Here is a 144,179-nt window from a genome sequence, read left to right on the forward strand (position 1 = left end):
TTTAATTAGTTTAATTTCCATGTCATTAGCTTAGATATTGTAATACCCCTAATTTAAAAAAGATAGGTTTGGAATTTATTTTATTGTTTAAATTATATTTTTATTTATTTAATTATGAATTGGTTTGTTTTAATTGAAAATTTATTTAAATTTCATTATGAGTTTATTGGGTTTTATGTTTATACCTTGTTTTAGTTTAATTGTTTTCATGGTTGTGTTTTGATTGCATTTAGTTATTTTTTTAATTAGGATTAAATGCTTTACTTGATTTAATTTAACTGTTTAATTGATTTAATCTAATTTAATAAAATGGTTTGATTAATTTAATTTAAGTGGTAATTATTTTAATTTAATTGTATTTTTAAATAGGGTTTTGTTTTAAAAGTCAGTTGTTGCCGACGTAGGTTTTATTAGGTTTCTTTGGGTCGGTGAGGATTTTTAGGAGGGTTGGAATTAATCTAGGGTTTAGTAAAACCCTATAAATATATGTGAGATGTCTGTATAGGGTTTTTAGAAAAACAAACAAAACCCTATTCACGTCTCTAGAGATAGAGAAGCAACATAGTAGTTTTGCAGTGGGAATCGTCGGAAAGCTTTAGAGACGGCGTAGAGATTTTGAACAAAGATCTCAAAGGCAAGTTCTAACCTTACTCTCTCCCTTATACTCGTGTTCTTTGCATATTAAATTGGTTCCAGGTTTATTATATGATTTTAAAACAAAAATAAATAGGCTATCTGTTACTAGGACGCAAACTGTTAGTCCTAGGTTTGGTTTGATAAACTGTTAAAGCTTGGAACTGATCTTGCATTGTGCTTGGTTAAATCCATATTAGTAAGTATAATCAAGGCTTAAACCAACATTAGAATTTACTGGGAATTACTTGGAAATTTCTGGAAATCAAAATGGTGATCTGTAGAAGGGTTAAACGTAGCTGGAAAAGAGAACACGAGGCAGAGGAGGGGGAGAACCGGCTCTCCCTTGATTGGAGCCGGCTCTCCTTGAGGTGGAGGCGGCTCCTAGGCAATTGGAGCTGGCTCCAAGGCCATTGGAGGCGGCTCCAGGTTGTTTTCTACGTGGTTTTTTGGTTCTGTTGTTGTTTTTCCACTTTTCAGTGATTAAACTTCATAGTGATTGTTTTCCTATGTTTTAGTGGAGAATGAATACTGTAATGGATGGTTTAGGAGTGGTCCAAAGTAAACATAAATATTCAAAGATCAGATTAACATAGAATTAGACACAAAGCATTAATCATTAGGATTACATGGAGTTAATTACGAATGTCTTGTAGACTTGTGTGGATTTGGAGTTTCAAATTTCTAGATTATAATGGAAAATTTCCTGTGAGAGTTTGTGCACTGCTAATTGCAAATTCTTAGAATATACATACATACAAGAAATCTGTATTTTTGCTAAAGATTAATTGATGATTAAACTTAACATTTAACTCGTCAATTTTGTTGGATAGGAACTTAACAGTATGATAAATTGTCTAGATTTATTATGCATGCCATGGAAATAAATATTATAACATTTGTTTAGGCTCTGTTAATTATGGATACCGGGAATAAACTTATATTTACAGACACAATCATGTGGGTGATCAGGTAATGGCTTATTGTTGGATTAATTAAGCATGTTTTTCTAGTATACTTTAATGTGCTTAGTTTGGAACTGTGGGTTTTGACACTGATACTATTAGTACTTAATCAATGGTTAGATTTGTTAAAGCGTGATGGTTAATCTATTCTAACATGGTTAGGTTGGAATTGTTGGTTTTGGCATTTATAAATTATTTAAATGTGTGGAATGGAGTAATTAATATTGATATTTATGTTTCCAATGTTAATCAATTTGTTGGGACTATTTAAGAATGGTTGTTAATACATTCTGATATGCTCGATATGGACTCGTTGATATTGTTATGTACTTGTATATGCTTTATCAACTATTGGATGGATGGGATTGTATGTACCGGTATGGGACGGTGACATACTAGGTTTGGACAGCACAAGTTGCTAAGTTCTACCTATTTGGAATAAGGGTACGGGTTATTAAATAAATCCTCCTTATATGTATGTAAGTCGGTGCGGTTGACTACGCCGAATGACTTAATGGATTTCTTGTGGATGGATGGAATTGGAATTTAAATATATTTTTATGGTACCGTGACATGAGCTTGAGTCTCAAAGTCAACGGTTAGGATGCGTATATGCAGTTGGATGTGTAGCTGACTATGGGGATTGAGGTGTACCCTGTTTAGGCTTAGGTACTCATACCCATTCAGGTGCGATTTGAGTGATGCCTTCTATTCAGGTTGAGATCCTCTTCATAGTCTAGCGAAGGTCCAGTAGTGTGGATATATATTTATGTATGGACTATTAGCTATTGTTGAACTATTTAGTATGTACATGCGTAACGGGTCTCTGCTTGGATTGCAGTAGGATAGAACTTGTTCGTGGGCCTGACCCACTCCTATTTTACAGGTGTACGTCAGTTCCAGGCTTGAGCTTGTTCGTATGGAGCAGAGACGGTCACTCATTCTTCCGACGATGTAGGATCTCTTTCCAGATGTTCGACTTGGATTTTATCTTCAGTTTTACTTTGATTCAGTTTGGGATTTTTATATTAGGGGTCCACTAGAGATGGATTCCCGAGTTGTTAAAAGATTGGAGATTTTGGATTATAGGATTTTAAGTTATTAATATTTTAAGGTTTTTATATTGAGGATTTATTTTATAGTTTCTTTCCGCTTATTCTTTTATTTCTTAAATCATTTTTGTAATCTGTGTTCGTTTAAAATACTTTAAATTGTTTGGTACTCCTTGGTTCTGTGCTCGGACTTGATCTCCCGTGGCTCTAGAATCGAGGGGTATCACAGATATAGTGTAGTTACCTTAGTTGTTAAATGGGAGGACAATCCATGCTTGTTGTTTGATGTTCCATACTTATGAATGCAAATAGTATATTTATTTAATTATGTGATGTGTTTGGATTGTGAGCTTAAAGAAGGATTAATGACTTAATTTGATGTATTGTGCTATTCATTGTATTGTTTAGACAATATATATTTAATTGGTCATCCATGCTTGTTAAAACAACCACATACACTCACTATTGTTGCAATATATGTTTTTCCCCTCATTAATTGCAAATTGAGTGTATAGAAAGGTGATGCTTAGTGGTGATCTCTAAGTCCCAAGACCTCTCTCTCTTGCTTTTTTTATCCTTTAATTACTTGTTTTACATTGAGTTTGCTTAATCTTAATTGTAGTTTAATCAACCAAATAATCTACCTTTGATCACTCGACCTACTAACCTTAAACATTGTTTCCATTACTTATAGACCTTTAATCCCTTGGAACGATCCATACTCACTCTTACTACGTTAGTAGTAGTGGTGGTAGTGGTTTTTATAAGTTTAAATTTGACCTAAAAGGCTTTTCTTGAACTGCACATTCACTACATTAGTTTAGCGTATAGGAGTGGCCTACTGCTTGACCAAATTTTGGCGCCGTTGCCAGGGATTTGAATTAGCAATGCCGTGTTTGGAAATAAGTAGGGATTAGTACTCTTTTGATCATGTTTTTCTTTGTTTTTATTTTTGGTTACTTATTGTGTTTGTTCTTATTTGGCTAGGTGAATTGAGTGAAGAAAGTTGAATAAAGGAGAATTCAAAGCAAGGAGCTAAGCTAAGCACAAAAAGGACTTAAAAATCTAAAAAATGAAAAGCAAAGCAAGGCTTGGAAGTTGAAAATGAATTGACGTTGCTTAAGGACCCTTTGTGAGATCTTTCTAACTCAAGTTCTAGTTAAATTGTCAGTCCGCGTGGAGGCTTATTTTCATTCTTAGATAAATCGTGAGCCCGCGTGGAGGCAAATTACTTTTCTTTGCATGTTGTTTAAGTATGGGAGCATGGGATCATTGTATGTGGAGATTTGTTGATTGATTTGTTGCGGGGGCGAAGTGCTTGCTTAGATGATGTCATTGTTATGTTTCTTGAATTTTATGCGGTCTTAACCAACCCATCATCATAATTAATGGAAAATCTAGAGGGTCATCTTAGTTATTTAGACCCAAACTTCATAGAGCATCCTCCTTTCAACCAATTTCCTCCCGGAGTTCAAGCTCCAATTCCCCCAATGATCCTTCGTGATCATTATAATCTTTATGAATATCTTGCACCAACTTGCATCATGCTTCCTAATTTTGAGGCCAATCAATATGAGATTAAGCCCGAGACCATTCAAATGTGTCCACTCTTTTATGGCTTAGATGGTGAGGAGCCATATAAACATCTTAAGGAGTTTCTTGAAATATGCTCCACTGCGAGGTATATGAATATCCCAGAGGAAGTTATTAGGTTACTTCTCTTCCTTTTTACTCTTAAAAATAAGGCTAAGCAATGGTTCAACAACTTAGGGGAAAATTCAATAACTTCTTGGTTACAAATGCAAAATGAATTTTTAAAGAAATTTTACCCCGTAAGTTTGACCAATGTTATGCGAACTTCTATTCGTGAATTTTCTCCAAGGGAATGAGAACTTTTACATGAGGCTTGGGAAAGATTGAATGACTTGCTAAGAAAGTGTCCACATCATGGTATTCCAAAATTGCAAGTTGTCCAATATTTCTATGAAAGCCTATCCGACACTCACAAGGACATAGTTGATACCTCATGTGGAGGATCATATTTTGGGAAGCATGAAGATGATGTTTGGCACCTTTTTGAGAAAATGAGTGAAAATTCATTGCATAAATGTCACACTTCTCGGTTGAGTCATGATTCTAATAACAAAAAAAAAATTTGAAAGTGTGTCAAATTGGAAGTCCAATGGAGATTGTTGCCGAGGTCAAAACTCTAACTCAAAAACTTGATCAATTTTTATTAAGTCAAAAACCGGTAAAACAATCATCTCCTCTTCTTAATCATCATTGTGCATCTAATGAATCATGCATGACTTATTCAAGTGTATTGCATACTACTTCTAATTGTCCCCATGGACATGTGCTCGATGAACCTTATGAACAAGTCAATGCCACATTTGCTCACCCTCTTTCAAATGCTTATATTCCGGTGTGGAGTAAGCATTCAAATCCTTTTCAAGCTAAAAATTTTCAAAACCGATATGTTCCTCCTCACCAAAGAAATGGGGGCTCCAAAAGATTCGGCTCTTCTTCTTCTTTTCATCAAAGAATGAACCATTTCTCTAATCCTCAGCTTATAATTCTCAAAGTAACTCTAATCACCCTCATGCACTATCTAGCAACCCCACATTTGAAGATAAAGTCTTAGTAGCTTTGGGTAGTTTGGAAATGAACACCAATTTGTTACATCCTAGTTCTCAATCAAAGCTTGAGTCTCAAATCGAGATGAGAGCTAATGCATTGAATGTGAAAGAAATTGGCAAATTGCCTAGCCAACCCAAAAGGAACCCAAAAGCTCAACATTTTGTGGAAGTAAACTCCACATCGGGGTGTGTTTCCCAAGAGCAAGTGCAAGTGCAAACAATTACTACTTTGAGAAGTGGTAGACAAGTTGACAATAGGGTTGAACAACTAAGTGAAGATAGTGAACCGGTGCAACCAAAAGTTGACATCCGTCCTATTTCCAATCCTATTCCTACTTCCTTGGATGGGCATGACCCTAGAGGGAATTTTTAACCTTCTTCATCATCCCTTCAAGTTGCAAAAGTCTTATGAGCCAAAAGCTCCATTTCCTTATGCTTTGAAAGAAACTTCACCTTTTGGGAGGCAAGAGGGAAAAATCCGTGACACAATGGAAGTCTTCAAACAAGTTAACATAAATCTTCCTCTCTTGGATGCAATTAGGCAAACTCTGCCTTATGCAAAAATTTTGAAAGATCTTTACACACAAAAGAGTAAGAGCAAGGGATAAGGCCCTAAAAAAGTGTTCCTAATGGAGTAAGTGAGCTCCATCATCTAACATAACACTACACCTAAGTTCAAAGATCCCTGTGCTTCGACCATATCATGTGTAATTGGAACCCATGAAGTTCGTAAAGCTCTTCTTGACTTAGAGGCAAGTGTCAATTTGATTCCTTACTCCGTATATGTCCAACTAGGTTTGAATGAATTGAAGCCAACCTCGATGGTGCTTCAATTGGCCAATAGATCCGTTAAAACACCCAGGGGCATGATTGAGGACATACTCATAAAGGTTGATAAGTTTTACTTCCCAGTTGATTTCGTAGTTCTTGATACCAAACCAGTTGCAAATCCCACCAATCACATCTCTATTATCTTAGGAAGGCCATTTCTTGCTACCGCAAATGCTACCATTAATTGTCGATTCAGTGTCATGGACCTTTCTTTTGGTAATATGATGGTTAAGCTTAATGTTTTTAATGCAAGTCGACATCCCATAGATGAAGATGAGTGTTGTCTCGTAGATGTCTTGGATGAGGTTGTTGAGGAATCTATTCCTACCATGGTCATGAAATAACCAACCGAGGATAATCTTTCATCTCTTCTTTTTGAGGACCCCATTGCATCTTGTCTTCTTGAAATGTATGGCAATTGTGGGTTTGATAGTGAAGGGTCAATGAATGAAGTTAATAATCTAATGGAAACCGTTGCAAGTTTGGATTTTCCACCTTGGAAAGATCCAAAAGAACCTCTTCCTCCACTCTCTAGCATTCCGCTTGTTCCATCTCTAGTCTCTCTACCCTCTCTTGAGCTTAAAACTCTCTCTCCCGATCTTAAATATGCCTTCCTAGGCCTGAAAGAGACTCATCCGATCATCATCTCTTTAAATCTTGAAAAAGATCAAGAGAATTCTTTTTTGAATGTGCTTAAAGAAAATAAGGAAGCCATAGGATGGAGTGTGGTGGATCTAAAAGGAATTGATCCTTCCATTTGTATGCATCACATTCTTATGGAAGAAGATGCAAAACCTTTTAGATATGCCCAAAGAAGACTAAATCTAAACATGAAAGAAATGGTTAAGAAAGAAGTAGTTAAGCTCTTAGATGCCGGTATCATTTATCCAATCTCTGATAGCAAATGGCTGAGTCTAACTCAAGTAGTCCCCAAGAAATCGGGGATTACGGTGGTTGAAAATGCAAAAGGTGAGGCAATTTCTAAGCGTATCGCCAATTCATGGCGAGTATGCATTGATTACCGAAAATTGAATGTCGCCACTAGGAAAGATCACTTCCCTTTGCCATTTATTGATCAAATCCTAAAGAGATTGGTTAGGCAACAATACTATTACTTTCTTAATGGCTATTCGGGTTATAATCAAGTAGCCCTTGACCCCTTATACCAAGAGAAAACCATCTTTACTTGTCCTTTCGGCACATTTGCTTATAGACGGATGCCATTTGGTTTGTGCAATGCCCCTGCCACATTTCAAAGGTGTATGATGTTAATTTTTTCGGATATGGTGGAAGAGTATCTAGAGGTCTTTATGGATGATTTTTCTGTCTTTGGGTCTTCATTTGATGCATGTCTCAAAAACTTGAATTTAGTGCTAAAAAGATGTCGTGAAACAAACCTTGTTCTTAGTTGGGAAAAGAGCCATTTCATGGTTCAAAAAGGTATTATTTTGGGTCATGTCATCTCCAAAAGGGGAATTGAAGTGGATAAAGCAAAAGTTGAGCTCAGTTTTGAATTGCCTCCACCTTCTACGGTGAGAGAAGTTTGCTCCTTTCTAGGTCATGCCGACTTCTATCGCCGTTTCATCAAAGATTTTAGCAAAATTGCTAGACCCTTGTGCAATCTTCTCGCCAAGGAAACTCCTTTTGTCTTTGATCAAGCATGCCTTGATGCTCTCCATAAATTGCGTGACATGTTATCATCTCCTCCTATTATGCAACCTTCCAATTGGTCATTACCATTTGAGATCATGTGTGATGCTTCTGATTATGCCATGGGAGCAGTTTTGGGGCAAAAGGTAGGAAAACTTCCATGCGCTGTATACTATGCAAGCAGGACCCTCTCAGGAGCTCAATTGAATTACTCCACTACCGGAAGGAATTCCTTATCGTAGTATATGCTCTTGACAAATTTCGGTCCTACCTCTTAGGGTCAAAAGTCATTGTCTATTCTAATCATGCTGCTTTGAAGCACCTCTTGACTAAGAAGGAAACAAAGCCTCGCTTAATAAAATCAATTTTGCTCCTTCAGGAATTTGACTTTGAAATCAAAGATAAGAAAGGTACCGAAAATGTGGTTGCCGATCATCTCTCAAGGTTGGTAGTTGAATCTTCCCCTAGACCACCAATTCATAATTCATTTTCGGATTAACAACTTTTTCAAGTTTCCAATGGACAAATGCCCTGGTTTGCCGACATTGTAAACTATTTGGCAATTGGCAAGTTTCCAACTACTTGGTCAAAGAACGAAAAGAATCATTTCTTTGCCAACATCCGACATTACTATTGGGAAGACCCTGTCTTGTACCGATATTGTCCAGATCAAATTGTGAGAAGATGCATTCCGGAGAGTGAAATTCCAAGCGTTCTAGTGTTTTGTCATACTCTTTCACGTGGTGGGTATTTTAATGCAAAGAAGACCGCCTTGAAGGTTCTTCAAAATGGGCTCTTTTGGCCCACAATCCATAGAGATGCTTACAATTTTTGCACATCGTGTAAAAGGTGTCAAAAGATGGGATCAATGTCAAGAAGATACATGATGCCTTTGACAAATATTCTTGTTATAGAGATTTTTGATATTTGGGGCATTGATTTCATAGGTCCTTTTCCTATGTTTTATGAATATCAATGCATTTTGCTTGCCGTTGATTATGTTTCTAAGTGGTGGAGGCTTGTGCTACCAAAACCAATGACCACTCCGTGGTTATTCAATTCATTAAATCGAATATTTTCACTCATTTCTGTATGCCGAGATCAATGATTAGTGATGAGAGAAAGCAGTTTTGCAATCAATTCTCAAGGAAACTCTTTCTTAAGTACTCCATTACACAATCCTCAAATAATTGGACAAGTAGAAGTGTCAAACCAGGAAATTAAGCATATTCTTGAGAAAACAGTTAACACAACCCGAAAGGATTGGTCGCACAAATTGAATGATGCTTTGTGGGCTTACCGAATGGCATACAAGACTCCCATTGGCATGTCCCCTTATAGACTCATTTATGGAAAGCCTTGCCATCGGCCGGTTGAGTTAGAACACAAAGCTTTGTGGGTGGTTAAGAAGCTTAATTTTGCTCTTGACAAAGCCGGAGAGAATCACTTACTCCAATTGAATGAATTAGAAGAGTTGAGGCATAATGCTTATGACAATGCCAAACTCTATAAAGAAAGGACCAAAGCTTTTCATGACAAACATATTAGGAAGAAATCTTTTGAGCCGGGTCAAAAAGCTTGGCTTTTCAACTCTAGGTTAAAACTCTTTCCACGAAAGTTGCGAACCAAATGGGAAGGTCCATATGAGATCATCTCTGTTGCGCCGCATGGGGCTGTTGAGATTCAAAGTTTAAAGAATGGCAACACCTTCAAGGTGAATGAGCAAAGGTTGAAACCTTATATTGAAGGACAAGTTTTTCAAAGACATATGGAAACTGCCCTTTTGGTAGATCCAGTCTATGAAGAGATATAGTGATGCATTCATTGGACTCAAGAGAAAGCTCAATTTTTTACATATTCTTGCATGTTTGATCGATCTCAAATGAGGTTCGATCGATTGAACATCCATCCTTGCATCCAATCATTGCTCTGTTCCATCAATCTAAAATTTCCTGCATAAATTAGCTCTCTCTGTATCGATCGAACTTCATACCAGATCGATCTGAGTCATTAAAGATCGATCGAACTTTCTCTTCGATCGATCTCAGTTCCATATATTTCACTTCTCTGTGTATCGTTTGAACTTGTCTGCAGGATTTCACCATTTCAATCGATCAAAAATTAGATCGATCTAAGTTCGATCGATCTGAGCTTTCTAATATATATATATATATATATATATTTTGTTTTTCAAATCTTTGAAAGCATTCCGTCTAACTAGAGATGTTAAACTTAGCAATCATTGTTCATATTTTCTTACATATTATTTAATCTTGTTTATTAAAAAAAAATAAAAAAATATTTTACCATTGTGCCTTTATGTGTAGTTATGCTACTTTCATATTTTCTATTGAGCTTGATCTCATATCTCTCTTTCATCTTGTGTTATATTGATTTCGAATGGATAATTTGATTATTCTTATCCTATTTGCTATTTGATGTGAGTTTGCTAGTGTGGTTATTCAAGTAGGTTATTGATTCCAAGTTTGGGGGAGACGTCTTTCAAATTGGATCATTGTCTAGCCTCATGTCTTTGCCACCACGATATACTCTTTCCATCTTTTCCATTGTTCTCATTACACAATGAGGATAATGTGTGGTTTAAGTTTAGGGGTAAGGTGTCTTATTGTATTCTACTTAAAGTTGAACTTTAATTGCATGATTGAGATTTGAGATTGATGTTAGCTATGATTTTGATCTTTTGAGGACTATATTGCTTAAAATTTAAAAATTGGTTGACTTGAGAGTTCAATACTCCTTGTATGCCTTGTGGATGTTATTTAGGAGTAAATTTTTCGAAAGATTGATATATTGCTTGCATTTATGGTCCACATCATCCTGATTTTGTGATTGTTTTGAAATTCACTCTAAGATTCTACACTAGCACAGGCATACACAAGCATTCATTTGTGGGGTACATGCTTTGTTGATTATTGAATTGGTTATATCCAAATTGGGCTAGTAGTGCATTGAAAGCTTTCATCTTAATAAAAGTGGATAACAAACCCTTTTCATTGAGTAGCCGGGATTCTAGCCTCATCAAGTACTGAATTTGTCACGCTGAAAGGTGGAGGGCCTAAACTCTAAGTTAATAATTGATTTTTTTTTTTTTTTTAAAAAAAAAAAAAGAAAAGAAAAAGAAAAGTTGTAAAAGTAATAAAAAGTGAGGACTTCTCCAAAAAGGTGAGAAGTGGGAAATGATTAGATGGAGGTTATTTTGATTTGTAACCTAGTTGATTTGATCTTGTAAGTCTTTAAGGGTGTTTGAACACCTAATGCCCTAAAGCCGTCCGGTTTGGGAGTCATTGACCTAACGCTCGACCTCATAGATCGCTAGAAAGCTTAATAGATCAATACATTGCACTATGCTTCCATCTTTGATCCTTAAGATTAGGAAAAAAAAAATTGAGTGAAAAGAATAAGTGCACCTAGATCAATAAAGCTTTAATAAAAAGTCCACTCTTTGTCTTGATGATCGGTACTAGATTTGTGTGCTAGTTTAAGGATAAGGATGTGATCATTTATTTAGTTGGCTTAGATAGTAACATATTTGATGTCGGTCCACTCAAAAGGATTCTAGAGTTGTTTTGATTTGCATGATCATTTTCTTGATGTGTGGAGGACCATACTTGTTTGCTTGATGTTGAGATTTTGGGAGATTGCTTAGAAAGGGTTGAAAAATTGCATACTTGAGGTAGTTTTCTCCCAATGCTTGTTTGCAATATTAGTGCCTCTTTTGTGAGAATGAGCTTAATGTTTGTGGGTATCATTCTGGAAATACTCACGAGACTTCACTCGTCCACTAGGGGTAACCTAGGGGTTTAAAAGGTTTGTTGCATATGCTAAATGTAATCGTGTTTCCTACGAAAGTGGCGTTATCCATTTATTGATTTCTAGTTCATATTTGTATAGTTGTTCATTTTATTCCTTTATTTTGTAGTTCATTGCTAGGGACTAGCAATATTTAAGTTTGGAGGTGTGATGAGCGCTGAAAAGTGGGCATTTAAACTCCTTAAGCTTAGGTATTTTAGAACCTTTACCTATCTTACTTTCCCGTTTTAGACTAATTTCGTGTTATTGCCTTTTTTAGGTGCTTATCCCCTAAATAAGCTAATTCAGCCAAATAAGAGCTTAAAAGAAGCTAACTCAAGCTAGATGGAAGAAAGAAGCAAAGTGGAAGCAGATTGAAGCAGAGTGTGGAAATCAGCATGTTCGATCGATCTCAAGAATACTTCGATCGATCGAAAGTTCATCGATCTAGACTCTTCAAGATGGATCCAAGCCCTGTTGTCCTTATCCAAAGATCCCATAAAGTTTGATCAATCCAACAATGCTTAGATCGATCCAAAAGATTCCATCTTATCCTGTTGTACCACCCTACCTACCACTTTTGTCTCTTTCCCCAAAATATCTCAGATCTGTCCTTATCCAAAAAGGTGCTGCCATGGGAGGATCGATCCTGCCAAAGTTTGATAGATCTCAGCCATGTTCGATCGATCACAACACAGGTTCGATAGAACGAACCCTCTCAAATGCGAAAAATATATATTTCCAGCTTATTAAAAGTTGTCTCATTGTGCAATAATTGGAGGAGCCCTTGTGTACGAGCCTAGACCATTGGGTGTGACATTTGAGCTACATATATAAGGAATATGAGCTACTTTTTCAAGGAGTTCTTAGATGGTTTTGATATATATTTTTTAGAGAAGATAAATACAATTCTTAGAGAGGAAGAAAAGAGAAGAGGATGCTAGAGACACATTCTAGAGAGGTTTTCCATCTTGCTCAAGAAGAAGAGCACTTTTACCATGGAGATAGCCCTTAAGGGTTGGAGGACACCATTCATGAGTGGATAGACATCCTCTTGGGGTTAGAGTTAGCCCTAAGCATGCTTTCTTTATCTTGATTTATGTATTTTTGAGGGGATTTGTGTTGTAATACATGTTTTGACTTATTTATTTACATAGATCTTGTTTATTCAATGATTTGTGTGGTTTAATTCTTCCAATTGATCATTTCATTCTATCCATATGTCTATGTATGCTAGAATAGATGTTCATGTGTTTATCTCTATCTCTTGTGTTATTGATGCATGTTTATGTGTGTTGATGCTATAGATCTAGAGATTGTCAAGATATAGTGCTTAATAGAATGCTCTTGTGGTTTATTTGATGGTTCATACTCATTTATTTGATGGATTGTGCCTCTCCCTTAGTTTAATTAGTTTAATTTCCATGTCATTAGCTTAGATGTAGTGTAGTTACCTTAGTTGTTAAATGGGAGGACAATCCATGCTTGTTGTTTGATTTTCCATACTTATGAATGCAAGTAGTATATTTATCTAATTATGTGATGTGTTTGGATTGTGAGCTTAAAGAAGGATTAATGACTTAGTTTGTTGTATTGTGTTATTCATTGTGTTGTTTAGAGAATATATACTTAATTGGTCATCCATGTTTGTTAAAACAACCACACAAATATACTATTGTTACAACATATGTTTTCCTCCTCATTAATTGTGAATTGAGTGTATAGAAAGGTGATACTTAGTGGTGATCTCTAAGTCCCAAGACCTCTCTTTCTTGTTTTCTCTATCCTTTAGTTACTTGTTTTACATTGAGTTTGCTTAATCTTAATTGTAGTTTAATCAACCAAACAATCTACCTTTAATCACTCGACCTACTAACCCTAAGCATTGTTTCCATTACTTTTAGCCCTCTAATCCCTTGGGACGATCCCTACTCACTATTACTACGTTAATAGTAGTGGTGGTAGTGGCTTTTATAAATATAAAATTTGAAATATATGTACATGCATATAAGGTCACATAAAAAAATAAAAAATAAAAAAAAAAACATGATTGATCAAAAAATATACTGATATATATAAGGACATAAAAACAGTGCAATTGATGACTTAATTAATACAGTATATATACTCCATAAGATGGAGAATATATAAAAGGGGTTGTGATCTTCTTTTACATTTCGTTTTACACGGATGATGAACTTTATATATGATTGCATATGTATGTATAAGACCAATCACAAACACGTATATATATATATATATATATATATATATATATATATATATATATATATATATATATATATATATATATTAATACTCTAGTGTCTAGTGGCATAGTACTCGTATTATTTAGGCTTCTTAATACATTGATGGCATGACAGAATATTGAACGATAGTAGGAGAATTTCAATCTAATATAGAGAAGACCAAAATGTATCCATAAGAGAGGAGAAAATTGGAGACTATTCAACAATATATATATATATATATACACACACACATACATAAGTAAGTTTTTAATTAGAGAGAGAAATAGAAGGTGCCGGATAGATCTCTAACTAAATTTTGATCATGGGTCAACGCTGGACTAGAATCAAGAAATGATTATATATAACACAAACAATATATATATATATATATATATATATATATATATATATATATATATATATATATATATATTGTATAGAATACAAATAAAAAGAGAAACCCAATCAATTAGGAAATGGAAAATAATAAAATCCAAATCCAGCCAAAAACAAATCAAATTCAGCTAACACAATTTACAATAAAACCAGAGGAAAAAAAAAAAACCATGCGTCAATCCTAAATTTTTTTGAGAAGTTGGGATTGAAGAAAGCCCTAAAAATGTTTGAGAAAGAGAGATTGAAAAAAACCCTAAAAATGTTAGAGAAAGAGGGATTGAAGATTACCTGAAGAATGAATGTGCGTTCAGATCCTTAGTGGGTAGAAAGAGGGTTGAAGATATAGCTCTGCCTTGGTCTGGGTTAGAATAGGTTGAGATGGTTTCACTTTCAACTCTCTGACTTCAAGCCTCTTCAGCAGAAATAAAGGAAGAAAGAAACTGATTAGAGCCTTGGTTTGGGTCAAATTTGTCAGCTATTAGGGAAATTTGAGTAGGAAGCTGGTATGTCACCGAACCAAAGCCTAAACATGTGCTAAGAATGTGAATGTTCAACGTGGCCAAGTTTTAAATTTATAAAAGCCACTACTACCTCTAATTAAAAATATAGCTAGGGTGAGTAAGGGTCGTCCTAAGAGATTGTGGGCATATTTGGAAATGGAAACAAGGTAGGGTTAGTAGGTCGAGTGATCAAAATGAGGTTTGTTTGGTTGATTAAACTACAATGCAAACTAATTAAAGCAAGCAAAAGACAATAATTTTAGAAGATAGGGAAAAGATATAGAGGAGAGGACTTGGGGTACTAGAGCTCACCACTAAGCTTGACTTCACTAGACACAAGCAATAGTATATCAATGGGGAAATTGAATTGTAACTTGTGTATGTGTGACATTAATTAAAACTAGGCTTGGATGGCAAATAAGTATAGATTGTCTAGCCAATTCAAATGGAAAGCACAACCTATCAAATGAGACCAAAATCCATTCAATGAAATGACAATTTATGCATACACAACTATCTAGAAACATACACCATTTGCATTCATAAGTATGAAACACCAAGGAACAAGAATAGATTGTCCACCTATTTATGAATCTAAAGCAATTACACTATAGCTACACTAAAGACATGGAAATTAAACTAAGTAAGCTAAAGGTATGGCACAATCGATCAAGAAACAAGTGTGAACCATCAAATAAATTACAAGAGTGTTAAAGTAAGCACTATGTTTTGATCATCACTCGATTAACTTCATCCATACACATAGACATGCATAAATTCCATTAAATCTAGAGAAAAACACATGAATCATCCATTCTAGCATACATAGACATATGATTAGAAATAGATAATCAATTGAAAGCATTAATCCATACACATCAGGTAGAAACCACAAGATATATACATATAAATCCAAGATCAAAACATTTGTTACAAGTAAATCCCCAAAAAAATACAAAGCACTAGGTCTAGGAAGCAAACTTAGGGGCTACTCTAGCCCCAAGTAGATGTTTACCCACTCATTGAAATAGTCATCCAACCCTTAAGGGTTATTTCCATGGTAGGAATGACCTCATTCTTGATTGAAACCCTAGAAGAACGGAAGAATTCCCAAAATGTGCAAAGCTCTTTAGTCTCTAGCCTCCTCTCCAAGATATGTGATATGAGATATGTAAGTTATGATAAGTTATGATGTAAAAATGACTCAAAATCCTTATATAAGTAGCTCAAGTGTCACACCCAATGGTCAGGCGTTGTGCACTAGGGTTCCTCTAATGATTACACCACGAGCCATCTTTTAATGAGCTGGAATCTGTTTTATTTCAGACTTGAGGAGGTTGGATCGATCGAACTGTGGTGAGAGCGATCGAACATTGGTGAGATCCATCGAATACTGGAGAGATCGATTATCCTTGGCGGCGCCTTTTTGGAATATGACAAATCTCTGAGATATTTTGGGATATTTTGGGAAGAGGACAAAAGTGGTAGGTGGAATGGTAGGTGGGGATAAGATCAAACAATTTCGATTGATCTGAGGAAAGTTAGATCAATCGAAGGTGGTGGATTCTTTTGAATAAGGACAAAGGCTCGGATCCATCTTAAAATGGCTAGATCAATTATTTCTAGATCGATCGAAGATGCTGTTTTTCCACACTTTGCTTCCACTTTGCTTCTTTTTTCCATTCAGCCTTAGATAACTTCTTTTAGGCTCTTATTTGGCTGAATTAACTTATTTTTGGGATAAGCACCTGAAAAGGGCAATAACATAAAATTAGTCTAAAACGGGAAAATAAAATAGATAAAGGTTTTAGAATACTCAAGCTTAAGGGGTTTAAATACGCACTTTTCAATGCTCATCACACCCCCAAACTTAAATATTGCCAGTCTCTAGTAATGAACTATAAAGTAAAGGAATGAAATGAATAACTATACAACTATAGACTAGAAAGTAATAAACGGATAATGCCACTTTCGTAGGGAACATAATTGCATTTAGAATATGCAACAAGCCTTTTAAACCCCTAGGTTACCTCTAGTGGACGAGTGAAGTCTCGTGAGGGTTTCCTGAAATGATATCCACAAACATTTAGCTCATTATCACAAAAGTGGCACCAATATTGCAAACGAGCATTAGGAGAAAATTATCTCAAGTATGCAATTTTTCAACCCTTTCCAAGCAATCTCCCTAAAATCTCAACATCAAGCAAACAACTATGGTCCTTCATATATCAAGAAAATGATCATGCAAATCAAAACAACTCTAGAATCCTTTTTTAGTGGATCGGCATCAAGTATGTTGCTATCTAAGCCAACTAAAGAAATGATCACATCCTTACCCTCAAACTAGCACACAAATCTAGTACCAATCATTAAGACAAAGAGTGGACCTTTTATTAAAGCTTATTGAACTAGGTGCGTTTTTTTTTTTTTTTTTTTTTTTTTTTTTTTTTTTTTTTTTTTTTTTTTTTTTAACTATCCTAAGGATCAAAGATGGAAATATGGTGCAATGTGTTGATCTATTAAGCTTTCTAGCAGTCCATGAGGTCGAGCATTAGGTTAATGAGTCCCAAACCAGACGACTTTAGGGAACTGGGTGTTCAAACACCCCTAAAGACTTACAATCTCAAATCAACTAGGCTATAAATCAAAACAACCTCCATCTAATCATTTCCCACTTCTCATCTTTTGAGAGAAGTCCTCACTTTTTATTATTTTTGTAACTTTTTTTTTCATAAGCAAGTTCAATTATTAACCTATAGTTTGGGCCCTCCACCTTTCTGCGTGAGAAATTCAGTGCTTGATGAGGCTAGAATCTTGGCTACTCAATGAAAAGGGTTTGTTATCTACTTTTATCAAGAATGAAAGTTATCAATGCACTACTAGCCCAATTGAGATATAACCAATTCAATAATCAACAAAGCATGTACCCCACAAATGAATGCTAGTGTGCACCTGTGCTAGTGTAGAATACTAGAGTAAATCTCAAAAAAAATCACAAAATCAGGATGATATGGACCATAAATGCAAGCATGATATCAATCTTTTGAAAAATTTATTTCTATATGGCATCCACAAGGCATACAAGAAGTATTGGACTCTCAAGTCAAGCAATTTTAAATTCTAAGCAATATAGTTCTCAAAAGATCAAAATCATAGCTAGTCATCAATCTCAAATCTCAATCATGCACTTAAAATTCAACTTTAAGTAGAATGCGAGAAAGACACCTTACCCCCAAACTTAAACCGCACATTATCCTCAATGTGCAATGAGAACAATGGAAAAGAATGGAAAGAAGATACCGTGGTGGTAAAGACATGAATCCGACAATCATCCAATATGAAAAGCGTCTCCCCTAACTTGGAATCAACAACCTACTTGAATAACCATACTAGCAAACTCACATCAAATATCAAATGGGATAAGAGTAATCAAGTGAAGCGTTTTAATGCAATATAGTACAAGAGGTAAGAGATAAGAGAGTAAGCCCTATGCCAAACATGGAAGCATGAATACGCACAATGGCACAACGGTAAAGGTTTTTTTTTTTTGAAAATTAAAAATATTTTTTGGATTTTGAAAAATAAAAATAAAAATAAAATGTTTTTGGATTTTTGGAAAAATAAAATAAAAATAAAAATAAAAATCTAAATCTTTTTAGAGTTTTTGAAAATATATTTAAAATAAAATTAAAAAAAATAATATAATAAAATAAAGGAAAAATATTTTTGGATTTTGAAAAATTTCTTAAAATTAAAAATATTTTTGGAATTTTTGAGAATAAAATAAAAATTCAAAATATTTTTGTATTTTTGTTATATTAAATTCAAAATTCAAAAGGGTAGTCAAAGTCAAAGTTAACAAAGGAACACAGATCGATAAAGCTTAGATTGGTCTGGAAGAGACTTCGATCGATCCAACTGGTGAAAACCTGTACACAAGTTCGAATGATGCATAGAGAGGCCTTTTTCATGGGTTCCAAAAATGAAGATCGATCTGAGGAAAATCTCGATCGATCTTGGAACACTCAGATCGATCTAAACTGAAGTTCGTACGATACACAGAGAGCTGATTTATACAGGGAATTTTCGCTCGATGGGATTAAGAGATGATTGGATGCAGGGATGGATGTTCGATCGATCGAACTTATTTTGAGATTGATAGAATAGGCATAAAATGCTTACTTCAAAAATGAAAGTGCATGCATTCTCAATCAAAGTTCCTAGCAATGTGTATTAACCCAAAACATATTTAGACGACGCAGGAAATGAAAGGTAAAATAGAAATGAGGGAGGAATAGGGTTGTAAACCCTACAAAGCACTAGTCTTTAACGTCTCTAGCAAGAGGTTGGTCTCTTTTAGCCCGGATCAGATATCTTGTTATGCATCCCTTCCTTGACGGGGTGAACAATATTTTGGCTCCCACCCAACAAATGGTTCTTTAAAGAACTTGTTGGATTTGGATCAAAAAGAATTGACGGTGCTTGGTCAATGCAATTTTTGGGCTTCCATGCCCTCGGAATACTTGGTTTGCACACAACACTTTTAGAAATCCTATTGGAAGATGAACTTTTGGAAATTTTACCTTCAAGCAATGACATAACTTTGTCAAGTTCATTTTCGACACACTTCTATACAACATACACTTCTTCATGCCTATCCATTAAATTCGGGGTTGGATTAAAAATGTTCAACTTCACTTTCATATGCCCAAATGATATTTTCATTATCCCCATTCTACAATTTATGTTGGCATTTGCAGTTGCCAAGAAAGGACGGCCAAGGATAACGGGAATTTGATTCTTGGGATTTGGGACCAGTTCCATGTCAATGACAACAAAATCAATGGGGAAGGAGAACTTATCAATCTTAATCAAAATATCCTCAATGATACCCCTGGGCTTTTTAATGGATTGGTCGGCAAGTTGTAAAACCACCGACGTTGGTTTCAAGTCTCCTAAGCCTAATTTAACATATACCGAATATAGAAGAAGGTTTACACTTGCTTCTAAGTCAAGAAGAGATCGATTAATGACATGGTCACCAATGATGCAAGAAGTAGTAGGTGAACCGGGGTCATTAAACTTTGGAAGAGTGTTATGTTGCCAGATCGAGCTCACTTGCTCGGTCAAGACCACTTTCTTGGCTCTTGTTCTTCCTTTTTTGGGTGCAAAGATCTTTTAAGAACTTGGCATAAGCCAAAATTTGTTTGATTGCATCTAAAAGTGGAAGATTGATCTTCACTTGCCTAAATACATCAATAATTTCATTGGTATTTGTCTTTTGTTTGTCAAGAGAAATGGATCCTTTCAAGGCATCCAGAAATGGAACTTTAACTTCAAAAGCTTTTTTAAAATCTTTCTTTGAAGAATCTTCAGCACAAGAATTCTTAAAATCATTTTTCAAATCATGCTTCAAATAATTTTTCACCACTTTCTCAACAAATTGATCATGCACATGCAATAAAAGGAGGAATAGAATGTGAAACGGGATGGGTGTCAACCTTTGGTTGCACCGGTTCACTCTCTTCATTGGAAATACCGATTTGATTGTTAAAAATTCTCCCACTCCTCAAAATTGTCACCGCATTGACATGTTCAATTGTGTGACCTTCCGATGAGGAATAAGTCTCCACAACACATTGTTGCTTTGGTGGGGCATTTAGAGGTATCTTCCTCTTCTCTCTAGCATTTAAAGTACTAGCTATTTTCCTGACTTGGGTTTCTAGCTTAGCAATGGATTAAGAATGAGAATGAATCAATTGAGTGTTCACCTCTAAAGTTCCCAAAACGGTTAACACTTTTTCCTAAAAAGCGGGACTCCTTGAGTTTCCTTGAGAATACGATGATTGGTTAGGAAAATGAGAATTTGAGAATTGATTTCCATGTGATGATTGAAAAGAAGATCTATAACCTTAGGAACCTTGGCCTTGCATTGGAGGGGGAACATACTTGTTCTGAAAACCACCTTGGGGAAGATTTGAACCTTCCCTTTGGCTTTTCCAAGAGAAGTTTGAATGGTTCCTCCACCTTGGATAATAGTGCGAGCCATAGGGATTATTCCCTTGGTTGACAAAAATAACATTTGCTTGTTTATGGTTCTTACTTTGCGCATGTCCATGGGGACAATTGAAAGTAGAATGTAAGACACTAGAACAAATCATATAAGATTCATTAGATGCATGATGATGAACATGATTAGGGGAGGAAGATACTTGATTCGCCGAGTTTTGGTTGATCAAAAATTGATCAAACCTTTGAAATAAGGATTTCATCTCGGTGGCTATGTCATTGGAATTGTCAACTTGATATAAGCTAACATTCTTCCTTCCACCTAGATTTCTACCATTTTTAGAAGATAAGGATCTATGCATTGAATTCTCACTCATGCTTTTATACAATTGCCAAACGTCATTTTTATGCTTGCCAAGATAAGAACCACCCATAGATGTATCAACCATATCCTTGTGATTATCCGGTAAGCTTTGAAAGAAATATTGAACTAATTGTCACTTAGGTATGTCATGATATGGGCACTTCCTAAGCAATTCATTAAACCTTTCCCATGCCTCATGAAACATTTCCCCACCCCCTTGAGAAAATTCACGAATGGAAGTTCTCATGGCATTGGTCTTCGATATCGGATAGTACTTCTTCAAGAACTCTTGTTGTATTTCTGCCTAATAAGTTATCGAAAAAGGCCTAAGATTGTTAAACCAATATTTTTTCCTTGTCTTTCAGGGTAAAAGGAAAAAGTTTGAGCCTTAACACTTCTTCTGGCATGTTCGTGTATTTCGCGGTGGAACACACTCCAAGAAACTCATCCAAATGCTTGTAAGGTTCTTCACTTGGAAGTTCATGATAGTTGGGAAGAATTTAAATGGTTTGCCGTTTAATCTCATAGTGATGTGCTCTAAATGGGGGCAATTGAATGTAAGTGGGCGCATTATATTCATTAGGCACATAATGATCACACAAAGCAATGGGAGGATTTACAACCAGTGGTGCTACATGAACACCTTGGTTGCCTTGAATAATGGGAGGTTGTGGAGCAAAAATTGGCCGAGGCATTCCCAATGGAACTTGGCCTTGTTGTTGTGATGAAGGAATGGTCTTGGCATGCCCAATGGTACTTGAATATTTTTATGATGTACATTAGGGTGGAGGATGCCTTCTTGGTCTATATGACCAGGGTCCTCCACATGGTCATTGTTTTGCTCCTCCATTGATGAAATAGAGTGATAAGAACTACCTCTTCCCCTAGGATTACGAATAATGGATTCGAGATGAAAATTAAGAGGGACAAGAGTAGGATTCAATGACCTACGACCATGCATGCACTAACAAAACAAATAACAAGAAAATAGTAATCACTTCGCCCCCACAACAAATCAATCAACAAATCTCCGCTTACAATGATCCCATACTCCCATGCTCGAACAATATGTAAAGAAAAGTAAATTTCCTCCACGTGGGCTCATGATTTATCTAAGAATGTAAAAACATGCCTCCACGCGGGCCAATGATTTAACTAGAGATTGAGTTAGAAAGATCTCACAAAGGCTCCTTAAGTAACTTTAATTCAACTTTCAAATTTCAAGCCTTGCTATGCTTTGCAAATTTTTAGATTTTCGCCCTTTTATGCTTAGCTTAGCTCCTTGCTTAGAATTCTGATTTACTCAACTTCCTTGCTCAATTCACTTAGTCAATCAAGAACAAACACAATAAGTAACTGAAAATAAAATAAAGTAAAGACATAATCAAAAGAGTACTAATTCCTATTTGTTTCCAAAACACGGCATTGCCAAATCAAATCCCCAGCAACGGCACCAAAAACTTAGTGTGTCGCCGAACCAAAGCCTAAAAATGTGCTAAGAATGTGAATGTGCAATGTGGCCAAGTTTTAAATTTATAAAAGCCACTACTACCTCTAACTAAAAATATAGCTAGGGTGAGTAAGGATCGTCCCAAGGTATTATGGGCGTGTTTGGAAATGGAAACAAGGTAGGGTTAGTAGGTCGAGTGATCAAAATGAGGTTTGTTTGGTTAATTAAACTACAATGTAAACTAATTAAAGTAAGCAAAATACAATAATTATAGAAGATAGGGAAAAGATATAGAGGAGAGAACTTGGGGTACTAGAGCTCACCACTAAGCTTGACTTCACTAGACACTAGTAATAGTATATCAATGGGGAAATTGAATTGTAACTTGTGTGTGTGTGTGACATTAATTGAAACTAGGCTTTAATGACAATTAAGATTAGATTGTCTAGTCAATTCAAATGGAAAGCACAACCTATCAAATGAGACCAAAATGCATTCATTGAAACCACAATTTATACACACACAACTATCTAGAAACATACACCCTTGTCATTCATAAGTGTTAGTGAGCACTGAAAAGTGCGTATTTAAACCCCTTAAGCTTAGCCATTCTAGTACCTTTATCTATCTTACTTTACTGTTTTAGATTGATTTCATATTATTTTCATTTTCAGGCACTTATCCCGAAAATAAGCTAACTCAACCAAATAAGAGCTTAATTCAAGCAATTTTGGGATTGAACGAAGAAAGGAGCAAAGTGGAGGAAGAAAGAAGCAAAATAAAGCAAAGTAGCAAGTTCGATCGATCCAAGTCCAAGGTTCGATCGATCGAACATTGATCGATCTCAGCACTTCATGATAGATCCAAGCCTTGACCCAAAGCACTTAAGTCCAAAAGTTTGATCGATCCAACATCATTCTTCGATCGATCGAACACCTTTTTCCTTATCCAAATGATTGATCCTATCCACGGCTGTACCACCCACCAACCACTTTTGTCCTTTTCCCATAAATATCTCGGATTTGCTTTTTTCCAAAAAGCTTAGCCAGTTGGATCGATCCAGCCTAAGTTCGATCGATCTCACTTCCTTTCGATCGATCGAATTTCCTCCAGTGTGAAAAAGTTAAAATTCTAGCTCATTGAAAGTTGTCCTTTATCTAATCATTGGAGAATATTGTGTGCACGACCGCAGCTCATTTTGGGTGTCATTTTGACCTACCTATATAAGGATAAGGATTGTTTTTTTGAAGGGGGAGCCAACATTACTTTTCATGGAAGTTTAGAGAGGAGGAGGAGGCTAGAGACACCATTGGAGATCTTTATCAACAAGGAACAAACCTCTTCCATGGAGTTAGCCCTTGAGGGTTGGAGCATCATCACCATGAGTGGCTAGACATCCTCTTTGGGCTAGAGTTAGCCCCAAGCATGCTTTCTATATCTTAATCTTATGTATTATTGAGGGATTAGTGTTGTAATTGATGTTTTGACACTTTGATATATTTAGATCTTGTTTATTCAATGATTTATGTGGTTTAATGCTTCTAATTGATCGTTTCATTCTATCCATATGTTTATGTATGCTAGAATAGATGTTCATGTGTTTATCTCTAGATTTTGTGTTATTGATGCATGTCTATGTGTATTGATGCTATAGATTTAGAGATTGTCAAAACATTATGCTTAAAAGAATGCTTTTATGATTCTCTTGATGGTACATGCTTACCTCTTGATGGATTGTGCCTCTCCCCTAGTTTATTTTCATGCTAGTAGTGTAGATGTAGTGTAGTTGTAGTGTAGTGTTAAATGGGAGGACAATCTATGCTTGTTGTTTGATGATCCAAGCTTGTGAATGCAATTAGCACATGTCTCTATCCTTGTGTTGTATTTGGATTGTGAGCTTAATGAAAGGATTAATAACTTATTTTGATTAATTGTGCCTTTCACATATTGTTTAGACAATATATGCTTCATAGCTTAGATATATTATGCCTTTCACATGATGTTTAGATAATACATGCTTAACTAGTCATCCTTGCTTATTGAATCAACCAAATACATACACACCACTATTGCAACCCACTATTTGCCCTCATTAATCACTTGTCAATGATATAGAAATGCATTGCTTGGTGGTGATCTCTAAACCTCAAGATCTATCTTTCCCTTACTTACTCTCTTTAGCATTGCATTCTTACTTAATTTAATTTAGTAGCTCTCTAGCTTAAACAACCATCCAATCAATTATTTGATCATTCGACCTACTAACCCTAGTTGCGATTCCACATTCAAGTACGACTCTAATCCCTTAGGACGATCCCTACTCGCCCTAGCTATATTTTTAGTGAAGGTAGTAGTGGTTTTATAAATGTAAAACTTGGCCCTCGCCTGAATGCACACTCTCAAACGTGTGGTGCGGGGACACGCACCCACCAGTTTTTAGCGCCGTTGCCGGGGATTAGGCAATGTCGTATTTGTGGAATTCATTAGGAATTAGTACTCTTTTGATCGTGTCTTTTCTTTACTTTGATTTCACTTTTCTTTTTGGTTACTTATTGTGTTGTTCTTACTTCACTAGGTGCATTGTTGGAGAGGAAGCAAGCAAAGGAGCCATTAAGCATTCAATTCAAGCAAGCAAAGAAAGGAAAAATGCTAAAAACTTAAAAAAAATTGCTAAGCTAAGCTTTAAAATTTGGAGTTGAAGTGCTAAAGGACCTTTGTGAGACATTCTTTACTCAATTCCTTAGTTAAATCGTCAGCCCGCTTGGAGGCTTGTAATTCAATTCTTAGATAAATCGTGAGCCCGCATGGAGGCTATTTTATTATTCTTTGTATCTTCTTTGTTAAAGCATAGGAATATGGGTTAAGTGTTTGTGGAGGGAGATTCATTACGTTGTTGTGAAGGCATAATATTTGTCATTCTTTGTGTTTCTTATGTTTTGTATTGTGCATGCATGGACGTCGTTCATTAAGACCAACTCTTGCCCTTCTTGATTTGCATCTTGAATCTATCATTAGAAATCCTAGGGGAAGAGGAAGTTCGAATAGAGCCAAATTTTCAATGGATGACCATAATGATGACCATATTAAGGACATTGGTCACATAGACCAACAAGACATCCTTCATCCAAATGTGCACAATGAGAACATTCAAGTACCATTAGGCATGCCTAGGCCATACATTTACCCACCACCACAACAACAAGGCCAAGTTCCGTATGGAATGCCAAGACTAATGTATGCTCCACAACCTCCCGTCATTAATCAAGGAATTCATAACCAAGGTGTTCATGTTGCACCTCAAGTTGCTAACCCACCACTTTCTTTGAGAGACCATTATGTGCCAAATGAATATAATGCACCCACATGCACTCAATTGCCACCATTTCGAGCACACCATTATGAAATTAAAGCACAAACCATTCAAATGCTTCCTAACTTTCATGGACTTCCTAGTGAAGAACCTTACAAGCATTTGGATGAGTTTCTTGAAGTTTGTTCTACCGTGAAATACATGGACATGCAGGAAGAAGTCTTAAGGCTTAAACTTTTTCTATTCACCCTTAAAGACAAAGCAAAGTATTGGTTTAACAATCTTAGGCCTTTTTTAATCACTTCTTGGGCAGAAATGCAACAAGAGTTTTTGAAGAAGTACTATCCGGTTTCTAAGACCAATGCCATGAGGATTTCAATTCAAGAATTTACACATGGGGATGGGGAGATATTCCATGAGGCATGGGAACGCTTCAATGAATTACTAAGGAAGTGTCCACACCATGACATGCCCAAATGGCAATTAGTTCAATATTTTTTTGAGAGCTTATCGGATAATTATAAGGGCATGGTTGATGCTTCTATGGGTGGCTCTTACATTGATAGGCATGAGGATGACGTATGGCGTCTCTATGAAAGCATGAGTGAAAATTCTTTGCATAGAACACTATCATCCAAGAATGGTAGAAATCACAAGGTAGGAAGAGTGTAGGCTTACATCAAGTCGAACATTCAAAAAAGATAGCCGCCGAAATGAAGTTTTTGTCTCAAAGGTTTGATTAATTTTTGATTAACCAAAACTCGGCGAACCAAGTAACTTCCTTCCCTAACCATTCTCATCATGCATCAAATAAAACATGTGTGACTTGTTCTAGTGTTCTTCATTCTACTTCTCATTGTCCTCATGGATAAGTGCAAAGTGAACCTAATAAGCAAGTCAATGCAACTTTTGTGAACAAAGGGAACAATCCTTATGGTACTCATTATAATCTAAGTTGGAGGAATCATCCAAATTTCTCTTGTAAAAACCTAGGAGAAGGTTTAAACCTTTCCCAAGGCGGTTTCCAAGGGAAATTCCACCTCCACTTCAAAACCAAGGATCCCAAGGTTATAGGCCATACCAATCACAAGGGAATCAATTCTCTGATTCTCATTTTCCCAACCAATTATATTCCCAAGGTAATTCTCAAAGTCCCACTTTTGAAGAGAAAGTTTTAAATGTTTTGGGCACTTTAGAGGCTAACACACAATTGCTTCATTCTCACTCTCAATCTATTGCAAAGCTAGAAACCCAAGTAGGGCAAATAGCTAGCACTCTTAATGCTAGAGAGAAGGGAAAGATGTCTATTAATGCCCCGCCTAAGCAACTATGTGTTGTGGAAACGCATTCCTCATCGGAAGGGCATACCATTGAACATGTTAATGCGGTGACTACCTTGCGGAGTGGTAGAGTTATGGACAATCAAGTATAAATGACCAATGAAGAGAGTGAACCGGTGCAACCTCAAGTTATCACCCGTCCCGTTTCATATCACATTCCTCCTTCATTGCATACACATGATCTTACAAATGAGAAAGTTTTGAAAAATGTGTTTGACAAAGAAGTCTTGAAAAATGATGTTGAGAAAGAAGTTTTGTTGAAAAATGATTTGAAACAAAATGATTCGAAAACTTCTTGTGTTGAAGAGGCTTTAAAAGAAAATTCTCAAAATGTTTTCAAGCCAAAAGTTCCATTTCCGGACGCCTTGAAAGGGTCTATTTCAAAAGAAAAGCAAAAAGTCAAGACCAATGAGATTTTGGAAATGTTTAGGCAAGTAAAAGTTAATCTCCCACTTTTGGATGCAATCAAGCAAATTCCAGCTTATGCCAAGTTTTTAAAAGATCTTCGCACCCAAAAGCGGAAGAACAAGAGCCAAGCACCAAGAAAAGTGATTTTGACCGAGCAAGTAAGCTCAATTTTGCAACATAATACTCTTCCAAAGTTTAAGGACCCCGGTTCACCCACTACATCATGCATCATTGGTGAACATATCATGAATCGGGCGCTTCTTGACTTAGGAGCAAGTGTTAACCTTCTTCCTTACTCGGTTTATGTCAAACTAGGCTTAGGTGAATTGAAACCAATGTCGGTAGTTTTGTAACTTGCCGACTGATCTATTAAAAAGCCTAGAGGTGTCATTGAAGATGTTTTGATTAAGATTGATAAATTCTTCTTTCCCGTTGATTTCGTTGTCATAGATACGGAACCGATTTCCAATCCTAAGAGCCAAATTCCCGTTATCCTTGGACGTCCTTTCTTGGCAACCGCTAATGCCAACATAAATTGTAGGACGGGGATAATGAAGATTTCATTTGGCCACATGAAGGTGAAGTTGAATATCTTTAATCCCACACCCAATTCATTTGACAAATATAAAGGAAAGGTCAATGTTGTAGAAAAATGTCATGATCTTCAATGTCAAGGAAATGAACTTTTGTGTAAAACTAAAACTTCCAAAGGATCATCTTCAACCTTGCATTCTTAAAGTGTTGTTTCAAATTCTTGCTTTGAAAGGGTATGAAAGCCTAAAAGTTTTGATGGCATAGACAAAGGATCAAAAGCCTCTTTTGAGCTTGATCCAACAAGTTCTTCAAAGGACTATTTGTTGGGTAGAGTTCAAAGCATCCATCACCCCAACAAGGAGGGGATGCATTATAAGATCTTTGATCCGGGCTAAAAGAGCTTAATGTCTTGCTAGAGACGTTAAAGACTAGCAAAGGTATTTGTAGGGTGTCAAAACCCTATTCCTCCCCCATTTCTATCTTTCATTTCATTTCTTGCGAAGTTTAGATACTTGTTTTTGGTTCAAATGCATTTCAAGGAACTTTGGTTAGGATTGCATAAGCTTTCATGTTATTTTTGAGCATTCTGCGTAAGTTCGATCGATCTCATACCTGAGTTCGATCGATCGAACTTCCATCTGAATCCAACCCTTAGAAAATTTTTAAGCCTGCATCCAAATAGGCTCTCTGTCCCATCGATCCAAGAAAAATCTACGATCTTAGTTCTCAGTTGGATCAATCATAGGACCTTCGATCGATCCAACTATGCTGTTCGATCGATCTTGAGTGTTGACACTTAGAATATTTTTGAGCCTGCAGAACCTGCATCCAAATCACCTCTCTATCCCATCGTTCGAACTAATTCTCAGATCGATTAAGAGACATTCGATTGATCTAACTTCCAAGTTCGATCGATCTCATGCCTCAACACTTAGAAAAATTTTGAGCCTGCATCCACCTGCATATTTTCAGCTCGCTATCTAATTGTTCGAAACATTCTAAGATCGATCTGAAAGTTCTTCGATCGATCCAACTTCCTAGTTCGATCGATCTCATGTTCCAACACTTAGCCAAATTTTTGAACCAAAAACCTATATATTTTTGCTCCCTGTATGATCAATCAAACTATTGATTCGATCGATCACAAATCTTCATTTCATTGTTTTAACTTTAGTTCGACTTTTTAACTTTTCAAAAATCCAAAAATATTTTCATTTTTATTTTATTCTATTTTCACTCTCATTTTATTTTGTTTCAATTTTCAACAAGTTTTCAAAAATTCAAAAATATTTTAATTTATTTAGTTTTTAATTAATTATTTAATTAAAAAAAAAAACCAAAAATCCAAAAATACTTTGAAAGGAGTTCATCAAAGTTCGATCGATCACAACTCATTTTCGATCGATCAAACTAGTCGGGACATGTTTTTTTTTTTAAAAAAAAAAAAGATCAAAGGGTCTTGAGATCGATCATTTGGATCGATCTCAACACATCAAACCCTAGCCTCTCATTCCCTTCTACTGTAAATCATCTCCTGTAGCTCATATCTTCCATCTCCGGCGAGAACCAAGCTTCTCTCTCTCTCTCTCTCATCTCGGTTTCATCCCTCCCTCTTTGCATCCATATCTCCCTTCGATTTGGGTAAGATCCGAGACCTCACTAGTCGATTTCAAGCTTCAATCTCGTGCATACATGGTTTATATGTTGGATTCATGCTTTATATATGATTGAACCTCTATTGTTGATGCTTGAAATATGTATATATATATATATATATATGTATATCGTTGTATATATTTTTGATATTTTTGTTTGATTTGGGAGTATGGGCCATGTTTGGGTGATGGGAATTGTTGATTTGATGTGTTGTAGGGCCCACGAACACGTTCGTGTGGGCCCCGTTCTTCAAAAGTCACAGATCTATGACTGTTAGGTTTCATCGTCGCACTGTTCGATCGATCGAACAAATTTATGATTGATCTAATATTTGCGATCGATCCAACTCAACCTTCGATCGATCCAACTTTTGTGATCGATCTCATTTCTTTTTATGATCGATCGAATTTCACAGATCTCATATACACACTCTATTCATCTTATTTTATGTTCATGCTACCTTATATATGCCCAATGCCTGTGATATTCCACATTTGATGCATTTCATACTCACATTGTTTGGCATGTTTCATATTCTGCCATTTGCATACAATCATGCGATATCTTGTTTTGTTTATCTTATCTGACATACATGTTTTTATATTGTGCCTTATATTCTATATATGCTGGCACTAACTCTTGAAATTCTATTTGCAGACTATAGCTCACGTCAAGACTGTAGCATGTAGACACCGTCCTGGCACCAGACACAGACTTGACGACGGGGCCGGTCCATCTCATGTCCGGGATCCTAGCCCCAAACATATACAGAGGAGAGTCCAATAGTGGACAGAGGAGACTGCGCAGCCCTCCCATACAGAGGAGCCATTACACCCTACTCCACCCCAGTCGCCAGCTCATCCAACATTCACTCCATCACCATCTCCATCGCATAGAGGCGCTGAGCAGCCAGCTCAGCCGGCTCCACCTGTTCAGCCAGCTCCTTTACAGCGCGACAAACTCGCGCCTCGATATGCACACATGACTAGTCAGTATTCGACACCGCATTCTTCTCTAGATCGGTGCTGACTCGATCTGCCTTCCAGGACATCATTCAGCAAGGCCTCTCAGCTATTCTTGCCCCAGTCACAGAGCCGATCTACCCGCGAATGGCACGGTTGTTCTACCAGAAACTCCGACCGTCGCAACGCACTACAACCGAGCTCATCACCTTTATCGGTGGCCATGAGATCACTATTGCAGTGGATACTCTAGCCCGTTCGACTAGCTGTCCACATCGGTGCCTACCCGAGCTATAGTAGACATATCCTAGGCTCCACAGGCCTTCTTACACCGATATGGCAGTTTTTCTCACAAGTCACCACATCAGTGGCGAGACCTTCGCCACTTGGACATTCTTGCCAGATGACCTGTGGTTTATAGATTCGGTGCTCTACTGAAACATATACATGGCCAAGCACAAGATTCATAGGTGGGACGACTATCTAGAAGCCCTGTACGCCTTCTATACCGGCCACTGGGTGTCTATTCCTGCGCTTATCTAGAGCGTGATGAGGAAGCTTTACGATGAGTACGTCAGCAAGGAGACGCCCGGAAGGGCTAAGTCTCTTCCATTCAGCCACCTCATCACCCAGATTCTCATAGACCAGCACTATCCCATCCACCCGCAGAAGGACCCCGAGAAAGGTTCCCGTCACTTCCTCAAAAAGGACTGGGATAAGAGCTACGAGCTATTATCATTCGCCTACAAACCCATGCCGTACTAGCGGCTACAGAGCTAGAGTTAGAGGAGGAGGTAGCAGTATAGGCAGCCCCGGCACCAGCAGAGCCACCAGCAGCAGCTCCCGCAGCGGACGATGCACCAATCGATCCAGCTGCCGAGCATGATGACATTGATATAGACATTGACTTGGAGCACTCAGCGGATGACGCAGTTCAGCATTCTCCAGCCAGGTCACCTATCCACGAGCAGGAGTAAACCCAGGAGCTATCTTCTGACTCCTCCATACCAGACTTGACCCCCGGCTTTGGAGTGCATCTACAGACGCTCGAGGACACTGTTGTTGCCATCAGAGCTGACCTCACGTCCCACAGAGCGGAGTTCGCTACCTTTCGCACGGATGTCGTGACCATGTTCAGAGATTTATCTATAGACATCCACGGAGCCAGACCTGCCCGTCCTACCTCATCTTCCTGAGCTCCCACTCTTTTCTATCTTATGATCCCTCTCTCCTTTTGATACTTTATTATTGTCACTGTATTATTTTTATAGCCGGTCTGTCGGCTTTGATATTTTTGTTGTACCTACACTTTATTTATTTTATATATCTGTTTTTGTTATGGATGTAATATGATTATATTCTCATATCTGTATGTTTGACTCCATCAGGTGCATCATAGTGACTTTAGTGAGACAGTGCTACCCAATTTTCAGGACTACCCTTATACCTCTCTCATTTCGTTATCTATTTATCCCATTTACACTTGCATGTTCACTGTGCACTGATTATCCCATTTTGTTATCTGATAAGTTTATCCAAGTGCCAATTTTCAAGACCACAGTTCATCCCAAGTTTGGGGGGGCCATGCCACCCACTTTGGATACTTCAGTCCCGATCATTCTTGCTCAGTTGTACTGATATACTCTTTCCTTTGTTCTCTTTGCACATTGAGGACATTGTGCAATTTAAGTTTGGGGGGAATGGTACTCTATATTGATAGTTTTAAATTCAAACTTTTAGCATGACTCGTGTATTTGAGGGATATTTCTATAATTGGTCCATACCTAGCTATGATCTTGATCTTCTGAGGACTATATTGCTTAAAATTTAAAAATTGCTTGACTTGAGAGTCCAATACTCCTTGTATGTCTTATGAATGCCATTTAGGAGTAAATTTTTCAAAAGATTGATATCTTGCTTGCACTTGTGGTCCACATCATCTTGATTTTGTGATTGTTTTGAGATTCACTCTAGTTTTCTACACTAGCACCGGCGCACACTAGCATTCATTCATGGGGTACATGCTTTGTTGATTATTGAATTGGTTATATCCCAATTGAGCTAGTAATGCATTGAAAGCTTTCATTCTTGATAAAGGTGGATAACAACCCCTTTTCACTAAGTAGCCGAGATTCTAGCCTCATTAAGCACTAAACTTCTCGCACTGAAAGGTGGAGGGCCCAAACTCTAGGTTAATAATTGAACTTGTTCATTTAAAAAAAAAAAAAAAAAAGGGGCAAAAACAAAAGCAAAAAAAAGTAAGGACTTCTCCCAAAGAGGTAAGAAGTAGGAAATGATTAGATGGTTATTGTCTTGAATTGTAGCCTAGTTGATTTGAGCTTGTAAGTCCGTAGGGGTGTTTGAATGCCTAGTGCCCTAAAGCCGTCTGGTTTGGGAGTCATTAACCTAACGCTCGATCTCATGAATCGCTAGAAAGCTTAATAGATTAATACATTGCACTATGCTTCCATCTTTGGTCCTATAATAATAAATAAATAAATAAATAAATAAAATGAGTGAAAAGAATAAGCGCACCTAAAACAATAAAGCTTTAATAAAAGGTCCACTTTTTGTCTTGATGATCGGTATTAGATTTGTATGCTAGTTTGAGGGTAAGGATGTGATTAATTTTTTAGTTGGCTAAGATAACAACATATTGATGCTGGTCCACTCAAAAGAATTCTAGAGTTGTTTTGATTTGCATGATCATTTTCTTGATGTGTGGAGGACCATACTTGCTTGCTTGATGTTGAAATTTTGAGAGATTGCTTAGAAAGGGTCGAAAAATTGCATACTTGAGGTAGTTTTCTCCCAATGCTTGTTTGCAATTTTGGTGCCTCTTTTGAAAGAATGAGCTTAATGTTTGTGGGTACCATTTCTGAAAACCCTCACGAGACTTTACTCGTCCACTAGGGGTAACCTAGGGGTTTAAAAGGCTTGTTGCATGTGCTAAGTGCCATCGTGTTCCCTACGAAAGTGGCGTTATTCATTTCATTGCTTTCTAGTTATAGTTGTTTAGTTGTTCATTTCATTCCTTTACTTTTTAGTTCATTGCTAGGGACTAGCAATATTAAAGTTTGGGGGTGTGATGAGCACTAAAAAGTGCGTATTTAAACCCCTTAAACTTAGCCATTCTAGAACCTTTATCTATCTTACTTTACCATTTTAGATTGATTTCATATTATTTCCATTTTCAGGCACTTATCCCAAAAATAAGCTAACTCAGCCAAATAAGAGCTTAATTGAAGCAATTCTGGGATTGAACGAAGAAAGGAGCAAAGTGGAGGAAGAAAGAAGCAAAATGAAGCAAAACAGCAAGTTCGATCGATCCAAGTCCAAAGTTCGATCGATCAAACATTGATCAAGCTCAGCACTTCAAGATAGATCCAAGCCTTGACCCAAAGTACTTAAGTCTAAAAGTTCGATAGATCCAACATCGTTCTTCGATCGATCAAACACCTTTGTTTTTATCCAAATGATTGATCCTATCCACGGCTATACCACCCACCAACCACTTTTGTCTTTTTTCCATAAATAACTCCCATAAATATCTCAGATTTGTCTTTTTCCAAAAAGCTTAGCCAGTTGGATCAATCCAGCCTAAGTTCGATCGATCTAACTTACTTTTGGATCGATCGAATTTCCTCTAGTGCAAAAAAGTTAAAATTCCAGCTCATTGAAAGTTGTCCTTTATCCAATCATTGGAGAATATTGTGTGCATGACCCCAGCTCATTTTGGGTGTTATTTTTACCTACCTATATAAGGATAAGGATTGTTTTTTCAAAGGGGGAGCCAACATTACTTTTCATATCATCTCTTGGAGAGGAAGTTTAGAGAGGAGGAGGAGGCTAGAGAGACCATTGGAGATCTTCATTAACAAGGAGCAAACCTCTTCCATGGAGTTAGCCCTTAAGGGTTGGAGCATCATCACTATGAGTGGCTAGACATCCTCTTGGGGCTAGAGTTAGCCCCAAGCATGCTTTCTATATCTTAATCTTGTGTATTATTGAGGGATTAGTGTTGTAATTGATGTTTTGACACTTTGATATATATAGATCTTGTTTATTCAATGATTTATGTGGTTTAATGCTTCCAATTGATCATTTCATTCTATCCATATGTCTATGTATGCCAGAATAGATGTTCATGTGTTTATCTCTAGATTTTGTGCTATTGATGCATGTCTATGTGTATTGATGCTATAGATTTAGAGATTGTCAAAATATTGTGCTTAAAAGAATGCTTTTGTGATTCTCTTGATGGTACATGCTTACCTCTTGATGGATTGTGCCTCTCCCATAGTTTATTTTCATGCTAGTAGTGTAGATGTAGTGTAGTTGTAGTGTAGTGTTAAATGGGAGGACAATCTATGCTTGTTGTTTGATGATCTAAGCTTGTGAATGCAATTAGCACATGTCTCTATCCTTGTGTTGTATTTGGATTGTGAGCTTAATGAAAGGATTAATAACTTGTTTTGATTTATTGTGCCTTTCACATGTTTTTTAGATAATATATGCTTTATAGCTTAGATATATTGTGCCTTTCACATGATGTTTAGACAATACATGCTTAACTAGTCATCCTTACTTATTGAATCAACCAAATAGATACACACCACTATTGGAACCCACTATTTGCCCTGATTAATCACTTGTCAATGATATAGAAATGCATTGCTTGGTGGTGATCTCTAAACCTCAAGATCTATCTCTCCCTTACTTACTCTCTTTAGCATTGCATTCTTACTTAATTTAATTTAGTAGCTCTCTAGCTTAAACAACCAACCAATCAATTGTTTGATCATTTGACCTACTGACCCTAGTTGCGATTCCACATTCAAGTACGACTCCAATCCCTTGGGACGATCCCTACTCACCCTAGCTATATTTTTAGTGAAGGTAGTAGTTGCTTTATAAATGTAAAACTTGGCCCTCGCCTTAATGCACACTCTCAAACATATGGTGCGACGGCACATACCCACCAAGTATGGCGGCCCAAGTTTTGTAAACCCGGTGTTTCAGTGATGACCAAAAAATGACCCGATAACGGATCCGAAATGCGGAAGCGAAAGGTGAAACAATGGTCTCTAGAGATACAATGCATCTCTAAGACACCAATGTGACCCTCAATGAGGTCATAGAACCCAAAGGAAAATAAATGCGGAAGAGTCGTTTCAAAAATGGACAAAAAGGAACCTAGGGGCAAAATGGTCATTTTACAAAAAAAGTGGATTCAAGTGCTATCGAGCACACCACTGGGAGGACAATGAAAAACTAATCATGATGGACTTAAGAATTTTATTATTCGGATTCCGGACGAAGGAGAAAAGACAAAACAAAGAAAAACGAGCAATAATGCTAAAAGGGGTAAATTGGTAATTATCCAGAAATATCTGGGTGCAACTGAGCACACCGTTGGATAGACAATGAAAAATTAATCAATTTCAAAAAAAAAAAATTCACTTGATTTGGTGTCCGGATGAGGGAGAAAGGTCAAAAACAAAATCGACGTCGCGACGGCCCGACGAAGGCCATGATAGCTACAGTGCCGTCAACCCACTACTGTTGCAACTGAGAGTAAAAATGGGCATCTAAACGGACTTTTCTGGAAAAACTCAAAGAAGAAACCCCCCCTAAAATCAAGTTTCCTACCCTGATCGCAAACGGAAACAAAAAAAATGCATTGTAAAATGCCTAGAATGCCCCCAAGAAAATCTGGTCAAGGGGGTAAAAATTTCTCTGAGCTGCTGCCCAAAGAAAGGAAATAGGGCTTCGGGAGGTTTTTAGATTGCCTAAATTGAAAATACAATCTTAAAATACACCCACAAGACCCCCGGAAGTTTCGGATCGGTCGTTACACTTTTCAAAAAAAAGTTGATGAATAGTACCAAGTACATTTGCACTAAAAATCTACAAAACCTGGCAGCAAGGATTTTCCGGACAAATATGGATTTTTGAGGGCCAAGATGGCATTTTTTGGAGAAACACAAAGATGAAACCCCCCACAAAGATGGAAAACACAAATACAAGTTTAAACAAATAGGGCTACAAAGAGGCACTTATGCTAACACTTGCATAAAATAGAAACTTAGAAACTGTAAGCCATCCAAGGAACAATGGAATCTTCAAATCTTGAGTCCTGTACCTAAAATATGCCCCAGTATCGTAGGGGTGAGTAACATAAAGCTACTCATAGGAGATGAGCATGCATCCACCTAGCATTTTACAATTTTATCACCTTAAGGTGAAACATATCAAAAAGGATCATGCCACCTAACGTCTATGTCAAAATGAGACTCAGGAAGCATCCTAAGCTACCTTAAAACATTTCTAGCATAATCACATTGTTCATGCAATTCAAACAACATGGAAAAATGTTATACAAAGTAACAAGATATAGATTCTCAAAGTTTTCAACTTGAAATCCAAGATACGAAAACAACAAGAGTGGATCATGCCACCTAACGTCTATGTTTAAAGTGAATCTATAGGATCATTCCTAAACTACATTTGAACATCAAAACACAAATTATGACATCGATGCAATTTAACCAACATTGGAACTTCTAATACAACGCTTAAAGCATGATTTCTCGAAGTTAACATCTTGCAACTTAAAATGGGAAATCAAACAAAGAACAACAAGTTACGATATCATCTAATTATCAACTTGAAATGAAATACAAAATCAAACAAAGTGGATTCTCGGACGTCACGCCGGATCAGACCGACAACATAGTTACTTTAGAGTTACTAGCCCATGGGTAACCTCCCTATGTGCGCACTAGACTATATAGAGGGACAATCCCCCGCACTAGAACCAAGTCCTAGCCGTAGCCAAACAACGACATCCCCAAGTTTCTAAAATCAACAAACTGTGCAACAATGTATATATATATCAACATGTATATACAAGATATCAACTATTTACCAAGCACAATCCAATTTTGGAAACTTATAAAATACATGCTCAAAGTCTACAACTATTATGGCATGAAAGATGTCAAATACAAAGTGTGCAATTCCTTACACATAGCAACAATATATTCAATAAGGAAAAACATATTCTCATAAATATAAAAGTAACAACTATGTTATCCAAAGCTCAAAAGTAATCAAGTGAACATACACCAAATCCAAATCCATGATTTAAATATAAAAACAACTTCCAAAATGCAATTAAATCCATGGAGCAATAAAATAGAATTTAATTAAACATAAATAGTTAAATTCTCTAAATCCCAAGTTAATCCCAAATAACCTCAATTTAATATATTTTGAAGGACATGTCATGGTCATCACATATATATCATCAAATGACAAGTTAAGTGACTAAAACACTTAAAACAAAATTAATCAAGCTAATTAATTAATTTCCTCTAGATTTTTAAACAATTCCAAATGCCCTCAATTTAATCTATGTTAGAGAACATGCCAAGGCCTATCCAAATATCACATTACATCATGATTTCATGTTTGCTATCACAATGTGAATTAAACTTTCACAAAAGATAAATATTAAATAAATTTTGTAATTCTTATCTAAATGCCCCAAATTTAGTATATGTTAATCAATATACTAAAATTTAATTTCCTAGTATGCCACAATTTAATTCCATGTTATACACAAAGCCATATGAGTTAAATTTTAAATATAGAAATTAATTAAATTAAATTCTAAATCTTAAACAAAACATGCTCACAAATTGTATATGCTCATATAACAATCAGTATAACATAAATATAATCCTAAGACACCCCCTACCTCAATTTGAGTTGAAAATCTCAAAAGCCATCAAAACGAAATGGCTCTGAATCCAACGAAACTCCTAGGTTTTGTCAGGGACAACACGATCTATATGAATCTCCAAGAAGCCCCATGAAAATCCAAACTTGGCCTAAATCCCAAACTCAAAATTTGGTCAGAAATGGTTTCTAATAAGGGGTAATGGTAGAGCACAACGAGGCGAGCAACAAATGCAAAGGCCGAAGGATTTTCAATTAGGAAAAGTAGGTTAAAGGAGGAGAGAGAAGATGGAAGCTCTTTGGGCATCCATGGCTGCCTTTGGTCATGCAAGGAGGGGAGGAAGAAGAAGAAAATCTGATTTTTCTTCTTTAAGGCACCTATTTATAGTAAATCACAAAAAGTGCCCCGAAAGGGCCCCGCCGGGTCTGGAAAAGTGGATTTTGAGCAAATACGTTCAAACGGAAAAACTCTGTGAACAAAAAGATTTAAAATGAGAAAATATGAACAACAGAAGAAACGGCATCAAAAACTGAGTCCCGACCAGAAAGTTATGCCCCGAACAAGTTCGGCAACAATCGGGTCCAGAAACTCTGAAGTTGGAGAAAAACGACCAGAATAGAATTCTATGAATTTACAAGTCAGCAAAAAGTTAAAATAAATCCCGTACGAGGATCCAGGCTCCAGACGAGACATTTTGCAATAACTTTCGTTAATTGCACAATGGCCCCTACAAAAAGGGTTAATTGCGAAACTTCCCCAGAATGAAAAAGATATTTTCTTAGATGCCCCTAAAACAAAATAGCTTCAAAAGATATTTATGAAAAACACCCCAAGAAATGAAATTAATTCCAAAGATTTATGCATCCATGCCCTTATGAGCACCGGGAGCAACCAGAGTACTTTCTTGCAAAAGTAAAGATACGTATTTCGTGGAAACCACTCAAGCTAAGGATACGTGAAGTCAAAAACCAACTCCGAGCACAAGAAGTGAGGTTGTGCCAAAAACTGACAAACGAAGATAAGACGAAATAGGGAAAATGACAGAATAGGGAAAAGACGAAATAACGCATAGTGTCCAAAAATAAAAAATGCAAAAATGACTCGGTCCTCAAAAAAGTTGTCAATTCACATGAAAGAGTCTCAGAAACCAATTTTGAGCACTCGAGATGACACTAAGTGACGAAAACCATCCACAGAAAAGAAAAGACAACAAAAAAAATTTATCTGCAAAATTTGAGGAAGAAAAGGAAGAAAATGACAGGGTCATTACAATAAGTATGGAACACCAAGGAACAAGAATAAATTGTCCACCTATCTATGAATCTAAAGCAACTACACTACATCTGCACTAAAGATATGAAAATTAAACTAAGTAAGCTAAAGGTGTGGCACAATCCATCAAGAAACAAGTGTGAACCATTAAATAAATTACAAGAGTGTTCAATTAAGCACTATGTTTTGATTATCACTAGATTAACTTCATCCATACACATAGACATGTATAAATTCCATTAAATATAGAGAAAAGCACATGAATCATCCATTATAGCATACATAGACATATGATTAGAAATAGATAATCAATTGAAAGTATTAATCCATATACATCAAGTAGAAACCACAAGATACATATATAAATCCAAGATCAAAACATTTGTCACAAGTAAATCCCCAAAAATATATAAAGCACTAGGTCTAGGAAGCAAACTTAGGGGCTACTCTAGACCCAAGTAGATGTTTAACCACTCATTGAAGTAGTCATCCAACCTTCAAGGGCTATCTCCATGGTAGGAATGACCTTTTTCTTGATGGAAACCCTAAAAGAATGGAAGAACTCCCAAAATGTGTAAAGCACTCTAGTCTCTAGCCTCCTCTCCAAGATATGTGATATGAGATATGTAAGTTATGATAAGATATGATGTAAAAATGGCTCAAAATCCTTATATGGGTAGCTCAAGTGTCACACCCAATGGTCAGGTCTCGTGCACTAGGTCCCTCTAATGATTGCACCACGAGCCATCTTTTAATGAGCTGGAATCTGTTTTATTTTGGACTTGAGGAGGTTCGATCGATCGAACTGTGGTGAGATCCATTGAATATTGGTGAGATCCATCGAATGCTAGAGAGATCGATCATCATTGGCGGCGCCTTTTTGGAATACGACAAATCTCTGAGATATTTTGGGATATTTTGGGAAGAGGAAAAAAGTGGTAGGTGGAGTGGTAGGTGGGGATAAGATCAAACAATTTCGATCGATCTGAGGAAAGTTAGATCGATTGAAGGTAGTGGATTCTTTTGGATAAGGACAAAGGCTCGAATCCATCTTGAAATGGCTAGATCGATTACTTCCAAATCAATTGAAGATTTGATGAGATCAATCGATGATGTTGTTTTTCCACACTTTGCTTCCACTTTGCTCATTTCTTCCATTCAGCTTAAGATAACTTCTTTTAGGCTCTTATTTGGCTGAATTAACTTATTTTTGGGATAAGCACCTGAATAGGGTAATAACATGAAATTAGTCTAAAACGGAAAATAAGATAGATAAAGGTTCTAGAATACTCAAGCTTAAGGGGTTTAAATACGCACTTTTCAGTGCTCATCAGAAGCTTTGGGTTGAGTAGAAACGGGTGTAGATTGCTCCGTTGAAGCTTACTTTCTCCGGTAGGCGTGGTGGGTTCAGAGGTTGCTGCTGTGAAAAAGAGACAAAGGCCTTTTTCTGGTAATGGGGATTGGTTACCTCTATAGAGCAGATACAGATAAAAGCCTAGGGTTCGTGTGAATGAAAAGGGAATTTTTTTTCCACGCGCACTTTAGCTGATTATCAAGTTTAGCGCAGGAGTGGAAAATTCTATGGGCAAGAAAATGAGACTTTTAGTGAAATTTTACTTTTTTTTATCTTGTGAAATTGTGTGGGAAGGTGAAATTTTAGCCTCCTTCATTCACGAGGCCCTTATATCCCATTAAAGTTGACCTTTATTAACGAGGCGTTTATATCCATTAAAGTTGACCTTCATTAACGAGAAACTTATATCTCGTTAAAGTTGACAAATATTGACGAGCGCCTTTAACACCCCGTGAAAACATTGTTTTACGAGGATTATATTTCCAACCCCGTGAAAGTGTGTGACAACTACAAGGAACCCCTTATGAACCTCGTTAAATGTAGTTTTTACGAAACAAAATAAATAAACCTTGTAAATGCTGGTTGTAAAAACACATTTTTCTTGTAGTGCATGATGACAATGATGAGTATGTATGGCTAAATTGATAAAATGCAAGCATGTGTATGTCAATTTCATTCATGCATGATTTCATTCTTGGCATGGGCATGGTTTGGGAAAAGTGAGGTTGGAATAATTTTTTTAAAGAAATGTGTTTGGAAGAGATTGTGGGGAAAGGATTTAGAAATGAACCGGATTTCATGAGTCCGGGGCTAGCTTAACCTAAAGGGAGCGTGGCCCAGTGTAAGGGGTAAAAAAGTTAATACTAGGCCCTTTAACGGTTGCCAGGCTTTGTCAAAATTGGAACCGGGGATAGCTATCAATCTTGCCTTGGTAAAGTTAGTTAGCAGGTTTTCGAAAAGTGAGTGTTGGGTCAGTATAGACCAAGTTTGGGATGGGATGCATCACACTTCATATCATGTACATGTATTTGAATAATTGTGATATGTGACTGTGTGTATTGATTATTATGTTATAAATGTTGTATGGACTCCAATTGCATGACCTCGGCTTCTTTTTCTATTCCCGTTCTTTGGTTGTTGGCTCAAAGGAGTCCAAAACCGGTATTTTAGGCATTATCTACTGAGCTGTTGAGCTTACCCCTTATCATAAGCATTTTCAGGAAACTGGAGGAGTATGGACGTATGACTTGTATCCATGGACTTAGATGTCGCTGCCATTCTACCTGTATTTATGAGTTTTTTGTGATGTTAATGATATGATGTACTATGAGTCTTGGGATGACGTATATATATTTTATGCAATGACATAGGAAATGACGGCAATGCCTTAGATGACCTCGGGTTCGGGTAAGGACCCGATTAGCTATTCGGACCCTCGAGTTCGAGTCGTTACATTACAATTGTAATGGTGTTTCATACTTAATATGATATTAAGTAAAAATAAAATAATTAATAGTATTTAATATATTTATTTCTTTATAAAAAATAGAGCTAAATTTCCCTTCTTTAATTAGACTCTAATTTTTTCCTTCAAACTTCTCTTATTTTTCCCTACTTCTAAAAATTCTCTTTTTTATACTTGTAGTATGTAACCTTTTTTTTTTTTTTTTTTTTTTTCACGAGGCTTAAATTTTATATAGTTAATGAGTGTAATTTCATACAAAGACCTATCACTGTATGAAAATATTACTGAATAATGTTTTAATTTTTATATTGGTCAATTATTTATCTATCTTATAATTATCATATTATTTTGTAATGATTTTTTTCTTCTTTTTTGACCCTTGATTTGAATAAGTAGTAATATCAATTTGTTATCATATGAAGAAAACAAATTAATTTTTGAAAAAATAGAAAAAACTAGTTTTCGATATCTCTAAAAGCCTGACCCTTTATGTCTCGCATGAATTTTATTCAGTTGCCCCTGAAACTGGAAGGTATATTGTTTAGAACCACCCGTTGAAACTTAGGAATGTTATGTGATCCTAGAGTTTGTTACTAATTACCATTGGAATCTGTCTACTAGTATTGTTTTCTTTCTCATATATTCCAAGTTATGATTCCTTCAAAAGGTGGAGGGATGGTTCGATCTTTGACGCGGGCAACGTGTGTGTGAATATTTATATCTTTAGATAGTGTGTGCGAATGTAATGACCCAAAAATGATACCAATTATAAAAAATAAAAAAATAAAAAATAAAAAAATTCGACATGACCTCTACTAAAAAGGGGTCTACAACAACCTGCTGAAATGCATAAAAAAAAACAATGGCCTCTCTTGGACCTTCAAAACTAATCTAACTTGTCCCAACGCACGAAACAAATAATATAAAACATTCCCAAAACAACATTAACAACCTCCTCAAAATAGCCGATCATCATCATCATCCTATTAATCCAGAACAAAGGAATATCTGTCTTATACATAGTCTCATGCTCACATACTAGAATTTTACTCCAATTACATCAACTTACAGTCCATGAAGCAAAATAACAATAACAAACGCTTATAAGTCTCTTTACCGAATATAACAAACTAAGGTTTTACAAAAAAATGATGGGACTTAGATACAAAAATAGCAAAATGATCCTCTAATCCAAATTAGGCCTATGGTTGAACGTCATCCACAAATTCTTTCCCATGACTTGAAAAATGTTTAATATAAGGGATGAGCAAATTGCTGGGTAGGTGGTGCCTAAGACACACCTTTTGTGACCCCCTTGAATCTAAACTATAAAAAGAACAATAGGGAACGGGATCATGCTATACTGGGAGAAATACAACATCAATTTCAAATCCAAATGAACAATATGGTGCTATGAAATGCAATGCCATGCTATGTCACTCCCCATTTTCAAAATCATCCATCATTTTTCAAAACTGTTAATATAACCCGTCCATTGGTGACTCCACAGCGACACAAGAGAAGGATTGGCTACTGTACCTGACCCTTGGTATCTCCGCGGTGTCATTTGGGCCTAGATAGCTCAACCACGCTAGGTGATTTCCCTAATTCCCTCTAGGTTACATTAACTCCATGGACCTTCGGTACTTCCTCGGCGTCCGAGTTTTTAAAATAATCCTTTTTTTATTAAAACTTTTCCCAAAATCCCTTTCTTTCATTTCTTTCAAAACATCATTCCCATTTCCTCACAATGAAGTGCATGGATGCTTTATACATTCAAATGTCATGCTAACAAAAAATTTTAACCTAGGCAAATTAATTATTCACAATATTGATGCATTGTAGAAAATTTCTAAAATTTTATATCATGCTTCAAAGTCACAAAATTTAGCACATACAACACAATAAGCATGAAATATAAACACATAGGCATACTTTCTCACACAACAATAACAATACACCTAATTATAATTTTCATATACAACAATTGAATCATATTAAAGAAATTCATCACAATTATAGCATACTAGATAACAAAACATGGAGAATAATTCACTAAAATCCAAGAAGCTGTGGATTAAACGCCCCTACCTCAATTTTGTAGAAAACCCTCAAATGGGTCCAAATTTTTGAAAATCCTAGGGTGCACCAATGAGAAATTGCTTATATTAATGTGTAGATCTTGATGTGCTCTTCGATTTGTCACAAACGGCACCTAAAAATTCCCACCGGTTGAGAAATAATTGAAGATTGAAATTTGAGAAGAAAAAGAAAAAGAAAAAAAGAAGAGAAGGAGGAAGCTTACGGGAGAGAGAGAAAATGAAATGAGGCCATGGCCTTTTGGCCATTTAAGAGTAAGGTGGTGGGTCCCAAAACTTAAAAAAAAAAAAAAAAAAAAAAAAAAAAAAAAAAAAAAAAATCTTTTAAACTTTTATTTTCAACCACCAATATATATATACACACACACATAATAATTCACAACCACATAAATAGTTTAAGAAAATGAATGTGGTACAAATTAACCCAACTAAAATCCCCGTATGCAACAATTCCGGTAGCGGGTCCCACATGGGATCGTCCGGCCCGAAAAACGAAAAAATGCAAAAATGAAAACCATTGCATTTCTAGGAGTCCTGAACTCAACAAAATGTCCCAATAAACTCTCGGACACACTCGGCACACCTTACGGTGTTTGGCACACAAAATGAGAAAAAACGAAAATACCCTCGAAAAATCTGAAAATTCCAAAAAATGAAAAGTGGCAAAAATTGAAAACGTTATAGCGAATTGTAATGTTGTGAATTGTTATATATATACATATATATATATATATATATATATAATTAAAAGGTTAGATATTTCAATTGTGGTGGGACCCACCACTTGATTGTAGTGGCCAAAGGGGCCAATTCAGCCCCATTCTCTGTCTTCCCATAATTTGCTCTCTGTCTCACTTGTTCTTCATTTTTCTTTTTTCTTTTACTACAAATATTCAAGTTTCAATTAATCTCTCATCTCTTGGAGTTTTTGGGAGCTATTTGCGGCAAAACGGAGAGCACGACGAGATCTACGTGTGAGTACAAACAATTTCAATTTTTGGCTTCCCCTAGGATTTCGAATTCGAGACCCATTTTGAGGGTTTTTCTATAAATTTGAGGTAGGGGTGTTCTAATGCATAAATTCTTGTACTTTTGTGAGTTTTCTTTCTTTATTTGATGTCAAACATGCTCAATTTGTATAATCCTTGCAAAGATTGTTGAGATGTTGGATATGGAACACATGACTACTTGTTAATTGTTTTGTAGTGATTATATATTCCTATATGAAGTTAAATTCATGTCTTAAATGCTTACCATATTAAATTGATGATTGATTGAAGGCATGAGTTATGTGTTTTTAGAAATTTATGTAGGATAGTATGTGTAAAAAAATTTTTTATTGTTGAGTTGATGATTTGAGACATGGAGCATTCTTTCATCCATTGGGAAGAGAAAAGGAAAAAAATGTTTTCAAAACAAAGGAAATAAATTTCTGGGAAAGTATTTCTGAAAGTGTTTGTGAAAACCAGAAGCCTAGGAGGCGCATAGTGGTCCGTGATGTTAGTGTAGTCTAGAAGGGAGTGTGGTTGAACTAACTAGGTCGTATGCAACGCCTTGCAGGTGCCTTGTGGTCGTGGATAGTTAGTTAATCCCCCTTTCATGACGCCTTGGAGGTGCCTTGGGTTGGATTACACTAACGGTTTGGTTGTTGAAACGGAATTGTTTCAGAAATGGGGAGTGGCATTTGCATAACATTGCACTTCATGGCATTGTAGTAAATCTATGATCGGTTGATATTTGCAATATACTTGTTGTCGTGGTTGAGAATATGTGTTTCCCTATGGTATGATCCCGTTCTTTTTTACCTCTTCCTTATGTGGATTCACGTGGTCATAAGAAGTGTGTCTTAGACACTTCTTACAGAGCTTATGCTCACCCCATTATTTTTAACATTTTTCAGGATACGGAAAAGAGGTGGCAGACGATGATCCACCACAAGTTTAGTCGAGATTAGAGATCTATTTTATTTTGCTATCTTTTGTATTAGAACTCTAACAATTTGTAGATGTAATCTTAACTATTTTGTGACACCTTAGTTTAAATGGGTATAATGTCGTAAGCTATGGACTTTTGAATTTTAGCTACATTTAAGGACTGTAACTTGATGTAACTGTGGTGTGTTCCTTGTTTGAATAAGATGAAGGAACGAGACTTTTTATATGAATGTAATCATTTTGGGAATGTGATATAATAATTGTATTATGCGTTGCGACAGGTGTGATGTTATGACTTATTTATATAAATATATAAATATGTGTGTGTGTGTGTGTGTGTGTGTGTGTGTGTGTGTGTGTGTGTGTGTATTAAATGGAAAAAAAAAAAAAAAAGTGGTGGGACCCACCACTTATCTTTAAGTGGCATGAAGGCCACATATGACCTCACAATTCTCTCTCTCTCCCGTAACTCAATTTCTCTCCCTTTTCTCATTTCATTTTTTTTTTCTTTCCAAGTGAGACTTCAATCCTTGATTTCTCTCTTATTTTTTGGAATTTTTAGGTGCCGTTTGCAGCAAATCGAAGAACCTGGTGAGATTTTCAAGTGGGTGCAAGCAATTTTTGTTTTGGTGCATCCTAGGAATTTCAAAAATTTGGACCCATTTGAGGGTTTTCTACAAAATTGAGTTAGGGGTGTTCTAATCCATGACTTATTGGATTTTTGTGAATTTTCCTCTTTAATTTGACCATAAGTATGCTTAATTTTAATTATCTTATCCATTGCTATTGTGCTTGTATGTGCTCAAAATGACAAATGTGTTTTACATGCTAATTGGGTTATATACATGGCTATTTACATTAGTATGAAGAAACATGCTTAATTTTGGTATATTGTGTGACTTATGAATTCTCAATTACTATGAAAATTGATGTTGTGGTTGTGAAATAATTATTTGGAATTTCCTATCAATATATATATATATATATATTATTAATAATAAAATGATGATGATGTAGAAGAGCTTGTAGAATTTTATTGTTGTTTTGTACTTAGAAGCATGAAGCATTCAAGCATCCATTGGGAATAAAAGAGAAAGGGAAAATTGTTTCAGAAAACAAATGAAATTGTTTTTGGGAAAAAAAAAAATTGAAATGTGTTTGCAAAAACAGGATGCCTAGGAGGTGCCGAGTGGTCCGTGGTATTAGTCTAGTCTAAAAGGGAGTGTGGTTGAGTTAACTAGGCTGGATGCGATACCTTGGAGGTGCCTTGTGGTTGTGGATAGTTAGCCAATCCTCTTTTCGTGACGTCTTGGAGATGCCTTGGGTCGGATTACACTAACGGTTTGGAAGTTGAAATGGAGATGTTTCGGATAAGGGGAGGAACATGGGCATGGCATTGCACTTTATTGTCATACATGGTATACTTGTGACTTTGATGACAATTGGGGTTATATTTGACGATGTGGTTATGGATTGTATCATTGGTATAGTATGATCCCATTCTCTTGATTTCTATTCTATATGTGGATTGACGGGGTCATAAGAGGTGTGCCTTAGACACCTCCTACTGAGCTTATGCTCACCCCATTATTTTAACATTTTTTAGGTTCGGGAAAGGAAGTGGCGGATGACGTTCCTCTACAGGTTTTGATGGGTTAGTGGACTATTTGACCTATTTTATAGCTATAATCTCATATTAGTATTACTACTACTATTATTATTATTATTTATAAACCTTGTGATGACACGCATATTATGTATTACCATAGGAAAGAATGGTAATGTCTTTTGTTGACCTTGGGTTTGGGTAAAGACCCGGTTAGTGATTCGGACCCTCGGATTCGGGTCGTTACAAAAATGGTATCAGAGCAATGGTTCGAATACCTTTAGGACGAGGGGTAGAGGCCTGCCTAAGGTTACATGGGAAGTTGAATTGCATATTTACATACTTATGTGTTAAGGTGTTTAACTGTTTAAGAAGCATGCTTCCTTGTTTCCTATCTTAATGTTTAATGTTTGATAGACATGCCTATTTGCTAAGTGCTTATGTGCTTAAATGCCAGTATATATAAATAAAGTGTACATGTTATTTGAAAGCATGTTAATTATGATAAGATGGCAAGTATGAGGAATGTGGTGACAGCAAGTGGTAGGCACGGTGTGTGTACCTTCATTTTAGTGATAATATGGCAAATGGTGAGCACGGTATGTGTAAGCATGTTTCATATGGCATTGTGGGTTACAGTCATTTTATATATAGATATCTATATATTTATGTGCATATGCGGTCAAGCCTAAGATTGTCAGTAGTACGGTAAAGTACTTGTTGCGACGTAGATGGTTGTGTGGGTTTTGATCTGAGTAGGTGAGGAGCTCAGTTGTTCCAGGGTTTCTAGGTGCCGGTTCTTATTGAATGAATGGCGTGAGCTTCTAGCTCGTGGATTGAGTTATCTGGTGTGTGGTCATTTTGATTTTCTTGATACATTTTGTGCGGTACTTAGAGCACGACTTTAGAATGGGTTCATATTTTATGGCACGGTGTCGGTAGAGTGTGTGAGTTTCATGCATCAGTGGATGGGTTCCTATGAGCGTAGAGGTCGGATGTGTGAGTGAGTGTTTCGAGGGAGAAAGGTATGACCGTAGGAGGTTAGGGTTTGTGACTTGGGTTACGATTTGGTGCGGAGTTTCTTTTCGAACCAGTCGTGGTAGGTGTGACAGAAGTTGTTTGAGTCACGAATATAGTTTACGGGATGTAGATGTGTATCTTCTGGTACGGTCTGAGGAGGCGTGTTGGTTCTGACTGTCGTGGGTACTTGTTGGATTTTGTAAGTCTGGGGTGATATAGGACCGGTTGCAGGGTGTGGAGCATTTTGTGTCTTATAAGAGTCTATTTTGGAGAATGGGTTATTAAGGAGTGATTCTTATTTTGGATAGTTGTAGGAGCGTGTTATGGGTAATTAACTCTCAGTGAGTTGATTACATGGTTCAATGGATGAGTGGGGTTATAGGTTGTCACAGTTGTCGAGAGAGTCTTAAGGTAGTGTATAGTGGTTAGTTTTAGTTATGTAGAGTAGGATTGCACTATAAGGCAGGTTGCATGAGGTTATTGAAGTGCTCAGTCGCTTACAGATGAAGTGATTGATGGCAGGTACGGTGTTACAAAATAGACTGTGTTCTAGGATTTGAAAGCTGTGGACTGGAGTTGGATTTTATGTTATGTCTGAGGTACCAGGAGATTGTGCTTGGTGTTTGAGGATTAGAAAAGGTAGACTGATGATCAGAATGATTGGGACGAGGTTGATTTTGTGGGTTTAGTTGTTAGCCCCATTTGACCTTTGTTGGGGCCAAGGGTGTTCTGAGTAACGGCGAAGAGAAGAGGTAATGGTGTTGAACCTAGGGTATTAAGTTTTCTTGTTTAGGCATGTAGATCACCTTAGAAAGAGTGGTTTAAGTAGTTGGTTAAGTATTAATGATTGATTGCATAGTTGGTGGTTTTGAGGAGACATTTTATTTTGAGGATTTGTCGGCATGGCATTATCGTATGGAGATTCTTTCCTAGTGGTAAATAGTGGTTGTTGTGGGGGGAGTATCCAGAGGAATGGTTATTTCTTGTTTTGATGGTGTTACCTTAAGGATGTTTGAAGAATAATCGCTTAGTTGTGGCTTGATGGTTTGGTAGGGTGATAGGTTTGAACCATTGTTTCTAATAAGTGGCAGTGAGGCGTTATGGTGTGATATTTAGCATTGATGAGCATAATGGTTTCAGGTATGATTTGAGGATGGATTAGAATTGTGAGGTTGTTGTATGTTGTCAGGTAGGTGATGGGATTGTGCGCCAGTTGAGCCGATTGTGGACGGTTTAGTTTTTAGAACCAGTGAGAACGGTATTGCCAAATAGGCACCTTTTTCTTTTGAGGAGTCAGTAGATTGTTGTGACTGAGGTCACGGGTCTTGTGAGCATAGCATTTGAGGGAGTGTTACCTAAAAAGGTAGAGAAGGAATGGATGGTAAAGTGTCATTTTATGGCGTAGAGGTTGTCGGTTGGGAGTGACTGATTCTAGGTAGCACGAGATGTGGTGTCCGTAGGGCTGTGATTGTTTCTAGTGTTAGTGTGCTGTGAACATCGGTACTCCTACCTGATTGGTTTTGATTAGTAGGGTTATTACGGTGTATAGTATGCGAGGTTTCTATGTTAATAAAGCATGACGGTCCATTAATGGTGAGGTCGCCTGGAATCGAGGTTATAGTCCCATGTGTGTTTCCAGTTGGTTCTTCTCCTTATGTGTAGGGAGTTCATTTTTTCTCAAGTGAGATTGGGTGTCCATGGTTGGACGATTGGTGAGTAGCGTGTGATAGGGTGTCGGGTGGATTCAGGTATGAGTGGTCAGTCTCTTGTGAGAGCAGGGTCGTTACCCTTTCCATTTGCTCTAGTCCTGGTAAGGACGTCATTTGTCATGAGTCTTGTTCTCCGTTTATGAGTTGTGCGCATCCGTGGGTGGACGGACCTGTGTGTGGTTATTATGTTGTTAGAGTTCATCGATAAAGGTTTAGTTAGTTTGGTTGACTCACTCCCACAAAGGGAGATAAAGTTGTTGGTTTTTAGTAGCGTTTGTTTTGTGAGTGGTCTTGATTGGTGGAATGTGAGGCACGAGTTGCCGAATATGAATTATGTTTCTAGTGTTTGGTACTAGCAGAGATGGCTAGGGAATGTGTATTGAATAGTGGTTTGAGGACGATTAGGTGATGTGATGGGAGTGTACTCGGAAGTTTTTATAGGCGTTTGATTCGAGTAGTGCCTTAAGGACAAGTGTCGTTGTTGTCTTAGAATTTTGTGATTAGAGAAAGTGAATTTGTGATTTTATTGAGGAATAATAAGAATGATTGACTTTGGTTTTGAGATTTCAGGCATGAAATAGTTACATTGTGTGTTTTGATGAGGTAAGAATTAAATCGCGTAATGCTATGGAGTTGTTTACCTGGTATGGTTGTTAAAAGGAGATTAGAGATCTTTTATGCTAGTTGATGACTATAGTATTTGGTGCCGTTTTGCTTTTAGTTTTTTTATGGTTGTTTGATTAAAGTATAATTGGGATTTTTAGAGCAGGTGTATGACTATATAGTTGTTAAGGTTACGTAGGACGATGGATTAATAGTGAGTGGATCTAATGGTTGTCTTGTGGACTGTGTAAGAGTGTGTTTGAGGTTGGACCTGAGGATAAGAATGATGTCTGTGTTGAGACTGGATTGATGACAAGAATGGCCTGGCTAACCATCTCTCCTAAATCAGTCCCTCTGTAGCACGATGTCAGGTCAAAGGTCAATGATTGTTTTGATTTGCGAAGGGCAGTGAGAGTATGGTATCGTGTGTTATGTTGGTGTGACGGTGTGGATTTGGGTGGTTAGTCTTGGGTGACGAGGTGTGTTAGGTGGGACCAAGTATCCGATAAAGGTTTGTGGTGCAACCACTTAATTATCAAGGATCTATTTTGAGGATTATGTCCTGAGTACGGGATAGTGCGCTGTACTGTTTTGGTGACTAATGCCTATGTAGCCGTTGGGGATTCATTGTTTAGCAATCTTAAGGTTATAGGTATAATGATTGTCATATACTGGGGGTAGTAGTCGTTGGTAAGATTATGTGATAGTGTAGATGTGTGTTAGATGGCGAGTATTGGTTTGACAGTGACATGTAGATTTAAGTTTGAGCTTGATTGTGAGATAGATAGGGTTCCTTGTCTGGGATTTTGTGTATCCTTTAAAGGATGAGTTAAGTTAGGATGTTGTCATGTTCAGGGGTCTTGTGACCATTCTTCTTTCGGGCTCCAAAGCCTTGTGTAGCGGTGTAGAGGGGACCAGTGTTGGTTTTAAGTTGAGCATTGAATCCAGCTGGTTTTGTGTATGATGTTGTGAGCGGTGAGTACCCTCATAGGGTGGTGAGCATTGGGTCCTTCTGGCGGCAGTGTGTGATTGCCTATTGGAGCCGGGTTAAAGGCAATAAGGTTATTAAGTTCTTAGTCCTGCGGTTTCATGAGGTGTTTCTCGGAAAGGTGTGTGGCTATGGGCCTCCTTCTTTAAAGAAGGTAGATTTTGGGGACGAAATCTTTTAAAGTTGGGGAGAATGTGATGTTATGACTTATTTATATATATATATGTGTGTGTGTGTGTGTCTGTGTGTGTATTAAATGGAAAAAAAAAAGTGGTGGGACCTACCACTTATCTTTAAGTGGCATGAAGGCCACATATGGCCTTACAATTCTCTCTCTCTCTCTCTCGTAACTCACTTTCTCTCCCTTTTCGCATTTCATTTTTTTTTTCCTTTCCAAGTGAGACTTCAATCCTTGATTTCTCTCTTGTCTTTTGGAATTTTTGGGTGCCGTTTGCAGCAAATCGAAGAGCTTGGCAAGATCTTCAAATGGGTGTAAGTAATTTAAGTTTTGATGCATCCTAGGAATTCTGAAAATTTGGACCCATTTGAGGGTTTTCTACAAAATTGAGGTAGGGGTGTTCTAATCCATGACTTCTTGGATTTTTGTGAATTTTCCTCTTTAATTTGACCATAAGCATGCTTAATTTTAATTGTCTTGTCCATTGCTATTGTGGTTGTATGTGCTCAAAATGACAAATGTGTTTTACATGCTAATTGGGTTATATACATGGTTATTTACATTATTGTGAAAAAGTATGCTTAATTTTGGTATATTGTGTGACTTGTGAATTCTCAACTGCTATGGAAATTGATATTGTGGTCATGAAATAATTGTTTGGAATTTCCTATGAAAAAAATATATATATTATAATATTAATAATAAAATGATGATGATGTAGAAGCATGAAGCATTCATGCATCCATTGGGAATAAAAGAGAAAGGAAAAATTCTTTTAGAAAACAATTGAAATTGTTTTTGGGGAATAACTTTTGAAATGTGTTTGCAAAAACCGGACGCCTAGGAGGCGTCTAGTGGTCCGTGGTGTTAGTGTAGTCTAGAAGGGAGTGTGGTTGAGTTAACTAGGCTGGATGCAACACCTTGGATGTGCCCTGTGGTAGTGGATAGTTAGCCAATCCTCCTTTCGTGACGCCTTAGAGGTGCCTTGGGTTGGATTACACTAACGGTTTGGAAGTTGAAATGGAGATGTTTTAGATAAGGGGAGCGATATGGGCATGGCATTGAACTTCATTGTCATACATGTATACTTGTGACTTTGATGACAATTGGGGTTATATTTGACGTTATGGTTATAGATCGTATCCCTAGTATAGTATGATCCCGTTCTCTTGATTTCTATTCTATACGTGGATTGACGGGGTCATAAGAGGAGTGTCTTAGACACCTCCTACTAAGCTTATGCTCACCCCACTATTTTGACATTTTTCATGTTTAGGAAAGGAAGTGGCGGACGACATTTCTGTACAGGTTTTGATGGGTTAGTGGACTGTGTGACCTATTTTGTAGCTATAATCACATATTATTATTATTATTCTTACTATTATTATTATTTATAAACCCTGGGATGACACGCATATTATATATTGCCATAGGAAAGAATGATAATGTCTTTTGTTGACCTCGGGTTTGTAGCTATAATCACATATTATTATTATTATTCTTACTATTTTGACATTTTTATATATTTTATTATTATTATTTTGGTATCTTTTTGGGTCGTTACACGAATATTTACCTAAAGATATATAAATACATACATACGTATCCTTTCACGTGTCTGATCAATGAAATGATTGGAGCTGAGAGAATTCTAACGGAGTGGTTTAATATGAAAGTCAAAGGTGTTTCGTTTCATATATGGAGTAGTTGTCTTGTTAATGGTACCAACACCTAGTTTGAATTTTAAACAAAAAAAAAAAAGAAAAAAAAAGAAAAAAAAAAAACACCTAGTTTGAAAAAAATAGTAGTGATTTAAGGACTGAATTTTGTATAATTTATGTGTGTCACTCATATAAATTAAATTAGGTAATTACCGAATTCAGTCATTATATAATTAGTAATGATAGAGAGTCCGACAGTCGGATACATTTAACTAAATTTATGTGTGTAATGACCCAGTTATTTTCCTCCCTTTCCATTTCTCAAATTTTATGAATAAAATTTTTCCGTTTAATTTTCTTTTTCGAGTTCTGTTTCTTGTCACTGGGTGTCGTCTCGAGTGATTTGAAATGATTTCTGAGACTCTTTCGCTTGGATTAACAACTTCCTTTAAGGACTGAGTCATTTCCACATTTTCACTTTTTGGACACTATTCACTTTTCGTGCTTTTCCCAATTTTGTCTTTTCTTCGTGTGTCACTTTTTGGCACAACCTCACTTTTCGTGTTCGGAGTTGGTTTTTGACTTCACGTATCTTCATTCTAAGTGGTTTCCACGAAATACGTATTTTTACTTTTGTAGAAAAGTACTCTGGTTGCTCCCGGTGTCCATAGGGGCATGGATGCACAGTTTTTCAGAATCTTTTCCATTTCTTGGGGCGTTTTTCAAAAATATGTTTTGAAGATATTTTATTTCAGGGGTTTTTAAGAAAATATTTTTGGAAGATATTTTCATTCTGGGTCATTGTTGCAGTTAACCCTTTTTGGAGGGGCCATTGTGCAATTAACGAAAGTTATTGCAAAAATACCTCATTTTGAGCCTAAATCCTCGTACAGGATTTATTTTCACATTTTATCGAGTCGTGTACTCTTAGAATTACCTTCTGGTCGTTTTCTCTAGTTTTAGGATTTCTAGCCCTAGTTGCCGCCGAACTTGTTCAGGGCATATCTCTCTGTTTGAGACTCAGTTTTCGATGTCGTTTATTCTATTGTTCATATTTTCTCATCTTGGTTCTTTTTTGTTCACGGAGTTTCACCGTTTGAGCGCATCTGCTAAAATTCCACTTTTCCGGATCTAGCGGGACCCATTCGAGGCATTTTTTTGAGTTTTTCTGTAAATAGGGGGTCTTAAGTCAAAAAATCAGATTTCATCATCTTCCTCCCCTCTCTTGGCCGGATTCCATGGCAGCTATGGCTGCCACCTTCTCTCTCATCCTTTGAAGATCTTCCCACGTGTAAAACGGCGTAGTGCCTTAGTGTTTTGTGTTCGCCTTGACGACGCACACCTTTCCCCCTTATTAGAACCCATTTTTGTCCATTTTGTAAGCTCGGGTTTAAAGTCAAGTTGTGATTTTCATGGGGCTTCCTTGAGGTTAATGATCATCATGTTGTTCCCGACAAAACCCCGAAGTATCGTAGGATTCAGAGCACTTTTCTTTCGGTGGAGATTTGAGATTTCCATCTCAAATTGAGGTTGGGGGTGTTATAGTTTATGTTCTTGAAGTATTACATGCTATTGATGTTTATGCAACTTATTTACATGCTTTGGTATTAAATCTAGAAATTTTATTATTTATTTTTCTAATATGAGATTTGATTTTCCCTTGTTGATTATAGCTTGATTTAAACATGTGGCATGAAATTATTTTACCCCTTGATATGTTCATTGACATATATTAAATTGAAAGCATTTGAACAATTATTGAAGATTTTAATTAATATATTTCTTGAATGAAAATTTAATTCATGTGGCCTTATCTAGCTTGAAATTAATATAAGATGTCATATTATATTAAGCCCTAACATGCTCTTTAACATAGGTGAATTTGAGAATAATCGGAGGTGTTTTAAAATCTAGTAATAATTAATTAATTAGATTAATTAATTTTATTCCAAGTGCATTATTCACTCCATTTGATTTTCGACTTCATTTTATTGATGTGCATGCCATATACTTTCATATATATTAAATCGGGAATATTTGATTAGGTTTTGAAACCTTTCATTTAATTATTTTATAGTATTAAAGTTTAATACTCATGGCCGTATCTTGCATGGAATTCATTTGTATAATGTTTTTAAATCAAGTCTTGACATGTTATATAACATATATTAATTTGAGATCATTTGGATGATTTCAAAAACTAGAGATTTTAATTAAATGAATTAATTAAAATCCATTCAATAGTTCTATGAGCTTGATTAAGTTCTAACTTGGTATTCATGATTTTCTTGACCAGTTCCTTCACGTGTATCAGGTTGAGAATGATCGGATAAGTTTTGAGACTTACATTTATTTATTTCCTTTGCATGGGACTTAATTCACATCGTTGTGTCTTGTATGAAATGAACTTGTAACTTGACATTGAACTTGTCCATGACATGATCCTTGACATAATATGTTCGTAGAATATTGGACTTGCCATGTAATCTTGAGAACTTAATCCATTAAGTAGATTAAATTCTCTTTTATGCTTCCATTGAGTTAATCATGCCTTGATTTTGAATTCTTGTTAAACTTATGAATCGGACTTGTATTACATGGACTTTTATCTTTTTATCAAGCATCATGACCCCTTGTAACTTGGTTTCATTAATGTACTTAATGAACTTACACGATTGTCTTGGAATGGTTTAATTACTCATGTGTTGCTTAGTAAATAATTGAATCATTAATCTTATACTTGTGGTATATTTACATTAATGGATTTCATATGCTATATATCTTAGTTTTAATCTATATAGATGCACACTATGATTTCTTGACATTTCACATGCCATCATAATTGAGAACTTAGGGCATAACTTGTGTGTTCCAAAATCTTGGTTGTGCATGGAATGTGGTTTAATGCGTTACGTGTATCTTGATACACTCTTGGTTGCACAACTTGTTGATTTTGGGACTTGGGATATCAATCAAGAATTGACATGGCTAGAACTTGGTTCTAGTACGGGAGATAGAGAGCTCCCTATACTATAGTGTGCACTAGGGGAACGTACCCATGGGTTAGTAGCCCTAAAGTGATCCCGAGAGTACGGTTTTATTCTGGGCGATATCTGAGACATTGGTTGATTTCACTCTTTAAATTTCAAGTTGCTATTCCTTGAAGATTTAAAACTTGTCGTGTTATGTGAAATGCTCCAATCTTGTTAATTGCATAGATATTATGCCTTATCCTTGATTTCATGTATTATTCCTATCGTGTTAATTGGATTGCTCCAATCATGTTAGTTGCATTGATAATGTAATTTTTGTCAACTTATATCCAAGTGCCCTTCTTGTCGTGTGTATGGATTATTCCAAACCTTGCTTAATTGTATTGATAATGCAATTCATGTTGATCTATATTCAAGCATCCTTCATATCATGTTCCTTGGATTATCCTAACCTTGATTCATTTCATATATGTATATGTATCATGATTCTTGTTGATTATACTCTAAGGTAGCTTAGGATGCTCCCTGAGTCTCATCTTGACATAGATGTTAGGTGGCATGAGCCCCTTTAACATGTTTCACCTTAAGGTGATATAATTGTAAAATGCTAGGTCTATACATGCTCATTTCCTATGAGTAGCTTTATGTTACTCACCCTGAAGTTACCGGGGATTTGTTTCAGGTACGAAGGCTTGGTTCGTGATGCTCATCATTCCCTGGATGACTTGTAACTTCTAAATTTCCATTTCATGCAAATGTTAGCATGAAATGTCATTTTGTAGCTTTATATATCAAAACTTGTGTATTTGATTCCATATATGAAATGTGTACATAAGTACACTCTTTTTAATGTATTTGACATGTATGAGTTGCGGCCATAGGCCAATGGCATCAAATATGTATTCTATGCACTTTCGCTTTCAAGGTTTACTATGGAAATAATGGAATATGTTAAGTCTTTGTTTCACCATGTTTGCATCAGGTGTGGGAATCCCATTCTTTTTCTTTCATAGGGTCTCCATGATCATAAATGAGGTGTGGCCAAGGGCCAAACACCATTTTGTTCTAGGCTTTTGCATTTTGGTTTCATTTGTTATGTTTTAAGGCATTTCTGACCGTTGAGAGGTTATATTTTGCATTTAGGACATTTTGAGGCCACGGACCATTAGGACGCGTCTTAAATGCTTTTTTACGTTTGCTTGCATGTCCACATTTCACAAAACTCTTAAGTTTCAACTTTTGACCTATTTTTGGGCGATTTTATGAATTTTTATGAAAATTCATGCATTGGGGTATCATTTTAAGTTTCCTCTTGTTTTAGCATGTTTTGGATGCTTGAATGACGCTAGGGAATGTTTTCAAACTTGTTCGGATCATGTAGAATGCATGTAGAGCCTTAGAGACGGACTAGGCATCACACACACACATTGCAGTAGTTTTTCTAAGCTACAACAGATATGCCAATCGGCTGATGAGGATCCATCAGCCGGCTGACAAGCCTCGAGTTTACATTCCAGTAGTCTTTTTGGGATTTTTGGTGTTTCAGTCGGGTTACGATTGGGGTTTAGCCGGCTGATAATGGGGTTTCGGTCGGCTGGTCTTTGACTATCGGTCGGCTGATCTTCCCTAGAGCCTCCAATTTTCAGCTTTTCTTGGGCAGTTTTGTTTTGTCAACTTTAGAGGGTTATAACTCTTTTATTTCAAATCCAAATTAGGTCGTTCTTGAGTCTAACATTGCTCATTTTTTGTTGTCTTTCCAATGGTGTGCAAGGTGGCACCCATTTCAATGTGAAATGACCATTTTACCCTGATTCATTTCTTATCAGGTTTGGCATTCTTGCTTCATTACTTGGCTCATTTGAGTTCCATGTTTTCTTGGGGAGTCATCTTAGTGCCTTAAGGATGACGCACATCTCTTGAGGCCATTTTGCTTCTTTTACTTCCGCATCTTCGATCCGTTTTGGGTCATCAGATGACACTCTGGGTTAAAAAATCCAGGGTCGTCATAATGTGAGTGGAGGATGATGTCAGCATAACATCATTGATATGATGATGATTATGACATCATTCTCACTCAAATAAATCAGCCAAATGCATCCCATCTTCGAGTTATATATTATTATTCTTGAAAAAAAAAGACATTGAATTATTGAATGAAATTAGTGCGCTCGTTCTCTTTCCACCGTGTAGCACCGCATTTTAGGCATTTATTCATGTGTTATTCACTTTTGTAAATAAACAACAATCATTCTTACAGGCATCTATTTTCTCATATCCTAAATCAAATTTCTTCAAAAATGTTTTGGTTTCATACAAGCTCTCAGGAAGTTTGTTATTTTCTGGAAGCATATCCCCAAACATTTTAAGAAGTCCATCAAAACAAGTGTTAGATAAATTATGCGCTGCTTTGTGCTTATAAAAGGTAACAATTGCAGACATAATCGTGTACTTTGTGCATTCAGCATATAAAGAGGTCTCGGCATATTTCAATGCCTTTTGAAACTCAACCTTTCTTATTTCATAGTTAGGATTCAAAACATCATCATTGTCATTATCGAAGAAAACATCTCTATACATCTCATATGTCTCTGGCATTTCAGCATCATTTCCATCACTTCCATGTTAGAGAGATTCACACAGATTTTCCTCGTCAAAGTACGAGATCGTGTATGTTGTATCTATTCCATGTTTCATTAAATGACCAACACACAGTGTGGAAAAAGAAATTAGACGATCAAGTGCATGATTTTGACATAGAACTTATTGGTGAAGTCTACTTGGTCCCTTTAAACCGTCAAAATTTCACACAAGTCATGTTTTCGATGCAAGTTTTTTTGAATCCATTTTAACTAGCAAACATCACTCTAGAAATGCTTAAATGTGGTACCCGCCCAGCCCAATGGACAATATGAAGATTCTCAAATTAAGAATTATCGTTAGATTATGACCATATTCTTGATTTTCAAGAGGTAGGATTTTTATAAAATGTAAACAAATTATTTCATTTAACATAAGAAATGCAGTCAAAGGGTCCTAGTATATCTAGACAGAGTACTAGAAAACAATACACTATCATTGAAAAGTATGGTTAATGTGAAGTTTCTCATTTTTTTATTTTTCCTTTTTCGTGCGTTTTTTGAATTTTCTGAATTTATTTAATTTAATACCTCGTTTTACGTGTCGGACACCATAGGATGTGCTGGGTGTGGACAAGAGTTGATTGGGGTATTTATTTGAATTCAGGACTCTAAGAAATACGATGGTTGTCATTTTTGCATTTTTTCGTTTTTCAGGCCGGACGATCCCATGTGGGACCTGCTACCTGAATTGTTGCATACGGGGATTTTAGTTGGGTCAATTTGTATCACATATATTTTATTTTATATGTTTTATATGGTATTTAAATTATTTGTGTACATATATGTAAAATGGTGGCAAAATAATTAAAAAGAAAAAGAAAATGTGGGATTTTAATTTTTGTGGTGGGACCCACTTCCCACTAATCTTTTGTAGTCTAGAGCCAACATTTTGGGCCTCTCATTCTCTCTTCCCTGCTGAATCTCTTTCTCCCTCATTTTCCTTTCATTTTAAGTTTCAAATCTTAATTATTTTCTCATCTTTTGGAGTTTTTGGATGCCGTTTACGGCAAAACGGAGAGCACGGCGAGATCTACTCATTGATGTAAGCAATTTAAGCTTTTGGCCATTCTAAGAATTTTGAAAAATTGGACCCATTTCGGGATTTTCTACAAAATTGAGTTAAGGGTGTTTAATCCATAACTTCTTGGATTTTAGTGAATTATTCTCTATGTGTTGTTGTCTAGCATGCTATAATTGTGGTGAATTTTTTTTAATATGATTCAATTGTTGTATATGAAAATTATAATTATGTGTATTGTTGTTGTTATTTGAGAAAAGCATGCCTAATGTGTTAAATTCCATGCCTTTGGTGCTTATTAATTTGCTAGAAATTGCTATGTGAAAGTATGTTGAATTGTGTAATAAGAAATCTCTAAATATGTGTATTAATTGATTTGTATGAAAAACATGTCTAATGTGTTAAATTCCATACCTTTGATGCTTATTAATTTACTAGAAATTGATATGTGAAAGTATGTTGAATTGTGTAATATAAAATCTTTTATTATCATTATATTGGAAAAGTATGTGATATTCATGCATGACATTGTGCATGAAAAGGTGAAAAATTTGATTTGAAATGGAAAATTTGTTTTTGAAAGAAATAAAAGAAAATATTTTGGGAAAGGTTTTTGATGGAAAGTTTGCGAAAATCTGGTCACCTAGGAGATTGCCTATGGGTCCGTGGTGTTAATGTCACCTAGAGAGAATTAGGGAGACTGCCCTAACGTGGTTGAGTTAACTGGTCCCAAATGACGTGCTGGAGCTTGCCTTATGGTCAGGGATAGTTAGCCAATCCTTCTCTCGTGCCGCCATGGAGCTGTTATGGGATGGGTTACATTAACAGTTTGGGAATGATGGCAGAAATGGTTTTGAAAATGGGGAGTGACATGCATGACATTGCATTACGTAGCACAACATTTATTTGTTTTTGGCCTTGAAGTTGTATTGTATTTTTTCCCGGCATAGCGTGATCCCATTTACTATATTTCTATTCTTTGTTTGGGTTCACGGGGTCACAAGAGGTGTGTTTTAGGCATCACCTACTGAGCAATTTTGCTCACCCCTTATTATTAATATTTTTTAGGACACGGAAAGGAGGTGGCGAACAACCATCTACCACAAGTTTAGACAGGATTGGAGATTTATAATTTGCTATTTTTGTTTTAGAACTTTAATATTTTGTAAATGTAAATCTTGACTATTCTGTAAAATTTTAGTATAATTTGTATAATGTAGTAAATTATGGACTTTCGATTTCAGCCGTATTTCATAGACTGTAAATTGATGTAATTAGATTATCTTCCTTGTAAAGGATTATGGGACTAAGTAGTGGACTGATGCTTCCATTTTATTTATTTATTTATTTATTGAAGGAATTAGAGGAAAGGGACTTTTTTTTTTTATATGTATATTGTTGTTTTGGAAATGTTTTATATTATTTGCATTGTGCGTTATGATATAATAGATTAGTTTATGGCCAAGTGAGACCATTCCATTTTTTTTTTTTTTTTTGCATTCCAACAGGTTATGGTAGGACCCTTGGTCATGCTGAATATTTTTTTATAATTGGTATCATTTTAGGGTCGTTACAGTTAAGAACACAACATCCAGATAAAAAGACATATTAGAAAGGGCCATACATAAGAGTTTAGTTTTTAACGATCATTTGATCCCGCATATAATTTTTGAAAAGAGGATGATCCAACAGTTCAATCGCTGCAGGCGTGTGGTTGATGTAAACAATATTTGTATACAACTTCTAGTGATTTGGAAAATGGAATCCTGCAGTCTTTCACATCATACCTAAGTAATTAAACAATGAAACTACAATGTTAAAATACTTGTTCAAAAAGCTCAAATCTATATCTAATATATTGCATTAGAAAAAGAGGGGAAGGAAAAGAGACAATTAGCATACTAAGTAAACAATGACTTCCTAGTACCTTCCATTTCAAGACTGCCAATACCATAAACTATTGAAGTAACAATTTGCAAGCATAGCAGCTAAGCTTCCTTACAAGCCATGGTTGCTTCAGAGATTTCTCTCTTTAAGATAAACATTTTCCTTTCTTTAATGATCCCTTTTGTAGCTCCGTTGTCCTTCAACTTAAGCAACTTCACTGCAAATGATTTAGAAATGACCTATGAAATAGCTTATCCAGCAGACAATGTAATCCAACTCACCAAAAACCAGCTTGGTGGAGATACGCTTCCAAGCATTGGCCGAGCCACGTATGCCAAGCCTTTGCACCTTTGGGACGGGGCCTCAGGAAACCTCGCAGACTTCACTACCGATTTCACTTTCGTCATCAATTCACTAAACAAAATAGTTTACAGTGATGGGATCGCGTTCTTCCTTGCGCTTTTTGGATCAAAAATCCCTGAAAACGCAACTAATGGCGGCGGCCTTGGCCTTACAAGTGACTCCCAGCTACTCAACTCATCAGATAATCCATTTGTCGCGGTGGAGTTTGATATTTTTGGAAACCCATGACACGTGGGACGTCATGAGCATGTAGGTATTGACATCAACTCTATGAAATCTGTTATAAACATGACATGGTCGGGGATTAAAAATAGTATTTATAATGGGACGATAAATAATGCTTCGATTAGTTATAGTTCTGCTTCTAAAGATCTGAGTGTTGAATTCAATTATTTTAGAAACAATACCAGTTACAAACAAACGCTTCAGTACACAGTTGATCTAAGGGACTACTTGCCAGAATGGGTTACATTTGGCTTTTCTGCTGCAACAGGAAATAAATCAGCTATACATACTTTAAACTCATGGAGCTTCAGTTCAACAGATCCAGGGGTAATAACGAGAAGTTCCAATCCTTACCCCAAATCAAGTAAAAGCCAGACAGTATTTGTGGTTGGATTGGCTATCGGCGGAGGTGCTTTGATTGGTATATTGAGTGTGGTTTTGTTCGTCTTCTGGAAGAAGAAGTGCGGGGTTCAAAACGAAGATGATCCTGTCTTAGATGTGTCCATGGTTAAAAAATTTGAAAGAGGTGCAGGACCTAGGAAGTTTTCTTACAAGGACTTGGCTCGTGCCACTAATAACTTCGGGAAGGAAGAGAAACTCGGACAGGGAGGGTTTGGTGGGGTTTACAGAGGTTTCTTGAAGGACTTAAACTCCTATGTTGCTGTGAAAAGGGTATCAAGGGGTTCTAGACAGGGTCTAAAGGAGTATGCATCAGAAGTGACGATCATTAGTCGATTGAGGCATAGGAACCTAGTGCAACTCATTGGTTGGTGCCATGAAAGAAGAGAGCTCTTGCTTGTATATGAGTTCATGCCTAATGGCAGTTTAGATTCCCAGCTCTTTGGAGAAGATAAGTGTTTAAGTTGGGCTGTGAGGTTCAAAATCGCTCAAGGCTTGGCCTCAGCATTACTCTATCTTCACGAAGGATGGGAACATTGCATATTGCACAGGGACATAAAATCAAGCAACATTATGTTGGATTCCAATTTCCATACCAATCTTGGCGATTTCGGGTTAGCAAGGCTTGTTGACCACGAAAAAGGTTCACGAACAACAGTTTTGGCAGGGACCATCGGCTACATGGCTCCCGATTGTATCATTTCAGGCAAGGCCAGTAAGGAATCAGATGTCTATAGCTTTGGAGTTGTAGCATTAGAAATAGCATGTGGAAGAAAATCTGTGGACTGTAGAGCTCAAGAAGAGTCTCAAATAAGTATTATAGAGTGGGTTCGGTACCTCTACGGAATAGGAAGGCTTCTTGAAGCAGCCGACCCAAAACTATCTGCAGAGTTTGATAAGACAGAAATGGAATGTTTGATGATTGTTGGCCTCTGGTGTGCTCAACTAGATAGCAAACTCAGGCCTTCAATTAAGCAAGCAATTCAAGTCCTAAATTTTGAGGCTCCATTGCCTAGTTTTCCATCAGAGATGCCTATGCCGACATCTTCAGCGTCACTATCCTATGGCACCATTGTTTATATATGAGACCAGCCAAATGAGTTGTATTTACAATTGTTAATGAAATGTGTTTGAGTTCATGTTTGTTTTGATCCATTTTGTTACTTATTCTATTTATAAATATTGTTTGTCTGCAAAGTGCTCATTTTAGAGGCATCCAGAACCTTAAGAGAAGTGGTATCCTTACTTTCCAACATCGCGGATAACTTGGGTTATCTTCCGAGTCTTATTGTGCCATTGGCATGCTAGTGCAAAAAAAGCTGAATTTTTTTGTCACACCCACTTCATTTTCATGGCAATTAAATGATTGAGATTACAAAATCTACCAGGAAAAGACCCTCAACAAGAGGTTTAATTTGGAAATGAAGTTAATCGATCAACAGACCAATTTGCAAGTTTTGACCGGCCAATTATTTACAACTAAGTGAAACTTCATATTTGTATTTTTAAAAATATGAAAAAAAATATTTGAAAATAAGAAAAAGCCCATGGACTATTTTAACTCTGATTAACTTGAGTCACCTTATTAGACCATCTATAAATGGCAACATGAGTGACACTGTTGTATACCATCTCTCTCATTCAAATCCAAATGAAGATTATTTGTTCCTAATTTTAAGAATTACCATTACATTATGATATTCTTGATTTTCACAAGGGGTGATTTTCATAAAATGTAAACAAATCATTTGGTTTATCATCAGAAATGACGTCTCAAGATCCTACTATTCCTAGACATAGTCCTATAAAACAAAACATTATCATTGAAATGTATGTTACAAGCACAACCAAGAGAGCATGATTGTAACGACCCAAATCCACTAGATTCGGATCATTAAACGGGTCCTTACCTGATCCAAAATCATCCAAGGGTAATATGATCATTTCACGTTAAATTTGTAAATTAAAATCCAACAAGGACAAGCTGGTCATTTGTCACAATTCAAATGGTCTAAGACTCAAAGGGCAAAATAGTCATTTACTTGTATCACATAATAAATGAGATAAAGTCCAAGGCAATATAGTCATTCCCATGGTTAAAATATAATTATTGTATTTTACTGGACCTTGTAATGTGTAACAATACACTTGAGTGAGTAGTCAAGGGCAAAACAAGAAAATAAGTCACAAATGTTTACTACACAGGAACCGGTCAATGTATGGGGAGTCACACATCAACTGGTTTGAGGCGTGTACAGTGGAAAAGCTCACTGCCAAGATACCAATCGACATTTGGAAGGCTACACGTCGACTGGTTCAAGACTTGTACAGTGAATATGCTCACTGCCAAGATACCGATCGACGTGTAGAAAATTCACGTCGACTAATTTAGGTTATCCGGTTGATGTATGAGATTTTACGTCGACTGGTTTGGGTTATCCACACTCAATTACTCACTGTCCAAAGAAAACCAAAATACAACAACATTTGATAACCAACCACCCACGCCACTACACTCATGTACATATTTAAATATATTTTAACATCTAATACATTAACAACAATAACAATGTTAACATAATTTACAACACGTTACATAAAATACACTAAATAATTTAGTGTAATTAAACATAATTACATTTCTCTAATGGCCATATACAAAATGTATCTAAATATTTCGCATGCTGCAAAATAATACATTTTGGGTCAACATTATACAAAATTAAGCCCAAATATAAAAGATAGCAATAAAAGACATTTTCCTACTCCGAGCTAAGGTCGGGGTGGAATGATGTCCGCCATTTCTTTTCCCGAACTTGAAAATATTAACATAATGGGGTAAGCTAAAAGCTCAATAGGAAGTATCTAAGACACATTTCTTATGACCCCGTGAGTTCACGTCTAGAATAGGAAATAAGATAATGGGATCATATTACACTGGGAATGTATACCATAACCACAACATTCGATATAAACACATATACTACCCAAGTCACAATCATGCCATGCATACCAATGAAGTGCAATGTAATGCTTATGTTGCTCCCCATTTTCCGAAACATTCCCGTTTTAACTTCTAAACCGTTAGTGTAATCCGACCCAAGGCACCTCCAAGGCATCATGAATGGAGGGTTTATTAACTATCCAAGACCACAAGGCACCTCCAAGGCGTCGCATCCGGCCTAGTTAGCTCAACCTTACTCCCTTATAGACTACACTAATAACACGGACCACTAGGCGCCTCCTAGGCATCCGGTTTCGCAACACTTTTCAAAAACAATTTTCCCAAAATCCTTTCACTTGCTTTTAAAACATTTTTCCCTTTTTCCTTTCCCAATGGATGCATGAATGCCTTATGCTTCTAATTGTTAATCAGATTATAGAACATCGCACATGCTTGCAAGTTGAATTTCTAAAACAAGTACCTTATGCCTTCATTCAACATTAATTTAGCATATTAATTTTATAAAGAGAAATTTCCATTTCACAAGTGCATGCTATTACACAAATTGACAACTACCACATAATCCCATATTTCCTATGTACAACACATAAGTAACTTGCAAGAATTCAAGCTAGTTAGGTATACAAGATACAATTTCCATTACACATAGGCATGCTCATACATGTTATATCAACTTTCATATACACACACCTTCCAAACATAATATTTAAACAATTTGCAAGAATTTAAATTAATTCAGCATGCAATTAAAGAATTAGCTCACAAGAAGCATAGGAAATCATGTATTAGAACACCCCTACCTCAAGCTCGATGAAAATCCCCAATTTATACCTTAGAATTTCGAAATTGCAAGCTTAGCCAAATAAGAAATTGTTTACATCAATGTGAAGGTCTCGCCGAGCTCTTCGAATTGTCGCAAACGGCTTCCAAAAATTCCAAGTAGTGAAGCAGTAATTAAGTTCTAAAGTTTTGATTCAAAAAGAAAAAGAAAAAGCAAAGTAAAGGGGGTGAGAGAGAGAACCACCGGGGAGAGAGAAAGGAAGCAAGAAATGAGGCCTAAATGCCTCTTGGTTCAATCTTTAACATGATATGTGGGCCCCACCAAAAATTAAATTTATTTTCCCTTTTATTTTTTTGTCTCATTATACACCACATATATATATATATATACTTATACACATAAAATAAAATAAATATGATGCAAATGAATCCTACCAAGATCCTCGGATGTAACAATTTTGGTATCGGGTCCCATACGGAATCGTCTGGCCCGAAAAACAAAAAAATGTAAAAATGGCAACCTTGGCATTTCAAAGAGTCCTGGACTCAATGAAATGTCCCAACCAACTCTCAGACATAACCGGTACACCCTACAGTGTCTGGCATGCAAAACGAGAAAAGACAAAATGCCATTGCATGGACAAAAAATTTCAGAATTTGGAAAATGATGAAAATTGGACACGTTACAATGATTGTTTAATATTGCATAATGTAAAAAGTCAGATTTAATTGTTGCAGACGTGTGGATATAAACAATATTTGTATACAACTTCTAATGAAACCTCAATGTTAAAGACTTTTTCAAAGCAATATGTATCTAATATATTGCATCAGAAAAAAGGGGGAGAAAACAACCCAAGTTTACAATGACTGCCTAATAGCAATTCCATTGAAGAGAGAATTTGCAAGCATAGCAGCTAAGCTTCCTTATAAGCCATGGTTGGTTCTAAGATTCTTTTTATGATTAGCATTTTCCTTTCTTTAATGATCCATTTTGTAGTTCCATTGTCCTTCAACATCACCAGCTTCACTCCAAATGATTTAAGCATAACCTATGAAATGTTGTGGTTTTGTGGAGTCTGATTAGGTGGAAGATTTTTAGGAAGATTTAATTATATGGAAACTTCAAGAGTACTGAATTTTAGGGAAAATTCAGTTTCCTAATCTGTTAGGGAAAATTCAGTTTCCTAATCTGATTTGACTTCCTTATTGGTTTAAGGAAAATTCAGTTTCCTGATTTGATTTAATTTCCTTATTGGTTTTGGATTCTACAAAAGGCAAGTTCTCGTAGGACAAGTTTGAGACTCTATAAATAGGGGTGAAAGGGCAAGTTCTCGTAGGACAAGTTTGAGACTCTATAAATAGGGGTGAAAGTTAGAGATAAATGTGTGCCAATACAAGAGAGAGCAATTGAGAGAGATTGAGAGAGAATTCTCCTTGTAATTCTTCATCTTTTTCATAGTGAATTTGTTCGATGTGCTCCATGGATGTAGCCCTAAGATTTGGGTGAACCATGTATATCTTGTGTTCTTGTGTGTGATTTTTTTTATTCTTCGTGATTGCTTGTTTATTCCTTGAACATTGTTATTTGTTTTATGTTTCCGCCGCAACAACTGGTATCAAATCTGGTTGATTGTGTGGTGCAACTATAACAACTGGTATCAGATTCTTTGGTTGAGAACCTAGGGCACAGAAGGTGTTTGACAAAATTTTGGAAGTTTTTCGATCAAATCTATCCGTTCGAATGGGAGTAATGGCATCAGAAGATAAGAAATCCACATCTATGATCGAGAAGTTCGATGGCACAAAATTCGGTTTCTCAAAGATGCAAATAGAAGACCTCTTGTTTTAGAAAAATCTATATCAACCTTTGGGTGAGAAGCCAGAGGATACAAAGGATGCAGATTGGGAATTACTTGATAGGAAGGCTCTTGGCACCATCAGATTGACGTTGGTAAAGTCAGTCGCCTTCAACATCAAGAACGAGAAAATGATGTTGTCTCTCATGCCAGCCCTTTCTAGTATGTATGAACGGCCTTCTGCAGCGAACAAGGTGCACTTAATCAAGAAGTTGTTCAAGATGAAGATGGTCGAAGGTGGTAAGTTCAACAAACATCTAAATATGTTCAATGAGATAGTTGGGCAATTAGAGTTTATTGATATCGACTTCAAATACGAGGCCCGAGCACTGCTAATTCTAGGGTAGTTACCCGAGAGTTGGAGTGGCACAGTTACAGCGATCAGTAGCTCTGTAGGGAAGACCAAGTTAAAATTTGATGAAGTTGTGACCATGATTCTGACTGAAGAAATCAGAAGGCAAATAGTAGGGGTTTCCACCAGTGGTTCGGCGTTGAGTGTTGAAAGCAGAGGTAAGGGTTCAAACAAGAAGAAAGGCAACAATAATAGAAACTGAGGCAGATCTAAGTTAAAGAATAGAAGAACACAGTCTCAAAATTTCAAGAATTCCACAGATCTCAATGACGTTGAGTGTTGGAATTGTGGAAAGAAGGGACATTACCGTGTTGATTGCAGACTTCTAAAGAAGGGAACCGAAAGAAAAACTAAAGCAAACTTTGTCTCAGAAGAATCAGATGATGCATTGATATGCTCTTTGGAGAGCAAGGCGGAGTCATCGGTTTTAGATTCAGGCGCATCGTTTCATGGCACCTTAAATAAAGAGCTATTTAATAGCTATGAACCGAGTAACCTTGGTAAGGTGTATCTTGGTGATGATTAACCTTGCAGCGTCGTTGGCAAGGGTGAAGTGCAAATTAACTTGAATGGGTCAGCTTGGAAGTTAAAGGATGTAAGACACATCCCTGACTTGAGGAAGAATTTTATTTCGGTGGGACAATTGTCAGATGAAGGTTTTGTTACAACCTTTAATAAAGACTCGTGGAAAGTTTCCAAGGGCGCTATGATCATTGCACGTGGTAAGAAATCTGGCACTCTCTACACAACTACCAGTGCTTGTGGGTCTATAGTAGTTGCAGAAAACAGAGAAGATCACAACCTTTGGCACTAGAGACTAGGTCACATGAGTGAAAGGGGGCTGAAGATTATGTACTCAAAGGGGAAACTACTAGGCATACGGGCAATTGATATTAACTTCTGTGAGAGTTGCGTGATGGATAAGTAGAAGAGGGTCAGTTTCAAGAAAAGTGGCAGAGATCTCAGAAAGGAGAAACTTGAGCCAGTTCACACAGACGTTTGGGGGCCAACCACTGTCTCATCCATTGGCAGAAAATCCTACTTCGTAACTTTTATTGATGATCACACGAGGAAGGTATGGGTTTATTTTTTGAAGCACAAATCTGAGGTATTTGATGTGTTCAAGAAGTGGAAGGCCATGGTGGAGAATAAGACAAGTTTGAAGATCAAGAGGTTGAGATCAGACAATGGTGGTGAGTATGATGACACTGGGTTCAAGAAGTTCTGTTTTGATAATGGGATCAGATTAGAGAGGACTGTGCAAGAAACCCCACAGTAGAATGGGGTGGCAGAACGGATGAACCGAACATTGACAGAAAGAGCCAGAAGCATGGCATACATTCGGGTCTACCCAAACAGTTTTGGGCAAAAGTGGTCAACACAGCATCCTACCTAATAAATCATGGACCATCAGTGCCTTTGAAGCATCGAATACCAAAAGAGGTATGGAGTGGCAAAGAGACAAATCTTTCATGGTTGAAAGTTTTTGGTTGTATTGCATATACGCATATTAGTGACCATGCTAGGGGAAAGCTCGACCCCAAGTCACTAAAATGCATCTTCGTTGGGTATGGTGGAGATGAGTTTGGTTATCGACTCTGGGATAATCAGAACAAGAAAATCATCAGAAGTAAAGATGTGATTTTCAACGAAAAGGTGATGTACAAGGATAGAGATGCAGCCTAGTTAACTAGTCCTATATAGAGTAAGCCTGAGTTTATTGAGTTAGATGATGATCTAGAGAGCATTGATGTGGAGCAGACAGATGAGGGTTCTTGGCCAGAACTCACAGAGCATAGTTCATCGCATATTCCAACTCCTATGCCTGCACCCTAAAGGTCTACGCGACCTCATGTACCGAATAGGAAATATTTGGATTATATGTTGCTCACAGATGATGGTGAGCCTGAATGCTATGATGAAGCATGTCAGGTTGAAGATGCTAGCAAGTGGGAGCTTGCAATGGAAGATGAGATGAAGTCCCTTATCTCTAACAAAACATGGGAACTAGCTAAGTTGCCCATGGGGAAGAAAGCTCTTCACAACAAATGGGTGTACAGGGTGAAAGAGGAACATGATGGTTCCAAGAGATACAAGACGAGATTGGTGGTCAAAGGCTTTCAGCAAAAGCAAGGCATTGACTACACAGACATTTTTTTCCCCGGTTCTAAAACTGAGTACCACTCGCTCAGTTCTTAGCATTGTTGCAGCAGAAGGGTTGCACCTTGAGCAGTTAGATGTCAAAACTGCTTTCCTCCATGGTGACCTTGAGGAGGAGATTTACATGCAACAACCGGAGGGTTTCTCAATCAAAGGGAAAGAGAAACTAATGTGCAAGTTGAAGAAAAACTTATATGGTTTAAAGCAAGCCCCGAGGCAGTGGTACAAGAATTTCGATGGTTTTATGAAATGACATGGCTACAACAAGTGCAACGCTGACCATTGCTGCTACTTCAAGAGGTTCAAGTCAAGTGTCATTATCCTTCTACTTTATGTTGATGACATGTTAGTGGTAGGTTCTGATTTTGAAGAAATCAGTAAATTAAAGAAGCAGTTGTCTAGTGAAATCGAGATGAAGGATCATGGTGCAGTGAAGTAGATTCTTGGGATGAGGATTAGCAGAGATAAACAGAAAGGTACTTTGCAGTTGTCTCAAGCTGAGTACGTTGAACGGGTTCTGAAGAGGTTCAACAAGAATAATGCTAAGGCAGTGAGTACTTCCTGAGCTAATCACTTCCGATTATCTCAAGATCAATGTTCAAAGACAGAAGATGAGAAAAAATTTATGGCTAAAATTCCATATGCCTCAGCCATTGGAAGTTTGATGTATGCCATGGTGTGCACAGGACCAGACATTGCACATGCAGTGGGAGCAGTAAGCAGGTTTATGAAGGGTCTGGGCAAGCTACACTGGGAAGTAGTAAAGTGGATATTGAGATATCTATAGGGTACCACAAACAGATGCCTATGTTTCAAAAGGGGCGAAGTGAACCTACATGGCTATATAGATTCAGACTTTGCTGGCGAGGTGGACCACAGAAGAAGTACTATCGGGTATGTGTTCATGGTGGGTATAACTGCAGTTAGTTGGGTTTCATAAATACAGAGGATTGTAGCGTTATCTACTACAGAGGCAGAGTATATGGCGATGACAGAGGATAGTAAAAAGATGATTTGGTTACAAGGTCTGTTGACAAAGTTAGGATTCGAACAGGAGAACAATTTTTTGCATAGTGATAGTCAGAGTGTGATACATCTAGCAAAGAATTCAGCATTTCATTCAAGGACCAAACATATAGGACTTCAGTATCACTTTATCAGATCTTTGTTAGAAGATGGGGTGTTGACACTTGAGAAATACTTGGCACCAAGAATCCGGCAGACATGTTGACCAAGACAGTGACCATGGAGAAACTGAAGTTTTGCGCAACTTTAGTTGGTCTTCTAGCTTGAAAACAGAAAGAAGCGCACCGACATGTATGGGACATGCATGAGAAGAAGATGGAATGGGTTTATAAGTGCTCCAGACTCCAAGTGGGAGATTGTTGTGGTTTTGTGGAGTCTGATTAGGTGGAAGATTTTTAGGAAGATTTAATTATATGGGAATTTCAAGAGTATTGAATTTTAGGGAAAATTCAGTTTCCTAATCTGTTTGGGAAAATTCAGTTTCCTAATCTGATTTGACTTCCTTATTGGTTTAAGGAAAATTCAGTTTCCTGATTTGATTTAATTTCTTTATTGGTTTTGGATTTTATAAAAGGCAAGTTCTTGTAGAACAAGTTTGGGACTCTATAAATAGGTGTGAAAGTTATAGATAAATGTGTGCCAATACAAGAGAGAGCAATTGAGAGAGATTGAGAGAGAATTCTCCTTGTAATTTTTCATCTTTTTCATAGTGAATTTGTTCGGTGTGCTCTATGGGCATAGCCCTAAGATTTGGGTGAACCATATATATCTTGTGTTCTTGTGTGTGATTTTTTCTATTCTTCATGATTAATTGTTTATTCCTTGAACAGTGTTGTATATTTTGTGTTTCCGCCACAACAACTGGTATCAAATCTAGTTGATTGCGTAGTGCAACTTTAACATGAAAGACCTTATACAGCAAACATTGTAATCCAACTCACAGCAAACTAGCGTGATTTGCCTCATTATTTTGCAAGCATTGGCCGAGCAACGCATGCCAAGCCGTTGCACCTTTGGGACAAAGCCTCAAGAAACCTCATAGACTTCACTACCAATTTCACTTTCGTCATCAATTCGCAGATTGAAACATCTTGTAGTGATGGGATCATGTTCTTCCTTGCACCTTCCAAATAAAAAATCCCTAATAATACAACTAGTGGCAGCGGCCTTGGCCTTACTAGTGACTCCCAGCTACTGAACTCATCGGATAATCCATTTGTCGAGGTGGAGTTTGATATTTATCAAGACCAATGGAACCCGGCACATCAGCATGTAGGAATTGACAACAATTCTATGATATCTGTTAAAAACAAGACATGGTGCGGGATTGGTAGAAAAATTTAAGATGGGGAAATAAATTTTGCTTCGATTAGTTATAGTTCCGCTTCAAAATATCTGAGTGTTAAATTCAATTATTTTTTAAACAATACGAGTCGCAAAGAAATGTTTCAGTACACAGTTGATCTACGGGACTACTTTTAAGAATGGGTTACATTTGGCTTTTCTGCTTCATTAAGAAATACTATAGTTATACATACTATAAACTCATGGAGCTTCAGTTCAATAGATCCAGGGGTAATTACGGCAACTTCCAATCCTTACCCCAAATCAAGTAAAAGCCAGATAGGATTTGTGGTTGGATTAGCTATTGGCGGAGGTGCTTTGATTGGTTTGTTGAGTGTAATTTTTTTCATCTTTTGGAGGAAGAGGTGCGGGGTTCAAAATGAAGAAGATCCTATTGATGTGTCCATGGTTAACAAATTTGAAAGAGGTGCAGGACATAGGAAGTTTTCTTACAAGGACTTGGCTCATGCCACCAATAACTTCGCGCAGGAAGAGAAACTTAGACAGGTAGGGTTTGGTGGGGTTTACAGAGGTTTCTTGAGGGACTTGAACTCAAATGTTGCTGTTAAAAGGGTGTCAAGGGGTTCAAAACAGGGTCTAAAGGAGTATGCATCAGAAGTGATGATTATTAGTCAATTAAGGCATAGGAACCTAGTGCAACTCATTGGTATGTTGGTGCCATGAAAAAAGAGAGCTCTTGCTTGTATATGAGTTCATGCCTAATGGCAGTTTAGATTCCCATCTCTTTGGAGAAGAAAAGTGTTTAAGTTGGAGTGTGAGGTTCAAAATCGCTCAAGGCTTGGCCTCGACATTGCTCTATCTTCAGGAAGAATGGGAACAATGCGTATTGCACAGGGACATAAAATCAAGCAACATTGTGTTGGATTCCAATTTTAATACCAAGCTTGGGGATTTTGGGCTAGCTATGCTTATTGACCACGGAAAAGGTTCACAAATAACAGTTTTGACTAGAACCATTGGCTACATGTATGACAGCCCAAGTTTTGTAACCCATTGCGTCAGTGATGAACCAAAAGTTGACCCAAAAACGGATCGAAAATGCGGAAGCGAAAGATAAAACCAAAGTCCATAGAGATATACATCATCCCCAAGACACCAATATGACCTTCCATGAAGTCACGGAACTCAAAGAAAGGCGAATAAGCAAACGAGAGTCAAAACGGGTAAAATTCGTCAATAAAGGGCAAAATGGTCAATTTACACAAAGAAAGATAAACTTGACTCTAAAAAAGGTGAATAAAACCTAATCTAGTCATTTCACAACATTCCAAGAGATTCTAAGAACGTTGGCCAAGAATCCCACAAGATGCCCGTTCCCGGTTTAAACAAAATATGACGCTACGTTACTAAAATACAAATAACTCTCATTATGATTTGAATATGAGGATGGAATTAGTACCATTGGAAATCTGACTCAAAATCCTTGAGTTTAGGCTTAGGAAACACCCCATTTGGGTTAGAAATGAAGAAGTTATGACCGTTTGAAGTCGGAACAACAATGTTGAATCAAAATCTGGAAGGCTGATGAGTGAAGGCTATTTCAGTCTACCGAAATGGAGTTTCGGAAGACCGAAATGGACAAAAAATTTCCTGAAAACATATTTTTGAGGGGAGGTAACTTCGGTAGACCGAAATAAGGCATCGATCGACCGAAATGACCCTGAACAGTGATTTTGGCTATTGGAATGAGTGTTTTCCTGTGCATTGAAGTTTCCAAAAGTCATTGGTCGACCGAAATGACTTGAAAAGCTGCTGAAGGACCTGTTATGCACAAGAAATGTTAAGACTTCACCCGAGCCTCAAAACCAAAATTGAATTTGGTCCAAAAACAAGATTTTAAGCTATTTAAGCATGCCAACAAATGTACTTTATATATTGAAGTGTGTTACAATGGCCCATGGCCTTATTATATTTCATTTATAAGATTTTACATGGCAAACCTCCAAAGTTGATAAAGATACATTTTTAAACAAAATATGGCACCAAAGAAGTACAAGTACAAATATAAACATGCTTGGCCCTTGGCCTCATGTCATACACATAAAATGGAAGTCAAAAGGTGTGCTTAGGCACACATTACATATTTAGAATCAAATATACACATTTTGAAATAAAAGGCTATAAGTGGCATTTCAAGCCAACCTTTACAAGAGTCATGAACAAGAATATTCTTAAAGAACTTCAATTCATCGAAATGATCTAGGGATATTGTGCAACCTAAACTAAGGCCTCCGTACCTGACAGATCACCCGATAACTTTCGGGTGAGTAAACAAATTACTCGTAGGGAATGAGCATGCATAGACTCAACTTTAAACAAGATTTTTACATTAACATTAAACTATTCAAAAGGATCATGCCATATAACGTCTATATCAAAGGTGAGACTAAGGAAACATCCTAAGCTATCTTAGATCATTTTTAGCAGGAAACATATCCTTCATGCAATTCTAAACAACATAAAAGCATGCTATACAAAGCAACATATAGATTCTCAAAGTTATCAACTCAAAATCTAAAATACGAAAACGACAAAAGTGGGTCATGCCACCTAATGTGTATATTCCAAATGAACCTATTGGATCATTCCTAAGCTACATTTGAACATTTTAACATAGATGTACTTAACAACATCAAAAACATGCGATGATTCCTTAAAAATCATAATGCACAAATGTACTTAACAATATTAAACCGCCAATAACCAAAACCACAAGTCACAATTACACATGATTGTCAGTTTGGAATTAAATGTGAAATCAAATAGTGAAAAACCTAGACATCACGCCTCGGAATGAACCGAGAATAAAATGGTTATTCTGGACATTAACCCGCTGGGAAGACCACTGTAATACACCTAATATTCAAAAGGATATAGTTGGAATTTAAATTCAATTTTCTTTGAATTATGTGCTTATTTGCTTAATTGGTTAAATGTGTATTTATTTAAATTCATTATTTATTATAATTGTTTGTTTATTTTAAATTAATTGTTTAATTATTTATTTAAATTTATTTTATGATTAATTGGTGATTGAATTGACGTGTTTTGTTTGATAGCTTATATGATTTATTTGTATTTTTACATATGTGCTTAGGTGGACTATGTTGTTTAGTCTTTTATTTATAAATTGTATACGTCATAAATAGTTTAGGGTTTCATATTATTCACATGGGTAACCGACTTATAATGAGTTGGGAATTAGAATTGGGATTTAGTAAATTCCTATGATTAATTGGTGATTGAATTGACGTGTTTTGTTTGATAGCTTATATGATTTATTTGTATTTTTACATATGTGCTTAGGTGGACTATGTTGTTTAGTCTTCTGTTTATAAATTGTATACATCATAAATAGTTTAGGGTTTCATATTATTCATATAGGTAACCGAATTATAATGAGTTGGGAATTAGAATTAGGTTTTAGTAAATGCCTATATATATTGAATGGTATACGTCGGCTAGGGTTGAAAAATAAACCATATTCACGTAAGGGTTCATGAGAGGAAAAACAGAGGGGTTCTTGAGAGGAAAAAAATAGAGGGAAACTGAGGGAACCAATTAGGAGTTCAGTCGCGGACTGAAGGACGTACCAAGGGGGACAGAAGGGATGATTTGCGGGATTGAAACCGAGCAGTAGGAGGTTTGCCGGTAGCCTGCAGTCGTCGGAGAATTGAGAGATGACGTTGAAAGGGTTCAAATTGAAACCTAAAGGCAAGTTTCATTCTATTTCCTTCCTGTAAATTTGTGTTCTATGCATTCTATATAGTTTCTAAGAATTAATTAAAATTTTAAAACTGGTGTTTGATGCATATTTGCCGAACTATAAACTGATTAACGTATAAATAACTAAAGTTTGCTTTCTTTGCATAAACTATTTGGATTACGTTTTAAACTCTTGTAAATTAATTCATAAAGGAATGTAAGGAGTTTCTAGGACTGTTGGGACTTATCTTGCACCTTTAGAACTTTAAGAAAACTTTTGGAACAGAGGATAGAACTTTACCGGAATCAAGAAAGACGAATAGAGAAAACATAAACTGTTTTTGTTTTCGGTTTAGATTATTGTCAATTAATTCATAATGGAATTGGAGAAGTTTCTAGGATTGTTAGGACTTATTTTGAACCTTAAAAATCTTTAACAAAAGTGGGACAGAGGACTGAAGCTTTGCCGGAAGCAGAAAAAGGCAGACAGATGAATCGGAGAAGGAAAAACTGAGGTTCAGAGAGTGGAGGAGGCTTCACCCTTTAGTAGAGCCGGCTCCATTGAAGTGGAGCTGGCTCCACACTCTTTTGGAGGTGGCCCCAAGAGGGTAGAGCAGGCTCCACACTTTTGTGGAGCCGGCTCCTTTTTTGGAAATGCACAGTAAGTGCGTTTTGTTGATTTTTCTAATTACAGGGGATTAAATGAAATTAATGGAAAGTGATGTGGGGTTATAAATGTTTAAAATTAACCTATTAAAACCTTAAAATAGTTAGAATATGCTAGTGTGTTAATATTAATGGACATCATGAATTTTTAAAGATTTATATGCATGCTGTCTAGGAAGGAGGAAGTCTTAAATGTCTAGTTTGGTTAGCCAATTGAATGGACTGAAATAAAAGATATTTTAGGGATGTTGTATGAAAGATATTTATGATATATTTAAGTTCCATGAGGGTTTTTTTGGTTGTGGTTGTGAGCGTCATGTGATTTAAATACATTATTGCATGTTGTCAAGAGTGGAGGAGCTTTTATTTATCGGTTTGTTATAACCAGTTTATTTGGGTAAGTATAAAATACCGTTGGGGTTTTATATATTGTGCAGTGAGACTTCTTAGTTGACATATTATGTCAGGCACAGGTTTTAAGATAGAGGATTAAAAAGGACATCAAGTAATGAAACGATAATTTTCATGCCGTTAGGGATTAAGGAGGATTTCCATTACTAGTCTTTGTTTTAATTATTTAAATGAACTAGTATGAGAGTATGGTTAGGGATGTCTAGTATAATGTGCTCAGCTCATATTTCTGATAGTCATTATACCATGGTGTAGCTGTTAATTGATAAACTGTTGAAATTTCTGTTTTGTCAATTGGATGGATATGGATGGTTTAAATTTTCTATCAATGCTGTGACAATTTAAATGGAAGTTTTATGATTATAATCATATACTGAATTCATGATAGGATCTTATCAGTATTTGATTTCTATTATGTTGGTTTCTGGATTTACTTGATGTTCATTTGGAGTGTGCATCATTCTTAGATCATATGCATTATATATACCGGTATGGGACGGTGACATATCGAGGATGGATTAGATCAAAAAGCTCAGTCCTACCCCTTCATACATACGGAATGGATTAACTAAAACAGTTAACTCCTACATGGATGCATGTCCTGTCAACTAAAACAGTTGAACGACATAACGGATGGTTGCTTTATCTTTCTGCATTAGGAAGGAATTTATATATATACTTATGGTACCGTGATATGAGCTTAAGTCTCCTAATCACGGTTAGGGTGCATATATCACCTAGGATTGATAACCAGGCCTGTTGATGTTTCCCTGGTTGTTCTACTCGGGTTGAAACGGATTATGTGGGTTGGTGAACGTCCTATAGTGTGTACCTATATCTATATGGACTACTTTAGCTATTGTTGAGCTATCTAGGATGTATCTGCATATCGGGTTTATGTATGGATTGTAGTAGTATGGAACTTGCATGTGGGCCTGACCCACCCTTATTTTTCAGGTGTGCGACACTACCAGGCTTAGAGCTTGTTCGTGGTGATGTAGATACATTCACTTACTCTTCCAACTAAATTGGATTTTGTTTCTGATTTTAGTTTTGGATTTTAAATTCTGTAAAATTTTATCATTTGGGATTATTAGGGATCCACTAGATGGATTCCCAAGTTGTATGGATTGGAAGGTTTTAAATGATATTTATTTATTATTTAAAGTTTGAGGTTTTTATTTTAGATTTTTATCAGCGGATTATTATTTTATTCTTAATTCAGTTTTTATTCTTACTTGTTTACATATTGATTGTTTGGTATCCCTCGGATCTGTGCTTGGAATTGATCACCTGTGGCTCTAGAATCGAGGAGTATCACAGTTGGTATCAGAGCACTCCAAGTTCTAGTTTCCTTAAGAGTCTCCTTCGTTAGAAGTCTTCCGCGTTGCGTCTCTTAATAACTTAGAGCCATATTAGGATTCGTTGTAGTCTTTTACGGTTCGTTAGGAGGAGCTGATGTCAATTATATTTCATCGTTATGGAATGGTTGACACTAGGAGGAGGATGGGGTCTTCGGCGACAGAAATTCAAACCCAAAGGAGTAGATGAGTACGTTATCGTGTTCTCTATCAAAAGCAGAACTTGGGATCGAAGGTTTAGTTCCGGTTGGCGCTACTTTTAGAAGTATAAGCCAAGGAAGAATTTAGGAGTGTGTTTTAGGTCACCATATAATGGGACCAACACGATTTCAGTTGTTCTCATAAAAGTGACAAACGAGGATTAGGATTCCGAAGAGGATTATAGGGGAGGAGATTTCAACATACCCAAGAAAGAGGTATTGGATCTAGACAATCAAGGATCATATGAGGGTGATCTGGTTCGCTAGTAGTATAGTGAACGATGTTAGTAGAGTTGGTGTGGATTGACTTACATATAGTTAGACTTTCGTTTTACCTTTAAAAGAGGTAGATAAAGGAACTCTTCAGGGGTTCCGGAATTGGATGGAGTGCTTCTCAGAACGAGGCAATGATTTTATATCACGTTCCGGGGAGTATGGGAGTTAGGTTGTGACAGTCTAAGTTACTTCCTTATAGTCACATTAGACAGTTTGCATTCCGTGTATAAGGAAGATGAGGGTTAAGTCTTTGGAATTTGCTGAGGCAAAGGGATTTTGTTGTGAGCTATGGTTTGAGCTTAGGTTTTGAGGTTGGATGATTACCTCTGAAACTGTAATAAGGAGATTGTGAACCAATCAGGTAAAGTTGATTTCTAAAAGAGATTTGCTTTGCTAGGAGGAACGATGTGTTACGTAGATTTTTATTGTGTTTTATAGTGTGTGTGTGCATTATGTGTTTTCTTTTTGTTAATTAATCAGGATCGGGAATGTGGTTTAGTTGGGGACATAAGTATGTGATCAACCAACTATCGTTTTGGAGGAATAACGTTAATTACACTAGGATTTTGGGCATGGGGTCATAGGATTTGGAAAGTATAGCTACCCTTAGCCAATCTAATGAACCTAGATATGCGTAGTTATATTACGTGTTCAGGATGGGATAAGTAAACTAACAGTTCGAGTCAAATGATATAGATTCATTTGATAAACTGTAATGGCACGATGGTTTATCGGAGGAACTGACTTGGCTAAATATCTTGGAAGTTTTAAACAGGTGTTTCCAAGTCAGTAAGAGGATTTTGTACTGGTTTAAGTACTTATTAGAATGGCACTGACTCAGAATAATGGACGGACTAACTAGTCATCAGTAAATTCTTAATCAAGAATTTTATTTCATAAGGGGGTGTCATTAGGGGGAGTTGCTAGAGTTGCATATCATGGGGGAAACAAGTCACTTCATTTGCACAAATAATATGGAATTTTTTTAGGTCACAGTTCGGAACAAATAGTTGTTGCTTGGAAATTGTTGACTGATTGGGGGATGGAAAGATTTCATACGCGTTTGAAGTTAGACAAGAAGTCTAATAGACACTTACTTGAGTTAGAGAAGTAGGATGTCAAAGACTTGAAGGTGAGACGAAAAATTTAAATATGGAAGCTGGTGTTACCAGACTAATGATATGGTCGTTAATCTAGAAGGACCATCAGAGATCATTGGATCCTTGTAACAACTTCTTATACTAGAGCGGGATTGACAGAGTAGTTTCCACGGATCTAGATGAAGGATTGCTGGTTCTACACAAGGGTTGGGATTTTGGTGGTGAGTTTTGCTTGATTGATAAAATTATATCAGTTTCTTTTTGTCTATTTGGAATTGATAAGATACCAGTTCATACGAATAGCACGGATCACGAGACGGCTTAGATGGATGGATATAGTGATTCACACTTTGCACTAAGTTTCATCTGGTGGAAGTAATAGGGAGGATGATCTTATCCACCGAGGTGGTAATTGAACTTGCGGGGGGTTATTGTGCAATACGTTGCATTTTAGCACGTGAAAATAATAACATTTGCTATTAAATTTTACAGTGCAGTCAAATGGATAGGAGTTACAACACGACTTATCAGGTTCATCTTGGTGAGTCGGTACGGATATGGACATGTATATCACTGTCTCCAAGTGTATCACCTGTTAGCAAGGTGGGAAATTGATAATTGGATATCATTGGAGGTTTTAGCCACTTCCTATATCAAAATGGGAGTAGGACTAATCAGGAGACGGTGGTGGGTAAAAGTTACCACCATTGGTTGGGAATTTTCATTCTCTATGGATTAAGTGCGGTGGATAGAGCAAGTTCGCTAGTGGATATTACTTCTAGTAGTATTTACTTGGGAGTTTCTTATTAGTTCTACATTGCACTGATAACGGAGTTATAGCATGTGGTTACTCATTATAGTAGATAAAAGGTGCTATGTCACAGGAATTTTCTGAAGATGTTAGAGCAATAACTTTGCTTTGCATCTCTCAACAGGTGGTTTGGTCGCAACATTATACTTGATCATGGAGGATATGCTTAGGACATATGTATCCTCGGTTTGCATGGGTAATTGAAAGTGTTATCTCGCTTTTCAGTTATTATCTGTGTTATTGTTGGCACAAGGAGGTTAGTGCGACAATGTTTGGGATTTTTGGATAGTAAGTGGTGCAGATCTCTCACTGGATGGTCTGGTATGGAAGCGAGGTTCTATAATAAGAACCTTGACTTTATTTAAGGATACATCGGAGAGAAATACTCTCTTTTATAGAGGGCTGCGTGCGGTTTGGAGGCGGCAATCGGATTTTGTAAATAGTTGAACTCGTGCAGTAGAGTTTTTTTTTTATTTTTTTTTATTAGGAAATGGTTGGTTGGAATGTATTCCATGTAGGAAGCAATGTGCTGTTTAGAGGAAGGTCAGTTTTAAATATTAAATTGACTTTTCAAGGTTTTTGTTTCTCAGTTTAGGTAGTAGCCTATAGTTTAGTGTTACCAATTTGTTAAGCGCTGTATGCCTAAGAATTTTGTGCGTATATTTTATGGCACTTGGAGGACTATGGATTTGTACTCTGGAATGGATTTTGGGTAAGGATGAATTGTTGTGTCATACAACTTATGTGTAGTTTTTGCTATTTTTTTAAATAACGGTACCATAAAATTTTCTATAAGGATTTGGAATTCAGTGGAGCAGAATTCACAACGAAACGGAAATGAATTTAAAATAAAAGAATTCAGAGATTCGTGAATTCTGAGGACAGAATTCCTTTTGTTAGGGGGGAAGAATGTAATACCCCTAATATTCAAAAGGATATAGTTGGAATTTAAATTCCATTTTTTTTGAATTATGTGCTTATTTGCTTAATTGGTTAAATGTGTATTTATTTAAATTCATTATTTATTTTAAATTAATTATTTAATTGTTTATTTAAATTTATTTTACGATTAATTGGGGATTGAATTGACGTGTTTTGTTTGATAGCTTATATGATTTATTTGTATTTTTACATATGTGCTTAGGTGGACTATGTTGTTTAGTATCTGTTTATAAATTGTATACGTCATAAATAGTTTAGGGTTTCGTATTATTCACATGGGTAACCGACTTATAATGAGTTGTGAATTAGAATTAGGTTTTAGTAAATGCTTATGATTAATTGGTGATTGAATTGATGTGTTTTGTTTGATAGCTTATATGATTTATTTGTATTTTTACATATGTGCTTAGGTGGACTATGTTGTTTAGTCTTCTGCTTATAAATTGTATACGTCATAAATAGTTTAGGGTTTCATATTATTCACATAGGTAACCGAATTATAATGAGTTGGGAATTAGAATTAGGTTTTAGTAAATGCTTATATATATTGAATGGTATACGTCGGCTAGGGTTGAAAAATAAACCATATTCACGTAAAGGTTCATGAGAGGAAAAACAGAGGGGTTCTTGAGAGGAAAAAAATAGAGGGAAACTGAGAGAACCAATTAGGAGTTCAGTCGTGGACTGAAGGACGTACCAAGGAGGAAGGAAGGGATGGTTTGCGGGAATGAAACCGAGCAGTAGGAGGTTTGCCGGTAGCCGGCAGTCGTCGGAGAATTGAGAGATGACGTTGAAAGGTTTCAAACTGAAACCTAAAGGCAAGTTTCATTCTATCTCCTTCCTGTAAACTTGTGTTCTGTGCATTTTATATAGTTTCCAGGAATGAATTAAATTTTTAAAATTGGTGTTTGATGCATATTTGCCGGACTGTAAACTGATTAACGTATAAATAACTAAAGTTTGCTTTCTTTGCATAAACTATTTGGATTATGTTTTAAACTCTTGTAAATTAATTCATAAAGGAATGTAAGGAGTTTCTAGGACTGTTGGGACTTATCTTGCACCTTAAGAACTTTAAGAAAACTTTTGGAATAGAGGATAGAACTTTACCGGAATCAAGGAAGACGAACAGAGAAAACATAAACTGTTTTTGTTTTCGGTTTAGATTTTTGTCAATTAATTCATAATGGAATTCGAGAAGTTTCTAGGATTGTTAGGACTTATTTTGAACCTTAAAAATCTTTAACAAAAGTGGGCAGAGGACTGAAGCTTTGCCGGAAGCAGAAAAAGGCAGACAGAGGAATCGGAGAAGGAAAAACGGAGGTTCAAAGAGTGGAAGATGCTCCACCCTTCAATGGAGCTGGCTCCATTGAAGTGGAGCAGGCTCCACACTCTTGTGGAGGTGGCTCCAAGAGGCTAGAGCAGGCTCCATACTTTTGTGGATCCTGCTCCTTTTTTGGAAATGCATAGTAAGTGCGTTTTATTGATTTTTCTAATTACAGGGGCTTAAATGAAATTAATGGAAAGTGATGTGGGGTTATAAATGTTTAAAATTAACCTATTAAAACCTTAAAATAGTTAGAATATTCTAGTGTGTTAATATTAATGGACATCATGAATTTTTAAAGATTTATATGCATGCTGTCTAGGAAGGAGGAAGTCTTAAATTTCTAGTTTGGTTAGCCAATTGAATGGACTGAAATGAAAGATATTTTAGGGATGTTGTATCAAAGATATTTATGATATATTTAAGTTCCATTAGGGTTTTTTGGGTTGTGGTTGTGGACGTCATCTAATTTAAATACATTGTTGCATGCTGTTAGGAGTGGAGGAGCTTTTATTTGCCGGTTTGTTTTAACCAGTTTATTTGGGTAAGTATAAAATACCGTTGGGGTTTTATCTAATGTGTAGTGAGACTTCTTAGTTGACATATTATGTCAGGCACAGGTTCTAAGATAGAGGATTAAAAAGGACGTCAAGTAATGAAACAATAATTTTCATGCCGTCAAGGATTAAGGAGGATTTCCATTACTAGTCTTTATTTTAATAATTTAAATGAACTAGTATGAGAGTATGGTTAGGGATGTCTAGTATAATGTGCTCAGCTTATATTTCTGATAGTCCTTATACCATGGTGTGGGTGTTAATTGATGAATTGTTGAAATTTCTGTTTTGTCAATTGGATGGATATGGATGGTTTAAATTGTCTATCAATGCATTGACAATTTAAATGGAAGTTTTATGATTGTAATTATATACTGGATGCATGATAGGATCTTATCAATATTTTATTTCTATTATGTTGGTTTCTGGATTTACTTGATGTTTATTTAGAGAGTGCATCATTCTTGGATCATATGCATTATATGTACTGGTATGGGACGGTGACATATCAGGGATGTATTAGATCAAAAAGCTCAGTCCTACCCCTTCATACATACGGAATGGATTAACTAAAACAGTTAACTCCTACATGGATGCATGTCCTGTCAACTAAAACAGTTGAACGACATAACGGATGGTTACTTTATCTTTCTGCATTATGAAGGAATTTATATATATACTTATGGTACCGTGATATGAGCTTGAGTCTCCTAATCACGGTTAGGGTGCATATCGCCTAGGATTGATAACCAAGCCTGATGATGTTTCCCTGGTTGTTCTACTCGTGTTGAAACAGATTATGTGGGTTGGTGAATGTCCTATAGTGTATACTTCTATCTATATGGACTACTTTAGCTATTGTTGAGCTATCTAGGATGTATCTGCGTATCGGGTTTATGTATGGATTGTAGTAGTATGGAACTTGCATGTGGGCCTGACCTACCCTTATTTTTCAGCTGTTCGACAGTACCAGGCTTAGAGCTTGTTCGTGGTGATGCAGATATAGTCACTTACTCTTCCAACTAAATAGGATTTTCTTTCTGATTTTAGTTTTGGATTTTAAATTCTGTAAAGTTTTATCATTTGGGATTATTAGGGGTCCATTAGATGGATTCCCGAGTTGTATGGATTGGAAGGTTTTAAATGATATTTATTTATTATTTAAAGTTTGAGGATTTTATTTTAGATTTTTATCAGCGGATTATTATTTTATTCTTAATTCAGTTTTTATTCTTGCTTGTTTACATATTGATTGTTTGGTATCCCTTGGATCTGTGCTCGGACTTGATCACCCGCGGCTCTAGAATCAAGGGGTATCACAACCACCCTAGTGCGCATTATCTCAATTTGGGAGAACTCATACCTCCCGCACTAGGGTCAAACTCTAGCCATATCACTTGTAACAATGTCCCAAAACTCCAAAATAAACCAAATAAGTTCACAACTTATATATAATTTATATAATGCACGAAATCACCTTCCATGCACAAATAGGTTGAAACCACACAATCCATATCTTAGAGTTTCAATTCTAAAATGGCATATAATATGTCAAATGCAAAGTGTGCAATTCATTACACAAGTTAATCATATATTCAATATTGGAAACAAGTTCTCATAAATATAAATTTAACAACAATGTTATTCAATGCTTAAAATGAAACCAAGTGAATACACAACAAGTCCAACATCCATGATTTAAGCATAGAAATAACTTCTACGATATAATTAAATCCTTAAAACAATTAGATAGAATTTAATTAAACAAAAATAATTAAATTCTCTAGATTTCAAATCAATTCCAAATAACCTCAAATTAATATATGTTAAACGACACAACATAGTTATTAGTTATATCAAATCAAAAGTGCAAAATGAGTAAGATATCATCATGTAGAATTTAATTAATTTAAATTAATTAAATCTCTAGATTTCAAAAGTTATTCAAATGATGCCAAATTAATATATAACAAGCACTAAGTCATGGTCATACCATAAATCAAGTCTAAAATGGAATACAAACAAAATACAATTTAGTAGAATTTAAATCAAATTAAATTCATTAAATTTCTAGATTTGAAAACTCATTTAAATCATCCCAATTTAATATATCATAAAGATCAAGTCATGGCCATGCCATATACCAAGTCTAAAATTAGTTATATGCAAGTTATGATAAATCATTAATTTCTTAAATTAACAAAAGACATGCATACAACTTATATTTCATACAAAAACAAGTAAAACCCTTAGGTAATAAACTATAACACCCCCTACCTCACTAGAGAAGTGTCTCTCTAGAATCCAAGGAAAATCAACACAAAATGGCAAACCTTCAAGGGTTATGAAGAAAAGGATGAGGGGAACAAAAGGTATTCCCAAGGTGAAGCTTGGAAATCAATGGAAAGCTCTCAAAAATCAAAGTTAAAGCTTAAGGCTTTAAGCTTCATCCATGGAGGCTAAGGTTTGTGGTGAGGAAGATAATAACATAATAATATAATAAGAAATCCTCCACTCATTATGTGATCCTACACCATGGTTAACACACACATGCATGGTCAATTGTACAAAAACCCCTCTTTAACAACATAATTCCAAAGTAGCCCAAAAATAATTGCAAGACTTAATTTAGAGCCTACACTTGTCACTCATCCAAGCATCCATTGTAGGCTTAATCCCAAGCCTACACTTGTCAACCATCCAAGCCAACAAGTGCACCTATCCTAGGTCAACAAGTGGTTGAATCTCCACCCTCCACATATCATCATCCAAGGCATCAAAGTGTCCCCACACAAGTGTCAACTAGTGGATCAATGAGAGTGTGACACTTGCCACACTTTTTAAAATTGTAGAAAGGTCCTTTTTGAAAATATTTTCTAAATTAAATTACTAAATGGTCCCTAAGACGAAAAATACTTACTTATAGTAATTACCCAAATAACCCCTAAAGAAAGAAAAATTCTAAAGAAGTGTGCATTCACACCTCTAAGGAAGAAAGTACACAACTAGTATGCTTTTCTACAAAAGTAAAAATACACATAGTATGGAATTCAAATATCGTGGATGCATGCAAAACCGGAATCAAATCGGAACATGAAAAGTGAGGTTGTGCCAACAAGGTGACAAACGGGAAAAAATACGAAAAGTGAATAGTGTCACAAAAGTGAAAATGTGAAAATGACTCGGTCCTCAAAGGAAGTCATCAATCCAAAGGAAAGAGTATCAAAAACCATTTCTGAGCACTGAAGATGACACTAAGTGATGAGAAACCGAACTCAGAAAGGAAAAAATCAACGGAAAAATATATATATATATATATCTATGAAAATCTAAGAAAAAGAAAAGAAAGAAAATGACCGGGTCATTACAATCGTCCCACCTTAAAAGGATTTCATCCCCGAAATCCTGCCCCAACAAAACAAAAAGCGAAACCAGGGTAACGACAGAGTACATCTCTGAGTATCCCACACAACATGTGATAAGCGCCAAATATTGCATATTCAAGCGCCTTTAGCTGCATTAGTTAAATCCATTATTTGATTATTCTTTATAAATTATCTTTATTTGCATGTTTTTATATATTTTCAGGTTCATTGGCCAAAAAGGAGCAAAAATGGTGTTTTATTCAATCTTTGAATAGTAATGTGCTCAAGGCTAAGTTCTGGCAGCAGTGGATTCTGACTTTGCTCACCATTTTTGACCAATCAAACTCAAGAACTGGACTTTTATTAAAACACAACATATTTAGAGCTTTGAATTAACTTTCTAAATCTTCAAATGGTTCATCATTTGGAGTTTAGAGAAGAAAGTTATGGCTATTCTACCAAAGTAGTGCAAAGCAGGTCAAGAGGAAGGAGCATACTGGTCTAACTTCGAGCGCTCGAAGTGCTTAGTTCGAGCGCTCGAACTATGGGCAGACTACTCTCTGGGAACCATCACTTCAGCCCACTTGCACCTTGTTTCCCTCATCTCTGATTTCCATCTTTATGGGTTGGTTAGAGATGTCTTTTGGTGGGGTTTTGAGCTTTGTTTGGTGGAGAGGAATGTCTACAAAAGGAAAAGGACCACACATAACATCATATATGATCTTAGCAAGATTTGTGGAGAGAGAAAGAGGAGGAAAAAGATAGAGTTCTTGAAGCCAAGGAAAGGGAGCTCGAAAATGGAGGTTGCAACCAAGCTTCTTCCTTCTTCTAAGGCTCCCATGGGTAACTAAACCTCCATCTAGGGAGGTGATGAGGCCCCTCCCTTGTAAGCATGTTCTAATTTAGGCTATATTTTGGGGATTAAGATGTATATTCTATGGTCTTTTCATAACCAAGAGCACTTCATTTCTTGTAATGAATGTTGATATATGTATGGATGATTAAGTTGATTATCTTGCTTTAGATGATGTCTTACATTAATCCTATTGCTTGAGTTTTCATGGTGAGAATGGAGACAAGGTTATGAAATGGTTTGATGGCATGTTGATTAGGACTTTGATAAATCATTGCTTAGGTGAAACCTTTGATAGATCATTGCTTAGGTGAAACCTTTGATGATTTATGCTTATTTCTTACCTTCATATGCGTCATCATTTTATCTAGGGCTTGATAGTCTTTCATTCAAGTAAATGTGGTTAAGCTACACCTTAGTTAGGTAGTCTAAACATGTTAACCTTTGATGGATCATGCTTGCTTTAGATTTAATGAACTTCTTGAGGATATTATAGCAACCAAGTGTTGCTATGTATCATGACCATAATATATATTGTTTTCCCCCAATTTAGCTCTAACTAGCATGTGTATAGGGATGGAGGCGGATTCACTTCCTTAGTCCTCTTTACTTGTATTTCATCTCCTTTAAACTCTTACAAACTTTTAATTCATGCACCTTAATTTTATAGCTTAAGTGACAACCAACAAATCCTCTATGAACACCCCTATCATTCTAAAAAGACTCTAGACACTTAGGTTGCCATAGATTAGCGCAGTCCCAGTGGTTCGACTTACCCGACCAATAGCCCTATTTTACAATGATTCGTGCTATTGCAAAGGTTGATTTATAATTGTAATCGACTCAACCGATCAATTTTTGGTGCCGTTGCCGGGGACTGCAAACGGTTTAGCAACTGAAGTTCTAGGGTTAACTTTGGTTTGATTGTTAATATTATGATTTGTGAATATTTCTTGTGTGGTTTTGGTAATTCTGTTGTTGTAAGTTGTGTGAGATTCTAGGAACTCGGGGCTCACTGAGGGAACGCTAGCAAATTTGTAAGTCTAGGGGACTCCAGGTAAGTTTCTTGGCCTTCTAGTTTCGAATTTGTAATATATTGTGCATGTGTTAACCTTAGTGATAATTTAGTTTTAAAGCCCTGGTTGAGGCTATTATCTTGTTTAAATTTCGTGTACAAGCATCGGTCCTTGTCGTGGCCATTTAAATTCTGTCTTGATAATTGAGGAGAATGGGAACATCGTATGTGGAGTTGTGAATGATGAATAGTAGCATTGATAGCATTATGTATTGTTGATGTTTGGCCGTAGATCGCTCTCCCTACCAACTCTTGACTCGCCAGTTGACATAAATTCACTTGAAAGAACTCTTAGACGAAACCTTAGGGAATCTTCTAGCGTAGGAGAGCTTGAAACTGAATTTAACACAATGGCTGAAAATGTAAGAGATGTTAGAAATTAGGGAATTAGGGCCGAAATTCCAAATGAAGAGCCAATGACTCTCAGGGACCATTTCATCCCTACTACATATGCTTCACCTTCATGCATAGTGATGCCAAACATTGATGCGGCTCAATATGAGATCAAATCAAGTACCATTCCAATGCTTCCATCTTTCCATGGCCTTGATAATGAAGATCCGTATAAGCATCTTGATGAATTCCTTGAAATCTGTTCGACCATCCAGTTGAGAGGTTTTCCTGAGAATGCACTCCATTTGCATCTTTTCCTATTTTCTTTAAAAGATAGGGCAAAGTATTGGTTAAACTCACTCACTCCAAATTCCATCACTTCTTGGGCTCAATTATAGCAAGAATTCCTTAAGAAGTATTATCCGGTGAGTAAAACCAACCAAATGAGGCGTTCCATTCTTAGCTTTTCTCAAACGGATGGAGAACAACTCTACGAGACTTGGGAAAGGCTACAAGACCTTCTTAGAAAATGTCCACATCATTTGATTCCAAAATGGCAATTAGTGCAAGCTTTCTATGATGGCTTAACCGAACCCCATAGATTCGTGGTTGACTCTTCTTGTGGTGGGATGTTCATGTCCAAGAATGCAGATGAGGCTTGGACCCTACTAGAGAATTTAAGCGAAAATTCACTTCAACATAATTCTCATAAGGCTCCGACCTCAACCAATGCAAAGAATACCAACCCGTGTCAACCAAAATCAATAAGGGAGGAATCATCCCAAGTGGATGCCATAGCTCATAAATTCTATCAATTGATGGCACCACATCTCTCTCCTTCATTATCTCAAAATTCGGCAAGTTCGGTATGCTCATCATGTACTAGTCCATTCTATCTCACGGAAGATTGCCCCACATTGGAGCAATATTCCAATCCAAATGAAGAGCAAGCTAATGCCATGTTCTCGAGATCCAGAAATAATCCCTATTCCAATACCTACAATCCGGGATGGCGAGATCACCCTAATTTTTCGTGGCGGCAACAAGCCCCACAAAATTCCCAATTCCAAAATCAAGGGCATCAAAATCAGCCCCCTCCTCAATTTCAAAATAGGCAATTTCCAGCCTCCTTAAGCTACCGTCCTCCGTATAATCCAAATGTCTCTAATCAACCTCCGGTGTACCCAACTGATGAAATTATGGCTGCAAACAAGCAAATGATGGAGTCATTAAACAAGAAAATCATGGACTCCAACAAGCAACTCTTGACATCTTTGCAGCCTACTCTTCAAATGGTTCACTCTCATACTCAATCTATAGCTAAGCTCGAAAATCAAGTGGGCCAAATAGCTAACTCTATGAACCAATTGCTTCAAAAGGACAAGGGTAAGCTTCCCGCTCAACCATTTGAAAATCCTAGAAGGATGCATGCGATTGATGAAACCCCTCCATCGAGTGGGCCGAGTCATGAGCATGTTTAAGCAATCACCACCCTTAGGAGTGGTAGAGTGGTTGACAACAAGGTTGATGGAGACAAAAATGGAAAAGAACCTCCTTTGAGAAATCCAAATTCAAGCTCGTCCAATCAAATTCCAAGCTCTTCTCGTCCAAATACCATTCACGGAAATCCCACACATGTTAACCCAAATGTGGAAACTACTTATGAGCCAAAAGCTCCGTTTCCGCAATGTCTTCAAGAGTCAACACATATTGGGAACAAGAATTGTAAAATTCAAGACATGTGGGAAGTTTTCAAGCAAGTAAAGATCAACTTGCCCCTCTTGGATGCTATCAAGCAAATCCCTCCCTATGCGAAATTTCTCAAAGACTTATGCACTCAAAAGCGCACTTCTAAAAGTCATTTGCCAACGAAAGTGAGGTTAACTGAAAATGTTAGTGCTATCATTCAGCACAGCACTCCTCCAAAGTATAAGGATCCGGGTGCCCCCACAATCTCTTGTGTCATTGGTGACAACAAAATCGAGAGGGCCCTCCTTGACTTAGGAGTTAGTGTGAATTTAATTCCATACTCAGTTTACTTACAGCTTGGCCTAGGAGATTTGAAGCCGACTTCCGTGGTTTTACAACTTGCCGATAGATCTGTCAAGCATCCACGAGGCATTCTTGAGGATGTTATCATCCAAGTGGACAAATTCTACTTCCCGGTAGACTTTGTGGTTCTTGACACGGAACCGGTCCACGATCCAAAAAAGCATATTCCAGTTATCCTTGGTAGGCCATTCTTAGCTACGGCTAATGCATCAATTAATTGCCAAACCGGGGTGATGGACATTGCTTTTGGAAATATGCAAGTCAAACTCCATATCTTTCATGTAACTCAACATCCTTCCAATGAGGATGATTGTTTTCTTGTTGATGTCATTGATGAAGTGGTTGAAGAATCTCTCCCCTTCATTCTAAGCAAGGACCCCCTTGAAACTTGCATGTCTCATTTCGACTTCTTAAACTTTGATATTGACCAATCCATCCAAGAAGTTAATTCTCTGCTTGATGTCGACGCTATCATGGATATTCCCCCTTAGAAAATTCCAAGAGAGCCGCTTCCTCAGCTTTCCACTACTCCTCCGGTTCCGTCTCTGAAATCTCCACCACTACTTGAGCTTAAGCCGCTCCCGGCCCATCTCAAGTATGTATTCCTTGGTTCAAATCAAACTTTCCCGGTCATCATTGCATCGAATCTTCTAACAGACAAAGAAACCAACCTTTTAGCGGTGCTACAAGAGCACAAAGAAGCTATTGGTTGGGCAGTGGCTGACTTGAAGGGAATTGACCCCTCCATTTGTATGCACCGCATTCATATGGAGGATGACGCAAAGCCTACTAGAGAGGTTCAGCGCCGGTTAAATCTTAACATGAAGGAAGTGGTAATGAAGGAAGTAATAAAATTGCTAGATGCGGGAATCATCTACCCCATCTTTGATAGCAAGTGGGTAAGCCCCACACAAGTTGTTCCCAAGATATCCGGTCTCACCGTTGTTGAAAATTCAGCGGGTGAGCTCATGCCACAACGAACCACCACCGGGTGGCGTGTGTGTATTGATTACCGGAAGCTCAATTCGTTAACTAGGAAAGATCATTTTCCATTACCATTTATTAATCAAATCCTAGAAAGGCTAGCCGGCCAAAGTTACTATTATTTTCTTGACGGTTATTCCGGCTATAACCAAGTGGCAATTGCCCCTCAAGATCAATAGAAAACAACATTCACATGTCCCTTTGGAACTTTTGCATATCGACGCATGCCTTTTGGGCTATGTAATGCTTCTGCAACGTTTCAAAGGTGTATGATGTCCATATTTTCCGATATGGTTGAAAAATTCTTGGAAGTTTTCATGGACGATTTTTCTGTCTTTGGCTCCTCCTTTGATTCTTGTCTCAACAATTTATCTCTTGTACTCCAAAGATGTAAGGAGACAAATCTAATTCTAAGCTGGGAGAAAAGCCATTTCATAGTCCAAGAAGGCATTATTCTAGGACATGTCATCTCTAAACGGGGAATCGAGGTAGACAAGGCCAAAGTTGAGTTAATTTCTAATCTTCCTCCTCCGAATTCCATCCGTCAAATCCGTTCTTTTCTTGGCCATGCCGGATTCTATCGTTGCCTCATCAAAGACTTTAGCAAAGTCTCACGGCCCTTATGTAATCTCTTAGCCAAGGATGTTCCCTTCGATTTTGATGAAGCTTGTATGAAAGCTTTCTTTAAACTTCGCACTCTCCTCTCATCTGCCCCAATAATGAAACCACCTAATTGGTCTCTTCCTTTTGAGATCATGTGTGATGCATCCGACTATGCATTAGGCGCGGTTTTGGGCCAACGTATGGACAAGCTCCCATACATCATTTATTACGCTAGTCGAACTCTTTCTGATGCTCAATTAAATTACACAATTACTGAAAAAGAGTTACTAGCTGTAGTTTATGCCTTGGATAAATTCCGCTCCTATCTTCTAGGTTCCAAGGTCATAGTTTTCTCGAATCATGCCACCTTTCGGCATTTGCTATCAAAAAAAGAGACCAAACCCCGCTTAATTCGATGGATACTCTTACTTCAAGAGTTCGACATTGAAATTTGGGATAAAAAAGGGGCAGACAAAGTTGTCGCCGATCATCTCTCTCGCTTACTCATTGAAAAATCTTCCGATTTCGCTGTTATCCGTGATTCTTTTCCAGATGAGCAACTCTTCCAGATTTCCCATGCAAATCTTCCATGGTTTGCGGATATTGTTAACTGCCTTGCAATAGGTAAAATTCCAACTCATTGGTCCAAACAAGAGAAGGACCGGTTCTTTTCCCAAGTCAAGCATTTATTTTGGGAAGATCCGGAGCTATTCAAATGCTGCTCGAACCAAATCATCCGGCGAGGTATTCCCGAAACTGAGACCACAAGCATCCTCAATTTCTCTCATACTCTTACTTGTGGAGGCCATTTCAGTGCCAAAAAGACCGTTCACAAAGTTCTTCAAAGTGGATTCTATTGGCCCTCCTTGTTTCGAGATGCATACAATTTCTGTAAATCATGTGAAAGATGCCAAAGGCTCGGATCCATGTCCCAAAGAGACATGATGCCCCTTAATTCCATATTAATAATTGAAATTTTTGATGTGTGGGGAATCAACTTCATGGGACCATTTCCACCTTCTTATGGCTGCGAGTACATCCTTGTAGCGGTGGACTACGTTTCCAAATGGGTGGAAGCCGCGGCCACCAGAACCAGTGATCATAAAGTTGTGATCGAGTTCATTCAATCTAACATCTTTAGTCGTTTTGGTACGCCCCGAGCAATCATCAGCGATGGCGGATCACATTTCAGAAATCGTTATCTTAAATCCGTCCTTTCTAAGTATTCCGTCATCCATAAGGTTGCTACACCTTACCATCCTCAAACGAGTGGTCAAGTAGAGGTTTTTAACCGGCAGAAAAAGCACATTTTGGAAAAAACGGTTCAACCGGACCGCAAAGATTCGTCACTAAGACTAGACGATGCACTTTGGGCTTACCGGACGGTTTATAAGACACCCATTGGCATGTCGCCATATTAACTTATCTTTGGCAAAGCGTGTCATCTTCCAGTAGAATTAGAGCACCGTGCTTTTTGGGCCATAAAAGGCTAAATTTTGATCTCAAACAGGTTGGCTTTAATCGTGCTTTGCAACTGAATGAACTTGAGGAAATCCGAAATGATGCATATGAAAATGCCAAAATCTATAAGGCAAAGACTAAAGTTTTTCATGACAAGCACATTGTTAGCAAGTCTTTCGCCCCGGGACAAAAGGTTTGGCTTTTCAATTCCTGCTTGAAACTCTTTCCCGGTAAACTCCGGTCAAGATGGGATGGTCCATACATCGTCACTACTGTATTCCATCATGGAGCAATCGAACTCCAAGATCTGGCAAAAGGATTGCTCTTTAAAGTTAATGGCCAACGGCTTAAGCCTTGCATTGACGGCATAGTCCCAACCCGAAAAATTGAGAAAGTCCTCTTGACAAACCCAATTTACGAGGATTGATGGCTGCTCTAGCTTCGTTTAGCTATCGACTTTAAATTTAGCAAAGCAAGGGAAGCAATTCTTTCTATTTCTAGGCTTCTCTACATTTCCAATTGCCTAAGCCTTGAAATTTTCTAGGAAATGGTTAAGAAAAGCCAAAACTTTAACCTTATCTAGAACTATTTTAAATTGTGTTCCCGCAATTCAGGCTGGTTTTCTTATACCTTCTCAACCCTTGTTTTCATTCCCGGATGTTTCCATCTCTTTCCAACAATTTCATCGGATCTTTGGAATGCTGCACATGTGTGTAACCTCTCATTTTTAATACATTGTTGGATCATGGTTCCCCAAATTCCATCCATGCATTGAACAGATGTTGACAAATTGGCAATTTTAGTCATTTTACCCAGCTTTTGCTCACTGGTCAAATTTCGAGCACTTGAAGTCCAAGCTTTGAGCACTCGAAACTTCCATTTTTTCATTCAAGAGCCTACTGCTTCAAGTTCGAGCGCTCGAAGACACACTTCTCCTCAACCCACAACCTCCTCCCTCCATTTCCAACTTCCGCTCTCCTATTACTTCCCTTCCACCCCCCCCCCCCCCACTCCCTCCATCAACCCACAACCTCAACCTTTCCACCTTCCTCTCTTCCTTCATTAACTCCTAACCTATCCCACTTCTCTCCTTCATTTACCAACAACCCACGACCTCTAACCTTCCAACTTCCCCTTCCTTCTTCTTCATCCATCCCTTTATATATAACCATCACCCCCACTCTTCCTCCTCATTCCATCCGTGCTTCTCTCCACTCCTCTTTCAAGGTATGTCTCTTCCCTCTTTCTCTTCAATCTTTGTGTTCCATTTATGTTACATTTGAGGAGTATGGGTATCAAATCCTTGGAGTTTAGTTGTGCTTGTTGCTATACTCTACCATAGAGAGCATTGTGTCTGAAAATTTTTGGGTTTCTTCATCAATTCCTCTCCTTCTCATATCCTCTCTTTCTTTATGCATACCAGGTGCTCGCTGAAATTCCCCAACCAAGTCCACCTCTCCAAATGTCTGGTGTCGACCCTTCCCGTCGTCCTAGACCCTCTGAGGATGTTCTCGTCATTCCTTATGAACAGCCCCGAGCCCCTTGGCTCGACAAAAAGCTCAATTATGAGCTTCTCTTCCTGCTCACGGGTGTCTTTGACACTCTTCCCACTACTTCATGGGCTGCCATAGAACTAGTTAACCGGCGCCTTCAGCACATTTGCCAACCCGTTGCAAAGGTCACCTACCCTCGTGTGGTGCGGCTCTTCTTCCAGAATCTTAATTGCCCCGAAGAGCCGTCGGTCTCTCTCACCACATCCATTGATGGCATCCCTTTTTCCTTCACTCTTGCTGACATGGTGACGGTCTCTGGTTGTCCTCTGGAGTGCCCCGATGACATTGTCAATCGTGAGAATCTCCCTTTATATGAGGAGCCGGATACTTTAACTGTGGAGCAGGTTGTCGCTGCCATTTGCAACGTGGATGACCCTCATCGACCTCGGAGCTTTACTCTCAAATCCATCTTTCCAGAGTGAGTTTGGTTCCTTGACTCCGTTCTCAAGCATAATGTTTACCCCTTGGCGCACAGCACCGAGCGCCGAGGCCTGATGTTGCAAGCCTTGTATGCCTTGGACCAAGGCAAATGGTTCTCTGTCCCGGAACTCATTTGGGACACATTTATGCGGTTTTGGGACGAGTGTATCAACGCACGGCAGCAGCATCTTAAAAATCAGCCTTTGCCATTACCATTCTTCGTTATCAAGCTCTTGAAGCACAAAGGCTTCATTGTTCCTCCTCATGAACCAAGGGGTAAAAAGATTCAAACTTTTACTCTCCGCCGGTGGACCAATGTTCTAAGCCATTCTCGGAACCCTCGGCTCGCTGCTCCTCCTTTGCCCCACTCTCCATCTCTTCCTTTTTCTGAGGATGACCCCATGGCGGAGGACGCTGAAAGGGACGAGCCTCCTGTTGATCTTCCGTTAGATCAGGCCTTCATCCGGGCTAGTCTTGCCTGTATTCATGAGCGGATGGATCGTTTTGAGATTTCTTTGGCTGACTACACTTGGACTGTGCGTGAGGACTACTTCCGTGTCGAAGAAGACCGTCGTCTTGCTACAGACGACCACCGTGTTGCGGCGGAGGACCGTCGCGTGGCACAGGAGGACCGGTGTGAGACTCAATCTCTCCTCAATGCCATCTTCGCCCGTTTTCCCCCAGCCCCGTAGATAGTTGCCAGTGTTGGACTTTATCATTTTGTTTCGTATTTGTGTATGTTCCCTTTCTGTTTTTGTTTTACTTTTCAACTTTAGGATTGTGCTATGCACAAGTTGCTCTAGTTCAACATGATTGTCTTTCCGTTCCTTTTGTAATCATGTTATTATGAATGAAAATCCTTTAGCACTTCTGTTATCTTCTTTTCAGCAATTTTCGTCCATATTTTATTGTTTGTTACTATTTTTGTCGTTGTTCTGCCTTTTCTTCGTGTCCCATTACAGGTGGCACATTTCAAGTTTGGGGGAAGCATTTTGCGCTTTTATATAGCTGGAAACCTTTGCCTTTGTCGCTCCACTTGGTATTTTTGTTCCTTTTATCCCCTATGCCCTTTATTTATCCATCTTTGTCTCCCACATTGAGGACAATGTGTACTTCCGGTTTGGGGGTGCAAGTTGCATTGTTGGTTCCATATTTTTGCTAAGCAATAACAGTATAATTTGAAACTTGTCAGAGATAAAGCATATGTTTAATACCGTGTATATAGAAGCAATTGTGAATTTTTGAAAATAAAGAAAAATGTGAATTTAAAGTGATCATGTGGATTCAAATTATTCTGTATAAATGTCTCAATTAGATTCTCGCTGGATTTTACACTCTTTTATGCTTCACAATGCACAGATGCACATTGGAAACTTAACCATGAGGCATGTAACTTGATTAACCGTGATCTTGACCTAGTTAATCTGAATTGATGAACCTAATAGATGGATACCTTTGGTGTGAAAAAAAAAATAAAAAAAAAAAAAAGAAGAAAAAAATAAAAATAAAAAAGAAGAAGAAAAAGAAAATAATGACCAGTTTGAGTTTGTAACCTTTCCAACTTGAGTTATTAAGCCCTAGGAGTGTCTCTACACTCAGCAACCTAAAGCCATCTGGTTTGGGAGTTGTTGGCCTAACGCTTACTATATGGGTTGGACAGAAAGCTTAAAAGACTTAGACATTGCACGGTCATTCAAAAATATTTTTATTGTAATAAACATGGTTCGTTGGAGTTTGTAGCCTTGCCAATTCGAGTTATTAAGCCCTAGGAGTGTCTCTACACTCAGCACCCTAAAGCCATCTGGCTTGGGAGTTGTTAGCCTAACGCTTGCTATATGGGTTGGTTAGAAAGCTTAAAGGATTTCAGCATTGCACAACCATTTTATGTATCATTTTTGAGTTAAAATAAATTGTCAACAAGCAACAAAGTTGTTTGTAAATTAATTCATGCCTTAGGGACTTCATTTAAAATGGAATTCAATGATTTGAAGACTTTTGTCTTGAAATTGGAAAAAGAAAGTAAAAGCCGCATGTTGTGAATCCAATCCAATTTCACTGAAGCTAGAGTTGATTTCTAGTCAAGAGATGACAATTGAGTTATTTATATAGACTAGGATGTTGATACATGTATATTGAAATGTGTTTAACAATTTTTGTATCAATGCTTCATATATGCATAGTAGTCTACTCAATGACCCCGTCTCCAGTCCTATGTCTGTTTCGAGTTATATTTGAGCTATGTATATATTTCATTTTTCCATAGTTGATTTTGTGGTAGCATTCCCATTGTTATCATTTTATTGAGTTTTTCATTTTAGTTTTGCTAAAGGACTAGCAAAATGTAAGTTTGGGGGTGTGATAAGTGCCGAATATTGCATATTCATACGCCTTTAGCTGCATTAGTTAAATCCATTATTTGATTATTCTTTATAAATTATCTTTATTTGCATGTTTTTATATATTTTCAGGTTCATTGGCCAAAAAGGAGCAAAAATGGTGTTTTATTCAATCTTTGAAGAGCAATGTGCTCAAGGCTAAGTTCTGGCAGCAGTAGATTCTGACTTTGCTCGCCATTTTTGACCGATCAAACTCGAGAACTGGACTTCTATTAAAACATGACATATTTATAGCTTTGAATTAACTTTCCAAATCTTCAAACGGTTCATCATTTGGAGTTTGGAGTAGAAAGTTATGGCTATTCTACCAAAGTAGTGCAAAGCAGGTCAAGAGGAAGGAGTATACTGGTCTAATTTCGAGCGCTTGAAGTGCTTAGTTTGAGCGCTCGAACTATGGGTAGACTACTCTCCTGGAACCATCACTTCAGCCCACTTGCACCTTGTTTCCCTCATCTCTGATTTCCATCTTTATGGGTTGGTTGGAGATGTCTTTTGGTGGGGTTTTGAGCCTTGTTTGGTGGAGAGGAATGTCTACAAAAGGAAGAGGACCACACATAACATCATATCTGATCTTAGTAAGATTTGTGGAGAGAGAAAGAGGAGGAAAAAGATAGAGTTCTTGAAGCCAAGGAAAGGGAGCTCGAAAATGGAGGTTGCGACCAAGCTTCTTTCTTCTTCTAAGGCTCCCATGGGTAACTAAACCTCCATCTAGGGAGGTGATGAGGCCCCTCCCTTGTAAGCATGTTCTAATTTAGGCTATATTTTGGGGATTAAGATGTATATTCTATGGTCTTTTCATAACCAAGAGCACTTCATTTCTTGTAATGAATGTTGATATATGTATGGATGATTTCTGTAAGTTGATTATCTTGCTTTAGATGATGTCTTATATTAATCATATTGCTTGAGTTTTCATGGTGAGAATGGAGACAAGGTTATGAAATGGTTTAATGGCATGTTGATTAGGACTTTGATAGATCATTGCTTAGGTGAAACCTTTGATGATTTATGCTTATTTCTTACCTTCATGTGCTTCATCATTTTATCTAGGGCTTGATAGTCTTTCATTCAAGTAAATGTGGTTAAGCTACACCTTAGTTAGGTAGTCTAAACATGTTAACCTTTGATGGATCATGCTTGCTTCAGATTTAATGAACTTCTTGAGGATATTATAGCAACCAAGTGTTGTTATGTATCATGACCATAATATATATTGTTTTCCCCCAATTTAGCTCTAATCTAGCATGTGTATAGGGATGGAGGCGGATTCACTTCCCTAGTCCTCTTTACTTGTATTTCATCTCCTTTAAACTCTTGCAAACTTTTAATTCATGCACCTTAATTTCATAGCTTAAGTGACAACCAACAAATCCTCTATGAACACCCCTATCATTCTAAGAAGACTCTAGACACTTAGGTTGCCATAGATTAGCACAGTCCCAGTGGTTCGACTTACCCGACCAATAGCCCTATTTTACAATGATTCGTACTATTGTGAAGGTTGATTTCTAATTGTAATCGACTCAACTGATCAACATGCTACAAAAGCAATCCCAAAACTGAAAAACAACATACAAACCAATGTCATTCGCACCCATGTGCTTATGACAGGACAACCTCTCAAAGGAAAGTGACCACGCGGCCACACGGCAAGTCGAAACTTACACACAGAACCCAATGAAGATAACAATTGAAAACATCCCTCCTAACGAACCATCATAAGGAACCCAAAACAACCACCAAAAGAACTCCAAAATAACCACGTATCAAATCAGGGTAATGAACAAAGACAACATGGCAGTACGAATAGCGACCAGAACCTGCCCATGACGTACTCAAATGTATGGTAGCAATGACAGTGCCTAGTGCCCACCCACACTTACTCGTCAATAAGGTAGCATCGACGGCAACTAGCACTGGCCCACAACACACAACTTTGTATGGTAGCATGACAGTATAAGGCGCTAGTTCATAACCTGCCCCCCACTAGGTCTACCTATGAAACCTCTCGATACAAATGACATCAATTTCACAAAACGATCATGGCCAAAAACAATGTGGGAACCAAGCATTTGTGAGAGTTGAAATATAGTCCAAAGACGTTCCAGACTATCCCGGCCAATCCCAAACTCTGACAACAATGTCATAGGCACCATTATGTTTAAGGCCCTAAATCCTCAATATAGCAAAACCAACATCTCTAATGTCTCAAAATACTCCTATTAACAACATAAATCAAGAATCTAAAGCCTGAAAGGCAAATTAAAACCTCCAGAAATCAAAACGAACCTCACTACAAGACATTTCATCGAAAGTCCTTCATATCTCCCTGAAACATATAGACTACAAGATCACACCGTAATTAAACATTAGATCCACATCCCTATCATAGATAACTAAATCCTCGAAATACAAGTCCACCAAGTGGTACACACATCAAAATCCTGACAACCAAGGTCATAAAATGAATCTCTCGAAACCGTGCTTGGCATCACCAAGCTAAATCAAAATTTCTCAATTTCCATTGATCCATAAACAACCACTAGAACTACGATTCCTCAAAACTATGCCTAGTCATAACTAGGACGAGAATTCTCCACAAATAAGCCATATCTAACAGCGATCTTCCAAAAGTTTTCCTAAAAGTCAACCACATCCAAGTTTCCTAAACTGAAATAAGTCTCCAAAGGACATTCTCAAAAGAGCATCGAGGTCACCTCACGAATCAAATAAATCCTTAATGATATGGACACAAGTCCCCGTAAAATGATCTCACACCAATTAACTCACTTTGAGCACCACAACTCCGTCAACAATCACGGCAAAACTCCCTAAGGGAAGACACGAAAGAAAGGGAACCACCAGTCCTAAGAAGGACAATGCTACGATTCTGTCACTGAAACGAAAGACAACAAGGTCAAAGACTTCACCCCCTATATGGAAGTAAGTCAACTAAAATCAACCAAATCCTCACTAAGGACTCAAGACAACAATGGTGATCCTCGCGGACCAACCAACCCCCAAAACTGTGCACAACGCAATGAAAAGTAGAGACTCACTCCTTGTGAAGTCCTTTACTTGAACTAAGAAAGAGGAAAAACCCTATTCTCCCATAAACGTTAACACGACAAATACGGAAAGGGAACAAAAAGGGAAAACTAAACATAGAAGTCATGCAAATAATAAGGAATGCAACTACCAAGAAAGTACGTATACTCATATAGATAAAAATTAAGGGTACATGCAGCACGTCTCCACGTAAGCACAAATCACGTCACTAAAGTATAGTAACAACAGGGCATCTCTAAGCATATAAGGAAGGCATGCTAATGCTACACAACAAGAAAGCAAATGTGGACACACCTCCACCTACTTATGGATTACAATATCTTAAATCATACTACTAACATGGTAGTAAACGAAATTGTAGAAAATAAAATGATGCAATAATGAACACTATGGACATCGTGTCCTAGAATGTCTAGGTAAAAGGAAAAACCAATCCTAGCCATCAATTGACTCCAAAAACCAATGCGACAACAACTTGTCTCAAAACCAATGTGAGCCCTTACCACAACGGTAAGACTTTAATAATCTATCTTCAAATCTAGAGGTGACACTACAAGTGACACTAACAATACAATGTTCTCTTTACCAAAACATCAATCAATCGACTTGATCCCAAAAGCGTTATTATGCAAAGAGAACTCAAAGAAAATGGTAACTGTAGCCGTACCAATAACAACCAAATCAATCACTACGACTGAACCCCAAAACAACTATCATCATCATCGATAAAAAGGATAACGCTTATCAAAACAAAACCAACATCGATTCCATCCGAACTGCACTTGTAACTAGCCAGTACGGTAGCATGACAGTGCTATGCACCTACCACAAACGTACCGGCCCACGAAAATCACAATCCCAGACGAATCATCCTAAACAACCAAGGATCCTAAGAGGTCCATAACCTCATCATGGCCCAAAACCAACAAATCCAGTACTATGGCAATGCCTAATGACTCATCTCATGAGAGCCTAAACAAAAGGTGACCATCCACCTACCTCAAAACCAGTGCTAGGTCGACAACAACCTACACTACCACGAAACTGTGACTACGATCACCAACAACCCCAACTCGTGCCCTAATAACCAATCCCGTGTCATGCCAAATATGCAACACAGTTACACATATACAATTCTAATCTAGCATACATCATATATCATGCTCCTTATATTAGAATAAAATCATGTTAATAAACAACATGTCACATATAGCACATAAGCACATAAACATGTTATCATGAAGCATATAAACACATACAGTATGGCAACATAAGCATGATATGCACCCAAAACCCATCGTCCAAGGTATTCAAACCTAGGAGTTCTGATACCACTTACGACAGCCCAAGTTTTGTAACTCGGTGCGTCAATGATGAACTGAAAGTTGACCCGAAAATGGATCCAAAATAAAAAATTGAAAGATAAAACCAAAGTCTATAGAGATATACATCATCTCCAAGACACCAAAGTGACCTTCAGAAAGGCGAATGAGTAAACGAGAGTCAAAACGGGTAAAATTCGTCAATAAAGGACAAAGTGGTCAATTTACAAATAAAAAAAGAAACTTGACTCTAAACAAGTCAAACAAGGTGAATACAACCTAATCTAGTCATTTTATAACATTCTAAGAGGTTCTAACAGCTTTGGCCAAGAATCCCACAAGATGCCCATTCCCGGTTTAAACAAAATCTGACACTATGTCACTAAAATATAAATAACTCTCACTATGATTTGAATATGAGGATGGAATAGGTACCATTGGAAAGCCGAATCAAAAATATTGAGTTTAGGCTCAAGAATCACCCTTTTTGGGTTAGAAATGAAGAAGTTATGACCGTTTGAAGTCGGAACAACAATGCTGAATCAAAATCTAGAAGGCTGATGAGTGAAGGCTATTTTGGTCGACTAAAATGGAGTTTCAGATGACCGAAATGGATACAAACTTTCCTAAGAACATATTTTTGAGAGGAGGTTACTTTGGTAGATCGAAATAAGGCATCGGTCGACCAAAATGACCCTAAACAGTGATTTTAGCTACTAGAATGAGTGTTTTACTGTGCAATGAAGTTTCCAAAAGTCATTGGTTGACTAAAATGGTATTTTGGACGACCGAAATGACTCGAAAAGCTGCCGAATGACCTATTATGCATAAGAAATGTTGAGGCTTCACCCGAGCCTCAAACCCAAAAATGAATTTGGTCCAAAAACAAGATTTTAAGCTATGTAAGCATGCAAACAAATGTACTTTACATATTGAACTGTGTTACAATGGCCTATGGCCTCATTACATTTCATTTACAAGATTTTACATGCCAAACCTCCAAAGTTGATAAAGATACATTTTTAAACAAAATATGGCACCAAAGGAGTACAAGTGCAAATATAAACATGATTGGCCCTTGGCCTCATATTATACACATAAAATGGAAGTCAAAAGATATGCTTAGGCACACATTACATATTTAGAATCAAATATACACATTTTCACATAAAAGGCTACAAGTGAAATTTCAAGCCAACCTTTATAAGAGTCATGAACAAGAATACTCTTAAAGAACTTCAATTCATCGAAACGATCCAAGGATATTGTGCATTCCAAACCAAGGCATCCATACCTGACAAATCACCCGATAATTTTGGGGTGAGTAAACAAATTACTTGTAAGGAATGAGCATGCATAGACTCAACTTTATACAAGATTTTTACATTAACATGAAACTATTCAAAAGGATCATGCCACCTACCGTCTATGTCAAAGGTGAGACTTAGGGAGCATCGTAAGCTACCTTAGATCATTTCTAGCATGAAACACATCCTTCATGCAATTCCAAACAACATGAAAGCATGCTATACAAAGCAACATGATATAGATTCTCAAAGTTATTAACTTGAAATCTAAAGTGCGAAAACAACTAAATATAACAATTTAGTATAATTAGAATTTCTAATACAATGCATCAAGACATAGATTCTAAAAGTTATCAACTTAAAATCTAAAATACGAAAACAACAAAAGTGGGTCATGCTGCCTAACGTCTTTATTCCAAATGAACCTATAGGATTATTTCTAAGCTACATTTGAACATTTTAATATAGATGTACTTCACAACATCAAAAACATGCGTTGATTCCTTAAAAATCATAATGCATAAATATACTTAACAACATTAAATCGCCAATAACCAAAATCACAAGTCACAATTAAATATGATTATCAACTTGGAATTAAATACGAAATCAAATGGTGAAAAACTTAGACATCACATCTTGGAATGAACCAAGAACAAAACGGTTATTTTGGGCATTAACCCGCTGGGAAGACCACCCTAGTGCGCACTATTTCAATTGAGGATAACTCATACCTCTAGCACTAGAGCCAAACTCTAGCCATATCACTTCTAACAATGTTACACACTCCAAAATAAACCAAATAAGTTCACAACTTATACATAATTTATATAATGCACGAAATCACCTTCCATGTACAAGTAAGTTGAAACCACACAATCCATGCCTTAGAATTTCAATTCTAAAATCGCATATATAATGTCAAATGCAAAGTGTGCAATTCATTACACAAGTCAATCATATATATATTCAATATTGGAAACAAGTTCTCATGAATATAAATTTAACAACAATGTTATTCAATACTTAAAACACAACCAAGTGAATACACAACAAGTCAAACATCTATGATTTAAACATATAATTAAATCTATGAAATAATTAGATAGAATTTAATTAAACGAAAATAATTAAATTTTCTAGATTTCAAATCAATTCCAAATAACCTCAAATTAATATATATTAAACAACATAGTATAGTAATTACTTATATCAAATCAAAAATGCAAAATGAGTAAGATATCATCATGTAGAATTTAATTAATTTAAATTAATTAAATCTCTAGATTTCAAAAGTTATTCAAATGATCCCAAATTAATATATTACAAGCACTAAGTCATGGTCATACCACAAATCAAGTCTAAAATAGAATAGAAGCAAAATATAATTAAGTAGAATTTAAATAAAATTAAATTCATTAAATCTCTAGATTTGAAAACTCATTTAAATCATCCCAGTTTAATATATCATAAAGATAAAGTCATGGCCATGCCATATACCAAGTCTAAAATGAGTTATATGCAAGCTATGATAAATCATTAATTTCTTAAATTAACAAAAGACATGCATGCAACTTATATTTCATACAAAAGCAAGTAAAACCCTTAGGTAATAAACTATAACACCCCTACCTCACTAGAGAAGTGTCTCTCTAGAATTCAAGGCAAATCAACACAAAATGGCAAACCCTTCAAGGGTTATGAAGAGGAGGATGAAGGGAATAAAAGGTATACCCAAGGTTAAGCTTGGAAATCAATGGAAGGCTCTTAAAAATTAAAGTCAAAGCTTAAGGCTTTAAGCTTCATCCATGGAGGCTAGGGTTTGTGGTGCGGAAGATAATAACATAATGTGAAAAAGTGTGAGTGGAGGAAATAAAAATCCTCCACTCACTATGTGATCCTACACCTTGGTCAGCACACACATCCATGGTCAATTGCACAAAAATCTCTCTTTAACAACATAATTCCAAAGTAGCCCAAAAATAATTGCAAGATTTAATTTGGAGCATACACTTGTCACTCATCCAAGCGTCCATTGTAGGCTTAATCCTAAGCCTACACTTATCAACCGTCCAAGCCAACTAGTGCACATATTCTAGTTCAACAAGTGGTTGAATCTCCACCCTCCACGTCATCATCCAAGGTATCAAAGTGTCCCCACACAAGTGTCAACAAGTGGATCAATGAGAGTGTGACACTTGTCGCACTTTTCAAAAATTGCAAAAAGGTCTTTTTTAAAAATATCTTCCAAATTAAATTACAAAATGAGCCCTAAGATGAAAAATAGTTACTTATAATAATTACACAAATGACCCTTAAAGAAAGAAAATTCTAGAAGAAGTGTGCATCCACACCCCTAAGGATGAAAGTACACAACTAGCATGCTTTTCTATAAAAGTAAAAATACACATAGCATGGAATTCAAATATCGTGAATGCATGCAAAACTGGAATCAAATCCGAATATGAAAAGTGAGATTGTGCCAACAAAGTGACAAACGGGGAAAAAGGCAAAAAGTGAATAGTGTCACAAAATTGAAAATGTGAAAATGACTCGGTCCTCAAAGGAAGTCGTCAATCCAAAGCAAAGAGTATCGGAAACCATTCCCGAGCACTCATGATGACACTAAGTGATGAGAAACTGAACTCAAAAAGGAAAAGATCAATGGAAAAAAATATCCATGAAAATCTAAAAAAAGGAAATGAAGGAAAATGACCGGGACATTACAACATGGCTCCCGATTGTATCATTTCAGGTAAGGTTGGTAAGGAATCAGAAGTCTAGCTTTGGAGTTGTAGCATTAGAAATAGCATGTGGAAGAAAATTTGTCGACTGTAGAGCTCAAGAAAAGTCTCAAAGAAGTATTATAGAGCGGGTTCAGTACCTCTATGGAATAAGAAAGCTTCTTGAAGCAACCAACCCAAAACTATCTGTAGATTTTGATAAGAAGGAAATGGAATGTTTGATGATTGTTGGCCTCTAGTGTGCTCAACTAGATAGCAAACTCAGGCCTTCAATTAAGCAAGCAATTCATATCCTAAATTTTAAGGCTCCATTGCCTAGTTTTCCATCAGAGATGCCTATGCCTATGCTGAGATCTTTAGTGTCACTATCCTATGGCACCATTGGTTATGTATGAGAGTAGCTAAATTAGTTGTATTTATTATTGTTAATGAAATGTGTTCGAGTTTATGTTTGTTTTCATACATTTTGTTACTTATTCTATTTCTTAAAATTATTTGTCTACAAGTGCTCATTTTAGAGGCATCTAGTGTGAGATATATATTTTGAGGAGATTGTGAAAAATATATATTTTGTTTATTGGCTAATTTCGTTGTCAAAACAACTCCAAGTTGAGTTGTAATTCAAGTTACTGTATCGAGATCGACAGCGACTACGAAATTGGAAGTTGTTCAAAGTTACCATGATTGAGATCATTCAAGAAAAGTAAGAACAATACTTTAGGAATGAATCTAAAAAGGTTAGGAAACATTCCACACTTGGTTTATTTTTATATATTTCCAAAACATGGTTTTACCAAGTTTAGCCTAAAAATTCAAGTCTGCTAGTATTGAACCGGTTCAGCATCATTAATCCGGTTCAAGGCCTTCAAGATTGGCTTCGAATTCTCTCTGCCAATCTTGAACCGGTTCAACACCCTTGAATCGGTTCAAGAAGTCCTGTTCAGGTTACAATTCTAGTTTCCTGTTTCTAATTTCTTTCCTATTTGGTCTAGAATTGTACCAAGTCCTATGCACGAATTTTTTCATATTTTCAGAGGGATTAGGACATTCTAAACTCTATATAAACCTTTTCATACACACAGGTTTATTCATGGCTTTAAGGAACATTAATTCTATATTTTAAGAAAGCCTTTTGAGAGAGATTTTTATACATGGCTTTTGCATACAAAATTCAGATCTACTAGAGAGCCATATTTGAGAGATATTTTTTTATTCATTCAGAAAATCAATCTAATTTTACTAATTTTATTTTTAAGAGGACACACATAAACACAAGAGTGATTTAGGAATGTTGTTCTCTATCTCATCGGAATTGGAGCATAATTGAAGATTCAGAGATTCCAAATAAGCAGAATTCATTCGTTCTTCGTCAAATTCAGATCCAGAAGAAAAGAGGTGAAATGATCACACTTTGAAGGGGTTAGAGCATTCTTGGAGTGTTGTTTGATCTACCTACAACTTTTCTATAGAGATCGAGAGTAAGCCTGAGGTCAAGAGCTGTTGGATGGGGGAGTCACAAAGCCAGGGTCAAACTGTGTCAAAGTTTGATATACTTTGCTTCAAATATAGTGGATCGTTTATCTCAGGACTGCAAAGTCCAATGAGATTTTTTCTTGTTACAATTGGTCTATTATACCAATTGGGGTTTCCTTACTAAAATTCTGGTGTCATCTCTTAAACTCTATTTACTTGCACTTTATTTTTGCTTTATGGTTTGAATTTAGTTTAATTTCAGTAAAATTAAAATAAGTAAAAATTGGATAAAGAGCAAGTTAATCTATTTACCATCTCTTTAGATTATCTATCCATATTATATTCCACAACCATTCCGCTGCGCACAAACTCTCAATAAGTGGTATCAGAGCCATCCTCTATACATTGAGTTAATCCTTGTGGATTTTTTTTTGAAAAATAAATTTATTTTTTTTTTCAAAAATTCATGATGGAAAATCCTATGAATAAAAAAGAATTGGATTTTGTTTTTGATGGTTTTGATAGTTTAAGTTCTGATAAGGAATTTTCTCGTTTATCTAAAAGATATGGAAAACTCCTTAATAGAAAGAATAAATATTTTAGTAAAGGAGATTCTTATAAATTCAAAGATAAGAAAAATAAGAAAGATGCTTTTAATGCTTTTCTTGCTAATGTTGATAATGATACTGTTAATAATTCTCCTTTTTGTGTAGGAGATTCTACCAAATTTGGGGCATTGAGTAAGGTTGGTTCTTATGATTCGGATGATAAGAAAATTAAAGAAGAATCAAGTGAAAGTAATACATTAAAAATCTTTGAGGCAATGTTAAAGGCTAGTCAGAAGCAGTCTCAGGAACTAGAGTTAATGAAAAAGGAGAATGATACCTTGAAGAAGGAGAATAAATAAAAACAGAAATTGCTTGAGGAGAACAAAGTTGAAATTCAAAATCTTCAAGGTAAAGTAAAAATTCTCGAGAGCGAGGTAAGTCAAGCTAATTCTGCTAGAGAATCTTTTGTTGCCAAATTTAAATTTCTTGAGCTTGAATTAAAAAAGTCACAAGAGAAATTAATTACTTTTACTTCTAGGCAGATTAAACTTGATAAGATGATTAGTGCTGGTAAACATATGGGTGATAAGACTGGATTAGGTTTTAATGAGGCTTTATCTAGTAAAAAGGGTCAAACTGTTTTTGTTAAACCCATGAACTTGAATGTGCCTATTATTAAGCCTAAGCTTTTTGTTGATCTTCTGCATGCTAAAAATGTGTCCAAGGTGCTTTGTTGTTCTTATTATGGTACTGGACATAGTCAACACCATTGTTGTAAAAGAAAAAGGGATAATTCTTGTTCTAATTTTCATGATTATAGTTCCTTAATTTGCACAAAATAGGTTTCATACTAGAAAGCAAAGTAATTGGAATAAACCTAGAAATTTTCATGCTAAAAGGAATTCACATAAGAAAAAGAATATTCTTGATGTTCCTAAAAAATCTGATCAAAAGTTGAAAGTGAAAGCTGTTTGGGTGAAGAAAGAAGATTTGAGGTTGTATATGCCTATTGATGCTATGTAATTTGTTTTCAATAGGTCATTGGGTGTAAAACCCCCAAAGTAATTCCTAAAGAGGTTTTATGGTCATGGACTATGCTTTGATGAATATCTCATTTTCATTGGACCATATCTTGTAGTTTGAGATTTAGGTTGTTTTTCTTTCATGTGAAAGTGATGATTATGTTTTTTTTTTTTTTTTTTTTTTTTTTTTTTTGTGAATACGTGAATGATAATTATTTCTCTTGAATTTATTATTTTTGAATGCAAATTGGGACACATGATTATTTGTTGAAAAGATTCTTGATGTATAATCTATATGTTGAAAGATAATTTGCTTTATTTATTTCTTTTTAGAGATGACTCTCTTGAGTTCATATTTTGTATGTGCACTAGTCCAACTCTGAAAATTTTAATTGAAAATCATTGTGAAGTCGACTAGGTCATATTGCTCATAACAGTTATAAATGTTATTATTTTTTAAAAAATAGAGCATGTGTTTGGAAAAAAAAAAAAAAATGATGAAATTTTAGCATGAAAAGAATAGAAAAAATTAAAAGAATGCTGAAAATTTTTACTAAGGAAAAGGCTACCTATTGAGACTAGTTCGAAAGCTCCTACTAGACTTTGAAGAGGAGCTAATTGAGTAAATAGAAAGGAGAGGCAAGTCAAAATAGGGAATTACTATATACTTTTTAAAGTGAAAGCCGCCTTACTTAGAAAAGTTTGCTCAAAACAATCTTATTTTGATGCTTTTCGATCCATATGGTTTAGACAGTTGATCAATATGATTTGATTGAAATTTGATGAGATTGGATTGCATACACACACATATGAACTTGTTAGGCAAATTTCTAAATTTTTTAAAAAATTGCAAGTTGAATTTCTTGTTGTGATTGCATGCTTAAGAATTGATTTGATTGAATAATTTGTGATGTCTAAAAATTGTGTTTCAAATTCTCTTAAATTCTTCAAATTTTTTTGGATCTCACATATGCTTAAAATTCATGGAAATTAATATCTCATTATTTTTGTTCAAATATTAGAAAAAAAAAATGAAAAAAAATCCAAAAAGATTTTCCTTTTAGTTTTTATTAGGAATTTTTATTTTTGATTGGATGGAGACATCATGTGTATGATTTTAAGCATATTTGGTCTTATTAATCTAGTGGATGGAACATGTGTTATCTTGAATCCTTGCTTTTGGTTCCATTGCTACTATATATCATCATGTTTTTGTGCTTATTGCAATATCTTATTCATGGATGATAGTTTTATCTCTCTTCTTTTAAATTCTCCCATATTATTTATTTTCCTTCTTTGTTGAGGTTTATTTGTCAATTTGTAACAAAAAGGGAGAGAAGTGTGCATATTTGAGGGGGATAGTTTCTAGAATTGAGAGGGAGATATATATATATATATATTAATATTCACATACTGATATATGTTGATTGTTTATCTTTCTTGATTAAGCTTCACGGGTAATTTTGTTGAGCTAATGTGCAGATTACAAGTTGCTACATGTGTTGAAGCTTCATGATGTTCAAGAAGAGTTCCATTTTATTTCTTTGACAATCATTGTAAGCATAAATAAACAACATTTCCTTCTTACTCCCCACCTAGATGTTCCTTTAGCTAGCTCAAATATTAGAGAGAAGCTTGAGATTTTAGAGACAGGAAATGAAATGGAGGAGAGAGAAAGTATGGCCGAAAGAAGGGGAGAGGAAATAAAAGTGTGGTCTAAGCTTGGCCATTTTCTTCGCAAAATGTATGACCTAAAATGGGTCAAAAGTCAACCCAAACTTAAATATCATAAATGCCCTTCAAAGCTCACTAAAACCCCACCATGCTACATAATATACATCTCCACCCACATGACACATATATCTATATACACATACATATCTAATACATCAACTCACAAATAGATAAATGCATGGCAATGGGAAAATAACACCGAGACACACATGACACGTAAATTGATGCACAAAAAACAAATAAAAATAGAAATAAATACTAAAAAATCTGAAATAAAAAAAAATCCGAGACACTACAACATCCAAAAAATCACCCACAACTACCGAATAATCAACCCTACAAAACTCCTCATCATCGGCAAAAAGACTAGCTAAGAAAAACCCCTGTCGATCCCGACCTCTAACACCATAGAAAGAAGGGATGAGAAAGTCACACCGATCTCTCACAAAATAGAAACAATCCTCATCCGGGGTACACACTGAGACTCTACCCCTGGAACAATCAATAACCACCCTGAAAGACGACAACCAATCCATCACAAGATTGACGTCAAACCCCGTCATCTCGAGGAGGATGAGATCGAACTCAAGTACCCATCCGGCAATGGTAATGGAACAATCCTGACAAACTCTACCAAGAGTGACTGAACCCTCCGACAGGCGTGTCAACACAAAGCGGTCTGTCTGACTGACTGACTTCCAACCCCAATGCCCGTGCAAATGATGAAGCAATGAAGGAATAGGAAGCACTAGAATCAAACAACACTCAAGCCCAAGAATGGAACACAAGAAACATACCCTTGACAACTGAAGGACTAAATGATGGCTCGGCTAGAGGAACTACATACACGACCCTGGGTCTTCTAACCCTGAGAACCTCCAGCCTAATAACCCGACTGCTGAGTAGGTACACTAGATGAGGCTCCCCTGCCCGGTCGAGAGCTCTGAGAGGTCATAACTAGCTAAGATGGCTGAAGTGGTGGTAGCAGTTGAAACCCTGACTGAACTGTGGCAGACTGTGTCTGCCTCTGCTGTGAATCTTCACCCCTACCTGAACCACTACCCCACCATGGATAATCCTACAATACCCCTAGTTTTCAAAAGGATATAGCTAGAAATTAATTTTTATTTCTTGTGCATTTTAATGGAATATGTGGTTATGTGCTTATGTGGCTATGCGTTTCTATTTGCTTAATTGTTTATTTAAAATACGTGATTTAATTGTGTATTTTATTTTGTGTGATAGTGCAAAGTTGTTTGATTCGTTCTATGTAATTATTTGTTATGAGATGATATGTTTATTTAAATGTAATTTTATTTGCAAAATTAAGTGTGTGTTTTATTTTAATTTTCATTTATAAAGGAGTTGAATTTGGATAGTAGTAGTGCACCAAATAAATGAGTCACATGAACTACTTGGATGTGACCCATGGGTAGTGGAGGTTATTATTATTATTTTTCTAAATAATAATGATAAGGAGGATTCAGTTATATCTATATTTATATATATATAATTATATTATACTTATAAATGGTTGCATATATATGTACACACGTAACAGTACAAGATAATATTAGTAATACTATATAGTAGTATTATGATTTATATACATATATTTATTTTATATTAGTTTTTCTTTTCTTTTCTCTTTTTCGTCTCCTCTTAAAATTGGAATTAGGGTTTTATCAACCTATATATATACATAGTGTTGTTTGCCTTAGGGTTAAAAAAAAAAAAAAAAAAACCCCTATTCACGCCACCTTGTAGAAGAGAGTGGTAGTAGAGAATTGAGAGAGAGAACTATGAAGAGAGAAGGGAGAACTAAGGGGAAAAGGAATGGGGTCTACTTGTGGTTTAGAACCAGAGTAGTCAAAGGCTTGATGGTAATCTGAAGTCGCCGGAAAAACTAGGAAGAAAAAGTTAAGGTTTTAATTCGAAACCTAGAGGCAAGTTCTATTTCTTACTCTTTCTCTTTGTCTTGTGTTCTGTGCATGCCTAGGTAGTCTCCATGAATTTATTTGAATGTTAAATTGATCTTCTATTCGTGTTTAATTTAATCTGGAACAAGTCTTGTTAATTTAAGTTTACAGTTGTCTGAACTTGAAGCATATAGCATGATTAATTGTTTTCGTTGCTGTTAATAATGCAAACTATTTTATATAAATTATTGGGATGCTACTGGATATAGTTTAGTCTCTTAGGATCAGTATTAATGGAGAACCGAAGAGTTGGAAGTTACTGGAGACAAGGTAGAAGGGGTAAAACAGGTTTAAGGCTTTCAGAAAGGGAGAGAGCCGGCTCCATGGAAGTGGGAGCTCAAGTGAAGAGCCGGCTCCATGGGTTTGGAAGCCGGCTCCCTCATGTATAGAGTCGGCTCCAAGATGTAGGGAGCCGGCTCCATGTGTGGATTAAGCCTACTCTCAATTTTTGTGAGCAGATTCTCTTGTTTTGATGCGTACTGGAGGTAGTTTGGGCACTATTTGGAAGATTTGGGTTTCTCGGACTGTTATGGGTTAAAAATAAGGGTTCTAAATAATGTTTCATGATATATTAAAACCTTATAATGCATAGTTTAATCTATATGTTAGTGATTGGCACAATATGAAAATTTAAACAAGTTTACATATTGTTATCGGATAAGGATAATTTAATTGCTTAAATATTATTTTAACAATCTAATGACTATGATTATGATCTGATTTTAATTTTTATATTGGATGCATAATATGTTATTGGTTAGAACAATATGAAATTTTAAACAAATTATCATGTTATTCATGGATATAGAAGATTTAATTGCTTAATCTTAGTTTAGCAATTTTAAGGACTATGACAGGATTTTAAATCTTGTAATGGATGCATAATATGATTATATACATATCAGATTTTTATTATGCTTGCTCTGGACTAAAATTGATGAACTGTTTAGTTCTGTTTCTATCAATTATATGGATTTTGTGGATTATATACACCGGGATGGGACGGTGGCATATTAGGTATGGATAAGATCAAAATGCTAACTCCTACCTATTCTGGATTAAGGAAATGGATTTAGTTATAACATTTAAATCTTACTTATATTTCGCGTCATGGCACCGAACAGTTGAGCGGCACTACTTTGGTTTTGGACGAAATTTAAATATATAATTATGGTACCGCAATATGAGCTTGAGTCTCAGAGCCGATGGTTAGGAAGCGTATATATAGTGGGATGCATAACTGGCTATGATAGGTTGACGTATACCCTATTAGGCTTAGGTACTCATACCTACTTCAGGTGCATTTTGCATGTTGCCATCTATTCCGGTTGAGACACGCTTTGTAGTCCAGTAACAGTCCTTTAGTGTGGATATATATATATATATATATATATATATATATATATATATATATATAGTTATGGACTATATAGCTATTGTTGAAGTTATCTAGGATGTATGTAACGACCCGGATTTCTCAACCCAGTGCGTTAGTGATGAACCGGAAGTTGACCCGATAACGGACCCAAAATGCGGAAGCGAAAGAAGCCAAATGACCTCAAGAGATGTACGTCATCCTTAAGGCCCCAAAATGACTCTCCATGAAGCCACGGAACTTAAATTAGCCAAGCAAATAAAGCAAGAATGCCTAACCCAAAAAGAGATGAACTAAGGGCAAAATGGTCATTTCTCACTGAAAAGGATGCCACCGTGCACACCATTGGAAGGACAACAAAAAATGAACAAAATTAGACTCAAGAATCGTCTGATTCTAAGTCCGGACAGAAAATATATGAAATTCCAACACCCGACGCGAAAGTTATGAAGCAATGACTTAACATTTTCCAATATTTTCATAATAAATTTTGTAAACAAAAGTGCGTAGAAAACGAGATACATGTCATTGGCCTCCTGCCTCATCTCATACATGTTAAATACATTGAAAAGAGTGCACTTACGTACACTTTACATATACGAATCAACGAATACAAGTTTAAACAAATAGGGCTACAAAGAGGCATCTTATGCTAACACTTGCATTAAATATAAACTTAGAAACTGTAAGCCATCCAAGGAGCAATGGAATCTTCAAATCCTGAGTCCTGTACCTAAAATATGCCCCAGTATCATAGGGGTGAGTAACATAAAGCTACTCGTAGGAGATGAGCATGCATCGACCTAGCATTTTACAATTTTATCACCTTATGGTGAAACATGTTAAAGGGGCTCATACCACCTAACGTCTATGTCAAGATGAGACCCAGGGAGCATCCTAAGCTACCTAGATCATTTCTATCATAATCACATTGTTCATGCAATTCAAACAACATGGAAACATGTTATACAAGGCAACAAGATATAGATTCTCAAAGTCTTCAACTTGAAATCCAAAATACGAAAACAACAAGTGTGGGTCATGCCACCTAACGTCTATGTTCAAAATGAATCTATAAGGTCATTCCTAAACTACATTTGAACATCAAAACACAAATTATGATATCAATGCAATTTAACCAACAATGGAACTTCCAATACAACGCATGAAGCATGCTTTCACAAAGCTACATCTTAAGCTCAAAATAGGAAATCAAATAAGGAACAACAAGTTAAGATATCATCTAGTTATCAACTTGAAATGAAATACGAAATCAAACAAAGTGGATACTCGGACGTCACGCCGGATCAGACCGATAACATAGTTACTTTAGGGTTACTAGCCCATGGGTAACCTCCCTATGTGCGCACTAGACTATATAGAGGGACAATCCCCCGTACTAGAACCAAGTCCTAGCCATAGCCAAACAACGACATCCCCAAGTTTCCAAAATCAACAAATTGTGCAATAACGTATATATATCAACTATATATATCAACATGTATATACAAGATATCAACTATTTACCAAGCACAATCCAAATTTTGGAAACTTATACAATACATGCTCAAAATTCACAACTACTATGGCATGTAAGATGTCAAATACAAAGTGTGCAATTCCTTACACATAGCAACAATATATTCAATAAGGAAAAACATATTCTCATGAATATAAAAGTAACAACTATGTTATCCAATGCTCAAAAGTAATCAAGTGAACATACATCAAATCCAAATCCACGATTTAAATATAAAAACAACTTCCAAAATGCAATTAAATCCATGGAGTAATAAAGTAGAATTTAATTAAACATAAATAGTTAAATTCTCTAAATTCCAAGTTAATCCAAATAACCTCAATTTAATATATATTGAAAGACATGTAATGGTTATCATATATATAATATCAAATGACAAGTTAAGTGATTAAAACACTTAAAACAAAATTAATCAAGCTAATTAATTAATTTCCTCCAGATTTTTAAACAATTCCAAATGCCCTCAATTTAATCTATGTTAGAGAACATGCCAAGGCCTATTTAAACACCACATTACAACTTGATTTAATACTTGATAAAACCATGTGAATTAAACTTTCACTAAAGATAAATATTAAATAAAAGTTGTAATTCTTAATCAAATAATCCAAATTTAATGTATGTTAACCAACATATCTAAGCATAATTTCCTAGCATGTTACAATTGAAATCAAAGTTATACATCATTATAAATTTTAAATCTTATACAAAGAAATAAAAATTACTAACTTTCTAGATTTGATACAAGGCATACATATATGTTGTATAATCATGGCAAACACACAATACAACACACAAATAATCCTAAAACATTTCCTACCTCAATTGGAATGAAAATCCCAATTACCACCGAAATGAAATCGCCCCAAATTTTCGATCCGCAAAACAAATTTTTCAGCTTGCTACGTTCAACTTGTAAAATTCATAAAAAAATTCAATTCTAACCCATATTGAATGAATCCAAAGCCCAATGAAAGCTTAAACATTGTAATTTGATAATATTAATTTAGTTTAACAAAATATTTTCCCAATTGAAATAGTTTTGACCCATAACTTTGAAACAAATTCTGCCCAGAAAACGCATTTTCAGCCTGTAGCTTCCAACTTTGAAAATTCATGAAAAATTCATTTGACATCCAAATTGGGCAAACCTAATTTATTTTGGAAGCAAACATATGAGAGTGTAAAACTGGAAATTTAAGCCATGATCCAATGTCAAAAGGTTAGTGAAATAAATCATCTAAAAATATATTTTCCAGCTGCAATAAAAACATGGATAGTAGATAGTTTCGGATTTTAAAAAAATTTAGAAATGCTCCAAAATCGTGAAAAAATTTTGCGTAGTGTAAAACCCATGGAAAAAGTTCTAGTAAAAATTTCAAGGTAATTAAAGTACCACAGCTCCATATAAAAATTCATTTCCAGACCGAAAAGGAAAAGCTTCAAATTTCCAGCAACTAGCTTGCAACTTCCAAAATTCATAACTAATTCATTTTAAATCCAAATTACATGAAACTAAAACTAAATGAAAGCTAATTGAGTATATTTTCATATTCTATATTTAATTTGGCAACATTAATTTCAAGTTAAAACAGTTTAAGGGCAAAATATAAGTCCTTCTATTCCATGCATGTAAAACAGTCAATAATGACATAAAAATACTTCAAAATAATAGATCAATACCTCACTAGAGAATTGAATCTCTAGATACCAAAGAAAAATTAGGAGTTAGGCTAGATCCTTCAAGGGTTTTGAAGAAGAGGATGAGGGGAACAAAAAGTATTCCAAGCTTTATGGTCTAAAGTAAGTGGAAGGGCCTCAAAGATCAAGGTCAATGCCTAAGGCTTCAAGCTCCATCCATGGAGACTAGGGTTTTCTTATAAGGAAGAGAATGAAATAATGTGGTTGAGTGTGAGTGGAGGAAATAGAAATCCTCCACTCACTATGTGTTCTTACACCATGGTCAACACACACATCTATGGTCAATTGCACAAAAACCCTCCTTTAAAACCATAATCCCAAAGTGGCCCAAAGATATTTTCAAGACTAAATTGTGAACCTACACTTGTCACCAATCCATAACTCCTTCCTACGCTTAATCCCACACCTACACTTGTCAACCATCCAAGCCAACAAGTGCACCAATCCTAGGCCAACAAGTGGGTGAATCCTCACTCTCCAAATGTCATCATCCAATGCATTAAAGTGTTTCTACACAAATGTCAACAAGTAGACCAATGAGAGTGTGACACTTGTCACACTTTTCAAAAATTGCAAAAAGGTCATTTTTGAAAATATCTTCCAAATTTAATTGCAAAATGGTCCCCAAGATGAAAAATAATTACTTTATTTAATTACACTAAAACCCCACAAGTTAAGAATAATTACACTAAAGTATGCATTAATGCCCCTTTATGAAAGAAGTAAGCAATCAACATGCTTTTCTAGAAAAGTAAAAATACCACTATCATGGAAATCAAATATCATGAATGCATGCAAAAGCGGAATCAAATCCGAGCACAAAAAGTGAGGTTGTGCAAGGAAAAAGGATAAACGAGAAAAAGACAAAATGCAAATAGTGTTCGGAAAAATAAAATATGGAAATAACACAATCCCCAAAGAAAGTTGTCAATCTAAGGAAAAGAGTCTCGAAAATCATTCTAGAGCACTCAAGACGACATCAATTGATGAAAAACCAAACCCAAAAAGGAAAAGACAACGGAAAAAAAATATCCGTTAAAATCTGAGAAAAAGAAAAGGAAGAAAAATAACCAGGTCATTACAATGTATCTACATATCGAGTCTCTGCTTGGATTATAGTAAAGTAGAACTTATTTGTGAGCCTGACACACCATTATTTTTTAGGTATTCGTCAGGAGTAGGAATTGTTCGTGCTGAGCAGGGATCGTCTATTTCACTCTTCCGGATTATTTACATAGAAGTTTTCTTTAAGTTTCAGTGTCCTAATGTAGTCACTTGTTCAATTGGGATTTTCTAGGGGTCCACATAGTATGGATTCCTGAGTTGTATTAGTAATGGAGGATTAGATGTATCAGAATATTTTCTTATTTATAAAAATTTATTCTGAGGTTTTCATTAATGGATTATCGTTTTAGTTTTCTTTCAGCAATTTTATTTATTCCTATTTATCATGTTTGTATTTTGTGTTCAATTATTGTCATTTGTTTTTTATATGCTCGGGTATTCTGGCGCTGGCCTGGCCAACCCGCGTCTGAAAATCCGGGGGTATCACAGTTAGTATCTGAGCACTCCAGGTTCTAGTGTCCTTAGGCGTGTCTTTCATTATATGACTTCCACATTACGTCTCTTAAAACTTAGAGCCATATTAGGATTCGTTATACTTTATCTACGGTTCGTTAGGAAGAGTTGATGTCAATGATATTCTGTAATCACAGGATGGTTGGCACTAGGAAGATGATGGGGTCCAAGGCGAAAGCGATAAAGACCCAAATGAGTAAATGAGTACGTTATCGATTTCTTTGTCAGAAGGCAGAACTTGAGATCGAAGGTTTGGTTCCGAGTTGCCATTATTATAAAGGTATAAGCCCGAGAAGGATTTAGGTGTACGTGATAGGGCACCGTATATTGGAGCCATCATGACTTTAGTTGTTCTAAAGAAGAAGACAAGCGAGGAGTAGGGGTCTGAAGAGGATCCTAATGGAGGAGATTATAGGGTATCCAAGAAAAAAAAAAAAAAAAAAAAGGTACTCTTCTAGAGTTTGGGGATCAGATGGAGTTCTTATCAGAACGAGATTCATGATTTTATATAATATACAAGAGAGCATTGGTATTATGTTGTGACATTCTAAGTTGCTTTATAAAGTTACGTTAGACGGTTTGCAGTCTGCATATAAAAATGCTGAGGGTTAAGTCCTTGGTATTTTCTTTGGCAAACATATTTTGCTTTTAAGCTATGTTTAAAGGATATGTTTTGAGGTTAGATGATTACCTATGAAACTATAAAAAGGAGATTTTGTGAAACAATTTTTGTAAGTTGATTTCAGGGGAGACTATCTTTTCTAGAAAGAATGATGTCTTAAGTAGGATTGTATTTTTTTTTTATTGTGTTTGTCATACGTGCTTTATTTTCGTTAACTAATCAGGATTTTGGTATATGGTTTAGTTGGGGACACAAGTATGTGATCAGTCAACTATTGTTTTAATAGCATTAAGTAATAGCGTTATATTACGCTAGGATTGTGAGCATGTGGTAATAGGACTTGGTAGATATACATAAATCTAGCCCTTTTATTGGACCTGGACATGCATCATTATAGTATGTTTTTAGGATGGGATAATTAAACCATCAATACGAGTCAAATAATTAAGAACGATTAGTTTGATATAATTTCCGCTAGGTATGGATCCGTATTTTATGACAACGTCATGATAATGGTGGTTGTAAATAATTGGGTGTTCGTGAGGTTATGGTAAATAAAGACCACTGTAACACTACGATGGTTTATTGGAGGTGTAGGATTTGCAGAATGTCTACTTTGAAAAATTTTAAAGGTTGTTCCCAAGACGGAAGAAGGATTTAGTACTAGTTTAGGTACTTATTGGAATGACACCTATTGAGGATAGTAGAATGAATAAATTTTCATCAATCTATCCTTAATCAAGATTTTATTCACCAGGGCGTGTCATTAGTAGAAGTTGCCGGTGTTGCACTTGGAAGAGGAACCAAAGTCTCTACATTGTATAGAATATGGAATTTTTTTTTTTAAGGTCATATTTTGCGACAATTAGTTGTTGCTAGGAAATTGATGACTTGTTTGGAGGATGGAAAAGTTCCATATTGTTTTGAAGTTAGATAAGTTATCTGATTGACACTTACTTGTGTTAAAGAAGTAGGGTGTGTCAAGACAAGATGGGGAGACCGATCACCTATATAACAAGAAGAGGTGCACGGTGTATGTGGAAAAGTTAAAGCTAGTTGATTTATGGTGAATAAAATTACCAGTTGATTTTCTTTATCAGTAAGTTTATCACAGATTAGTGGTACATCGATTCAGTTGCAAAGTTAGCTTTTGATGATGCTCCCATTTAAATAATGGGTGCGGACGAAAACTAGTGGTACCAGACTAATGGTACTTTCTATAGAAAAATTGGAAGGAGAATGCAAGGACTGAGTTTCACAACTCTTATTTTTTTGGTTCATCCTGGTGGATTCTGGTTGGGATATTGGTTGATTTCTAAATTAACTTAGCTCAATTCTTGTTTATTTCAAACTAGTAGGACATCAGTTCATATGAATAGAGTAGATTATAAGATGACTTAGATGCATCAAAATGGTGATTCACACTTTGCATTAAGTTCTATCTGGTGGAAGGGAATATAGAAGTGGACGCTCTTAACAACCAATTCGATATTCAAATCTTTCGGTTAGATGTTGAGTTAGCAGTTAAAGTTTTAGTTTATGATAAAGCCACTTACTATTACCAGGGTAATTGAAGAGGTCAACTTAGAATGTCGGAGCTGAACTAGAGGCCGTGTTATCTTACTTAGATAGAGTTGAAGGTACTAGAGGAGGTTTAGTCGATTTTGTAACTGATGTTATGGAGGTCAGAGTGCCTAAAATGTAAAATATACAGTGCACTCAGATGGTTATGCATTACATCGGGACATCTAATGTTAGTTTTGGTGCGTCGGTACGGATAGGGACAAGTACAAAACTGTCTCTAAGATTAACATCTTGTAGAAAGGTGGAAAATTGATAATCGGATATCATTAGGGATTTTTGCCACTTTCTTTTTCAACTTGGGAGTAGTGATGAGTGCTCAAATGTGACGCATTTTAGCACCTAAGTTAGGGTATTTTAGTTCATTAATCTATCTTACTTCCATATTTTATATACTTATTTGTGTTATTGCCTATTTCAGGTGAATAATGTTCAAACAGGCTAACAAGAGCCATTTAGCATAGTTTTGGAGCTAAGGAGCAAAGTTGGAAAGAAGCCAAGAAAAAATGCACTAGGGGAACTTCGATCGATCAAAAGGAAGTCCCGATCGATCGAAGTGGTCTTCAATCGATCGAAACAAGGCGGTACCAGCTTAGCAAAGTGGGTAAGGCCAGAAGATATTTTTGATGCCACGTCAGTTTCGATCGATCAAAGATAAGTGTTTGATCGATCGAAAATCTTTGATCGATCGAAAATGCTGCTGGTAGTGAGCTGTCTAATTCCTGAGCGCGCTGATTTCTACCTACCGTGCATAGCTGCGAATTTCCTCCAATCATAGGCTATATTTCTGACTTGGTGCCTACTCTAAAAAATTTGTATATAAAGGGAATTGAACTATTTTGTAAGGGAGCTTTTATCATTTTTATTTTTAGATTGGAATTTTATTTTCTCTCTCTAGAAAAGTTAGAGATTAGGGTTAGAAGAAAAGAGAAGAATGGAGGCTCCAAGAACACATCTCTAGATCTACACAATCTCTCTCTTAGAATTCAACAAAGAAGAAGAGGAAAAAGATGGAGCCATGTTTGGGGATTGCCCTTGAGGGTTCTAAGATCACATCCACCTCCTCCATGATTGGCTAGACTTCTCCTTGGGGCTTAGATGAGCCCCAAGTTTATAATCTAAATCTCTATCTCTTTCATACTTTTTGGGGAATTTATCCTGTGATTAGTGCTATAGCCTTGTGAATAAAATGAATCTTGGTATATTTCTATGATTTCTATGGTTTAATTCTTCCTATTAATTCTCTAGTTTATTTGCATGTCTATGTGTGATTAAATTGGGAATTATGTCTTACATGATTCAGATGGTTTAATTCTTCCTATTGATTCTCTTTGTGATTACATGTTGTCTTATGTGTGATTATTTGGGAATTGATCTCTACACTAGTTTCTCTATGTTGGTTGCAAGTCTGTGTGTGATTAATTAAGGATCTAGGGATGGCTATGCATGGTATTTATTGAATGGGTTTGTCAATTAATTTGATGGATTATTCTTATGCTTGATGGGTTATTTTACAATTTAATTCATGTTTGTAGGTAGGTAGACAATCTTTACATGATTTGATATTTCATGACTTATTATTGCAAATTTCCTGATTCTCTAGATTGATGTGTGCTACAATTGTGACTAGTTTGATAGGTCATGCTTAGAATTGATGGGTTGTGCTACACTTAGTTATTTATCGGTTAGGTAGATGGTTCATACATCAATTTAATGGTCCATGCTTAATATTGCAATTGGTAGTGACATTTTATTTACAAGAATGTTTTCCCCAAATTAGTTGAAAGTGTGTGGTTTGGTGAACAAGCTTGGTGGAATTCCAATATAGCCCAAGACCTCACTTCTCATCTCTTAAATCCCTATCTCAACTTAGTTTATTTTAATTGCATTTTAATTTGTTTGCATCTTAGTTTAATCAATCAATCTCTCCTTTGCAATCTTGTGATCCACTAGAGTCGAAATTAAATTTCAACACGTATAATCCCTTGGGACGATCCCTACTCACTCTTGGTAGTGGTGGTAGTGGTTTTTATAAATTTAAACTTGACCTAAAAGGCTTTTCTTGAACTGCACATTCACGCCATTGTTTTGGCATATACAAGCGGCCCTCGTCAAAGTTTGGCGCCGTTGCCGGGGATTAACGTTTTGTTGGATTTAGATTAGACAATAGTGTTCATTTGATTGCTTCTATTTTTATTTTATTTTCCATTGTATTTTCATTTCTTGCTCTTAATATTATTTGTCCAATTAGGTACTTGAGTACAAGAAAGGCAAACTTTGGAACTTGAAGCAATCATTGGAACTTAAAGCTAATATTAAAATTTGAAGTTGCTTAAGGACCATTAATTGTCAGAAATTCTTGGAACTCTTGTATTTTAATTGTTGCAATTGTTTGCATGCTTGTGATAGCCCTTGTTGAGGCTCATTATATTGCTTAAATATTTGTCCAAGTTTTGGTCCATGTGAAGGTCAAAAAAATTTCTTGCATTTGGATTTTTAATGTGAATGGAGCCATTATTTGATCCAAGTTTGGGGGGGAATTTCTTCCTTTCACCTTATGCTCCTTCATCATATTTTAATCCTTATGAGATTGAGTCCAATTCATTTCATGCATCATCTTATTGTGGGCTTGATCACTCTTTTAACCTCCTTGTGACTATTACCCTCGACCACTATTTTATGAAGAACCACCTCCATCACCTTATTCACCTGAGTTTCAAGAAAAAGTGTTAGCTCTACTTGATGGGCTTAATTCACAAACTTAACTTATCCTTTCACATTCTCAAATTTTAGCCAAGCTTAAAGCTTAAGTTGAGCAAATTGCAAGTACTCTTTCTCATTAAGAGAAAGAGGAAGAGGAAAATGAAAAAAAGGGCAAGAACTTTAATTTATATAGATGAGGATGATGAGAGTGAAGAGGAAGAAGTAGCAAGTGACCAATTTGAGGAGTTAATGAGTCCACTATCCAATAGAGCATAACATGATTAGTGAGGACTTTCCTTGTTTTGATCATGATTTTATCTTGGCCGTTGATAGTTTAGAGAGTGAGGAGATGTTGACCACTATAGAGGTAGGAGAGAAGAAGAAGGAACTTGTTGAAGAGGGCCTTCCTTCTATTATCTCCAAAGACCCTCTTGAGACATGCCTTTTCGAAATGTATAAAAATTGTGATTTTGACCTTGAAAGCTCCAAAATGAAGTGAACTCTCTAATGGACTCTTTAGCTAACTTGGAAGGTGAGGAGATGGTGATTTTTGAGGAAGAGAAAAAGGATGAAAGAGAAGATATTTCTTGATATTCCAATTGAGTCTTTGAAAGACTTTGCCTTGCCAAGTGCAAGGCCACTAATCATTGATTTTAATTTCAAGACTGTGGATGAAAAGAAACAAATTGCATCTTTCATAATTTCTTTTTTAGTCATTCTTTTAGAGGATGATTTCATTGTTGCAAGTGAGGCATTAAATGAGAAAATGGAAAAGAGGGTCAATAAGGATGTTTCATATCTGGTTTTTGATTCGTTCGACTAGTGAGTTGAACCAACGTCTTGCTAGAGACGTTAAAAACTAGCATTCGTAAAGTTTCACAACTCTATTCCTTCCACATTTCTTTTTATTTTTTACTTCTTGCGGCGTCTAGTTATGTTCCATTGCACTTCATTGTCAAAAATCAGGTTTTTTGACCATATTCATGCATTTTAGGGCCATAGAAAAATTTCTGCCTTTGAAATTTTTTTTGAAATTCAGCAATTTGTGCCCAGGCAAAAAAAAAAGAAGAATTTGCATCCCTTATTTCCTTGCATTTTCATTTCTTGCATTTATTTGTTTTATTTTTTTTGTATGTGTACATACTTGTTATGTCAAAAAAAAGAAAAAAAAAAAAAAGAGTTTTTTATTTTTTTATTATTTTGTATCCTTTCTTACTTTTTGTTTTTCATTTCTTACATTGTACATATTCTTTCATTGCATTTTACCTTCTTTATTTTTTCTTTTTGTGTTTTGTTCATGCATTTCATTCTTTAATTTTCTTGCATTTTGTATATACTTGCTTTCATTAAAATGAAAAATAAAAAAAATTAAAATTAAAATTAAAAAAAATTTCACCATTGTACCCTTATGTGTAGTCATGCTACTTTCATGTTTTATTGAGGGCTTAATCTCTTATCTCTCTTGCATATTGTGCTATATTGCATTAGAATGCTTGATTTGATTTTCTTTATCCCATTTGATATTTGATGTGAGTTTGCAAGTGTGGTTATTCAAGTAGGTTGTTGATTCCAAGTTTGGGAGTGCACTTTTTCTCAATGGATCACTACCGGACTTCATTTCTTTTTCACCACGATATATTCTTTCCATCTTTTTCATTGTTCTCATTGTACATTGAGGACAATGTGTAGTTTAAGTTTGGGGGTAAGGTGGCTTTGTTGCATTCTATTTAAGTTGAGCTTTAAATGCACTACAACAAAAGTGATCTTTAGTCACGTTTTTTTTTTTTTTTGTCACAAAAAGTTAAATTTTTGTCATTAAAAGTATTTAGCGACGAAAAAACTTTCATCACTAGTTTGTTGCTATATAAACGTCTTGGTTGATCTATAGTGACGAATCAAAATTTCGTCACTATTGTTTGAGTTTTAGTGATGAAAATTTATTCATCAGTGCCACTTGAATTTTAGCGACAAAATTTTTCGTTGCATTTTCTTTAGCATTAATGACAAATATTTTCGTTGCTAATTTAAACAGTGACCAACAGTTTTCATCACTAAGTAGGTACAAAGAAACATAATTTTATTAATAGTGAAAAATATATTTTGTTACTCATTGCCATTGTTAAAAAAACTGATTGACATTAATTAAATTTATACATTCAACCATACACATTTCCGAGTACAAAAGGCATCACAAATTTAAACATAACATTAAATTTCATTAAGAAGTACATAATAATTCGAGTTCAAATACAAACTTACACATAATTTGATCAAATTTCTACCCTCAATTGTTCGATTCTAATACAACATAAAATTTCAATTGTGCAACACAAAATACCAAACTAAAACATAAAAGCAATCTTCCAAGTCCCTATATATGGGGACACTAATCTCATCACTTTACTTTGTCACTTCCATGAGTAGTTTATTTTTTTCATGTCCTCCCAATCAATTGCTCTGCAATTCAAAACGAACAAAGCCATTAGAACAAGGTTATAGAAAATTAATTTGTAAGTTGAGAAAACGAAAAAAAAAAAATGGGGAATGTTCCAATTATAGATTTCATTGAAACAAATATATATATATATATATATATATGACAGTAACAAAAAGAGCATAATCACGAACCAATGACGAAATTTGAATTACCTTTCTCCTTAGATAAACAAAGCTATTGAATTTAGTACGAAATATAAATGACATTGGAAACAACATCATCCAACTCCAAAGTGGAAATCTCACTCCATGAAAAAGCAGCAAAAAAGCTACACTGAATGCACAAAAAGTAATTAGGCTATATAGTCCAATTAGAATTCATTTCCTTTTCTTTAGCAAATTTTGAAAATCAGGAAAGTAAAAAGGAAGAAGAATAGGAGAAACATTGAGCAAAACAATCCAGACAATCGACAACATTGGAAACAACTATATGTAGATTAAAACACAAATCCTTCGAATGGAAGCTTACCTTCATTTGCCTGAGGCCATCTCATCAACAAACACTCCAGAAGTTTCAGCATATATACCAAGTTGATTGTTACTGATTAACTTAAGATAAGAGGGAATGCTCTAAAGCCAACATTTGCTGCAATGATGGTAGAAGTTAATAGAATGCAAGCTTGCCTTCATTTGCCTCATCTAACCACCAAAAGTGGTAAGTTGGATAAATCTCTACCTACAAAATAAATAGTGTATCCTCAGTAAAAAAAACATTGATCAAAGAGAGAGGATTACAAAAACTGGATTGAAACTTCATCATAGAACATAATATCTTCTCCATCTGAGCAACCATCATTGGATGTATCTTCTTCATTTGAAGTGTCATCACCGAGAATAAAGTTTTATTCTTTTGGGCCTTAGCCACCTCAATAAAATCTTTAATCTCCAGCTCATGTTCATCTACATTTGTGAATGTTATAAACAATGCGAAGTAAGAAAAAATAATCACCAACTAAATGAGAGATTTTATGAAATGCAACAAAGAATTTAGAAGTTCAAAAGTTTTAAATAAGTAAAATGCATTGTTATTAAAATAAAAAGAAGTTAAAGATATGACTAAACCTTAAATGAACAGAACTAACCCAACAAAAACAAATATGGTTAAAAGAAAAGGTAATAGAAATGGCAACAACATAACCCAACTTTAGACTTTCTTGTCAAATATCCTAGTCGATGATCAGTAAATATACCTCGACTAATTTTAAGAATAATCAAGCCTACAAAACTAATAACAAGATAAGTACAAGAACAATGTTAGTGTCTTTACCAAGTGGTACAAATTAAATATATGAAAGACAAGAGACTTAAAATCGTGACTCTATTGTGGTGGATCATGTAAATTCAAATGGTGGTGGTTGTACTGCTAGTAACATTGCCCAAATGATCAACATCAATTAAACATAAAAAGAGAGAATTGTTGAAAAAAAATGTCAAGGGCACCCATAGACTAAAAATCTCAAATATATAAGGGAAATATGAGGCTGCCCCATTAAAGAGAATATTCAAGGGTAAATATTTTCAGCAAGTTCTAGACAAAAAGTATACAAAACTATTAAATTTTGTAATAGACTATTGGGTTGAGATGGGAATTCTTGTTATTAAATTTGTAATAGACTTACTTTATGAGTAAAAAAGAAAGAAGCGCAGAGAGCTACCTTTTATAAAAGTGAAAAAAATTGAGGAAAAGTAAGAGGAAAGAATAGAAACACACCAAACTTAGTCTAATAACCCCAAGGAAAATGAAGAATTGGTCAAGATAATATAGTATCCTAATCAAACAAGGTTCTTAAATTTCCATGAAATGCAATTAATTTTGTTGTAGAAATATATTTAAATTAATGCTCTAAAAAAATAGACCCAGTCAAATAACTAGTATACTTGAGCATTTAGAAAGTAAAAGCTTCTATTGCTAATGTATCACAATGTGAGAAGTGAAGCTCTGTCAATTTCACACACAAAAAAATTCACAATTCTGACAGTCAAAGAATGAGTGTATTTGAGAATTAAAAAATAACAGCTTCTATTTCTAATGTATCACTAATCAAAAACAAAAAATGTCAATTAAAAATAATAATACATCATCACAGACTCAATATATGACACCAGAAGGAGAAACAAATAATTGCACCAAAAAAAAAAAAAACTCAGTATCTTTAACTGTTGATCGAAGACCCAAGATAAGGGTTATTGAAAGATTTGCTAAAAAAGAGAGAGGTGCAGCTCTGTCAATTTCACACACAAAAAAATTCACAATTCTGATCGTCAAAGAACGAGTGTATTTGAGAATTAAAAAATAACAGCTTCTATTTCTAATGTATCACTAATCAAAAACAAAAAATGTCAATTAAAAATAATAATACATCATCACAGACTCAATATATGACACCAGAAGGAGAAACAAATAATTGCACCAAAAAAAAAAAAAAAAAACTCAGTATCGCTAACTGTTGATCGAAGACCCAAGATAAGGGTTATTGAAAGGTCTGCTGAAAAAAGAGAGTTAGGGTTTGAGAGAATGTGCTTGTTCGGAAAATCTATATAACCCAATAGTTAGGGTTTGAGAGAAATTGATCGCTTTGAAAAGATATATAACCCAAAGCCCTAATTTCTAATTTCCATTGGATGCTCTAAATATTCCATAACACAAAAATTCCATACCTTTATGTTTATTATGGTGGTGACGATAATGTTTTCATCGGTGACAAAGAGATATGGTCCAGATGCATTGCCGATGACGATGCTAATCGGTAGCAGATATTCTCTCTCTCTTTCTATTGGCATTCACGTTTAAAAATCGTGTGAGAATTGGGCGCACAGTGGGGAAATAAGGGAAATTTTGGGAGGTTGGGGTCATTAGGCTATACGGGGTCGTGCTGGTTTCATGGGTTTAGACGAGATGTATAGAGACATACGACGCAAGGATAACGAATGAGATAGGGACCAAATAAATTTGGTCACTAATGCCTACCAAAACGGCTTCACAAGCACCATTGCCGGAACCGCGGGAGCTTGATTTCTCTTTCCGCCAAACAATTGGTGACCAACATTATAGTTGGTCACTAAAGCATACTCTTTTTGTGACCAAAATTTTGTGCGGCGCTAAAGAGCTACCTGTACCAACGAAATTGATTTTGTCAATAAAATTTTTGTCACAAAAGGTCACTTTTGTTATAATGATGCATGATTGAGATTTAAGAGTCGTAGCGATGATTTTGATCTTTTGAGGATCATGATATTTAGAATTTAAAAATTGCTTGACTTGAGAGTCCAATACTCCTTGTATGCCTTGTGAACGCCATTTAGGAGTAAATTTTTTGAAAGATTGATATCTTGCTTACATTTGTGGTCCACATCATCCTAATTTTGTGATTGTTTTGAGATTCACTCTAGGATTATACAATAATACAGGCGTACACTAGCACTCACTTGTGGGGTATATGCTTTGTTGATTATTGATTTGGTTATATCCCTGTTGAGTTAGTAGTGCATTGAAAGCTTTCATCTTTGCAAAAGTGGATAACAAACCCTTTTCATTGAGTAGCCGGGATTCTAGCCTCACTAAGTACTGAATTTCTTGCACCGAAAGGTGGAGGGCCCAAACTCTTGGTTAATAACTTGAAAAAAAAAAAAAAAAAAAAAAAAAAGTAGTTGCAAAATAAAATAAAAAAGTGAGGACTTCTCCCAAAAGGTAAGAAGTAAGAAATGGTTAGATAGAGGTTGTTTTAATTTGTAGCCTAGCTGTTTTGAGCTTGTAAGTCCTTAGGGGTGTTTAAACACCTAATGCCCTAAAGCCGTTCGGTTTGGGAGTCATTGACCTAACGCTCGACCTCATGGATCGCTAGAAAGCTTAATAGATCACTACATTACACCATGCATCCATCTTTGATCCTCTAGGATAGTAAGAAAAAAAAAAAAAAAAAAAATCGAGTGGAAAGAATAAGTGTACCTAGATCAATAAAGCTTTAATAAAAGGCCCACTCTTTGTTTTGATGATCGGGACTAAATTTGTGTGCTAGTTTGAGGGTAAGGATATAATCATTTCTCTAGTTGGCTTAAATAGCAATATATTTGATGCCGGTTCACTTAAAAGAATTCTAGAGTTGTTTTGATTCGCATGATCATTTTTTTTGATGTGTGGAGGAACATACTTGTTTGCTTGATGTTTAAATTTTAGGAGATTGTTTGGAAAGGGTTAAAAAATTGCATACTTGAGATAGTTTTCTCCCAATACTTGTTTTGTTTATTGGTGCCTCTTTAGTAAGAAAAAGCTCAACGTTAGTGGGTATCATTTCTGGAAACCGTCACGAGACTTCATTCGTCCACTAGGGTAACCTAGGGGTTTAAAAGGCTTGCTGCATGTGCTAAATGCAATCGTGTTTCCTGCGAAAGTGGCACTATCCTTTTATTACTTTCTAGTTTATAATTACGTAGTTGCTTATTTCTTTATTCTAACGCTAGCAATATCTAAGTTTAGGGGTGTGATGAGTGCTCAAATGTGACACATTTTAGCACCTAAGTTAGGGTATTTTAGTCCATTCATCTATCTTACGTTCATGTTTTAGATACTTATTTGTGTTATTGCCTATTTTAGGTGAATAATGTTCAAACAGGCAAACAAGAGCCATTTAGCATAGTTTTGGAGCTAAGGAGTAAAGTTGGAAATAATCCAAGAAAAAATACACCAGGAGAACTTTGATCGATCGAAGGAAAGTCCCGATCGATCGAAGTGGTCTTCACTTGATCGAAAAAAGGCGGTGCCAGCTCAGCAAAGTGGATAAGGCCAGAAGATATTTTTGATGCCATGTCAGTTTCGATAGATCGAAAATGCTGCTGGCAGTGAGCTATCTAATTCCCATGCGCGCCGATTTTTTCCTACTGAGCATAGTTGCGAATTTCCTCCAATCATAGGCTATATTTCTAACTTGGTGCCTACTCCAAGAACTTTGTATATAAAGGGAATTTACCTATTTTGTAAGGGAGCTTTTATCATTTTTATTTTTTACATTGGAATTTTATTTTCTCTCTCTAGAAAAGTTAGAGATTAGGTTAGAAGAAAAGAGAAAAGTGGAGGCTCCAAGAACACATCTCTAGATCTACACACTCTTTCTCTCTAGAATTTAACAAAGAAGAAGAGAAAAAATATGGAGCTATGTTTGGGGATTGCCTCTGAGGGTTCCTAGATCACATCCACCTCCTCCATGATTGGCTAGACTTCTCATTGGGGCTTGGATGAGCCCCAAGTTTGTAATCTAAACCTCTATCTCTTTCATACTTTTTGGGGAATTTATCTTATGATTAGTGCTATAGCCTTATGAATAAAATGAATCTTAGTATATTTCTATGATTTCTATAGTTTAATTCTTCTTATTAAATCTCTAGTTTATTTATATGTCTATGTGTGATTAAATTTAGAATTATGTCTTACATGATTCATATGGTTTAATTCTTCCTATTGATTCTCTATGGGATTACATGTTATCTTATGTGTGATTATTTAGGAATTGATCTCCACACTAGTTTTTCTATGTTGGTTACATGTCTATGTGTGATTAATTAAGGATCTAGTGATGGCTATGCATGATATTCATTTAATGGGTTTGTCAATTAATTTGATGGATTATTCTTATACTTGATGGGTTGTTCTACAATTTAATTCATACTTGTAGGTAGGTAGATAATCTTTACTTGATTTGATATTCCATGGCTTATTATTATAAATTCCGTGATTCTCTATATTGATGTATGCTACAATTGTGACTAGTTTGATGGGTCATACTTAGAATTGATGAGTTGTGTAATACCCCCTAATTTCGGAACACGGGTTGATCAAGTCCGCGCACAAAATCAGGGGATATCAAACCAATTAAAGTATTTAAACAAGCACGGATTACAAAATGAAATAAAGAATAAAATAAAACGCTGAAGAAATCTAATTAATAGTAAATCCATTAATAACTTCCAAATGGTTACAACTCGGGAATCCCGTAACTCAAGGACCCCTTAACCAAAAGTTACTATTTAGAATTTCAACCAATTAAGTACTAATATCAACTGAAACAAAACTAATATCCTACTTTTAAGTAAATAGAAGGAATGGATAAGTCCTCCAGCTGCGGATCCTCAACCTTGAGACTTGACCTTCTACAACCTGAAAAATAAATCGCGGGTTAAACCCTACGAGCAAGTTCTCTCTACCAAGCCTCTGAAAACCAATAAACAGATCATCTTTACCAAAACCATCCCTAATTAAGCTTTAACTTTAATATACGATGCTACAAATATATATAAATACTTATATATATAGTGCAAGAATCCTACCAGTTAATAGGGCATTAAATTGTCAAAACCACTCACCAATAATTAATTATTAGTCATACCTAAACCAAGCCCCCCCTTTTATAATTTTCTCATAAAGTAAACCCCACTCACCTTAACTCCATCCTAAACAGTAATTTAGTCATCTACACATATAGCAATTTAAATATGCACCGGCAAATCAACCATACCATTTATAAATATATTTATTTATATACTAGCAATTCAACCATGCTTCCTTCAATATATTTACTTTTACAATTAATTAGCAATTCAACCATGCTTCCCATATATGAAATTTATTCATAACCAATAAGGCAGTATATCAAAGCCTTTGGCAACTCATCCATGCCTACAATTCAACCATGTATTAATTTTAAACTTAACTCTAGGTATAATTATACATAGACTTCACATGCATATAATAAGCATGTCCTTAATTTAATAACCGTGTATCTATTACGATTTTAAATCAACCATACCATACACGAATCAAGTCATACCAAACAAGATTTATAATATTTAATAATCTTAAATAATATATATATACACATATATTTTGTAATATATATATATATGTGTATCATACATTCCATACCAATCGTTGACTATTTAAAATCATATCTACATATATATACACATATATACACCTCCTTTCATTGCAAAAATATTTAATTAATTATATTTATACCACTAAATGCTACTAGGTATCTTAGTAACACTCTGAGGCTCTCAAAATATCAAGAACACACCCTCTAATGATTAATTTAAACCCTAACAAGCTTAAGATAAATACTGGAACTTCACCGGAGTCTCAAGCAACTTTCCAGGACCTCACACGCATCCCCACGCGCCTTCACGCGCCGCCACATAGCCCTAGACTACTCCCACGCGCCTCCACGCGCTTCCCCTTACCGGCAGGCGCGTCCACGCGCCTGCACGCGCCCTCACGCGCCTGAGCCACTCTCGGCGCGTGTTGGCAGCTCCTAATTGGTTGTTGTTTGGTGCTCTTGGTAAGCCGCGATGCACTGGATCCTCTCCCTTAATCAACTACATCTAACCATTGATGCCGCATGTGTATCAACTTACAATGGACCGCATCACACCAGATCAATCCAACTAAATAAAATTAATCCTATGGCCTAGATCAACGAGTGCACCCTTTTCCTACGTACGCGACCACACTGGATAAAAATCCTATTGATGCGCAAATACTAGCCGCCTCCAGTGTGTTTGTTAAACAATTTAACATATATATATATATATATATATATATATATATATATATATATATATATATATAACAATTTCTAAATTAACATTAAAAATATAAATTAATTTCAGAAATTGTTCAGAAAATCTCAGAAAAATCCCAAAAGCTCTATTTATTATTTTGGGCATAAATGAACATATACAATTAAATTAAAATCCATTTAATTTAATTAATCGTGCTACACAAGGTTAACGCAAAATATAAAAATTTTAGAAAAATAAAATTTAATTAACCTAACCTCACCTACAAGATCTAAATTATCAGAACAATGCATACATATATTCACATGTTTAATTCTATAATTTTGTAAAGAATAAATATGCTCCTCCAATCTGAATAATAATTTAATTTAATAAAATAAAATTATAATTTCGATAATCAAGGTGATAAGTTTATGAGTTCTAAGAGGAGAAGTAGAGAGGAACTCGCCTTTTCTTTTCCAAATCCGGTCTCCTCTTACGTTCTTTGATCCGGCCTACTCTTCGTTAGCCCTTCTTCTTCTCTCTCTAATTCTCTTATTTTTCTAACGTGGAAAAACTCCTAACCCTAGAGTCTTATGTGTCTATTTATATACATACAAAAACTAAATCCTTTTCCCATTAGGATTATCATATAAAATAAATAATATTTATCTTTTAAATAATATATATACATACATATATTTTACTATAAACATATATATATTACCTTCCATATATAACCATTAGTTAAATAAATTATATATACCTATATATATCAATATATAATTATATTGACATATATACCCCTCCACATGATTTAATAATGAATTAATATACACATGTAATTATATAGGTATAATTATGCAAAGATAATTATTAAATATCCTCACAACCACGGGTCTTTACCAATTAACCCAACAAGGCTTCCTTCAAGCCCAATACCACATCCGTTGGTCCAACTTCCTTTAATCCCAATACAAATAACTTAAATACCTAAAATAATGAAATTAAATTTAATAGCTACCAATAATTAACAATAAAGGTACACCAACATAAAATCACGCAAATCAAATAAACACTTCACTAACTAGCATTCCACAAATCAAACACCGTATAAATTTAACAAATAAAATTACAAAATATATAATTTAATTAAAACAATACAATTTACCTACGCACTTAATTAAATAAAACAAATCACAACTATCAAGCACCTAATTAAATAAAACAAATCACTTAAAAATAATAATAATAATATAATATAAATTAATTTAATTAAGAAATCCTTTTTACAATATCGGGGTATTACAAGTTGTGCTACACTTAGTTTATTTATCGGTTAGGTAGATGATTCATACATGAATTTGATGGTCCATACTTAATATTGCAATTGGTAGTCGTATTTTATTCACAAGAATGTTTTCCCCAAATTTGTTGAAAGTGTGTGGTTTGGTGAACAAGCTTGGTGGCAATTCCAATATACCCCAAGACCTCACTTCTCATCTCTTAAATCCCTATCTCAACTTAGTTTATTTTAATTGTATTTTAATTTGTTTGTATCTTAGTTTAATCAATTAATCTCTCTTTTGTAATTTTGTGATCCACTAAAGTCGAAGTTAAATTTCAACACGTATAATCCCTTGGGACGATCCCTACTCACTCTTGTTACATTAGTAGTAGTGGTGGTAGTGGTTTTTATAAATTTAAACTTGACCTAAAAGGCTTTTCTTGAACTGCATATTCACTACATTATTTTGGCATATACAAGCGGCCTTGTCAAGTAGGACTAATCAGGACTGGAAGGTCAGTAGCAATTATCGACATTGATTTGGCATTTTTATTCCGTTAGGAATTAGAGTGCTATATTGAGTACGTTCGTTTATGAACATTAATTAGAGTAATGTTCACTTTGGAGTGCCATGTTTGTTGAACATTGCACTGATAATGGAGTAAGTTCTAGCTTGTGGATATCTGTTATTATGGATAAAAGTGCTATTTTGAAGGAATTTTCTGACGATATTGGAGCAGTAACTTTGTTTTACATCTCTGGATGGGGGATTTGATCGAGACTATATATTTGATTATGGAGGATATGCTTGGGACATATATCCTTGGTTTTCATGGATAATTGGAAGTGTTTTCTTCACTTTTCAGAGTATTTGTCTGTCATATAGTTGGCACAAGGAGGTTGGTGTGACAACATTTGAGGTTTTGTATACTATATAGTCTAGACCTCTCATTTGTTGGTTTTAAATAAAAGTAAGGGTTGTACAATCAGACCTTGACTTCATTTAAGGATATGTCGGAGAGAAATACTCTTCTTTATAATGGATTGCGTGCAGTTTGGCAGTGGTAGTAAGATTTTGTAAATAGTTGAACTCATCCACAAGAGTTTTTCTATCAAGAAATGGTTGTTTGGGATGTCTTCCATATTAGAAGCAATGTACGTTTGGAGGAAGGTCAGTTTTTACGTATTAACTTGACTTTTCACGGATTTTGTTTATCCATTGAGGCAGTATCTTATAGATTAGCGTTACTAAAACGTTAGGGTTGGATGAATCGAAGTTTTGCATATCTATGCTATGGAACTTGGAGGAATATGGATATATACCTTCGTATACAAAAATGGGGGTAAGGATGCGTTGTTTAATACAACCTATGTGTAGTCTAATTTTTTTTTTTTTTTGTATTTCCTACATATAGGAATCATACATTTTCTTAGAGGATTTGGGATTCAGTGGAGCCCTACACAGAGGCAGAATCCACAACGGAATGGCAATGAATTTTTAACAAAAATAATTCAGAGTTTCATGAATTCCGAGGATGGAATTCCTTTTGTTAGGGAGGAAGAATGTAATACCCCTAGTTTTCAAAAAGATATAGTTGAAATATAATTTTTATTTCTTGTGCATTTTAATGGAATATGTGGCTATATACTTATGTGGCTATGCTTTTCTATTTGCTTAATTATTTTTTTGAAATCCGTGATTTAATTGTGTGTTTTATTTTGTGTGATAGTGTAAAGTTGTTTGATTCGTTGTATGTAATTATTTGTTATGAGATGATATTTTTATTTAAATGTAATTTTATTTGCAAAATTAAGTGAGTATTTTATTTTTATTTTAATTTAAAAAGGAGTTGGATTTGGATAATAGTAGTGGATCAAATAAATGTGTCACATAGACTATTTGGATGGACTTACATGCGTAAGGGTTATGACCCATGGGTAGTGGAGGTTATTATTATTATTTTTCTAATTAATAATGATAAGGAGGATTCAGTTATATCTATATATATATATATATATAATTATATTATATTTATAAATGGTTGCATATATATGTACATACGTAATAGTACAAAATAGTATTAGTAATACTATATAGTAGTATTATGATTTATATACATGTATTTATTTTATATTAGTTTTTCTTTTCTTCTTTCTTTTTCGTCTCCTCTTAAAATTGGAATTAAGGTTTTATAAACCTATATATATACATAGTATTATCTGCCTTAGGGTTCAAAAAAAAAAAAAAATTTATATTCACGCCACCTTGTAGAAAAGAGTGGTAATAGAGAATTGAGAGAGAGAACTGTGAAGAGAGAAGGGAGAAATAAGGGGAAAAGGAACGGGGTCTACTTGTGAGTTAGAACCAAAGCAGTTGGAGGCTTGACGGTAATCTAAAGTCGCCAGAAAAACTAGGAAGAAGAAGTTAAGGTTTCAATTCAAAACCTAGAGGCAAGTTCTATTTCTTGTTCTTTCCCTTTAACTTGTGTTCTGTGCATACCTAGGTAGTCTCTAGGAATTTATTTGAATGTTAAATTTATCTTCTATTCATGTTTAATTTGATCTAGAACAAGTCTTATTAATTTAAGTTTACAGTTGTCTGAACTTGAAACATATAGCATGATTAATTGTTTTCGTTGCTGTTAATAATGCAAACTATTGTATATAAATTATTGGGACAGTACTGGATATAGTTTAGACTCTTAGGATCAGTATCAATGAAAAACCGAAGAGATAAAAGTTGTCGGAGGCAAGGCAGAAGGGGTAAAATAGGTTTACAGCTCTCAGAGAGGAAGAGAGCCGGCTCCATGGAAGTGGGAGCCGGCTCCCTCAAATGAAGAGCCGGCTCCATGGGTTAGGGAGCCGGCTCCCTCATGTATAGAGCTGGCTCCAAGGTGTAGGGAGCCGGCTCCATGTGTGGATTGAGTCTGCTCTCAATTTTTGTGAGCAGACTCTTTTGTTTTGATGCATAGTGGAGGTAGTTTGGGCACTGTTTGGATGATTTGGGTTTCTCGGACTGTTCTGGGTTAATAATGAGGGTTCTAAATAATGTTTCATGGTATATTAAAACCCTATAATGCATAGTTTAATCTATATGTTAGTGATTAGCACAATATAAAATTTTAAACAAGTTTACATATTGTTATCGGATGAGTAGAATTTAATTGCTTAAATATTATTTTAGCAATCTAATGATTGTGATTATGATCTGATTTTAATTTTTATATTGGGTGCATAATACGCTATTGGTTAGAACAATATGAAATTTTAAACAAATTACCATATTGCTAATGGATATAGAAGATTTAATTGCTTAATTTAAGTTTAACAATTTTAAGGATTGTGACAAAATTTTTAAATCCTGTAATGGATGCATAATATGATTATATACGTATCAGATTTTTATTATGCTTGCTCTAGACTACGCTTGATGAACTGTTTAATTATGTTTCTATCAATTATATGGATTTTGTGGATTATATGCACTGGTATGGGATGGTGGCATATTAGGTACGAATTAGATTAAAATGCTAACTCCTACCTATTCTGGATTATGAAAATAGATTTAATTAGAACATTTAAATCCTACTTATATTTCGTGTCATGGCAACGAACAGTTGAGTAGCACTACTTTGGTTTTGGACGGAATTTAAATATATAATTATAGTACCGCGATATGAGTTTGAGTCTTAGAGTCGATGGTTAGGTAGCATATATGCAGTGGGATGTATAACTGGCTATGATAGGCTCAGGTATACTCTGTTAGGCTTATGTACTCATGCCCACTTCAGGTGCGTTTTGCATGTTGCCTTCTATTCAGGTTGAGACCCCTTTTGTAGTCCAGTGAGAGTCCTTTAGTGTGGATATATATATATATATATAGTTATGGACTACATAGCTATTGTTGAGGTTATCTTGGATATATTTGCGTACCGGGTCTCTGTTTGGACTGTAGTAGAGTACAACTTGTTTGTGGGCCTGACCCACCATTATTTTTCAAGTATTTGTCAGGAGTAGGAATTGTTCGTGCTGAGCAGGGATCGTCTACTTTACTCTTCCAGATTATTTACATAGAAGTTTTATTTATGTTTTCGTGTTCTGATATTGTCACTTGTTCAGTTGGGGTTTTTTAGGGGTCCACATAGTATGGATTCCTGAGTTGTATTAGTAATGGAGGATTGGATGTATCAGAATATTTTCTTATTTATAAAAATTTATTCTGAGGATTTCATTAATGGATTTTAGTTTTAGTTTTCTTTCAGCAATTTTATTTATTCCTATTTATCATATTTGTATTCTGTGTTCGATTATTGCCATTTGTTTTTGATATCCTTGGGTATTCGGGGCGTGGGCCTTGCCAACCCGCATCTAGAAATCCGGGGGGTATCACAAATCCTTCTCCCTATGGCCCTGCTAGCTACAACCAAAGCATCCACCCGACATCGTCTAAACCTGAGTGCACAGGGACTTGTAGTGTCCCAGCTGTTCGCACCTAAAATAAATAACATCCGGTCTAGAAAACCCCATAGACACTGAAGCTGTGGGTGCGGATCTAGCTGAATGTTGTCCCTTAAACCCTGACGGTTCATTCTTCTATTTCTTATGCAACTGGCCTTTGGAAGTAACACCCATACTCCTGCCAAGCTTGTAAGACTCTTTGATAGCTTTCTTATCCTTGCTCTCGGCCTCAACAACCAAGGCCTTCCTCACTATTTTTGCATATTCTGTCAGTTATGCGGCAACTACAATTGGCCTGATGGTGAAATCAAGGCATCAACAAACTTCTTTATCTTTCCCTCCTTATATTTAGCAAGTCTTGGTGCAAACCTCAAAAGTGATGTAAACTTGTTCTCATATTCTGTAACTGTCATATTTCCTTATTTCAAACTATCGAACTCTTTCTTTAACTCCCTTCTCTTATGTGTTGGAAAATACTTCTCATAGAAAAGTTTCTTGGAAGCCTCACATGTCATGGTGTCCACATTATGGGTGTGAGAAATGGTCTTCCACCTGATCTCTGCGTCCCCTAAAAAATTATAAGTCGCCAATGTAATCTTCAACTTGTCTTACGCCAAATTCATAGCATTAAGATGCTTCTCCACCCTATCTATGAAACTATCCATAACAAACAGATCTAGGCTGCCCTCAAACAGAGTCATCATCAACTTTACAAACTTTGTGATGTAATTAAGAGTCTTCTCTGACACATTTTTTTTCTGGAGGTGGTGCCGATGGTGGCACAAGCTGTGATGATGATGACACTGTAGTTTGAAATGCATTATGAAAGGCTGCCTGTAGAGCCAACTTAAGCTGGTCCTCATTTATCTGAGGAGGTGGATCAACGTTTCCCCTCATTTGTCCCCCTCTTGGTGGGACCAAATCACGCAACAAGACATCCACCTTAAGCTGCTCCAGATCCCTTTCCACCGGATTGGAGCTATAACTCTCTCCGAGATCCCTTCATGGTGGCGTAACACTAATAATTGAAAAGAGCGAGTTAAAAACAATGACACAAGACACTCCCGAGAACTGAGTCTTCGCACAAATGACTTGATAAGAATGGAAACACATAAACACCTTCCATACCCCCGGAACACCCAACCAATGATACGCATAATCATGCTAACAATAAACATCAACTTTAAACACTTAGCAAGTAATAAACAAGTA

General features: G+C 36.0%; 1 long non-coding RNA gene and 3 pseudogenes across 4 annotated transcripts; 2 read left to right on the forward strand and 2 right to left on the reverse strand.

Moving 5' to 3' along the window:
- Nucleotides 1-26,232: 26,232 nt before the first annotated feature.
- Nucleotides 26,233-26,331, reverse strand: LOC132302035 (small nucleolar RNA R71; annotated as a pseudogene).
- A 36,723-nt stretch (nt 26,332-63,054) lies between these two features.
- On the forward strand, nt 63,055-72,476 carry LOC132301396 (L-type lectin-domain containing receptor kinase IX.1-like; annotated as a pseudogene).
- Nucleotides 72,477-72,485: 9 nt separating this feature from the next.
- Nucleotides 72,486-109,716, forward strand: LOC132301397 (L-type lectin-domain containing receptor kinase IX.1-like; annotated as a pseudogene).
- Nucleotides 109,717-129,365: 19,649 nt separating this feature from the next.
- LOC132300206 (uncharacterized) lies at nt 129,366-132,757 on the reverse strand. Of its 4 annotated transcripts, none has more exons than XR_009480321.1 (4): nt 132,332-132,757; nt 130,464-132,156; nt 130,143-130,349; nt 129,366-129,634 (listed from the first exon to the last, which is right to left on the reverse strand). It is a non-coding gene; the product is annotated as an uncharacterized LOC132300206 (long non-coding RNA). The 4 variants fall into 4 exon arrangements; XR_009480322.1 differs by having other exon boundaries at nt 130,464-130,573; nt 132,332-132,727; XR_009480320.1 differs by lacking the exon at nt 130,464-132,156 and having other exon boundaries at nt 132,332-132,716.
- Nucleotides 132,758-144,179: the final 11,422 nt, after the last annotated feature.

This window comes from Cornus florida, unplaced genomic scaffold (genome assembly GCF_030987335.1).
Source record: "Cornus florida cultivar Cherokee Brave unplaced genomic scaffold, ASM3098733v1 CherokeeBrave_3.0.0_Hap2_Chr03, whole genome shotgun sequence".
Taxonomy (NCBI): Eukaryota; Viridiplantae; Streptophyta; class Magnoliopsida; order Cornales; family Cornaceae; genus Cornus; species Cornus florida.